We start from the raw sequence: 108,337 nt of genomic DNA, 5'->3' as shown, positions 1-108,337 counted from the left end.
ACATCATCTATAGCTCACAGACCCAAAAAAAGTCTGTGTCCATCTGTGAGTTTATATACCCTATGTATGTGCTTTTAAGCAAAAGGAATTGTATATGGCCTGGAAAAAATGTTGATGTAAACCAACATTCCTAATTGACAAAGAATAACACGCCCAGCGACCCGACCAGTCCTGCCAAAAGCACACTCTCTCTTTATACTACCATTCCCTCCGGGCCTACTGCAGGCACACTCTCTCTTAGTTGTAGCATCCTCTTCTGCCCTGCTACAGGCACACTCTCTCTTTATACTACCATTCCCTCTGGGCCTACTGCAGGCACACTCTCTCTTAGTTGTAGCATCCTCTTCTGCCCTGCTACAGGCACACTCTCTCTTTATACTACCATTCCCTCTGGGCCTGCTGCAGGCACACTCTCTCTTAGTACTAGCATCCTCTTCTGCCCTGCTACAGGCACATGCTCTCTTTGTACTACCATTCCCTCTGGGCCTGCTGCAGGCACACCCTTTCTTTGTACTACCATTCCCTCAATGCCTGCTGCAGGTATACTCTCTCTTTGTACTACCATCCCCTCCAGTTCTGCTGCAGGCACAGTCACTCTTTCTACCACCCCTAATTCCAGCCATGCTGAAGAGAGACACTCTCTATGCACCCCCAAGGTCCTTCAGGCAAATTCCCCACCACATTTCATTATTATTATTATTATCTCTTATTTGTATAGCGCCAACAATTTACGCAGTGCTTAATACAATACATATATTCAAGGGGTATGACAAGACAAGAGTTGGCAGACTAAAAAGACAGATACATTTGGTGAAGAGAGCCCTGCTCGCAAGCTTACAATATTTAGGGAATGGGGTGACAAACATAAGGCACAGAGAAAGGGTGAGAGGTAGTGTGGTGGTTCTATCAGTGACAAGGAAGTTCTAGCAGCTAAGATAGTATGCTTCTCTGAAGAAGTGAGTTTTGAGATTTTTCTTGAATGTTGGGAGGAAGGGTGAATGCTGAAGGTTCAGGGGAAGTAGATTCCAGAGATATGGGGCCGAGTGAAATCTTGTAGACGGGAAAAGGAAGAGGTGATAAGTGAGGAGGAGAGCCTTAGCCCATGGGAAGAACGTAAGGATAGAGCAGGAGAGCATTTGCTTATGAGGGCAGAAATGTATGGAGGAGTAGTGTTATGGAGGGCCTTATATGTTAGTACCAGGATTTTAAAATCAATTCTAAAGGTCATAGGTAATAGGTAATGCTTACATACTTCTTCATCATGCTCCTTGCTGATCCCTTCCATGCTAGCTCAGTGTCCTGGGTGCCCAGATGTGACATTTTTTCTGTGGCATGCAGTATGTGTAGCAGAACAAATTCATGTCTGCTCCACGTTAATCGGGATAGTACTGTGGTATTGTAACGTGATAATCTAACGTCACAATATGTAGTAATGTTAAGGATATACTATATTATACTAAATAGAGAAGATGTGTGCTAAAAATTACACTGCACTTTATTGTTTTTCTCCTTGTAAAGTTCTAATCCTTTATGGAGGAGCACTGAACCTGCTATACAAGCTGAGATAAGTTTGGAGTGTCTACTTTCTATGTTACACATATTTTTTTTTACTGTTGGTGAGTATTTGATCTTCAATTTTGTATACTTTGTTTCTAGTTGTGAGACACTAGGAAAGTTTGTGCTACTCATGTACATGGGCACAGTGTGTACACCTTTGTTTTACTATATGACTAGCCTGCAACTCACTGCAGGGGGAATAAACTGTATGTTTCCATTGTTTCTTTAAAAGAGATAATCAAATTAAGAATTTTCATTCTGTATACTTAAAGACTTATAGAGACGTATATGACCATAGGGTATCTCTAAATACTTTGAGTGGTAAAAAAACATCTGTGATAGCTGACCAGTGACAGAGCGAGTTGACAGTTTCAGGACTCTCCTTGCCAAAAGTTGGCAACTATATGAAGTGAAGTTTGAAATGACATCAAACATTACAATGCCATAATTATGTGTCATTTAAAGATATCGATATATAGAAAAGCCATGTTGCTGCTTTGTGTTTATAACACTGACTCCGTAGCCTCACAGATGTAGAAATACCCAGATCTCACCATATGCTTCCTCAGCTTGAGATCTCCTGGAAACTCCTCACCACCCATTGCCATTTTAATGATCAGCTAATATGAAATAAAGCAGAAAAAAGTCTAAATCAGCATTCGGTCCCTGTGATAAATGATGGTGAAAAAAAAATGGTAAGAGTAAAAAAAATAAATAAATACCAATACAAGTAGTCAATAAGGATTTTACGTTAAGGACCAGCACTACTCTTCTTTTTGAGGGATCCAAAAAAAAAAAATAAAAAAAAAATAATAAAAAAATCGGTCCAGAAACTTTCAGGCCAGTGGTTAATATATGACATACAGGCACCTACCTATTGTGTATGTGAGGCCAGAACCAGATCTGCCACAAAAGGCAGAAAATGTATGTAAGCAGCACTCAATAAACTCTAATATGTGTCCTAAGTTTAGAAATACCCAATGTTTTATGTTTTTTGTGCAAGTTATAGGGCAATAAGTACAAGTATAAGTAGCATTATGCTATTTCACATCTTCTAATCCTGCCCCATGTCCAATTTACCCCTGTCGAGCCATACTTCGAACCATATTGTCAGGACTCGGGTGATCAGGTCGGGTAGGAGCCCATGTGCAGGGGATACTTGGGGTTCGGTCTGTAACTCACGATGCATGATTATACAAACAAAGATGCCACAAGCAGAAATCCAGGTAATGCAATGTATTGTATGTATATAACAGGACAACCAAATAAGGGTTATACAGTCTGTAAGCAAGAAACCGGACGTATGGCAGGATAAATACCGGTAATAAGTCTTTTGATAGGGAGCCCACTTGGAAGGGCACAAGAGGCAGAGAGCCCACTTGGAAGGGCACAAGAGGCAGAGAGCCCACTTGGAAGGGCACAAGAGGCAGAGAGCCCTCTTGGAAGGGCACAAGAGGCAGAGAGCCCACTTGGAAGGGCACAAAAGCAGAGAGCCCACTTGGACAGGACAAGAAAGGCAGAGAGCCCACTTGGACAGGACACGAAAGGCAGAGAGCCCACTTGGACAGGACACGAAAGGCAGAGAGCCCACTTGGACAGGACACGAAAGGCAGAGAGCCCACTTGGACAGGACACGAAAGGCAGAGAGCCCACTTGGACAGGACACAAAGCAGGTAACCAGGAACGGTACAGGTGCAGAGCCACAGCCGAAAGGTCCACAGACTTCAATACAAAGGCCCTGACTGAAGGGCAGGGCAGGTTTATAAAGGCAGGGTAATCTAGGTAACAAGGCCAAGCTGGATGTATTGATTAGGGCTCAATTTGGGTAATAAGGGACATCTGATCATAGTAATTGAGTTCTGAGTGCTCCAGAGGGCAGAGGGTGGCCACTAGTGGTAGCAGATTTATATACCACAGGTATGAAAAAGCCATGGTTCAGGCAGCAAAAAGTGGACCCTGACAGTGCCCCCTCCCCAAGGAGCGGTCACTGAACACGAACAGTCTGAACAAAATCTGTATGCCTTTAATAAACTGAGCAGAAGGGTGTACTTAATGCGATTGCTTCTTCTTTTTTGGTAAAGCTTGTTGACAGATCTCCAGGTCTTCCTTTCTTATTATATTGCCATTAGAGGTAATAACACAATCGAAGGAAAGGTTATCTGTGGTGCAATCGTAGGTAAAGTTAGGACTGGATGCTGAGGAAGTAGATGAGATGGTATGATTCAGTGCTTTCTCTTTCCATGTACCAGGGGTCACGAAGCTGCCCTGTACCCAGGTTACCACTGAGGGCAGTTCAGTATGGGAAGCACTGATTACCCAGAGGTGGAATAGGGTCATGCATCTTTGTTACCAGTCCAGAGGTGATACTAGGGGCTATGGTAGTCTCTGGTGTATCACACTTTGCTGAGGTAGCATTGATAGGAGTTGCAATCATGGCTGAACAGAAAGCAATAGGAAGTTCATCCATATGGGAGCAACCCACACTGCCACAGACTGTAGGATCACAGAAGCTGCATTCCATCACAGAACAATCATCATCAGGCTTCAGCTGGACATCCAACGGAGTTTGAGAAGCATCAAGAATCACAGGGGTTGGTATATACTCCATGGGTTCACTGTCCTGGGGAATAAAGCTACTTCCCCTTTTAGGAGAGCTTTGTGCTTGTGACGTAGACTGTTCAATCTGTACAGAGGGTTTAGGAGGTTTCAGAGGACATTGGGTGATCCAGTGTCCCTTTTTGCAACAGTAAAAGCAAGACTCATCATCACGCCTTTGTTGCAATTCGGTTGTGGTAAAGGGTTCACGTTTCCTAGATTTCCTAGGAGATTCCTTTTTAATACTAGATTAGAGAGCCCACTTGGAAGGGCACTGAAGGCAGAGAGCCCACTTGGAAGGGCACAGAAGGCAGAGAGCCCACTTGGAAGGGCACGGAAGGCAGAGAGCCCTCTTGGACAGGACACAAAGCAGGGAGTCCACTTGATCAGGACACAAAGCAGGTAACCAGGAACAGTGCAGAGCCACAGCCGAAAGGTCCACAGACTTCAATTCAAAGGCCCTGACTAAAGGGCAGGGCAGGTTCATAAAGGCAGGGTAATCCAGGTAACATTGATTAGGGCTCAACTCAGGTAATAAGGTACACCTGATCCTAGTAATTGAGTTCTGAGTGCTCCAGAGGGCGGAGGGTGGCCACTAGTGGTAGCAGATTTATATACCACAGGTATGAAAAAGCCATTGTTCAGGCAGTGAAAAAGTGGACCCTGACACATATCAAAGTAGGCAACCCCATGTATTTCAATTGGGGGTATTTTAGCACTTGTAAATTCTACCACCAGCCTTTGTCATAGTCTGTGGTAGTTTTTTTTTTGTTTTTTTTCCCACAGAAATTTTACTTCGATTATGAAATTACAGCTCCTGGTATATGTCATTTTCAAACAATACCCCAATATGTGTTCAGGAACATCTCTCGAGTACAGTGATACCACCAATGCATGGGTTTGTCAGTTTATTTGGGGCTAAAAGGCCCAATTTGGGACATGCACAATCCAATATTTTTTACTTGGAATTCTGACATCTGTTTATTTTGCCCCTGTGCCCTATTTGGGACATCTTTGAAGCCGGTCAATTCAATTTTACCCCCATCAAACCATATAACTAGATACGCTCAGGTATTTCAAATGGTGGTATTTTAACATTTTCCATCCACTAATTCTACCACCAGCCTTTGCCAAGGTTTGTGGTAGTAGCGTTTTTGTGCTTCAGATATGAATTTAAAGCTTCTAGAATATGTCACTGTCAAACAACTCCCCAATATGGGTTCAGCAGTATTTCCTAAATATATACCACACATGCATAGATTTGTCAGGTTAATGGGAGGCCACATTTTGGCACATGAGCAATTAAATTTTTCCAATTTGAATCTTGATATTTGGACATCTTTGAAATGGGTTAATTCAATTTATTCAGGCAAACTATATATTTTAACTCTTTCCATGCCATTTTTGGGAAGATACAGTGCTAATTTTAGGACTTGCTCATAAAAATAAAAGTTTTTCTAAATATATTTTTTGGACTTTTTTCTATTTACATTTTGTTGGAACATGTAACCACATTTTTATTTTAACAATTTTTTATATAGTTTACTAATCACAATGTAATTAGTAAGCTGGGCTCCATTGACTTGCTTGGTTGAATGCACTACCTCAGAGTTCTCAGGAGGGTCTGGACAGATGGTGGGCTCCACAACTTGGGAGAGTTGATATCTCTCGCTATGTCGCTTGTGGTCGCTCTCTGGGTCGTTCACAATGCATCCTGGGGTGAGTTTTCAGTGTCGCTTCAGAGTGCCTTGATATTGTTGATCACCTCGTGAACTCTTTTAAACTAGGCATCCCCTGTCATACTGTAAATGGAGGCTCAGGGGAGGACTCACACAGGATCCCTGGAGCAGTTTTCGCCTTACAGCAACACTACTTGAACAAAGAAATTGACTTTTTGACGCTTTCTAAGCACATTTAATGCCAGGCATGTCATAAGTCGTTAAAGGGGTTAAAGTTTTTTGTGCGTGCAGAAAAATAAAACATTTGCCTCATATAGAAGTTAAATGGCTGCAACTTCTGCATCAGGTAAGTGCTTAAGTTTTCAAGAAGCCTATGAGTGGCAAGAAATGCTCCAACTGAAATCACTGCGAACACATCTCCTGGAGGGCATTTAGCTGGGGGTGGGGAAGGAGGCAAATACATTAGGAGGGATTCTGCAGACCCCTGGCCCATTCATTTGAAAAACAGACAATATAAAAATAAAATGTGCGTATGATGGCTGGAGTGCTCCTTTTAAGGATGCGGAACCATTTAGGAATTTAAAAGATCAACAGCGACACCTAGGGGTTGAGAAGTGAATCAAATTGTTAGAGCAGCTGTAACACAAAAGCAAACTAATGATGTAGAAAGTTTGTGTCTCATTTAAGAATTTGTTTCTGTTCAAAGAAGCAGAAATACAAAATGCACATGTTTAGCTCCGAGAATAATCCATATTTTTATATCTTCCAAATTTTTTTTAAAATCTGTAATTAATTTTCATCCTCTGTAATATTTAAAGTAGCTTTTATTATATATCCTACCTTAATACGTGACACTCTCTATGCACCCCCGAAGTCCTACTTCAGGCAAATTCCCCACCACATTTCATTATTATTATTACCGTATATTCCGGCGTATAAGACGACTTTTTAACCCGAGTAAATCTTCTCAAAAGTCGGGGGTCGTCTTATACGCCGGGTACTGAAACTTACCGAGCTGACGATTCCTCTCCCTCCCTCTAACTAGCCCAACATTAGGGAGCTTGAGGTCTGGCACTTCAGACCTCGGCTTCCGTGCTCCCTAATCACTACGTGCCGGCTATTGATGCCGAGTGCGGGGATGACGTCATGTCCCGGCGCTCGGCATCAATTACCGGTGCGTAGTGATGAGGGAGCAGTAAAGCAGAGGTCTGAAATGACAGACCTCGCGCTCCCACAACTGGATGGAAGAAAGAAGATGAGAAAGGTAAGAGATGGGGAGAAAGGGGTGTGAGTGCAGTGTATGTGTATATATGTTGGTGTGAGATGGTCAGTGTATGTGTATGGTCAGGTGTGTGTAAGAGCAGTGTAGGTATTTGTGTGTTTGTAAGCTGGTGTGTGTGTGTGTATATATATATATATATATATATATATGTATATGTGTGTGTGTGTGTGTGTAAAGGCAGGGGTGTGTGGTGAGGGCAGTGTATAAATGTGTATGTATGGACAAGCGTATGTTAGTATGTGTAGATATATATATATATATATATATGTGCGTAAGGGCAGTGTATTATTATTATTAAACCTTTATTTATATAGCGCCAACAGTTTACGCAGCGCTTAATACAATACATAAATTCAAGGGATATGACAAAACAAGAATTGACAGACTAAGACAAACCGATACAAATGGGGTGACAAACATAAGGCATAGAGAAAGGGTGAGAGGTATTGTGGTGGTTGTATCGATGACAAGGAAGTTCTAGCAGCTAAGATGGTATGCTTCTCTGAAGAAGTGGGTTTTTAGATGTTTCTTGAATGTTGGGAGGGAGGGAGAATGCTGAAGGTTCCTTGGGAGTAGATTCCAGAGATATGGGGCAGCTCAAGTGAAATCTTGTAGATGGGAAAATGAAGAGGTGATGAGTGAGTAGGAGAGCCTTAGCCCATGGGAGGAACATAGGGATCGAGTAGGAGAGTATTTGCTAATGAGGTCAGAAATGTACGGAGGAGCAGTATTATGGATGGCCTTATATGTCAGTACCAGGATCTTAAATTTAATTCTAAAGGTAATTGGGAGCCAGTGGAGGGTTTCACAGAGGGGGGAAGCAGAAGAGGAGCGACGTGCAAGGAAGATGAGCCTAGCAGCGGCATTTAGGATAGACTGTAGAGGACAGAGTCGAGACAGTGGAGTGTCAACCAGAAGAGTGTTGCAGTAGTCAAGACGGGAAATGATAAGGGAATGAACCAGGGTTTTTGTGGATTCTTGGGTGAGGAATGGGCGGATACGAGAGATGTTTTTTAGGTGCAAGCGGCAGGATCTGGCGAGGGACTGAATGTGAGGGATGAAGGAGAGGTTTGAGTCAAGGATGACCCCAAGGCATATGTATAGATGACCCCAGTGTATGTATGTATGTATATGTCTGTATAACAACCAGCCAATCACCAGTAAGGTACATCGCTTGCCTTGATTGGCTGGTTGTTGTATACTGGGTAGAGGGGTAGTCTTATACGGCGAGTATAGCCCAAACTCTATATTTTAACTGGAAAATTTTCGTCTTATACACCCAGTCGTCTTATACACCCAGTCGTCTTATACGCCGGAATATACGGTATTATCTTTTATTTATATAGCGCCAACAATTTACACAGCGCTTAATACAATACATATGTTCAACGGGTATGACAAGACGAGAATTGACAGACTAAGACAAACTGATACATTAGGTGGAGAGAGCCCTGATCGCAAGCTTACAATCTTGAGTGACTTGTGGATCTTGTAATGTCACATATTTTTTTGACATTTATATTTTTGTAGAAAATCGATACGTGGAATGTGCCAGCTTTTATTACATGATTATGCGCCTTTTCGTTTGCAAAACGATTTGTTGGAACAACAGTCAGATTATGTCAGAAAACTTTTTGTTTTTTGGATGCATTTTTGGTCCCCCTTACATTTTTATTATATACAGTTAGATTTTGGCTTTTTTTCCCAATGTGTAAATAAGTGTATGTATGGGCACAGTAACAATGCTATTGTCTATAATAACAAATGTTCACATAGACTACAATGTACGTTTCTATAGTATCATAGTTCTCTTTGTCAGATATTATAGCTTTCACATTTAAGACATAATCATCTATATTTATACATGTTAACAAATTCACCTAATTTAGAAAACAGAATAACCTGAAACGTTTCCATCAACACCGCATGTAATATCGAAAGTGCCCACTAGGGGGCAGCTAACCTCGTAACGTCATTTCAGATGCTACGGGTCCTTACAGGAGTCAAAAAGCTTTTGTTGTTATTATTAGGGTCATGGCAGCTGCGTAGATAAAAGAAAAGTTGGTACGCGCGTAAAAGTTTATAATGTTTATACAATGTTAAAATCTGTAATATTAGTTAGGTATGTCTTTTTTAACACAACGTGTTTATCCTGTGTGTAAATGCAAGAACACTCCTTCATTTGGCGTGTTATTGGTTAGTTATGTCCTGATGTTAAAGATGGCGCAAACCATGTAGTGGACTTTAAGGTAGGAAACGAATACCCTGACAGTGGTTGTGTGGTGACTGTCAGAGTATTGTGAGAACTGTCGACATGCCTTAGTATGTTTTGTTGTTATTTTAAAATAATTTTGAGGTAAAAAAATAAAATAAAGTCCTATATTTAAATGGGTCACAGTGATACTGAATGTCATCTATTAAAATGTTATGAGCTAATAAATCGTAGTATAGTAGGTTTTGATCTATCGCTGTCAGAGAAGATTAAGTTTGATTTTAGTGAACCAGTGATCACAGAGGAAGATGTAGAGTCACGTAAACTTTGAAGACCACAGAGGTCTCTTCTTCGGACGCTTACTGAAAAAACATCATTGCATGCTGGATTTACAATAGTAGACTGTATATGATTTTTTGTGAAACGTGATGACAAATTATATTCTGTATAACACTGGTGGGCATTATCCTGGATTTGGTTATTTCCTCTGTGTATAATTGTATCCATTCTGTGGCATATCTCCCCACAGTTTAAATGGATACAAAAAGGGGTGCACACTACAAGGCAGTGCTTTTACCTTGTTTTATGTGATCTATATATAGATATTTATGTAATTAGGGTATGTTAGGAAAAAAAATATATAGTGTATTTAGAATAATACATAGACACGCATATAAATATCTTAAAAATATCCTAGAAAAGAGAGACATTAAGGGAAAAAAAGGTTGCTTTGGGTCCCGAAGAAGGACTGTTCCTTTTAATCATTGATACTTGGCAGGTATCTCCTTATTTAATGGAAAAATACTTAGCTGATAACATTTACGTTAAAGCGGAGAGTTAGAACAATGGCATGTAATGACTTTTTATTATTATTATTATTATTTTATTTTTTTTTAACTATTGGATGGCCTGAGCTGGCTATCTTAACCTGTAACCGTGGACATAAAAAAACCCACAAGACTTTAGTACAATAACAGGTAGTTTGTGGATGAAGCATACAAGGTTAGTGGATGGAAGCTGATTTTAATTTTTTTTTTTATATTTTATTTTAAAACCAATGTTCCAGAAACCTTCTTTACAGAACATAATGGAAAGCGACGTGAGAGTTCATAAGAGAAAACATGGTTCCAGTTGTCCAAAACTTCCTATCCACAAGTGTAAAGAGAAGCTTGTACAGGCTGCCAGAGGACATACGTTTCTGATTGTGACGGGGGACACTGGCAGTGGGAAAACCACACAGCTGCCACAATATCTGTACAATGCAGGTAACCGCGTTAAACAGAAATATTCAGAGTATTAGTCATATGAAGGGATCGCAAAACCCCTGAGTGGTACCTTCATTACTGAGAACCGGTCTTTTAAATGGTTTAAACCATTCAGTGGATTACTTTTTTCAATTTGAATTATTTTGAATCAGAAATCAGAAATTAACATCACTAAAGCAGTAAAAATGATTGCTAATTGTATGTCCTATCAATCCTCATAATAGTAAAAAAAAATTAACAATAATGTTAAAACTGACAACTTACACACATTATAACATACTGGTACGGAAGGAGATGAATACCCTGCTCTTATCCTTTAATAAATACTGCTTGGTTCTTTAGCAAACTTGGTAGCAAGAGGAAGATCCCATTGTCAATGCATATAGCTGGAGATTGTGTACCTGCCTCAAGCTGGAAATTCCTATTGCTTTCAACAAAAACATAGATCAGCAGCACTAACAACGTTTGTTTCACTGACCCCTAAAGTAAGATGGACTCTGCCATTGCCGTATTAACCAATATCTAGAGTATTTGGTTACAGTCTGAAAAAACACCATCAAGTAAATTTTCTTGTTCTTCTATATCACATTTGTTTACTAATGTCCTTTTGATTCAGTGCTTCAAAATCATTTTGGACATTTCACATTGACAGCAAAATTACCAGGTTAGATAGTACATAGTTACATAGTACATGAGGTTGAAAAAAAGACCTAAGTCCATCAAGTTCAACCCTTCTACCTAACCTTCCTACTCTTGATCCAAAAGAAGGCAAAAAACCCTTATGAAGCTACTTTGAATTCTGCCATCAGGGGGAAAATTCCTTCTTGACCACAAAAGGCAATCGGATTTCTCCTTAGATCAAGAAGCTCTAAAATATTATTTCTATTTATAGCCATGTATGTCATGCCTTTCTAAAAAAAAATATCCAGACCCCTTTTGAAGGCATCTAATGTATTTGATAAGACCACCTCCCTTGGCAGTGAATTCCAGCTTTTCTATTTTTTTTTATTTTATGAGTGAAACCCATAAAAGTTCTGAGTGTACCAGACACATACGGTGTTGGGAGTACCAAATGATTTTATCTTGCATTTAAAGGGTTTGGAAAGCATGGACTTATTGGTGTTACGCAACCACGGAGAGTAGCTACGCTATCTGTGGCACAAAGAGTGGCAGAAGAGATGCATTGTGATGTGGGAAGCACAGTTGGGTATCAAGTACGATTTGATGACTGTTCCTCACAGGTAGGAAATAAGATTTAAAAATTTACCCAACATGGCTTACTATAGCATTCAAATAACAATAATAGATGGAGACATTCAATTTTTATTTTATTTCAGGATGCATGTGTTATACTTAGATTTTACAAAACATATTAAATTCACAATACCAGTATATTTTCAGTTCCAACCCTGAAAAATGCTTATGGCTTAACGGGTTTGGCGGTTGTAAACGGGAGCAGGAGGGTTATACTGGGTGGATGTTGTGTTAGGGCAATGGGATGTAAGGTTTTTTTATTTTTTATATATATATATATATTTTTTTAATGGTTAGAGGTCCTCTTAGGGACTTCTTGAAAATGTTATTAATGGCAGTGATGTCACAATGACATAACTTACCTCACTTTATTGTTTTTTTTTTTATTATTATTTATTGTATTATTTTAGTGATTTTTTTTTTAAATCACTAACCTTTTTTTTCTCCATTTCTTTTTTCAGCATGGGATGAGGGTGAGAAGGGTGTTCCCCCTGCACCGATTACACTGTGATCTCTATGCAAATTCCCACAGACTTGCAAAGAGATGACAGTGTCTGTGCCTCATCATAGGACAGGATATCTTTACAGACCCTGCAGGGTCGCAGGATATCTTTACAGACCCTGCAGCAGTGACGCAACCTGGAAGGGAATGCCCGATTGCGCGATCGGCATTTAAAAATGTAACAGTTTTCCCGCTTTCGTGCCGGAAGCTATTACATCCGATTGGGCAGCAGAAAGCAGGGCGATCTCCGTCCGGTGGCAGGGATGTGTCCCTGCCTCTGCAAGAAGAGCAGGACGTACTGCCACGTCTAAAGGGGATTCTTGGGATGCGTTTTTTGGACGTACCGGTACGTCCATAGGGGACTGAAGGGGTTAAACATGCATGGGAAAGACATAACATATAAACAAACATACCAAGCACGGCATGGTGTTAAATGAGCCTAGAAATGGATCAGCGTTCACTTTCTTCACTCAGATGGTGTTGCCGCAATGCCTGAATATCGAGGCATTCAGCAACACCAAGAAAGTATGTAGGGGCGCCGCGTGATCCCTCTTCTGAACGTTCACACTTGCTCTACATGCCCTGTCGCTGGAGGGCTTAGGAAACATCCCTTCCTTCACTCAGCCGGTGTTGACACAGGTTGGTGGTATAATTAGTGCATGGAAAGTGTTAAAATACCAAATTGAAAAATGCACACCTCCCAAATATGGCCTTTTAGTACCCAAACAACGCAACCAAAACTAATGCATGGGTATCCTTGTACTCAGGGCATGTTGTGAACACATTTGAATGTTGTTTGGCAGTGACCAGAATCCCCCCATTCATTTGCAAAACAGACCACATATGTACATATGTTGGCTGAAGTATCCCTTTAAGGGTAAATGCAATTGAAACTTTTGATTCACTTTAACTGAAATGTTTCTACGGCCACTTCAGGAAACTGGTATTATATTGTATATTGGTATTGATATAAGTACTATAGATTTACTTACAGCTTTGTTCAGTTATTATTCTACTGTAATGTTACAGCTATATTATTATTGTAGAAAAGGTATTTACTTAGCTTATGTGAATTAAGCTACATAAAGTATAGTCTGCTTGGATATAAATCTGTAAGGTATTTTGTGATGTTTGCTTTTTCTGTTGTTGTACTTAGGACACTGTGATTAAGTACATGACTGATGGCTGCTTGTTGAGACACACCTTGACTGACCCTGACCTTCTTCAATACAGTACGATTATTTTAGATGAAGCTCACGAGCGAAGTTTAAGTACAGTAAGTAATCAATAAAAATTGAGTGGGATCTTAAAATACTAGAAGTAGAATGTCAAACAAAGATAAAAGAGCAAACCTGCCAAACAGTGCACAAAATAAATGCAATGTCCATTACAATGAGTGACCATATTGAAGAATTTCTGCCTGGAAAACATAAGTCTTTTCCCTCCTATCTTTGAGACATTGTAGTCAGAAATTGTGGTCTGTTTAAAAATAAAAAAAATAAAACTATTCTTGAGTATTTGGAAGATTGTTCACCAAAAAAATGCTGTAATTATTATGTTATTGTATTTTGGATAAAATATGCTTTGGTTTAATAGGAAGCTTGTTTTGTGCATATACACTTAAAAGTAACAAATTAAAAAAAAAAGAAACAAATATGCATGTATATATATATATACACACACACATCTGTTTCCCATACACTGTGTTAAAAACAGTAAAAAAAAAGAATAATACACATGTATACATGTAATACACAGTGTGTCTGTGGCAATTTGTGCCCACAAAGCCAAAAGAGCATCTGTGAGATCAGGCACTGATGTTAATCGAGAAGGCCTAGCTTGCAATTGGTGTCCCAAATGTGTTCTATGGGGTTAAGGTCAGGGCTCTGTGCAGACTACTAGAGTTCATTCACACCAAACTCATCATACCATGTCTTTATTGACCTTGCTTTGTGAACAAGGGTGTAGTTGTGCCTTCCCCAAACGGATGCCACAACGTTGGAAGCGTACGATTGTCTAAAAAGTGTCTTTGTGTGCTGTAGCATTAACATTACACTTCACTGGAAGCCTGGTCCAGCACCAGACCATTATCCCTCCTCTACCAAAATTTACAGTAGGCACTATGTATTCTGGTAGGTAGCATTCTCCTGGAATCTGCCAAATCCAGATTCGTCCATCAGACTGTCATGTACTAATGCTTGATTAATCACTCGAGAACATGTTTTGGGTGCTCCAGAGTCCAGTGGCTGTGTGCTTTACACCAACCAGCTGACGCTTGGCATTGTGCATAGTGATCTGAGGCTTGCGTACTGCTGCTTGACCATGGAAACCCATTTCATGAAGCTCACAACGCACAGAGCTTGTTCTAATGTTACTTCCAGAGGTAGTTTGTCATCTGTAGCAAGTGATGCTACATGTCTCAGCACTTAGCAGTCCCTTATCTGTAAGTGTGTTTGGTCTGAAGCTTCCTGGCTGAGCAGTTGTTATTCTTAGACCCTTCCACTTCACAATAATAGCACTTAAGTTTGACCAGGGCCGATCTAGCAGGGAAGTAACTGAAACACATAACTCAATGTTTGGGCGGGGTGTCCACATACTTTTGGTCATGGATTATATATCCATCTGTAACAATAATTGCTATTATACATTTAAAAAAAAGTGTGTGTTTCCTTTAATCTAATCTCTTGGACGATACGTGCGTGTGTAGATATTTAATTGCCACTTGTTTTTTTGAATATCATGCAAGAATTGCTGTAAAAACAACTAGACAGGATGCCTTCTCATATATATTTCACTGGAGTTGTGTCACAATAATTGCTGATATTGCAAAGAATGATGTGTTTTCCTTGTTTTTTTTTCAGGATATCTTGTTTGGCTTGCTGAGAAAACAGTTTCAGCTGAAACGTTCTCCAAAGAGGAAGTACCCACTGAAAGTTATAGTTATGTCTGCGACGCTGGATGTTGAAAAACTGACAGAGTTCTTTGGCAATTGCCCAGTGGTCACAATCCCTGGAAAAGTATATCCAATTAAAGAGACATTCCACAATCTTGTTGGCCCCAGAGACAAAGAAAGCACTGCTTATGTCACAGAGGTATGGGCTGAAATGCAGTCAAAGTACTAGTCCGTGACAAATGCAGAACTATTGTTTATTTAATCCTGAATTTGTATTTATGGATTTGTTTTAAACACAAACAAATTTGGGCAAAAAATACACAAATTAGTGATCACAACCGGTTGTGCAAGTAATGTAACTAACATCCATGAACAGTACACCTGCTAGGAGGAGATTGTGCATATTTAGCTCTTTATAGCTTTAGATTATCAGTGGTAGCACTTATCACCTAAACCTCTGCAGGACAAAGTACATATCGGCAGCACCACAGCTATATGTTTCCCAAAGAGGTAACAAAGGAAGCCCCTGCGAAACTAAATATGCATTTAGTAAAGTAAAAAAAATGTGTCATCTCTGTCAAGTACTGTCTGGAGAGGAAAAATACTTGACCAGATTTTGCCTCAAATAAAATGTTTACAAATATTTCATGTATAATGCCCATCGCTCATGTAGTTCCATATGGTAATGTAGGTATTATCCTCTGGTATCCCTATTCATTTACTTGAGGGATTAATCAGAGTTGACCATCTAGTGTAATCTATTATATTTTGATGACCCTCCTAATGTTTTTTGTCTAGGGTCTTAAAGACCTAATTGTCCCCACTATAACAGTATGTATAGCCCCCATGAATGTTTTAAATTGTAAAAAACTGCATAACCAATAGAAAGAATTTTTCCAGGTGACAGGACCACTTTAAGGATTACTTGTTTAATTTTACTGCATAATTTCATTAAACACTAAAATATATATATTTATTTTTTGCTTGATTGGCTGTTTCGTAATATCCCAAGTACTTCCCTCGGTTTATGTTAATTTTTTTTCCCCCATCTTAATTTTAGACAGTGAAACTTGTACTGCAGACACATTTAAATGAGCCTTCTGGGGACATTCTTGTTTTCCTTACAGGTAACCATGTGCTATTTTTTTACATTCCTTAATGTACATGTGATCTGAAGTGACAAACATAACTCAAGATTATTTTAACGTGCAAAAAAAAGCTTTAGGTCACAAAATGGTTTTCTTGAACAAACCAATTTCTTCCCGCTTACATTAGTTCTTGTTTGTTTTAAAACATTTCAGTACAATTGTAAAGTTGTTTCTGATTTACTACAGGTCAGTCAGAGATAGAGAGAGCCTGTGATTTGCTCTTTCAAAAAGCTGAATCCATAGACTATCGCTATGACTTGTTTGACAGTTCCGTGGAGGGTCTGCTTATTTTGCCTTTGTACGGGTCCATGCCAACAGGTAATAAAAACGACTTGTTGTTTTCCTGTAGCTCAGTTGGTGTTAGTGTGTTAGACTAACGTTTCCACATGATGCCAATCTAACCATTATCAGATTTACATATTGGTGTCAGGACCTCCAGGGGTCTGCTGTTGCAGAAATCGGCTCCAAGGGCCTGGCATAAGACAAATTTGTACCACCTGAGATTAAGCTTCAACTTTATGTGGCCACATACCAGTCGCTAGTGACAGTGGCATGCATTTAGTGGCACTGGGAGACCAGGACTACATAATACAGGTGCAGTAGGCAGATCCAGATGGTGAAGCAGGCATGGGCAGACAAAGAAACATGAAAGGGCAAAGTAGTGACAAAGCCTACTATAAGTGTAGGGTAGCTGATTCGTCCTGATGGCCTTAAAATGTTTACTCAATGTCCTAACCCTAATCCTTAATAAAACCCCAAAATAAAGCAGATAACTGTTGCAATTTTTCATGTAGTTATAGGTAGATGAGGGCACTACATTGCAAATATTTTCGGCTCAATTAAATCAGTGGAGCTGCTTAACCAAAACATGTATTTTTACGCACTATGTTGTTTCAGATGAACAAAAGAGGATATTTTTTCCTCCTCCAGATGGCATCAGAAAGTGTGTTGTATCCACAAATATTGCTGCAACATCTTTGACGATTGAAGGAATAAGGTTTATTTTTATTTGGCATATCTGAATGTGCACGTTAAATGTCTGATTAAAAAACAATAGTACTTCCAAGAGTTATTTTTGGGCCTAGGTTTATTAACCTGCAGAAATAAGGAACTTTTTATAATACTTAATTGTGGTGCCAGTACCTCATGAGGAGATCTGACACCTGTAACTCTCATAGGATATCAGAAAAAAATGAATTATATTTTATACAAGGAAAGAAAATTAACTATATGGCTTATTTACATAATTATTTTTGCAGCAGGAGCATTTATATCCCATTTAAATCAGTGGAGGCACACAGAAGATGTGTTTAGCTAAATGTCTTTCCAGCAAGCCAAGCAGCTGGGGGTGGGGACAGAGGGAAAATGCATAGAAGGATTGTAATGAATCATATGATGGCTGGAGTGTCTCTTTAACAGGAACTGGTACATCAGCTTAACTAATTCAGTGAGAATGAGGTGTTAGGACCAAAAAATGACATTTACAGCCAGAGTTACAGATTTAGCAAGCATGAGTCCATAATAGCATGCAAACAGACACTGCTGTGAAACAGAAGCAACCAATTAAAGCCAAGAAAATGATTGAAATGACAAAATAAAAACAGCTTTATTTTAACTGTCAGCATTTCTTGTTTCAGATATGTGGTAGACAGTGGATTTGTAAAGCAATTTAATCACAACCCGAGGGCTGGACTAGATGTTTTAGAAGTTGTCCCCATATCAAAGTGAGTCTTTGGACATATTGATTAGATAGCATGCAAACTTCAATTTTTCTCCTAGCTTCTATATTTTTTTCATCTTTGCTGTAGGAGTGAAGCTGTGCAAAGGGCTGGGAGGGCTGGTAGAACCGCTCCAGGCAAGTGTCACCGGATTTATAGCCAGGAGTTCTGGGACAAATGTATGCCTGATCATATGATCCCTGAGATTAGGAGAACCAGTCTGACATCTGTGATTCTGACCCTGAAGTGCCTCGGGATACATGATGTTATCCGGTAATTCAGCTTGCCCATTAACTACATCTGCAGTACAGAGTTGCCATGGTTGGTGGACCTTGTTTATATCCGGAGGGTCATGTGTAACTATGCTTGATATGTACGTAATGTATGTTAAAAAGAACACTTTAGCACTACCTAAAAAAATATTCTTTGGAGTATAAAACATTTTTATATTGTGCTTAGGATTTTTTTTTCACCAACCTTTTCAATATCTGTATTGCAATATAAATGAAAAAAAAACAGTTGCATCTTGTAGTTACAAACATGTTCATATATGTGAGGGGTCCAAATGCTACTACTTAAGCCTAGAGTGCACAACACATATTAAACATTCCCACGTATGTTACCTTAATATTGTATTAAAGTTTATTATGTACAATGGTTAGATATACCATAAGAATAAACTGACATATATTAGATATAAGCATCTTTTGACCTTTTTTGTATTGCAATGCAAGGTAGACTCTGGTTCTGCTCCTCTAAAATTAGCATTGTACTTTCAAAATAACTTTTTTATTGTATTGTATTTTTATAATGCTTTTTGAGAATGCAGCTTGTACTAAGTTACAAGCTGCTTTCTCAGGGTAACTGGCACTGCCCCATGCAGTCATTTACAGCAACTACTTTTATTCTAGATCTTAGCTAGATCATCTTTACCATTTTGGAGCTGAAATAAATGTTTCCTGCCTCATCTGACTGGCAGTTGGACAGCTACAGAAAATTAAGTGGATTTCCTAAGTTACTTTTAGTTTTAGAGTTGAGTGTAGTGGCTGTACAGTGAACTACAACTCCTATAATCCCCCTGTGGAATTTGTCCCTTCACCTGAAAAAGTGGGAGTTTATCCCTCTTTTTGTTGATTAATGTGAATATTCTGTATTGACTAACTTTTGTTATAACTAGGTTCCCATACCTGGACCAGCCTGAAGAGAGATTCATATTAGAAGCACTCAAGAAGCTCTATCAGTGTAGTGCAATTGACAGGTAATAAATAACACCATTTTGAGTCCAAAACCACTGTATTTTATATAATATGAAAATTAGGTTGAAATTGAAACACTTTACAGCTGATCCTATGTTGTAGTTATTAAAAGTTACTAAAAGTATCATTTTTTTCAATATTTGAAACGCATAAAAAAATCAAACAGCAATTTGTTTTTGCCTCAGCTCCCAAAAAAATCTGAGCAAGCTTCCAAGTGGCTACCCCTGTTAAGCGTTTTGACTTAAATAAATGTAACAGCTGCTAACGGTTTGCAACAATCCCAGAAAATAACCAGGGACATCTTTCAAGTGATTGACATACCCGCAGCAAAATGAAGGCACTTCAAGCCAGCTAAAACAAAGTGAATGAATGAATACAAATTAAATTAATTGAGTTTTGGTTTTATGTTTACAGGGTAGTATAAATGTGCATAGTGTATGGTCACTGTGTGTTGTTTAGTATGTATGTGCATAGATTAGTGTGACTTTTTATGTTTATAGTATACATGTGTATAGCATTGTGTAGCATGCATAGTGTCATTGTGTATTGTTTTGGCATGCATGTGTAAAGGGTAGGGTGACTGTGTATAGGGTATTGTCAATGTGTATTGTTTAGTATGTAGTCCTGAAACAAACCAATAAAGTGTAATAGCACTGCAATGCTTTTTTGATCTCAATGCAAAATTTGTACAAAAGCAAAAGGAACCAGCCAAAAAATTTAGGAGCCAACTTTTTTTCTTCCCCCAATCATGTTTTTGTTTTCATATATTACTTCCTGGTATGCAGTTAAAGGATGTTTATTGGAGCAATACAACATAAAATATACCTTTTCTTCAGTGCTGCACCACTTTGTACGGTGCTGCACCACTTTGTACGGTACTGCACCACTTTGTACGGTACTGCACCACTTTGTACGGTACTGCACCACTTTGTACGGTACTGCACCACTTTGTACGGTACTGCACCACTTTGTACGGTACTGCACCACTTTGTACGGTACTGCACCACTTTGTACGGTACTGCACCACTTTGTACGGTACTGCAGTTAACCCCTTTCATTTTACACCCTAAAGATTGAAGCTTGTATGTTTAACCATTATTCCTACACTTATACACACTAACACCATACAGTAAGAAAAACATAAGCTTAATATCTTATGTTCAAAAACACTAACACCTTCCATTAACACACACACACACACACACACGCATGCTAACATTCTACACTATGGCATTAGCATGATTGTGTATGCAACATACACAACACCATGCATGCTAGTGCTGCACATGCACACGCTGTCCAACAACGTACACAAACCCTGGGTGCCAGGAAGTGGTTTCTAGTCGCCATGGGGAGGCTTGTCGAGCCCTGACCCTGTCTGGAAACCAGCAGCCACAGGGAAGTAAAATTAATTGGTTTTCTAAATGAAACATTACTCATTTAACACAAACAATAACACAAGTGCCACCTGCTTGCATCTTGGGTGTGATTGCTCCTATTTAGAAATAAAACTCATCCTTAAAAATGCTATCTTTGCTGCTACGCATGTTTAACATTAATACTGTCATAAAACTAGCTTTCCAACAGGTCCAGTAGGAACGATCTGCCGCTCTCTCTATTCTGTTATTGACATGCAAATAATTTCCTGACCTAAATAGTGAATGTTTGTGCCAGTTATGTATAAATATTTGCTCCTTATGTTTTACTGTTTCCTAAATACGTTTAAAAGCCATGTTTTTCCTGTCTGCAAATTAAATAGTGGTTCTATTAAATAGGTCTAAATGTATGTTTAGCTCAAGGTGTTGTTCCACCTACCCTTCTGAATTTAACACCTTTTGTGTCTACAGAATTCATTGTATATTTTAAGGGACATTCCAGACATCATATGCACTTTATTGAGTGCCTCCTTTAAATTAATGTTTTCTTTCCTTTGCAAATGCTTTAGAGGATTAACCAAAATTCCCTTCCCATATACATTTGCCCTCCCCAGCATATTTAACAGTTACAGTTACAAAGTACTTTAATGTGCATTTTTCATTGCTATCTAGACACTAGACTGCCCTTTAAATGCCTAAACATTTTCTGGAAACATTTTTTTTTAATTATGCCAATTTTGCCTCATTCATAATTTTTGCTGTGGTCACAAAACCAGGAATTTTGGCCCATTGGCCCATCTATTCTGTCTGTTTGAATGCTGTTTTACTTTTTATTTCGTTAGGATAGCTTTTTAAAAATTTATATTTATATGATTATACCTCCAAAGAAAATAATAATACCAATAAAATGACAGGATCTTTTGAGGTTTATGTGGTTAGCATAATAGAAATTGCAGTTTTGTGCTAAGTTTGATGTATAATAATATACATTACGTACTACTTCTTTTTTTCACACTCCTATTCTAATTTGTAATTTCCATGCAGTTGCCTCAAGGGATTCATCAGAGTCCCTTCTATACATTTGCAATGTTTCTCCATCCCATCGACTTGCAGGAGATGTATTTTGCCAAACACATCTCCTGCTTACCAGTGTGCATGTGCAGTATGCTCGCCATCAGTCACCTCGCCATTGGGTCTAACGAGTCATTTGCAGAATAATCATACCTTGATGCTTACAGTTTAGTTAACCAGCTGCTTGGCTTCAGTGCAATACCTTTCATCTCTAATCAGAGGATGTAATGTTACTTGTGATCTGGTTTTGCCTAATTACTGCCTGTTTTGCTCCCTTTCCCAGCAAACTGAGGTTAACCACATCCTCCTATATGGAAAAATATGGAGGGAACACAAGGTTATGAGAATTATTTTGAGGCGGCTTTCAATATACCCTATTTAGACTTTTAAGAAAACAGTGTTGGGCTAAATCGAAAGAGGATTATTGAGCCCACCTGTGGTAATTCCCATTAATTCCATAAATGACCATTATCATTTAGTAGCAGATATTTCAGTAAATGCACTACAGGCACCTGTGACTTCCACACGCCCAGCTTATCCATGACTACAGTCTCTTTTTATATTTTTTCGTTTAAATATATAAGTGATGGCCATCAAAGAAGAATAAATGTATATAGCATTTTTTTTACATAAAATTAGTCTATAATATGGCCATGGAAACAAAATAAATTGTGCCTTTATTTTGCATTTATACAAAACATGAAATCTACAAAGTGTAACTGTAAATTTATTTTACATTTTATTGATAAATTAGTTTGTGTAGTCTACCTAATTGTCCATGGTGTCACCATAAGCTTGTTGTTAAAGGGCACTTAGTGTGAGTTTTTCATCTATATTTATGTTTCATTAGTGTGCGTTTATATACAGTTTGTTTTTTTTGTAGTGACTTAACCCCTATGTAACTGAATTTCTATTTTATTTTAAGAAGTGGCAGTGTGACACAGTTGGGTCGTTTTATGATTGAATTCCCACTTGCGCCAAATCTAGCCTGTGCAGTGATAAAAGCAGCATCTCTGCGATGTGAGGATCTTCTGCTTCCATTGGCAGCCATGTTATCTGTGGAGCATGTATTCATACAATCAGGTAACATATTTTCAGTGTTTTACAAAAAGGTTTTTCAAAAGTATATCATTTTTGGGGGTTTATTGAAAGCATTCAGCCATAAACTTTTCTATCTATCCATCTATCTATCTATCTATCTATCTTATAGGATTATACCTACTGTTTGTTTTATTTGAACATTGAGTGTTTCTTTTTGTGACCTGAAAAAACCCCAGAGAGACCTCAATATTGTCCCTAGGAGATAAGGAATTCCTTCTGACTTGGATCAACGTTACCTAAGCTAAAGTTAAGTTGTCATAGCACATAGTGCCTGAAACTAAGCTGTCTGGAATGATGGCAGTCTGAAAGGTTAGTTTAAAAGATACGACAGGTACTAGAAAATGGAAAGCTGGCTTTACTCATCCTTTAATACATAATATTCTCAACAAATAAAATAGAACATTGATGTCATGTATAAAGGTTTATACATGGGGGATGAATTGATAAACTGGCTGTAGCCACGGGCGTAGGAACCGGGGGGGATGGATCCCCTCCAGGAAATCATGTGGGGGGCCGATAATAGAGAAATCCCCACCAGGGCTGTGTGGTGCACAGCTGCCCGCAGGGCCGGCCCAAAGCAAAATGCCGCCTGGGGCGAATTTTAAAATGCCGCCCCCCCCTTTATCTACCCTTCCTCTCCCTCCGTCCCTGCCGCCCCCCCCCTGTACTTACCTTTCAGCAGTCCTGCGGCGAGTCTCCCTGTTCGGTCTCGGTGCCGGCTTGTAATGCTGAGCGCCGGAAATCTTCCGGCACTCAGCATTACAAGCCGGCACCGAGACCGAACAGGGAGACTCGCCGCAGAGGAGAGAGAGAGGGGCGCCGAGCGGGTACTTACAGCGTGGTAAGCGAAAACCACTCGGCGCCCCTTTCTCTCTTTCGCTTTTTTTTTTTAAAAAGTGCCGCCTGGAGCGGTTGCCCCACTTGGCTCCATTATCGGGCCGGCCCTGGCTGCCCGATCAGCAGCTGCAGCGTGCAGGACTGGTTGGGGAGATCAGTGTGCTCTCTGTCACTGAGCGCCGGGCGATGGGATATGACGTTTATATCCCAGCCCCGGCGCTCAGCATAAACAGCTGTGCGCAGCCGCACTGCACTGAGAGTGAGCGGCAAACCAGAAGGAGAGGATGAAGAGAAAGCAGAAAGGAAGAAGAGAAAGGTAAGAGATGTGAAGAACGAGGGGGGGGGGTTGAAGTGGAAAACGAGGGGGGGGTCTGATGTGCAAAACGAGGGGGGGTCTGATGTGCAAAACGAGGGGGGGTCTGATGTGCAAAATGAGGGGGGGTCTGATGTGCAAAAGGAAGGGGGGGTCTGATGTGCAAAAGGAAGGGGGGGTCTGATGTGCAAAACGAGGGGGGTGTCTGATGTGCAAAACGAGGGGGGGTCTGATGGTAGATATGTGTGTGTGCATATACAAATGGTGAAGCATGTATATGCGCAATGTTTATGAATGTGTATGGGCACTTGGGCAGGCATATGTATGTGTGTATAGGGCAGGTGTGTATATGTGCGTGTATGGGTACGCGCATATAAGGGCAGTGTATGTGCATACGTGTGTATGAGCAGTGTATATGTGTACGTCTGTATAGGCAGTGTATATGTGTACGTCTGTATGGGCTGTGTATATGTGTACGTCTGTATGGGCAGTGTATATGTGTACGTCTGTATGGGCAGTGTATATGTGTACGTCTGTATGGGCAGTGTATATGTGTGTATATAAGGAGTGTATTTGTCTTATAGTGTATACGTCTGTGTAAGTATGTGCAAGGGCAGTGTATATTTATGGGGAGGCATGTGTGTGTGAGTAGTTTATGTATGTTTGGGCAGGCGTGTATAAGGGTAGTGCATATGTGTGAGTACTGGCAAGTGTGTATGTGCAGGCAATTGCAGCGTATATATGTGTTTTTGTGGGCAGGCAAGCGTAAGAGCAGTGCATATGTGTGTGTATGACCAGGCATGTCGTACTTAAAGGAAAGAGAATGATTCCCTGTAACACATGTTGAACTCAGGGGCACCTATGGTTAAATCCAGGCCTATTTCTGGTTAAAATGTGTGTGTCACTGTATGTAGCATTTGGACACGAGAATATTGCGGGGTGCTACTTAGTCTAGGGCATCACTAATAGAAAGCGCCACGTGTTAAATCTAGGGGTAGGCAGAGTAAGTGAAGGATGTGTTTGAATGTGTGTCTGGGTGTGATAGCGTATGTTTGTGGGTATGTTATTGTGCACATCTGTTTTTATGGGTATGTTAGTATGTTTCCAGGTGTGTTATAGTGGGCATGTGTCTAGGTATATTAGGGTGGGATTGTTTTGGGGTGTATTATTGCGTGTGTGTGTGTTTTTGTTAGTGTGTGCATGTGTATGTATGTTATTCAAGTGTTTAAGTGTGTGGATATGTTCCTGTGTGCATGACGTGTTAGGAGTCTTAGATGGTTCCTTCAATACATCATAGTAGTCTCTGTGGCCGTGTCCAGTGCGGTCCATCTGTGGTTGTAAGATTTTTCTGTTTCTGTGGGAATTTTCTCTCATTCATCTAGTACAGGGGCGTCCAACATGTGGCCCGCGGGCCAAATGCGGCCCGCGGGACCTCGAGGTGCGGCCCGCGTGAGATCGGCAGCCAGGATCACAAGAGCCCTGCTGCTTACTTGTGGGAGGGTCTATTCTCTGCTCCAGTCTTGCCTCCTCTGTGGGGAGAACGAGGGAGGCCGCGCCCCCTGCTGAAGTCTGTGAGCGGCATCAAGAGCTGTAGAGCAGGTAAGGGGGTGGGGTGGGTTGTGTGAATGAGTATGCCTGATTGAGGGAATGAATCTGTGAATGAATGAATTTATGTGTGTGTGATAGCATGGATGTGTAAGTGCTGGAACCTAGGCATGATGGGACTGTGATTGCTGTTAACACTCCCACTCCTATCATGCCAAGTCAGCCAGTATATGCTGAAACCTGGCTAGCTGCTCCCTTGTGTATTGATGCTGCCAGCAGTATGGGGTCAGCACTTACAGCCACCCTGTTCCAGCATGTACTGGCTGATTTGGGATGATAGGAGTGTGATTGCTAACAGCAATCTGCTAACAGCAATCACAGTCCCATCATGCCTAGGTTCCAGCAATTACTGGTTGGCTGGGTATAAAAAGAGTGTGTTTGCTGTTAGCAATCACACTCCTATCATGCCAAGTCAGCCAGTACATGCTGAAACCTGGCTAGCTGCCCCCCTTGTGTATTGATGCTGCCAGCAGTATGGGGTCCGCACTTACAGCCACCCTGTTCCAGCATGTACTGGCTGACTTGGGATGATAGGAGTGTGATTGCAAACAGCTAACAGCAATTTGCTAACAGCAATCACAGTCCCATCATGCCTAGGTTCCAGCATTTACTGGTTGGCTGGGTATAAAAAGAGTGTGTTTGCTGTTAGCAATCACACTCCTATCATGCCAAGTCAGCCAGTACATGCTGAAACCTGGCTAGCTGTCCCCCTTGTGTATTGATGCTGCCAGCAGTATGGGGTCTGCACTTACAGCCACTCTGTTCCAGCATGTACTGGCTGACTTGGGATGATAGGAGTGTGATTGCTAACAGCAATCTGCTAACAGCAATCACAGTCCCATCATGCCTAGGTTCAAGCATTTACTGGTTGCCTGGGTATAAAAAGAGTGTGTTTGCTGTTAGCAATCAGACTCCTATCATGCCAAGTCATATTGTTGATTTTTTTTTGTCCAATTGTGTTACTTTTAAGAAAAGCATGGTTACACACTAAAATTGGACAAAAAATACAATGCCCAGCCAACCAGTACATGCTGGAATCTGGGTATGCCTGAGATTGCTGTTAACAATCATAATATATAATTTTTTGTACAATTTTGGTGTGTAACTTACTTTTATTAAAAGTGTGTGGGGGGTCATTTTCAGTTTCGGCTAAGTGAACCCTGAATTTTCGGTTTTGGTCCAGTATTTTCATTTTAGTGCATTGCTAAAATAAATAGAACTATTTTATTTTTACTTATCTAGAATCCTGCATTTGTAGTCACAAAACTTTCTAGGCCCAGAACTCAGTGAGAGGAAAAGTAAAGGTTTTGTGTCATTTACTTTATTTTAATCTGCATATTTTATTAAAGGCCATATTTTCTCACAGTGAAAAATGAGTGCGGCCCGCGCACGTATACAATTCTGATGAAGTGGCCCACTGCAGAAAAAACTTGGACGCCCCTGATCTAGTAGAACGTTTTATGAGCTGAAGGTGATATACCAAGACATTTTGGACAACACTATGCTTCTACCTTTGTGGGAACAGTTTTGGGGACGGTCCTTTTCTATTCCATCATGACTGTGCCCCAGTGTACAAAACAAGGTCCATAAAGGCATGGTTGCAAAAATTCCCCACAGAAACTCTTCAAAATCTTGTGGAAATCGTTCCCAGAAGAGTGGAAGCCGTTATAGCTGCAAAGGGGGACCAACTACATATTAATGTCTATGTATTTATAATGCAATGTCATAAAAGTCCCTGTTGGTGAAATGGTCAGGTATACCCTACCAGTAAAAATGCTATCCAACCCAGATTTTTAGGGGTTCCTACGCCCATGGCTGTAGCTAACACACATTTCCTGCAAATAATTTCCAGATGAACAAACTATTTTCACTACAAAATGCTGGGGTAACTTATAAATGCATATGCCGTTGTTATAAGTTTTTTTGGCTAAAATCGAGGTTATTTGTAAGTAAGAACACCATATTAATGAAACCTAATTCAGGCCTGGTAATACGATCCCAGTTCAACCTCAAGTATCAAACTGCATATTGTGCTACAGCCTATCTGATGAACTTAAAAAGCTTCAAGGAGAGAAATATCAATAAATTATCAATAAATTATTGAATGGCAGTAATAAGATCTACCAGTGTCTGCAAATAAGGCTTATTTTAGCTTTATTATTCATGCTGTTTTGTATATTTGATTTATTAGACGAATCATACTTGTATAATTACTTAGTGCAGGGTACTTTTATAGTTAAGAGACATAGGGTGTTATGTATAAAATGTGATATTGGTTCAGTGTTTGAAAGTGGCCATACCACTATTGCAACCAATGTCCTTGAGTGTAATAGAGAGCAAAGCTGATTTTTAGAGAGATTTTTTCAACCACTTACAGTAGGAACATTTCAAATGGCTTTGAATACTAAATAGTAGACTTGTGCAATTGTTTTTGGGAGAACATGAAAACGAATACAAATGTTGTGTTTTCGCTGTTCAAACCGACTACCGAATAAACTCATATGGCGGCTGGTAAACATACACAAAGACGAAGAATCTTCCTGTTCATCTTTGTAAATATCTCCTAGCTAATCTCCCTGGTCCCTTCATCCATAGAAGTCACTGCCTCTAGCCTATCTTAAGTCTTTGTAGCATTGCAGGGGTTACCAGGAACGGGAATCCATAGGAGTTAAAGGTCCATAAGAGCGACTCTATTGGTCACTGGCAGGGAGCTCTCTGGATTCAACCGGGAGCCCAAGTCTACTAAATAGTCTTCAAGCAGTGCTATTCGTGTTCTTACTAAAAGTGACACTGGTTTATGTACATGATTATACTCATCATGGCATTGTTAGTGAAAAATAGCGCCACGCACGACAAGCAAAAACGGTCAGTTAACGACCAGCACGTCATGGCATTAAACAAGCTTAGAAAGTGATTTACAATTGCTTTTTTTCCTCTTAAACGTTGTTGCTATAATGCCTCAATGTTGAGGCATTCAGCAACACAGGGATTACCATCAGGGGCCATTTCTGGTCCCTCCCCGGGACATCAACGCCCATTTTAAAAGCGTGTAGGAGTCGCTGAAACGCCTCGATAGTGAGGCATTCAGCTACACCGAACACCCACCCCAGCACGCACTGTGACGGCTCTTCGGATTTTGTCACTCACAAGATGGCGTTTCCCAAAAGTGGCATTTTACCTCAAAAACAACCCAACAATCCAATGCATGGGGGGTATCACTGTACTCAGAAGATGTTGCTGAACACATATTGGGGTGCTGTGTGACAGTGGCATGTACTAGGAGCTGTAACTTCATACCTGAAGTACAATTCATGTGATAAAAAAACACAAAATAAATTTATACCACAGTTTGACAAAGGGTTGTAGTAGAATTAGTGCATGGAAAGGGTTAAAATACCAGCATTTGAAATACCTTGGGGTGTCTACTTTCCAAAATATATGGTTTGATGGGGTAATTTGCATTGGCCAGCTTGAAAGATGTCCCAAATAGCACACGGGGCAGAATGACCAGATTTAGAAAAAAAATGGTTTTGAAATAGCAAAAAGCTACTTGTACTTATTGCCCAATAACTTGCAGAAAAAGCAAAAACAAAAAACATAAAAACATTGGATATTTCTAGATTCAGAGTAGAATAACTTTAGCAGGTATTTTGTATTAGTTTTTTTAAGATAAATGTAATAATCTCTAAAGATGTTCTTTTTTTTTTTTTTATAAGAAATTAAATGATATGATCACAAAATACTATCTGAAGAAAGCTATTCTTGTCCAGAAAAAAACCCTATATATAACTTGTGTGGGTACGCTAAATAGGAGAGGAGAAAATTACAGCTAAACATAAGCACTGCAAAAGTGTTAAAACAGTCTTGGTCGTGAAGGGTACAAAAATAGCCTGGTCCTTAAGGGGTTAAATAAAACATACTTATTTGGGAAATTTATATACGTGCAAAAAATATTACTAAACTGCAGGAAAATGTAAAATGATAGTGGTGGAATAGTCTTAGTATTTTAAAAAATAAATACATATTCCTTAAGGTAATATTCTTCACCTATACAAATTACCCTAGACAAAACAGTTTGTTTCCTCTTCCCATTTTATGGGCTATGTACTGTATGTAAATATGTTGTCATAATACCCCTACTTATCCTTACGAAACAGCCCATACTAAGCAGCTTTGGACTTTAGGATAAACATACCCTTCTCATACAGGGTTAAGTCTGGAATTGCGTATGTCTCAAAGATGTGATTCCATGGTAGTTCACAAATTTACCTTCTAAACAGGGGTCAAACAATCAAAATTCAAAGAAATGATCAGTAAACTAAGCCACATGATTAATGATCACTTGACACTGTGATGTGTTAGCAGCTCTGAGCACAGGATTATTATACTAAGTCTTTAGAGTTGTATGATATTGGGAAAAGAAGATAACCTTTGTCTGTATGCTGTTTTTCCGGTTAATCACATTAATGTATGATTAACTCATTGGGTTAACTAGCTTTTTTTGTGGTTAAACTAGTTACACATATTTATTAAAGTGTCTAGCAATAGTTGAAAATAATGCTGATCTTTAAACTCACATTTTTCTATATAACATTGACTACTTAGGGAAACTGGTATTTACTGAACTACAGATGAACTTTTTGCTTTCAAACAGCAAATATATCTATATCTATATATATATATATATATATATATATATATATATATATTTTAAAATGTGAATACAGATATTTTACTCTGTTTACAAAAAAAGTAATTACATTTTTACATTTTCATTCATACCAAAGTTTTAGTGTCCCCTGCAAAGCTATTTAGCAGTACTGTCAAGTCACACTCTACCATCATTAAATAGGTTGTGGGGTTGTGTCACAGCATTTTCGGCCCATAGAACATTCCTTAATTCACCTTTTTTTGTACATGCAAATTGCCTGATTCAAACACTGTGAATGGTAAGCTGCTGACACTACCAATAAACATGACATTTGCATCAACAGCTAGGTCATGTCAGGACTGTCCTGGCAAATTTATCACTTGCATTTAAGCATTTTTGGAAGTGGTCTGTCTACAAGCAACAAGTTACTGGACTGTTGCATAAACTAACTGTGGCTAATTTATTAATAGCTAAATAATAAAAAAAAAAACAACATAGGAATCTTATCAGGCATTTATAAAACGTGAAAAAAGCCTCATCATAAATATGCACCTGTATATTAAAATATTCCTGACATATTTTTGAGTTTGTGAAAGTTTCAAAGAAGAAGAATTGCCAGTATGTGGTACCAAACCTGCAAATATCAAATGACAGGTGTGCAAAGGTTTATTTGCTTAACATACTAAAGTGCAATAAATATTAAGTGGCCAATGGCTGGAGTGAGTTGAGAAGCATTCTTGGAACTTTAAAGCCACTGGCCACTAAATGAGGTAGTGTGGCCACTAGCTTTATGCATGGTATTTTGCAGCATGTGACCGCGCATATCTATACTGGATAGTGAGGCATTCAGCGACACCGAACCCCCCCACACAGGACGCATCAGCCATGTTTTCCAGGACAAGTATAATTTTTCCATATTGCTGACCAGCCTAGATAAAGTGCTGTCCTGCAGCATGGGGGTGTATAACTGACTATCTAGCTCCCTCCTATGATTCTATACATCCCACATACTGCAGAGAATGTCATGGAAAACACGGCCGATGTGGTCACCCTAATGTAATATAGAGTGGTCGCAATCACCACTGAGAGATTTTGCCTCTCACAAGATGACAGCGCCCTTTAAAAAAAAAAGTTCTCAAGAGGGTCTCTTCAGACAAGTAAATGGAGCCTAACTTACTAATCACTTAAAAAAAAAAAACTTAAAAAATAAAAATAACTTAAAAAAGAGAGATTTTGAATGCCTATGGGGTGTCTAGATTTGAAACGTGTATAATTTGATGGCGTTAATCGAATTGGTTGGGTTCAATGATGTAGGACATGGGAAATAGGACCAGATGTCAGAAAAAAAAGTACACCTCGCAAAGGTAGCCTTTGACCTCACAAGAACTCGACAAACGCATTCATCACTGTACTCAGGAGATGTTGCTCAACGCATATTGGGGTATTGTTTGACAGTGACATATACCAAGAGCGGTAGACTCTAAATACCTAACTTATAATGTTTGTGGAAAATAAAACACACAAATAAATACTACTGCAAACTTTGATGAAGGCTGTTGGTAAAATATCTGCATGGAACTAGTTAAAATATTAGCCTTGGAAATACCCTGGGGTGTCTAGTTATCAAAAATATGATTTGATGGGGTAAATTGAACGGACCGGCTTCAAAGAGCTCCTAAATAGGACATGGGGCAGAATTTTCAACATGTCAAAATTCCAATTTGAAAAATTTACACTTCCCAAACATGGTCTTTTAGTCCCCAAACAAAACAATGCATGCGTGGTATCACTCAGGAGATGTTGCTGAACACATATTGGGATGTTGTTTGACAGTGACATATACCAAGAGCTGCAAATTCATACCTGAATTAAAATGTGTATGGAAAAGAATGCAAAAAATGTACTACCACAAACTGACTACGGCTGGTAGTAATATTCCATTATATACCGGTATTATGCTTATAATTGTTCCTGTCTTATTTTTTGAGCACTAATCCTCTTGGTATTCTTCATATATAAAGCTGATAGTATGAGTATGGCCAGTAATTTATTTCAGATTTATACCAGTTCCAGCTATTTCAATATTTGGGTTAGATGTTTGAATACATATATATATACTTTTTGCTTGGAATTTGTTTTTTTTCACATAGTGTGTGTGATTTCATATTGTAACCTCCTTGCTTTTACAATGGTATTATTTTAGAGTTGTGTTACGTAATTGCAAATGCTTGTTAAGTGTCTCAGTTTCTTGAAATTTATAAAACAATGTAAATATAATTTAATGACAACTAGTTACCTAAAATGCCATTTATCACTACAGCAGACCATAAGAGTGTTACAAGAGGACATTAATTAGGATTCTTGACATAGTTACAATGTGCTAGCGATATAAGGTGAAAGGTTCTGATCCCTAGTAGCAAGCAATCCCATTGGAAGCAATGAAAAAGCAATTGTTTGTACTATTCTTTTCTTTTTTTTGTATGATTTCCAGGAGCACCGCAAAAACAAAAGGAAGATGAACAGAGACATGAAGAACTGTCTGAAATATCTGGTGGTGGCAATGATTTTGCTACCCTGCTCTACATTTTTGAACAGTGCAAATCCAGGTATTCATTTAGTATCCTTTCTCCCTTAGACACTATTTCTTTATCACATATATGGTTTCATCTAAGAAGTTTGGCACTACATTACACTGAATTAATTAATTATTTAGATGGCAACAGCCATACACATGTTGAATGCAAATATAATTTTCTGTTGATTGAGCTATAATTGTGAACATTAGCTGGAATCTATTACACTGGATATAAATCTATTATTGAATCCTGCACTGAAAACCATCCATCATGTTCTGTCTTTAAATTATTTTTATTTCCAAACTCCGGCATCACATTTGCCTCTGGTTATCTTTGTCTAACTGTATGCTGATTTTCCTGAATTTCCAGTGACCTCCATGGTAGACCTGCTGTGAGACTGACTTCCTTTGCTCTGCATCCATTGTTGTCACGTGCTGCACTTGCCCGTCCTGCACTTATTATAATCTCACAGCTCTTCTTATGACTAAGAGCCAGGGGCATTGCTAGATCTCCAAAAGAACCAGGGCTAGAGCCCATGGCAGATTTAATAGCAGTGGAGTGTCGCTGAGCACACTGCGCATATACAACACGCACACATATTAGCTAAACATTTACAAATTAATACAATTGGTAAAGTGTATTATTATTTTTATTACTATTCTAGCTTCCAAGTCTATCTGCTTTATACATCCAATTTTAACTCTATAATATGTACATAAGGACACTAGATTGCACCCACAGGATTTGCCTCAGCACCCAGATTGCACCCACAGGATTTGCCTCAGCACCCAGATTGCACCCACAGTCTCCTCTTAGTCTGGCTCATACGCCTCCTTTTATTCATTCTATACCCTTAAGGCAAAAAACAGTAATGGATAGACTGTCAAAATACACACATATAGTCTACTCTTACAAAAACGTGCCCATAAGCACATACATACATGGACATTCACACTTGTCCTTACACATAAACATCCTGGCTTACATTTTTCCTTGTATGCACACATTTGCTTGCTCTAACATACAAACACTTTCAAAACACAAACACACACTTTCTCTCGCTTTTGTCATAATTTCCACCCTATGTCATGATGTCTCCTCTCTCTCTCATTATATCTCCCCTTTCTTGTTACCCTCTTTATCTCTCCCCTTCTCTTTGACCATCCCCTTTCTCATTATCTCTTCCAGTTTTCTTTATCTCCCCCTTCTATTTATCTCTTCCATTTTTGTTTTCTTTCTTCTTTTGTTTTATCTCTCCCCTTCTCTTTGGTACACTTTTTAATTATCTCTCCTCCCTTTCTCTTTATCTATTCCTTTTCTTTTTATCTCTTCCTTTTCTTTTTATCTCTTTTTGTTCTCTTTATTTTCCTACCTTTCTCTCCATCTTTTATCCTTTCTTCTCCTGTCTCTTTATTGCTCCTCCCCTTTCTCTTTTTTCATATTTCCCCCTTTTCTGTGTTTCCCCTACTCTCTCTTTATCCTTCCTCCACTTTCTCTCTCCCTTTATTATTATTATTATCCTTTATTTATATAGCGCCAACAGTTTACGCAGCGCTTAATACAATACATAAATTCAAGGGATATGACAAGACAAGAATCGACAGACTAAGACAAACCGATACATTTGGTGGAGAGAGCCCTGCTCGCAAGCTTACAATCTAGAGGGAAATGGGGTGACAAACATAAGGCATAGAGAAAGGGTGAGAGGTATTGTGGTGGTTGTATCGATGACAAGGAAGTTCTAGCAGCTAAGATAGTATGCTTCTCTGAAGAAGTGGGTTTTTAGATGTTTCTTGAATGTCGGGAGGGAGGGTGAATGCTGAAGGTACCTTGGGAGTAGATTCCAGAGATATGGGGCAGCTCGAGTGAAATCTTGTAGACGGGAAAAGGAAGAGGTGATGAGTGAGGAGGAGAGCCTTAGCCCATGGGAGGAACGAGGATCGAGTAGGAGAGCATTTGCTAATGAGGTCAGAAATGTACGGAGGAGCAGTATTATGGATGGCCTTATATGTCAGTACCAGGATCTTAAATTTAATTCTAAAGGCAATTGGGAGCCAGTGGAGGGCTTCACAGAGGGGGGAAGCAGAAGAGGAGCGACGTGCAAGGAAGATGAGCCTAGCAGCGGCATTTAAGATAGACTGTAGAGGAGAGTCGAGACAGTGGAGTGCCAACCAGAAGAGTGTTGCAGTAGTCAAGACGGGAAATGATAAGCGAATGAACCAGGGTTTTTGTGGATTCTTGGGTGAGGAATGGGCGGATACGAGAGATGTTTTTTAGGTGCAAGCGGCAGGATCTGGCTAGGGACTGAATGTGAGGGATGAAGGAGAGGTTTGAGTCAAGGATGACCCCAAGGCATCGGCCCTGGTTAGTAGGAGAGAGAGTCATGTTGTTAATGGTGATAGAGAATTCAGGTAGTGGAGTGGAGATGGAGGGAGGGAAGATAATGAGTTCAGTTTTAGAAAGATTAAGTTTCAGGTAGTGTTGTGACATCCATGAAGAAATAGCAGACAAGCAATTGGTAATACGGGACATGAGAGATGGAGAGAGATCAGGAGAAGACAGGTAGATTTGGGTATCATCTGCATATAGGTGATACTGGAGGCCAAATGAGTTGATTAGTTTGCCAAGAGAGGAAGTATAAAGAGAGAACAGCAGAGGGCCAAGGACTGAACCTTGGGGGACACCAACCGAAAGTGGAAGGGGTGATGATGTCTTGCCAGAGAAGTTGACAGAGAAGGAATGGTTGGACAGATATGAGGAGATCCAGGAGAGAGCTGTATCTCGAATGCCTATAGAAGCAAGGGAGTCTAGAAGAAGGTGGTGATCAACCGTATCGAAAGTAGCAGAGAGATCCAGTAGTATTAGAATAGAGTAGTGACCTTTTGCTTTGGCAGAGAGCAAGTCATTGGAGACTTTTGTTAGAGCTGTTTCAGTAGAGTGAAGGGGTTTGAAACCAGACTGTAGAGGGTCAAGGAGGGAATTAGAGGAGAGGAAGTTAGTAAGGCGATTGTACACAATCCGTTCAAGCAGCTTAGAGGTAAAAGGAAGCAGAGAGATAGGGCGGTAGTTAGTCAAACAGACGGGATCTGAGGAAGGATTCTTTAGAATTGGTGTGATTAGTGCATGCTTGAAGGCAGATGGTACAGTTCCAGATGATAGAGAAAGATTAAATAGGTGGGTAAGTGATGGACCAAGGGATGGACATAGAGACTTTGTGAGGTGTGAAGGGATGGGGTCGAGGGGACAGGTTGTTGGGTGAGAGGAAGAAAAAAAGAGTGGCTATCTCTTCTTCGGTTGTAAGGGAAAAGGCAGTTAGTATAGTAGGAGTGGAGAGAGTGGTGGTGAGTGGTGTAGGAGGGAGTTGTAAGGAAGAGAGGTCTTTTCTAATAGTCTCGATCTTCTCTTTGAAGTGGGTAGCAAGATCTTGGGCAGTGAGAGAGGTTTGTGGTGTGGGTGTGGAGGGACAGAGAAGGGAGTTGAAAATAGAAAAAAGGCGTCGTGGGTTGGAAGAAAGAGAGAGGCGAGAGAGAGGGCAGAGTTGTAGGTGTGGAGCATGAATTTATAGTGAGTAAAGTCTTTGCTGGATTTGGATTTTCTGAAGTAACGCTCAGCCGTGCGGCAGCACTTCTGAAGAAACCGTGTGGTTTTGGTATCCCTTTTCCCGCTACCTCTCTTTTATCTCTTACCCCTTTTCTTTGATCTTCCTTTTTCATTATATCTCTTTATTTATCTGATCCATTTCTCTGTACCTCTCCTATTTCACTTTATCTATCCCTATTCTCCCTATCTCCTCCCCTTCTCATTATCTCTCCCCTTTCATTAGCCAGCCTTTTTTTATTATCTCTCCCTCTTTCTCTCTCCTCTTATTCAATAATATATTTGTTACACACACTCTCACAGTTGCACAGACGTTTGCACTCACCTCAACACACATACTAACATGCACTTACACATACACATCCATGCTCACACACATACATACATGCATGTAGGCTCACAAACACATAAGCTTTCCCCCCCCCCCCAGCTCAGCTGCAAATTGTTTTTGCTGCTAGAGCAACCTCATGTTTAACCGTAGGGTCAGGTAACCTTGGGTTATGTGACCCCGCTCTGTTCCTGCCTCCCTGTGCCAGTCCAAAATTGTTAACAAAGAGCTGGTCTGACCTGGACCAATTTGGACAAAGTCCTATAACTACCAAGTGATGTAATCCCGTCCTGCTTTTCCGGAAACATTGTGTATGATGTCATGAGCAGTCATAAAATGGTGTAATGTAAGTTGTAGAAATTTTAGGTTTTTCCTGTAGAGTTTCTGTGGAAAGATGGTAGCTCCCACATACAGGCAAATGAAAATTAGCATTTTTTGTAACATTTTTTTTTTGGATCTGTATTTATATATTGAGCATCTCTGGTAGACAGCTCTGTCAATGTTCCAACTGTAACTAACTGTTTAGGGAAATCATTAATGAGACCGAGTGAGATATTTGCAAAGATTTCCTTTTAGAAGAATAGTGGTGTTTAATTAATATGTATATATTTTCAAAGTAGGTATTTGTAGGTAGTGTCAAAACTCTGAATATCAATTTTATATTTTCAGATAATATTGAAGTTGTAATTGAGCTATTTGCACAGTAATGGTGCCATCAGGCTAAAAAAAATGTTGTTCTTGTGGAACCGATTTCTTTAACCATATGGGCCAAATGGTTTATTCTAAACTTTCTTTTGTTTCTATAAAAAAATTTCCATGTCCCTATTTTTCTCTATATAAATTTAGTTATTTAATCTCTATACTACCCTTTACTCAATATTGTTAGATCAATGAATTAAAACATTCCTAATGAAGTAAACCTAAGGTTCTACATCTCATGAACCGTGCAAAGCTTTGCATATGTAGTTATGTATTTCATTTTATTTTATTTTGGTAGCCCAAATCCTGCTTCTTGGTGTCACAAAAATGCAGTGCATTGGAGAGCTTTAAAATCCGCATTTAGTGTGGAAAAGCAGCTTAGACAGATAACATGCAAGCTGAAAGAGGTATGTTTTTACTGCTTATCCATTTGATAGTTCCATTAACCCTCCCTGCACCGAAAGTCATGTGCAATTACATGAGTCTTCTATTATGAATGGAGCATTTCTTTGTTATAGTTAAAAAAATTAATGCAAAATAAGAATAAATAAAATAATTAAATCACTGTGAACAATGGTTCCAGGTGCAGGGAACCATCATTAAGCAAGCAAACTTTCTTTTTGTTTTTAAATAGATGTCTCACGTTCTCAATGAACGCAATGCTCCATTCATCCCTCGTCTGTTGTCAGAGACAGATCTGGAACCTCATACAAAATTCTTAAAAAAATTATTATAACATTTTGTAAAATTATAGAAAGAGTATGAAAATTATATAATCAGAGTTTAAAAAACAAGTGTACCAATAAGTTGCCAGTTGATGTAAAGTTAGATCAGCTGGATGGCAGACCATGAAAAAACTGATCTATAATAATATACGTTAAATATTTTATGCAATAAAACACTAATAATTAAGCATACCCTACACCCACCTTTTTATTTTTTAGAAAATGTCTGATGCCAGCCTTTTCCTTTCCTCGAGCACCCAACTCCCATGCCTGATAAAAACAAAAGGCTGTCACAAAAGTGGGTGCCTGAGAAAAACAAAAGGCTGGCATACTTGTGAAAATGTGTTGTTTGTGATGTAAATTTGTATTTGTATAGTGTTGTATAATTTAACCCTTTATTTTTTGTGTACCTTCCTTGCCTATTCTGTGTGCAGTGAAATGAGCATGTCATATGGAGTAAATATAGCTCTGCAGTTGCATGTAATCTGTCAAACGGTCCTAAGAAACAAAAGTTTTAGCAGAATTACAAAGAAAGAAATAATTGAACTGAACAGCATGAATTGTTTTCTTGTATTGTACTCCTTCACATATTTGTATTTCTGTCTATTTTGTGTAGACAAAAGACTTTCCAATAGAAAGGTTTGATGGTCCCAGAAATGAATTGCTCACTAGGTGCCTTTGTGCTGGTTATTTCTCCAATGTAGCAAGAAGGTAAAACTAATTTTGTTAACTGTGTTTCGTTCTGTACATAGACAGATTACGATTTCAGGTACCCCTAAATACAAATATTGCCAGTATCTCCCCAATAAATAACAAATGGTGGCCATGGTTATGGAGTTAATGCAGGACAGGTGCAAATAACCACCTTTTTTTCTACATAGATGTTGGTCCACATATGTTTATCTGAGGAGCCCCTGCTCAAACAACGTATCAATTCGACCTTTTGAATGAAAGGATTTTCAAGGATGAATAAATGTTTTTTGCCTCCATAGTTACACACCTGAGCAACAGCCATTTACTCCCAATTAATCACCTATAATACAAGTTACCGGTTTATGGTTGAAAACACTGCCATTGAGCACAAACCAGATCAGTAAACTATTGTCTCACTTAGCCGATGTTTTGTGTGAATAAAAAGTAACAGACAGTATTTGTGTGCCATGCTTTTTTTAAATCGTATATTTTTTTTAGCTTCTGATGATGTAATTGCATTATAAAACAGTGTATGCACAATGAAAACGAAGCAGTGATTCTTCTTTAGGTCTATTGGAAGAGCATTCTGCACAATGGATGGTCACGGCAGTATGGTGCACATCCATCCATCATCTTCTGTAAGTAACTATTTTAAGCATTTACAGATTAGTTTTCTTTAGTCAGTTACAGTAATATTGGGGGCATGATTGCAGTGTGCAATTGACACAATGCATACATTGGAATTAAAAGAGTAGAGTGTCTAGGCTTTGGCAAATTTATGGCCATGCCAATAAACGAATCCATTATGCTGTACGTATCCTACGATTTCCGTGACGTTTACAGAAGGTTTTACAACAGTGGTTGGCGGTTTTATGTGAGGGTTGTTTCTAAAATAAATAAAATAGATTGTTCTTGTGATAAGACCACCTCCCAAACTTTGCTACAAAGTTTAAAAAAAGTAGTCTTACTGTAGTAGTATTAAAGTGTACTTATCGCTTCATTCCATTGGTTGTTATAGTGACATGGAGCACCAGAATGATATGCTTTGCTTAAGCAAAGACATTTCATAATCGTTTTGGATAACACTAATAAGCCCCAATAATACAGTATATGTTGCTGTTAAATTAGCAAAAGTTCATTATTGGTTCAGTTAGCAGTTGCAGTGTTTGCAAAACATACATTCATTCCATCATTGCCGCACATAGGCTTGCGGTGATTGCCTCATAGTATTCTCTGAATCTCATAAATGTCCAGTGTGTGATGTGACTACAAAGTGGGACAGAATAACTACTTTAATGCAAATTTAGTGAGTCAGTATGCTTTTTCTCAGATAAAATGAGAAAAAAAATAATCTAACCCACATTTTGTATTTAAGCTCTTTGGGAAGGAGGCTCAACTGGAATGGATTCTCTTTCACAATGTTCTCGTCACATCTAAAGTATTTGTCAGGACTGTATGTCCTATCCGCTATGAATGGGTTAAGGATTTGCTTCCAAAATTACATGATATCAATGCGTATGAATTAAGCAGCGTGGCCAGGGAGGAGGTGACTGCTGAGGAAGTAAGCAAATGGGAATCCAAGAGAGATGTAAAACCGCAAAATGGTGAGATTTTTCTAATCTTCGGTCTTAATGTAGTGATCTTTTGGATTTACATTTATAAACTACGCCAGAACCAAAAAAACTTTTCACACTTCAAAAACAAAAAACAGTGCTGAAAATGTACAACAAATAGGGAGTTAGTCCAAAATGAAATCCTGTAAAAAATATTTAAAAATACTTTGAATTCTCATTTTTTTACCATTGTTTGTTCTGTATTGGGGTTGGAATATACAGTATATTGCTTTAATACAAAACAATACCCAACCACACAAGGCTGCAAGGAGAGTTAACAAGATTTAATCAGGCAGTAAGGCAAACATGGCTGCTTCATTCATTCTTGAAAATAAATCTGGGTGATTTTCTCTTTAACCCTTTTGAGTCCAGGGGGTCGATACACATTTTCCCCCAGATCCCAAATCAATTTTTGGAGTTTCTCTATAGTAATGTTTAGCTGCCAGTAGGGGAGACGCTTGTGGTGTCATGAACAAGACTAAAATAACAGATCTGCTTAGGTGCATTTGCTTAACACATTACCGAGTTTTGCATGGTTTGTTATGTTACTTACTGAGTAATATATTAAAATGTGTTCTGCAGGTGGATTACAAGCTCCTACGAATAAGATGCAGAAGAGAAATGATGATAATTCTATAATGGAAGCCAGAGCCCGTTACCTACAGAGAAAGCAACAGCAAAAGTCTGAAAATGTAGATAACCAGGAAATGGAGCAAAGTTAGCATCTATTTAAGAAAGTAAAATCACCTGATATTAAGTTGCCTGCCATATAAAGGAAACCGGATGGGTGCTAATACTTCAGCAAAGTAATATTTTTATCTCTGTAAAACAATAAGAGATTTTAATGACAAGACCAGATAGTACGTAGATACATAAAATGATATTTGTTAAAAGCAATATATGAACCTTGTATATGGTAACTTTCTGTAGATGTTGTTATATATTGGAGGGGCCATATAAATGTCAGAAACTATCATTTTGCTTTATTTTTGGACTGTAATAGCTAGATTTGACCATTCTCACACCACATTTTTATTATAAGTATAAGATTAAAACTATGTTTTCAAAAATATTGTGCTATTTTCTTTTCTTAACCCCTTCAATCCCAGGGGTTTTTGGTACCTCAAAGCCCAGAACAATTTTGCCATTTTCGGGGTATGTAGGTTTAGCGATTATTCTCCTTTCCTGTGAATAGTGTACCCATGTAAACTATATATTGTTTTTTCAAGGAGAGATAGAGCTTTCGTTTGATACCATAGTTGGATGATTAGCTGAAAATGTAGAATGAGAAATTTAGTAAAAACTAGCGAAGATTAGAAAAATAAACTAATTGTTTTTTACATTTTCCCTCCGAATCCTCACAAAATTAGGTAAAGTGATGGAAAATCCCCTCCAAGTTTATCAATTCAGGTGTCCTGATTTCAGAAATACCTAATTTATATAGATTTTCCAGACTTTCCCAGCACCAGGGAGCATACTATTAGGTGTACAATTTTGTATAATTTTTATGCCTATGGCTTAACAGGGTTTGGGGGTTGTGAACGGGGGCAGGAGGGTTATACTGGCTAGATGTTATGCTAGGGCAATGGGAAGTAAGGTTTATCTTTTTTTATATATTTTCATTTTTTTTATTTAATTTTTTTTTACATTTTTTGTATTTTTTATATATTTTTTTTTACACAGTAATGGTTAGAGGTCCTCCTAGGGACCTCCTCAACATGCCAGTGATGTCACAATGACATCACAGCTCACATTATAATTTTTTTTAGTATTATTTATATTATTATTTTAATTATTTAATATTATTTTTAAATGACTAACCGTTTTTTTTTTCAGCTTTTCTGTTACACTCCCCTCCCTGCGATCCCCCTGCACTGGTCACACTGTGATCTCTATGCAGGTCCTCACAGACCTGCATAGAGATCGCAGCGTCTCTGTGCCTCATCGGAGGGCAGGATATCCCCGCAGGGTCCGATGACCTTCCGGGTTACGTCAGCAGTGACGCAACCCGGAAGGGAATGCCCGATCGCGCGTTTGCAACTGCGTGATCGGGCACTTTCAAATGTAACAGCTTACCGGCTTTCATGCCGGAAGCTGTTACAGGAGATTGGGCAGCAGAAAGCCGGCGATGCCGGCTTCTGCTGCCAGGGGGGAGTCCAGGCTGTCAAACGAAGGGCTGGACGTACCGGGACGTCCATAGGGGTTTCTTAGTGGGCGTTTTTTGGACGTCCCGGTACGTCTATAGGGGATTGAAGGGGTTAAAGCACAACATAATGTTTTCAGGCAGCATATTAGCCATTTGTATATGTTCTAGCTCATTTATTTTAGCCCAATAGACTAGAGAAACTCTCTCGCTATCATACTGCCTGTGGTAAACAACACAGTAGCTCACCCAGCCAGGCACCGACTAATGAAGGTGCCTGGCTGGATGAATCTTTAGCATTGCCATAAAGAATTAGCTCGGTATGGTGTTGAAACGAAAGTCCCCCACATTATCACCTGACTGATATTTGAGTTTATTAGAACAAAAGCACAAAAACAGGTTTATTCCATGGGTGTACCATTTTAAGCAGAAACACCTAAGATGACAAAAATAAGATGCATTAAAAATATTGTGTTGTAGTCAAAATATCCAAATCCGTCCATGTAGTCTGTTGAGGGAATTACTTATATCCCTGACCAAACTGCTTTGTGAGGGAGCAAACAAGAGAGCTGCACCATGGGGGCATCATTATACTAGACACCAAGACAGGAGGTGCAGGGCCCCTAGGCTCTGTTTCCCCTTGGTTTTGGTATGGCTGTAGTGATATCACTGCTGCCTGGTAATTTCTATATTATTGTTCCATTGTTTTATTTAGTAAAACAAGTTTGCATGTGAGTTAAACGATATAATGTACTATGATAGATGTGAGAATATGGACAAGTATATAGGAGACAAGACAAGGAATTCTGTATGCACCCAGAGAAATGGAAAACATTTTGAAAAATACTGTAGCTCAGCTTAAGAGAACATAGTGGTGTGCTGGAGTAAGCACTAGTTTAACTAATGGACAGTAGTAGCATAAAAATAAATTTTAATATTCGGTATTGATGTAAAAAGAATATTAAGTAATAACCATGTAAAAATTTAGAATGTGTACAGTTTTGTTAAACTATACAACACTTTGTGTTTTTCACCAATACAGATTTCTGCAGAGATAAGTGCTTGTGAAATTGGATGTGAAAAGACTGTCTTGTTTAACCCCTTGATGACAATTGCCGGTCCGGGCACGTCACGGAAATTCAAGTCGATAACGACAAATGACGTGCCAGGACCGGCACGTCTTTAAACGGGTGCAGAAAGCGATCTATTTTCGCTTTCTGCACCGAAACGGCGTTGCTGTAATGCCTCGACCTCCCCCGGGGCGTCAACATCCGCCATACATTGTATGGCGGCGGACGCCCGTTGTAAAAGCGTTTAGGAGGCGATCAACGATCGCCTCCTAAACTTAAATGGTGTCGCTGGAATGCCTCGATCAGGAGGCATCCAGCAACACCAAACACTTACCTGGGGATGGACTGTGACCGCTCCGGAGAGCGGTCACAGCCGCAGCTGCCGGTGATCTTCGCCATCAGCAAGATGGCGGCGGCCCGGGAAAAAAACCCAATAAAGTCTAAAAAGTTCGCTAGACGGTCTCCAGACCCTCTAGAGAACTCTGGCTCCACTTGCAGGTTGAATATAGGTACTGCATTCAACCATGCAAGTCAATGGAGCTCAGCTTTCTAATCACAGTGTGATTAGAAAAAATAAATTAAAAATAAAATTAATAATAATTAGAAATAGTAAAAAACCAGTAAAATGTAAAAATAATTTCCCACTGATGTCACTATCAGGGGAACCTTCAAGTTGAAAAAAAATTTAAAAAAAATTAAAAAAAGGCAAAAAAAATTTATATATATATATAAAAAATATATTTTTGTGAGCAAGTCCTAAAATTAGCATATTAGCTTAAAACAATTCTCGCATGGAAAGAGTTAAAATACTGGCATATTAAATGCCCATGGGGTGTCTACTTTTAAAAAATGTATGATTTGATGGGGTAAATTGAATTGGCCGGGTTCAACAAGGTCCCAATTAACACGGGGGGAAGGATGGCCACACATCTAATTTCCAATTAGAAAAATGCACACGTACCAAATGTGGCCTTTTAGTTCCCCCCAAAAATGACAAACATGTGGGGTATCACTGTACTCAGGAGATGTTGCGGAACACATATTGGGGTGTCGTGTGACAGCGGCATATACCAGGAGCTGTAAATTCATACATAAAGTAGGTGTGTGTGGGAAAAATACACACACAAAAATACTACTGCAAACTTTGAAAAAATGCTGGTGGTAAAATGTGTGCATGCAAAGAGTTAAAATACCAGCATTTAAAATACCCTGGGGTGTCTAGTTTTCAAAAATATATAGCTTTATTGGGCACACTGAAATGGCCCGGCTCAAAGATGTACCAAATAGGGCATGGGCAGTGGATCCCCAAATGCCAAAGTTCAACATTGAAAAATGTGCATGCCCCAAATTAGTTATAATGGAATCAAAACATTTGATACTGCAAAAACTTTTAACTGAAAAGCTACTTTTCCTCTTACTGATTTCTGGGCCAAGAAAGTTTTGTCCTCCTGAAGTAACTCAAATTTAGGAGGGCGTTTTATCTCTGGATAAGTAAAAATTAAACAGTTCAATTTATTCCTACAGTAACTAAAGTGCCAGGAAACAGATTACCAAACACACACACCAGGACAGGCTCTGCCATACTTACACCCAAACACACACACCAGGACAGGGTCTGCCACGCCAACACACCAAGCACACTGACACACACACACACACACCAGGACAGGCTCTGCCACACTGACACCCAAACACACACACCAGGACAGGGTCTGCCATACCGACACCCAGACACACACCAGGACAAGCTCTGCCATACTGACACCAAAACACACACACACACCAGGACAGGCTCTGCCACACCAACACCCAGACACACACCAGGACGGGCTCTGCCACACCGACACCCAGACACACACCAGGACAGGCTCTGCCACACCGACACCCAGACACACACCAGGACGGGCTCTGCCACACCGACACACACACACCAGGACAGGCTCTGCCACACCGACACACACACACACCAGGACAGGCTCTGCCATACTGACACCCACACACACCAGGACAGGCTCTGCCATGCTGACACCCAAACATACACACCAGGACAGGCTCTGCCACCCAGACACACACCAGTACAGGCTCTGCCACACCGACACCCAGACACACACACCAGGACGGGCTCTGCCACACCGACACCCAAACACACACACACCAGGACAGGCTCTCCCACAGCGACACCCAAACACGCACACACACACACACCAGGACAGGTTCTGCCACAGTTACACCCAAACACACACACCAGGACAGGCTCTGCCACAGCAACACCCACACACCAGGAAAGGCTCTGCCACAGCAACACCCACACACCAGGAAAGGCTCTGCCATACCGACACCCAAACCCACACACACCAGGACAAGCTCTGCAAAACCGACACCCAGAAACACACAGAACAGGACAGGTAAAGCCACAACGGTTATCATTAACCCCCCCTTTTATATTTTTGCCCCTTGTGTATTAATGTCCAGCCAGCCCCCCCCTTTAGTATTAATGTGTTCCCCCCACAACCCTTGTGTAGTGATGCCCCCACCCCTTTTGTAGTGGTAAATGTGATGCCCAACCACCCTCTTGTCTATTGATGCCCCCACTGCCATGTGTATTACCCCTAGGCACCTAAGATCTTAGAGGACCATATACTGCTTTATCTACAAATAAACCACCATCTTTGTGAGCACCGTCATGAAAGGTTTTTTAACTACACCAAGTCCCTTAGTACATAGTACCATGCTTGATCCCTGGTCAATGTAGTCACCAAAAACATACTTGTCACAGAACTTTTATTTGTATTCAGGAGAGCCTGGACATCACACCATCTAAGCATTCAGATGACATGCCTTCATCTCCATCCCTTTCACTCTCGTCCTGTTTTGTCTCCTCCCCCTTTTTATTTCCTACAGTGGAACCATAACTCCATCAGTCTACCTGCAGTTATTGACTCCAGAGACAGTGGCTGCTACATGGATCTTTGCTTAGCTGACCACCTTCATGTCACTACCTGACCTAAGCCTAGTCCTATTCACATCCAAACAACTGTCCCTTGATCTCAGGTCCAGTTGTCGGAAAAACCATACCACGCCTGGTCCCAACTGACTCTGTGCATCATGAACTTCTTAGCTTTGACCTGGTTCGTTCCCCTCTGTTCCCTTTAATCTTAGGTATCACCTAATTACAGAATCAAAACCCTGTTGTCCATTGGTCCACGGGGTCTATCACCTGCTGTTCTTAATATTGCAATAGAGCTTGTCTCCATTATCGCATTGCTGTGGTTTCTCATAAATCTTCAGGGACTTCTAAGGAGATGCTACTGGACCTGCCTCCCCAGTACCAAGAATTTCAAGATGTTTTCTGTAAGAAGGTTACAGATCAACTAACCCCATATAGAAGTCATGATTGCCCTATCAATCTCCTTTGAAGAGCCACTATTCCTTTTGGAAGAATTTAATACCTTCTGATTCTGAACTAAGACATTTAAAAGACTATATTGAGGAGAATCCACAGAACGCCCCACCCAAGGCCTGTATTTTGGAAGCCTGAGACCTTGCAAAGACAATAGGGAACTCAATAAGATCACTATCAAGAACAGATACCCTTTACACCTCATCACTAAAATACTCAGAATGTGTCAGTTCAGCATCAATTCTCTCCAAACTAGATCTATGAGGTGCCTATAATCTTGTATGTGTCCAACAAGATGATGAATGAAAAACCGCTTCAAGAACAAGATGGTTATTTGTAATACATGGCTATGCCTTTCTGTCTCAGTAATGCTACTGCCCCCTTTCAACATTTCCTGAATTATATTTTTAGCGCTCTCTTGGTAATAATTTATCTAAATCCTGATGTTTTTCTCTCTCTCCTCTCTCTCTCTCTCTCCCTCCCTCTCTTTCTCCCTCTCCCTCTCTCTTGCAAATAAACTGCAATTAGAGATTGGCCAGTTCCAACTCCCAATACAGCAATCACCAGATTTACGAGCTTCTACTGGAAATGTAATACAAATTTATCCAGTGTTATTGAAGTTCCCACTCGATTAACTAAAAAGGATGAGCACTTTTCTGGACTTTTGAGGCTCAAGAAGCTTTTAGCCATTTGATAGATTTTCTTCAGCACCTATATTTGTTCTTCCAGATCCTTCTTGTCCATACTTTCTAGAAGTAGATGCTTCAGGAAAGGCTACTGGGGCAGTGGCAGAGACACAGTACAATAATGTCTCTTCATCCTGTAAAAATTTCTCCCTCTGAAACTATGATGTGACAGATAAAGAACTCTTGGATGCTAAGTCCACCCTGGAGGAATGGTGTCATTTGCTGCAAGGTTATTCTCATCTGATTTTGTGTGATTAATATAGACAGTACTTGAAATATCTCCGTTTTGCCTGCCGTCTTCTACCAAACAGGCTAGATGGGCCTTGTTTTTCTAACTACATATCACATGCAGTGCTTTGAAAACATATTTGATCCATTTGCATATTTGTTACACCTAAATGTTTTAGATCATTAAACTAATTTTAATATTAGACAGAGATAAGCCAAGTAAAAACAAAATATATTTTCTAAATTATAATTTCATGTGTAGAAGGAATTGGCCCCTTACTAAATTAACAAATTAACCAAATTTAATTGATAATTGTGTTCAATTTCACTAGCCACACCGAGGCATGATTACTGCCAGCTCTGTTGAATCCAAACACCAATTAAACAGAACCCATCTGGCAAAGTGAACCAGGCAAAAAGATTTTTGGGCTAATATTTTGTGGACTGACGAGTTAAATGTGGACAGTTTTGGAAACATGGGTCCCTTTACATCTGGTATAAAGCGTGATAGTCTGGGACTGCTCTGCTGCTTCAAGACCTGGGCCATGTGCTATAATTGATGGAACCACGAATTCTGTACTTTACCACAAAATATTAAAAGAAAATGTCCAGGCATCAATTCGAGATCTTAAGCTTAAGCTCAAGCTCAATTGGGTTATGCAGCAGGACAAGGATCTGAAGAACACAAGCAATCTCTACCTCTAAACGGCTCAAAAGAAACAAAAGGAAGGTTTTTGGAGTGGCCGATCAAAGTCTTGATTTGAGTCTTATTAAGATGCTTTGAGCTTAAAAAGGCAATTCATGCTTGAAAACCCTCCAATGTGGCTGAATGAAAACAATTATTCTAAGAGGAGTGGGCCAGAGTCCATCCACAGCACTGTAAAATACTAATTGCCTGTTACTGCAAACATTTGACTGCAGTTGTTGCCATGAAGGGTGGCACAACCGGTAATGATTAAGAGGAATAACTTTTTTCACATGGGTAGTTTAGGTTTTGAAAACCCTTTGGGTCTTCCCATCCAACATCAATGCCTGCCCTCACAAATGCTCTATCGGATGAATGGGCAAAACTTCCCACAAACACTCCAAAATCTTGTAGAAAGCCTTCCCATGAGAGTGGAAGCTGAAAGTTAGTACCAACTACATATTAATGTCTATGTATTTAGAATGCAATGTCCTAAAAGTCCCTGCTGATGTAATAGTCAGGTGTCCCAATACTTTTGTCCACATAGAATACATTGGTACCTTCATAATTTCTGAGCTATTAGAATTTTGGATTGCCTTCCACACAATTATTTGTTTGGTTCCACAACCTTCCTGAATGGCCTTTGATAGCACAGACCAGAAACTGGTTGGTTGATGCAGCATTGTGAAGATACGCAATTACCCAGTTGATCTCCACTTCAACATTAATCAGACAATAAATGTTGTGGGTATGAGAATTAAACTAACTATTTTTAAAACCAAGATCAGAAATTTAAGCTTGGATAATGTTACTTCATTCCAATGCTAAATTGATCTACAATGAACAGAATGTGGCTAATTTATTTTTAAGTGAAGGTGAAAATGGAGAAAATTTAAGAAGAGGCAAACTGTGCATATGGAGCAGCCGGTGAAAACATCTGCCACATATTTAGATGAATAGGTAAATATTACCAACTCCATTTAGTAACCGCTATGATGGATTAATAGTTGCAGTGTAGTTAACATATATCTGTGAGATTAAATGTGAACTACTTGCATACCCACCCAATCATCAGTTACTTTTTACGAGGGCTTTAAAGGGGCACATCTACTCCTCTGGTCTCAAAGTACAGAGAAAATATGCCAACCTGCAATTGTACTGTACTGTAATGGAATGCTGGTTACCTTGGTTAATGTCAAAACAAATACACCTACAAAGCTATTACTATGGTTACAGCAACATAATTAACAGCCGCTGCCTTTTGAAATATAGTTTAATTAATAATGCCCAATATAAGAAATACATCTCTACAAAGCCTAAGTTCATTATTTAATTAAAATCTGATTTTTAGTTTTCTAGGACAACATTTTATATAAGCATTTGATCAACCTAGTACACATGCAACATAAGTGTAATGATTTACTGACAAGTGTGTACTGTCTACAACTAACTATATAAAAACGCACCACCATCGCATACGTACTATGTAGCTACAGCTGAAACACCCAGCGAGTGCTACCCAGGGTGACATTCAAAAGACACCCACTGAGCGTATTATCAGCAAAATATATGAACCAGCGCCATGTGACCAGGAAGCCAAGGCCAAGGTAAATGGCCGGAAATGACATCACGTCACGGAGTCGCATGATGTGGCAAAATAAAAAAAAAACTGCAGGGATTAAAAATGAATCCCGAATGTTCTGCCTATAAAGCATCATTGCAAGCTTCCGCTTTAAGTCCTAGTCGGTCTTTACGTCCCATACACAGTTCACGACACTATCACAGTGCTCAGGTTTAGGCATTGAAGGGTTCAGACGTGCAGCTCCATTTTGAGTGTATCCCTCCGCCGGGCGTTGGGAGGTCGGCGGCTAGTTTGTGAGGGAGGGAGTGTGGGTGCGGTATCCTTGCGCGCGGAGGAGGCGGGGCGGTGGCTGTGGCAGAAGCTGTCGCTCCGGATTGCAGAAGCTGCTCACCCGTTTCCGCCATTGCGGCTTCTGACTGAGAGGCACCCAGCTTACGGACGGGGAAGTTGTTTATAAGAGACGCAGAAAGACAAAAAAATCAAACCCAAAACATTGCCCCTATCTTTATTGGTTTCCTTCCTCCCCTTTACCTTATAATCCCAAGTGTGAGTAAGGCGGCCGGCGAAAGACAGGAGGTGACAGCGGGAGGCAAAGAAGAAGGAGACCGGAATCAACATGGCTCAGATCCTACCCATCCGCTTCCAGGAGCACCTGCAGGTAAAGGCCGCCTCACCCACCCACCCTGGGATGAGAGATGCTGCCTCCACCTCGGCCCCGGGGTTTCCCGGAAGGCGTCGCATACCTCCCCAACTATAGCCGCTGTTTAGTCCAACCGAAACCTGTCCCCGCTTCACGGCCTGCAGGTCATACAGCCTACTTGCACCTGGCGCCGCTGTCGCAAGGACCCGAGGCCTATGGGATTCACTGCTTTCGGGAATGGGCTTACCCCGCGTCCTGCTCATTCATAAACGCTACTCCCCACCCCCAATCACCTTGATACTTTTCATATCCATCATCATCACAATCCTCTCGGTCGAGTCCCTAGTAGTGTCATGTCACCCAGTCATTGATATAGAACGACCTTACACCTCCTTCCCATGTTTCACTTGAATGAATCGGCTGGTGTGCTGCTGCTGAATGTGTGTGTGTATATATATATATATATATATATATATATATATATATATATGTGTGTGTGTGATAGATATATAGCTATATATTTTCTCAGGGTTTGGTTGGTTACTGAATGAATTTTGTCCAATATACTGTTTTGAATAAAATAATTAATCCCATCCTCCTAATATTGTGTGTGTGTGTGTGTGTGTATATATATATATATATATATATATATATATATGTACTACACCCACACTGTTGATTTGCTGTCAGCACCAGTTTTATTAATGAGTTGTACCTGTAATGTACATTTGTACTTTAGGGTGGTGGTATGGTTTGTCATACATAACCTTTCAGTTTCCTTGTCACTCCTTTCTGGTGCTGGCTCCAGGCCTTTCAGCTTGTTCTTCGCCTAGGCCATAAACCGAAGGCGGAAGAGATGATTGCGTGTTCTTATGTAGGTGTTTGAAGTACTTAGTGAGATTTCGAACAGGTGAACGAGAGAGTTTCATGCATTCACGAAAAGGAGTGCCAGTGTGTCAGGGATTGTGTAATGCGAGTGCGCCGATGAATAAGCTCCGACGAAATAAAGTGCAAAGATATATAGCTTCAATTCTCTGAGCTCCTTTTTTTATTTCAGGAAGTCTTTTATCATTTTCCCTGCTTGTGACTCTGCCTTTGCGCTTGTCTGTGTTTAAAATTTCATTGTAAATGGTGACTATATGCTTGTTTTTTTCTCATGGATCTACTACTATATGACCGCGATCTCAGGCTATAGTAGTTACATTACGTTAAATTTACATTTATAGAGCACCAGCAGATATACACAATTCACAATGACAAGCACAAACTTGGAGATTCTTGTGATCTTTCTATTGGAACAAAACGGAATAAATTACACTAAACAGTTAATGTTGGTGTCCTTATGCTAACTGAGTTTCAGCCCAGTGCCTTTTAGTATTGATATGATTCCTTGCCATCTGTGCTTGTAATGTTTCTGTGTATACGTCTAAGGTTGTGAAAACACATTTAAAGCTGATCTGTCATGGTTCCGTTTTATATTATAAGAACAATAATATATTTTTATAGAGCGTCACCATAGTCAGCAGCGCCGTACGTTGGGTATATAAAATCCCCACTGCGCGTGCATTCAAATATTTGATGTCCTGACAAAAAGAAAGTAATGAAATGGCAAATGAACAACATGCATAAACTATACCATGTTTCGGACGGGACATGGTGGCTTGTGGGTCACAACAGTTTTCTTCAGTCTTCATTGTTTATAGTGGTTTCCAGTGCCTTGCATTGCTTGGCGCCCAGTGATGTCACTGTGGGCAGGTGAAGCTGCCACAGCTTATGGGCATTTTTTTCGCGATTTGCTTGCTGGGACAAGATAATTATTTATATAGAAGTATGGCAGATCTGCTTTAATTGTGTGGAGAATTTTAACCATTGTGTTCCAAACTGTGCCTAACATGAAAATCCTTAACATTTTGTCAAAGTAGGTCTAAAAGGCATAACGGATATAGCCAGTTTTCACAGTACCTCCATATGAGAACAGGTGACCCGGTCCTCCTGAAACAATGTCTTATAAGGACTGGCACAGATACATGGTCTATGATCATTAGGTTCCATTCAGTCTTCAAACAGTTCTTAACCCCAAACCCCCCACATTCTATTTGGCTAATTAACACAGATGGCATTGTCAGGATGGCCAAGTTACTCATTGATCCTTCTGTCTTTGTCCGGAGTGATCCAGAAAACCTGTGTTCCTGAGCAGTGACTTTGGAACCTGCACACCATCTATCCTGTTAAAGTGTGTTTGATTTAAAGTAGGTCTGTCACGTATTCCAAGTCTAAGTTTTGCAACTGAGTAAATTAAAACTACATATTGGTTTATAAACCTTGTATGAAGACCATAGGCTGCAGCCATCTTACGGTCTTTGCTGTTTGCGTGATTCATCCAAGGAGAAATCCTATTGCCTTTTGGAGTCAAAAAGGATTTTTCCCCCTGATGGCAGAATTCAAAGTAGCTTAATTAGGGTTTTTTCCCCCTTCTTTTGGATCAAGAGTAGGAAGGTTAAGTAGAAGGGTTGAACTTGACGCACTTAGGTCTTTTTTTCAACCTTATGTACTATGTAACTATGTGATTATTCCTTCCCATTAAGTGAATGGTGTCTGTTAGCTTGCCAATGTTTGCTTCAGCAACATTGTAAACTTGGGTGATGAGACGGGAGATAACAGGGCAGGCGATTGGATAAGACTAGTTTTGTTACTTTATAAACATACATCAATAGCACAAGCTGACGCCGGATAAAATCAATGGGATGTCCAGATGAAAAAGTAACGCGTTTTTTTTGCCGTCCATAGAACAAAAATAAAAGCATCGAGCAGCAGACATTCAGCACACGAACCTTGGCCTTAGATGCTTGCCGTCTTTCACACAGAAAACACGCTTTAAAAAAAATTCTCTACTGCTGACCGCCTGTCTCTCGATGCTTTTGTTTTTGGCCTATAGACTGTAATAAAATGTTAGTTTTTACCTGGACTTCCGCTTGTGTTTCATCTGGTCTCGGGTCTTTCGTTTGGCCCTGGAACACAAGTCCCATTGGCGTTTCAGGCCCCCCCCCCCCCCCGCTGATAAAGGAGGAATAACTTCATTTATTTGGGGACTTGAGCTGGCGTATTGGATTCTCATCATACCTGAAGAAAAATAGCTCTTTAAAATTTAAATTTTGTACTAAGCAATAATCAACTTGCAGGAAATTTTAATACACGTGTCTATTAATGCGAAACGCTGCAAGGATATTTCCTTCCATAGTTCCTTTTTATTCTACAATTCTTCAGTGATAGATATTTATTTTGGGTAAAGCAGAACTTCTCCGTTGCCGCAGGTGCACTCGTTGGACCACGTCTTCTGTGTAGAAGGGCGCATGCGCTTATACCCACCTCCAGCCGCACTTATGTGAGCGCGCTCGGGCGCGGGGGGGCAAATGAGACCCCCTGCGTGCCTAGGCAGAAAGCGCACCTATGGATTTTGGTGAGTGTTCCCCAGCTGCAGTTTAATGACACTTTACTCAGGTCTTAGTGTCCTCGTAAGCTTTTGGAAGTAAATGCAGGCCAGCTTAGTGCACTGAATGCTATGATCATTTTATTTATATAGCGCTTCTTACAATACGTCTGTTCAAGGGGTATGACAAGACTATATAGCATTGACAGACGGACAAACCGATGCATTAGGTAAAGAGGGGCCTGCTCGCAAGCTAACAATTTAGGGTAACCAATAACGGATTTAATAAGATGCTTCATTCTCACAGTAATGACTTTTTTTTTTTTTTCCCCCTTCACATGGTTTTACACTCAGAGGTGCTTATTAATGTGAGCTTCTGTTTTTCTATTTTCCTTAATCTGTGGTAACTTTACTGAAGAAACGGTTGGATTATGTTCAAATACTCCGATTACTATTAAGACTGGCGGCGACTGTACGTCGCAGCCTGTCCATCATGTTTGGCCTTGTTTAATATTGCTTAAAATTTCGCCGGCTCTGGGAAAGATTAGGCGCTAAGCCGTTTGACAGTGGTATTTGAGTGCAAACATTTTTTTCTTCTCTTTTCGTAACCGAATGCTTCGTGTCACTTGATTTTAGTCCGCGGTGTGTAATAGCACACCAACCAGCAATGAAAGAATAAGAGTAGCATTGTAAACCGGTGGATAAACTCGGGTAGTTAAATGTAACAATAATGCAACCGTAGCAGAGTGTAACAATTGTTTTCTTTCCCTTCAATGTGGTCCAAAAAGTTGGGATGCGAGAACAAAACCTTACGTCCAAAAAAAAAAAAAAGGGGGGGGGGTTCCGGATACTTTTTTCTCGTTATGAGAAAATATGAGTTAGGGTATTGTGCGTCCCCCGTAATGTCATATACAGAATTTGCGGCTCATATCAATTTATTAAGGCAGTAAAGAAGTATACAGACCCCTCTACAGACCCCTCAGTCTGGCAGGTCTTACACCTCAACGGAGTCGCTTTGGCATTTCACAGGACGCTTGCGTGTGTCAAGCGTATCCTATGGTTTGCATTGGGCCTGTAGACTGTCCCTTTCAGAAGAGCGAACACCCACCAGCGATGAACACGTATTGATGTACTTCTTGGAAAGCGTTGTTTTCTACCTGCAAAACCCCCCACAGAGCTACATCCACTAAAATCACTGACCTTAAAGAGCCCCCATTTGAAATTCTTTCTTTCTGCAGAGGGGTCTTATTAGATCCCCTAGAAACCCCAGGGGAGCCAGTGCTGAAGCCGACTGGCATTAAGTGTCCTCATGCGCGTTGCTGGGCAGGGGATGAGTTAAATGTAAGCAAACAAAACAAAAAGGTAAAATATATAAAGTGAAACGGTTTCCTCACATCCATTAAAATACATATGATAGCCGGAGTGCATCTTTAACAGCATTCCCGTGTAGTCACTGAAATGGTTTCTTAAGTACATGTACCAGTAGGGAGGCCATCCAAGCTCTATGGTTACAGTATTTCTTTAGTGTTATTATGTTGCATGGGGCAAATTATGTGTAAGCTACAAGTAAACTGAATGAAAATAAAGTTCACCTTTACCTGTCATTCTGAAGCAGTGGTATGTTTTTTGTAAATAGAATTTAGCCATAAGTCTATTTTAGCATTTGCATGAAAGAGCCAGCCTGACATAGAAACGGATACTTTATCTGTGCCTAGTACTGATGGTGTGGATGATTTATTAATGAGGTATTCCGATGACATAATTGATTGCCGGTCCAGGCGAAATGTATCTAAATTGGCTTTAAAACTAAATGCAGCGAACGCCAATGTTGGATATTGTCAGATCGGAAAGAGCATTCGTATTGCGCTCGCCTTATTTCAATGGAGATGTGGCTCTCTTTATGTTGTGTCTTCAAGAGACATTAAACCACAGTAGTCCCAAACCCTGGAATGTAACACATTAAAGGGTTTCACAAATGAGTGGATGTTGTGGAACCCCTGACGGAAACATACATGATTTGATCAGTATATCATCATGATGATGAAATTACCAGCAATCTTTTTTTTTTTGGTCTTGTAAACCATACAAAAAGAACTGCCACAGCGTTTTGGATCCTTAGTTCAAGAAATCGTTCAATGTATTTTCCTTGCAGATATTTGTTTTTAATGTAAGGGGCTGTTTTACATTATGGAAGCTGGGAAAAGTGGCAAAATGTGCCAGAACAATGTGTATTTGTTTCCTGTTCTGTAACTCTCTCCTGACCCTTACAAAAGAGAATGTGAGCAAATCCATTGTCATCAAATGGCGATCAGAGCTTAACAATAGAGGAGTGATAACTGAATAGGATATAATTATGCCGAGCCAGAGAACAGGAAGTTAAGATGGCTGCTCCCATGGTATGCACAAGGTCATTTTCTAATATTGAATATTTAATCTCTGCATCCCTGTATACTACATCCAGTTGTGTACTAAAATGTGATATCCAGAGAACGTCACAGACCTTGAAAACGTTTAAGAAATTTGAAGTGCAAATACAAATCCTTGGTAATCGGTTTCACATTATTTGGAATGGAACTCCTGTAAGTATGTTAGGTATGTCCCTTTTAAGAAAACCGACTAATAAGGTGAACGTAGACATCACGTCTTACGACCACATATGATACATTATATGTGTAAATGAACAGATTAAATACTAGTACATGTAGCCATCGGGCTTGACAGTACTTGACTAATACACAAATAATCGTTAGTATTTGTAAGGAAAACAGCTGAATCTTTATATATGAAAGCACTTTACAGATCCCAGGAGCCAGGTTTATTCTAGATTTTAGGTCTGGTTCATAACTTTTCCCACTGAATACATTGAATATTGAACTCTGGGTGTACCTCTTTCTGACACAAATACCAAGCAGGCTCATAGAGTCTTCACATATTTGTCCAGCCATAGTATATGGGAAATAGATCATTTGTGTCTCAGCAGCCATGTATTGTTTCTCCCTCATGCACATACCACGCTTGCTTGCAGTAATCCAATAGTGTGACCTTTTCGATGAAATACAGACCTAACCAAACGATTACAGCTGTAAATGTTGAATATGTGGACTATACATTAAGTTTGCCACATAGGCCTGGTTGATGGAAAGAATTATCAAATTTGTTTCATTATCTTTGATTCAGGGCTTAACAAACCCCGGGTGCCAGGTTGCCATGGTGACTAGAAACCACTTCCTGCTGCCCAGGGATTTGCAGGGCTGCCATCATGAATCTAGGGGAAGCAGGTGCCATGAGGCGCCCAGTGGGGTCACATAAGGTACACCATGTAACCCTTTTGGATGCCTTGCGTCACTCGCTTCACCGTGCACCAGCAAGAAATCCATAGTGTGCCAGATTCACGATGGCAGGAGCGTGGCAGGTGAGAGGGTGAGTAGTGTATGTGAGTGTGTCTACTGTAGTGTCAGTCAGTGTGTGTATATGTATAGTGCTGCAGTCAGTCTGTGAGTGTGTTTGTGTACTGTAGTGTCAGTCAGTGTGTATGTGTGTATATGTATAGTGCTGCAGTCAGTCTGTGAGTGTGTTTGTGTACTGTAGTGTCAGTCAGTGTGTATGTGTGTATATGTATAGTGCTGCAGTCAGTCTTTGTGTGTGTGTGAATCCTTGTGTATGCGTGATACAAGTACAGTATAATGCTAGAGTCACTGTGTGTATAAATGAATAGTGCCAGAGTTTCTATATGCATAGTATTAGCCTGTGTGTGTATAAAAGTGCGAAGCTAGTGTATATGGTGTTTTACAGTATTGCATTACCATGTGTGTATATTAGTGTATGGGTTTAGCGTGTCTGTACATGGGTGTAGAATGTTAGTGTGTGTGCGTGTTACTGTAATGTTAGTGAGCATGAGATGTTAGCTTGTGTCTGTTGCTGTATGGTGTTAGAGTATGTAAATGTATGTTAGTGTAGGGAAAGGCTAGAAAGAGACCAGGAAAATAAAAACATGATTGGGGGGGGGGACTGGCTCCTGCTTTAATTTATCTGCGGTTTTCTTTGACACTTTGAGATGTTTCTTTGTTGACCTTGACATAGGATGAGATTAATGTGGACTATGTCGCCATGACTGCGTTGCTCATTATCGACCCGTCCTTCTGTTGGCACGCTTATTCCCGTTTAACATTTTTGGGGGGAGTTTTGGAATTTGATGTATCTGGCCTGTTCTTCAACTGCTGTTCAACACATGGTTAAAAATTAAAAAGACTAATTAAAAATCAAATTTTCCCCTCTCTGACATCATAAACATGTTTGAAACTATATTTAAATGTTTATTGGTTGTCATCCTTAAAATAATTTTGTCTACTCTTGGTTTCTGTAAGAAGGAGGCTACTGGTTCTATGAACAGCGTTTTACTGGAAAAACGAGCTATGTGTGTTGCTCGAGTACTATTAGCCTCCTCCCCCGCCTGTTTACTTAGCCACGTTCGAAAATTGGTGTGTGCGTATACTGTATATGTAACAGAGGTTTTGTATATGCTACGCTTGCTCCATGTACCGTTAAACGGTTACGTTGCAGCACTCTTCAATAGCTAAATCATAATGACCGTTCGTGTTTAATAGAATGTTTAAGTCAACGTACTTTTGTTATGTGGCACCATTGCGTTGAAGGGACTCTCCAGCCATGCCCCACTCCACTCTACAAATGCCTTGGGGGTGGGGGGGGTTTGCTTATATCAATGCAGGAGAGCATTTTCTCCCTTTCTTTTGGCCTCCGACATCATACAATGCATATGACGGTACCTCCACAAGAGTTTCGTATGCGTTGTTAGAAGGCTCCCTGCGACTTTCGTAAACAAATATGGCGTTTATTCACTAAAGTGCGAGTTTGCTCGAGAGCTTCATTGTGCAACATGAAAGCCAGCCCCAGGTTCCTCTCTTAAAAAGGGCTGGCCAGTTTGCCTATTGTATAGTTTAATTGGGGAGGGACCTTCTCTAATTGCTTGCAAAGCTCCTTTGATTGTTCCACCTGAGCAGGTTCATGTCCTCCCATGAAATTACAGTTCTGTAACCTTTAAGGAAATCCTGTGATCACGTCCAGTCTCCACCTAGTTTGCTAAGTTAGCAAACCAAGAAGAACTGCAGCCACATAAATGCTTACAAAGAAAAACGTGAAAGTGCGGCACAGTTCCTGTTTGAAATCTTGGGATGAGTAGAAAAACTGTTGTACCTGTTCTATATTCCAACCTCCTGGCTTCCAGCAAAACTACATTCTATGGCACATTTCTACCTACACAGCCCCCGCTGTAAGGACATAGTTGCTGCCAGGGGCGGACTGGGCAGGGGGGCAATTGCCCCCCCAGGCCGCCCTAAATCCGGGCCGGTGGGCCGGACGGACGAGCATTCAATGCGGCTGCGGCCGCAAAGTTAAAAACTAAGCGGCCGCGAGCAGGATTGAATGCGGCCGTCATGCGTACCTGGCGTGGGGGGGAGGGGGGCGGTCCGCCCCGGCTGCCGCTCATCTGAGGGGTGCCACCATGCCGGCACGCCTCCAGAAACGATGCGCGCGGCACAACATTGAAGCCACGCCCACCGTCTTCCGCGCTCAGTGCACCGGAAGGACAGGAAGAAGAAGAAGAGGAGGAGGAGGAAAAGTGAGAGTGAAAGAAGAAAAGGTAGGAAAGAGTGGATTAGTAAGTGTGTGAGAGTGATGGGTGTTATGCTGAATGTAAGTGTGTGAGAGTGATGGGTGTTATGCTGAATGTAAGTGTGTGAGAGTGATGGGTGTTATGCTGAATGTAAGTGTGTGAGAGTGATGGGTGTTATGCTGAATGTAAGTGTGTGAGAGTGATGGGTGTTATGCTGAATGTAAGTGTGTGAGAGTGATGGGTGTTATGCTGAATGTTTGTGAATGAGGGTTTCAGATAGCATGGATGTGTAAGTGTTGGGGGATAGCTTGGCATAGGGAGTCCGTAATCACATTCCTTTCATGCCCAGATTCCAGCATGTAGTGGCTGCCTAGGCATGATAGGAGTGTGATTGCTGTTATAAATTATTTTTTGGTCCAACTTCGGTGTGTTAACACTTTTATTGGACAGAATAATTCAATGACAGTATTAATATATATATATATATATATATAATTGCAAACAGCAATCACACTCCTATCATGCCAAGTCAGCTAGCACATGCTAGAACCTGGGCATGATAGGATTGTGATTGTTATATATATATGTGTGTTTGTGTGTATATATATGTTAATATTGTTGTTGATTTTTTTGTCTAATTTTGGTGTTACTTTTAGTAAAGTATTTTAAAGGGTTTTTTTGTTTTTTTTTTTCAGTTTTGGCCAAGTGAATGCTGAATTTTTAGTTTCAGTCCAGAATTTTCATTTCGGTCCATCCCTACTATATACTATGCCAGTCACTAAAGTGGTAAGCCTACACCACATCAATGTTTGGCTTAGTATATAGTGATAGGGGTTGTCAGTGTCTGGCTCAATGTATAGGCACACATTGACGGTGGTACCGCATAATCCCTAAGCATATAATGATAACAAATATGCTGTACCCCTGTCAATGTTTGCCTAACCATAGAAACTATGCAGTTTTAAAGTGTGTGTGTGGGGGGGGGGTGCCACATACAGGGTCTGCCACAGGTGCTAAATACTCTAGGTACCCCCCTGCATCATGCGGCTGTCAGACCCAATGGCCATTCCTCAGCTCCTCTTCCCACGTCTTAAAAGTGGTGGGATGAAGAGCTGAGGCATGCGGTGCGTGCACGCCGGCCACTTTAATTTCATTAGGCGCTGGTGGAGTGACTGCCGCACGACGGCCGCTTTCAATGTCGCTCGCAGCCGCTTTGATGGTGCAACGGGCCAGTTGACTAGACTTGCCCCCCAGGCCTTAGGCTGCCAGCCCTCCCCTGGTCAGCACGTCCGTTCGTCTTTGGCGTGTCTTTTGAGTGTGCCGTGTTTGTTGGGGAAATAGCCTGACAACTGCAGCGCATTACATGCATTGATGAGTGAAGAAAGTAGTGCTTCGCTTTAAGTACATTTTCCTTTTACATACATGCTCAGCACCCCATTGTGTACATTAATGTGGCGCGTATGCCTGTACTTATTTTTCTGGTTAGTGGTTTAGGAAGGAGGAAGTATAGAAATGTGGATACGTGACACACATCAGACCCAAACAATAATCAGAAAGTAAAAACAGAGATGGTGTGCTAACCCACACCTATACAAAATGTTAACCTCAAAGAAATATGAATCTTTTTTTTCTTTTTCTTGGAGATTTGGAGCTACTTTCCATACACTAGAGGTGCAGTTTACTTTTTGTTTTAAAAAACAGAAAGCATTGCTTACTTCCTTGATTGATCATGAATTCAACATGTTCCAATCCAGATGTTCTACCAGCAATGATGACTACTGTAGGGAAATAAGTGCAAGCCAGAAATTTGGTTTGATATGATTCTAACACCTATGCCAAGGATCTGTTTGTACCTGATTTTCCAAAAGCGTTTCACTAATTGCCAAACAAAAAGCACCATGTTATTGGTAGTTTTTACCGTAGGTCATGCTAAAAGCTATAAAGGATGACGATTTTCTCTATAGCTTTTTTGAGCTCATAAATAGAAATACAAAAAAATGCATTTTGCATTGGAACAATAGCTGCTCTTTTGTTCGGTTTAATAGTTTCCATTATGGACTATTCGTCTTAAATGGAACACTGTCATCTGGCCACATTTCTCCTTAGTAATGCACGAACCTACTAAGCAATGTGCTTTCTTGTTAAGGCTGACATTGATTGTTTCCAGACTAGATCCTAGGCATGGTTACACAAAGTTTTGTGTTTTCAAAAGAAAAATAAAATGCAGGGAAATCCGTCGAACAATGGTTCATATCCTGTTGTTGAGTATTTTTGTTAAAGATTGCAGCCTGCTCAGCAGTTCTTCGTCCTTCCTCACAAAGACCATATTTCAACCTGCTTACTTCTTTCAGGAAAATTGTTGTAGATTGAGTCAGTAAGTTGTCACGTGCCTGGAAGTTCTTTAAGTTGAACATCGGTTTATATTTGGCATTGTGTTTTAAGGATAGTTGTGGAGCTTGCATATATTCACTCAAATCTAAAATGTCTATTACACCTGTGAAACAAAGACCATTATCGGCTTTGATATTCACCAACTTGAGGTTTTGGGGGGGGTTTTCTCTTTACCCTTGTTAACATCATAACACACTTTCATTGAAACGTAAGAGAAGTTGTAAACCTCAGCCGTGGTATTTTGAGCTTGGCAGCAAATATTATAAACAGCTGCCAAGATGAAACTGCATACTTACCGGAGATGGTAAATGATCAGTTAATGTTTTTGAGTAGACACCAAAGCATTTGAGGCTGGTTTTCAGAAATGAACAATTAAAAAGTCTTGAGTAATTTAAAGTTCTATACCATGGAAAATTTCTCCTGTCCTACGAAATGCCATCAAGACCATAATGACCTTGCTTTGGCACTTGTGTTAGCCCCTTAATGGCCACAGGGCTTACTAGTATGTCCTTAGGTGCCCCACATAACATTGTGTTGCAATAGTAGATCCTAAGGATTTTTTTGCACCATCAGGGGTATTTCCATGTTAGTACAAGGGAGATCATGTTGTCGTGTCAGACAGCCTTGTTGAGGCCTTGTCACTAGCTGGCTCTGTGTTAAGGGATGAACTGTAATGGCTCCAATAATCTTGGCACTTGTGATCACTGGTTACAATTAGGTTTTGGTGAGCGCCTGAACTTTGTCTGGCAGTGTCAGTGCTGACAATGCCAAAAACACTGAACAAATGAAGTTTCCAGAGAATCTATCCATGCTCTGCTATGGCCTAAGGTATTGTGAGTAGAGGTAGAACTAGGTAGACAGGTCACTGGCAGTCCCTGCTGGCTTCCTCGTAGTCAAGTAGGGTGTCTCAAAGAACTGTGCCACCAGCCATGATGTAAAAGGACACGCGCACTGTATTGGGACTGGTCATGGTATATAAAGCCACATTGCCAGTGTAAAAGCAGTTGACATGAAACTATAATGGATAAATACAATTGGAGTGGATTACACAAACTGCATTAGACAGTGACATCAAACAACAAAGTTGAATACACAACAATGGTAAAGGAAATAAAAAGTAATGAAATGCAGAGTATACATTTAGATGTTAAAACACATATAAATGGACACAAAAGGGTGGCAATATCAAATACCACACTTTAACCTCTGCAAGTGAATATAAAGTCGTAGGCCCAATAATTTTCTTACCACAGGGGTTCCCTATCGGTCACTTTGTTTTATCAGGGCGAGGGACTCTTGTACAATTATTGGGGCTATTGTACAAAATAACCAACACTGGAATAACATATAGTGATGACACACTCCTTCAAGAGAAAAAATAAAAATATACAAGTGATGACCTCATAAGCAGTGCCGACGCTTGACGTTGTGTGCAGCTGCTCGGCCTTGGAAGCCCGTTTGATGAAGCTCCCACAGCCAATGTTGCTTCCAGAAGACCGTTTGGAACCCGCTACGCGTTTCAGCACTCAGTAGCCCTACTCTGAGTGTATGTGATCTTTTACTTCGTGACTGAGCTGCTGCTAGATGCTTCCAGTTCACAATAATAGCACTTACGGATCTAGCAGAGCAGAAACTTCATTGTGGCAAAGCTGGTGTCCTATGACAATACCACTTTATTATCTACGAGCCATTCTACTGCCAATGCTTGTCTATGGAGATGGAGCGTCTATATGCTAGATTTCATACACCTGTTGGTAATGGGTGTGGCTGAAACACCTAAACTCAGTAATTGGGAGGGATGTCCACGTAATTTTTGGTCATATAGTGTACCACTAGTAAACATAAATATAACCATTGATGTGTGTTAAGTTGATGCTGCCTCTATCATATGTACAGTAATATAGTGCCAACGGCCTTTGGATCCCTGTAAGACATTGGTGCAATGTGCTAAGAAATTTAAGGTGATTTTAGACTCCAAATGTTTATATTAACTTTATGCCCTGATTTATGATGGTAACGAAACTAGTGAGATATTAGTCTTGCTGTTCATGTCATAAGAGCTACCTGCCATGCACTTAACAGATGGCACTATCTCAAGCGTCATGTTTATTTAAGGTAAATCTGACTTGAGAGATTTGTTCGGTTAGAGTAATGTGTAAGCTGGACTTGCACAAAATGGAAACCGAATCGTCGGGAACAGCCATTTACTCTCCCGTTGTCTCTTTAAAAAATAAATAAATAAATAAATACTAAATTATGAGGTATTTTGAGCTGGAGTGCTGCTAAACAATCCCAACTGAGACATAAGCTTCCGAAATTTCTAAAATTTCAAGTTTGGAAAAGGGAATGGGCCTATTTCATGTTGTGCCTCCCAAAAAAACGTAAGATAAGGAACCCTTTGCATATTTTTATTTCAAGACATTTGCATTAATCACCTCATTGACGCAGAGATTTATGTCCGTGCTAGTGATATTTGACTCACTTCCAGTTCTGGAGTTCTCTTTTGTCCCCTTACTAAAACAGCCTTAGCCTATAAACAACCACCGCCAGCCACATAGGGGATTACGTGGGGGTTCCGGTTAAATTAATAGTAGTAATAAAGCTGGTCACATGGTACATAGTATACAAAAAACAAAATACTGTCTGCGCTTCTCACCCTAATAAAGTTGGCAACAAATATATAAACATAATATAAATGAGAGGTTTTGGTTATATGAATTGGCCAAAGCATAATTAAGCTCACCCGCCACGTCAAGGCACACTCTCAATAGGGTGAGATCCTACTCTCACCTCCTACATAGTGGGCACACAAAGCAGTTTATACTGCTACCAAAACCAGATTAATGTATTGGGGGAGGTGCAATTAAACCTCCTCCCATTTAACCCCTGTCCAGCGCACCGACATTTTTTCTTTTCCCTTTTTGCACATGGTACATAGTATCAGGATGCATGTAAGGTGGTTACTGTTGATGGCAGGTAGTTCAGGGTAGTCCTTAAGCCTTAGCTTGTGGTAGTCACAACCACAATTGTGTCCCACCTCCAGTTGTCCACCGCCTCTGGAGTCAACACATTATTTCTACTGAAAAATGGCGTAAGAATCATATGCTTATTTGATTTTAGCTACAGTTTAGTTTACTTCTGAACAAATCTGTCTAAGAGCCTGATTATAACAGCTACGTTATTTTAGTTTCAAAAGTAGGGTTGTATCTGTAGAGTATATGAATATATGATGGCAAAAGAAGTGTTGGCTAACTGCTCTGGGGTTTATAGTCTGGAAAGCTTGCAATGCATTGTACGTCAGTTAGCCGGCAAAGGTACCGTCTTTACCAGACATACTTTCTCTTTCTGTGGCTAACACGGTGTAACTCTATAGTAATAACGTGAAGTACACTTCTTTATCAGTCTCCGGCATTTGCTGTAGTGGGTGACACACTCGAAACTGAGGTTACGTGGAGGCATTGCAGGCTAGGCAGGGCTGGGAGTGGTGAAAGGTAACAATGTACGTTCTTCAAGGAGTGGTTTGACGAGCAATTACTACCTTCTCAGTACTTAGTGCTGCACATTAACTTTTCCCCCTTATCCACATTGTGAATAGGATTTTTTTTGTAACGAGATTTGGACAATGCACCAAATATAGCATATTGTTATTTTGCATTATAGCACTGTGGGTTAATCCATTTCAGTTACATTCATCCATACGCTGAAAGAATGTACGTGGGGTGGAAAGAACGTTACACCGACACACCCTTTCTCCTATCATACAACGGCAGAAACACTAACAGCTTTCATACATGATGAATGCAATTAACCAGTTGGTAACACACAGATGCAAAGATAACACGTGTATAAAGTGAAAAACCCTTATGAGAAATGAGTGAGGATGGCAGCTGGCGCTCTACTTTCATGAGGGTCTGGCAATGCAATGTTGCGTGACCCTGATCAATCTCACCTCTTCCTGGAAATTAGGAAGATAGAGGCAAGTTTGGTGTCGGGACATACCTTTTTATCCCTACTCCTGGAGCATGCATCAGACTATCTCGGGGGTTGCCCCAGGATCCCCCAATGGTTGCAGCAGCAGTAGTTACGGCTACTGACCTCTCATGCGTGCTGCACCTCAATGTCTGGTGGGCCACATGTTGAACGCCCCTGTTCTAGAGTTCTCCCACACTCCCATCTAAGAGCAACCATTTCATGGAGCTCATTGGCTGTACCGTAATTTAAAATGAGGTTGGATGCATGTTATGCTATTGTAAGCGTTTTCTTTTCTTTTTTGAACCATTCACAGCTCCAGAATTTGGGAATTAACCCAGCCAACATCGGCTTCAGCACCCTCACCATGGAGTCTGACAAATTCATCTGCATCAGGGAGAAAGTAGGAGAACAGGCCCAGGTGGTAATCATTGATATGAATGACCCCAGCAACCCTATTCGAAGACCCATTTCCGCAGATAATGCTATCATGAATCCAGCCAGCAAGGTCATTGCTCTTAAAGGTAAGGAATTCTTTAACCGTTTTTAGTCGATTTTAATTTGTAACTTCTGCTATTGAAGACCATTGAGTTTTTGATAAAGTAACTCAAATGCCGGTTTTCTTTGGCCTGTGTTTTAACTCTTGATAGTACAGATGGGGTATGTATGACTTCATAACAACATTTACCATTTATGTCACATTCAGGTAATGTTCTAACTATTGTTGTATATTACTGTTGTATATTATGCACTTCTACTTTTTTTTTTTCTGATAATTTGTGTTCATGGACCAATAAAATCCCGGCATTTCCTTTAGCCATACCTATACACTATTACTGTTTGTCGCTATTATGTTACTAACACTCCAAGTTGACAAATCCTCTATTGTCTAATGAATTGAACGATAGGACTCAGGATTTGAAATTCTATCGGACAGAGCAGTAATAAAATGCAGTAAGTCTTTTTGTTGAGTAAAGTGAATCATCTGGATGCTCGTGATTTAGTTTTTTATATTCGATATGCTAAGTAATATGGGCTCTAGAGAGTACACTAAATTGTTCTTATTGTTATCCTTATCGGGATATAGGTTTTTTTTATATATATATATATATATATATATATATATATATATATATATATATATATATACACGGCCATTAATGAATAGGGATTCTTTATTATTCTGTAGTTATTTCACGAAAGGCGCATCCAGCAGCCAGAGACGGCTCCCTCTTGGTCTTGCAGTCCTTGCTTACTGCCTGTGTCTGAGCGCTGGGAAATGCCGCTGATCCCAACGCTCAGACAGTCTGCGTACTGGACCCGAGCGAGGCAGTGGCCCGTGAGAGAACTTTTCACCCGTAGCGGTGCGATTCGAAAAAAACGAATCTTTGCAGGACCCTGCTTTTTGTGTTTACACTAATAAGTCTGAAAACATTGATTTTTATTTTTTTTATTTTTCAGTTTTATCTTCAAATGTAGATCTGACATTGAAATGTGTTGTATTTAATGTTTCATTCCTCTTTTGTTTATCACATTTTTAATGCTTCTTGTGTGTATGCAGATGGTGAGTTATTTCAGCTTAGATTATACGAGTCATTGTTCTGTTTTATAAAAAGCTCTAAGTGTTTATATACCGGCACTTTATATATATTTTTACGGAAAAAGCTGTGTAATAATGCAATATAGGGGATGCCTTTAAACAGAAGTACTTCTCTGTGTTCTTTTCTGCTCCCCAAGTTAGTTTCCTGTGTAAGCACACCATTCTACCGCAGTTATTAGATGGGATATCTTGACCCACGTGCATCGCCAGGACACGCTTTAGTGTGCCAGAAAAATCACTGGCTGCCTGATTTACTGGCATATATTTCTAAGCACTTGGACTTCTTATAAACAGGATTGTGGCTTGTATGATTTCTGATTCCTAATATTTCCTTTTTAGTGTGCTTCACATATTTCCCTTACGTGCTTTGTGTATTGCCTTGAGATATGACCATAGGTATGCGCATTATTTATACACCATTCATTAGAACCAAGGCAAAGGAATATACCACATGTAGCTATCTAATATTAGCACTGGCATTAGATCCTGTTCCTTTTAGTTAGCGTCCAGCCGGAAGTATAGAATTTGATAACGTAATGTAATACACTTTGCAGGCATTAGGGTTCTTTTTTTGCAGACGAAATAGTAAAAAGATAACTTTGGTAGCATCCACCTTCTTCCACTTAATGTGATCATGATTATGATATGGATGGTAATACTAGATCTAATAGGAGCAACATTTAATTTTTACTATTTTTTTTATCTTAGGTGTGTGTGTAAGAGCCATTTTAACTAAGTTTTTGGGATATAGTTGTATAATTTTTTTATTTAGCACCAACAATATACACTTGACTTACAATATATATGTTCAAGGGGTATGATAAAGTTAGATTTGCAAAGAGAGCCCTGCTTGTAAGCATACCCTATATATATATATATATATATATATATATATATATAATATATGTGTGTGTATGTATGTGTATATATATATATATATGTGTGTGTGTATATTTGTTATACCTTTATCACTACAAAAATCCTTAGTGTTAAAGTTCCTTTTATGGGTTTTCTTTCTGACATCTTGATACTCTAACCAGGCTGTGTCTGTTAAGGTTTTGTGAGTCTTTTAGAATGAATACAAATGAATAGCTGAAGCAAGCATAAGGTTTACTCATCATACAGCCTTAGCAAACCTCTTTCAAATTATGTTTATGCTGCTTGCACTACAGTTTGTGTGTGTGTGTGTATATATATATCTATAATATACGTACACATGGGCCAAAAACAAACCAAACGTTTTTTGGACAGTGAATTCCGTTTCCAGCCCATTCGTTTCAGAGGAAAATTGGGGGCTTCTTATATTTAGGATACACAATTTTTTTTTTCTGACACCAGCGTTCATTCTCACTCTCTCACACCCTCTGAATGTCTCCCTACCTCCTTTTGACGACCACTGTCTTGCCGCTTCCCTTCTTCTCTAGGATTTTCTACTCTTCTTCTTCCTTTGCATCTTCACAGACATGACGTCCCGGTGATCTTCTGCAAAAATGGCAGCGCTACCGGTGGCACCCTGCAAACGGAAAGAGGATGTCGCCGGAAGCTTTGACATTTTTGCGGAAGTTCAACGGAGGTTATCTTTGGACAAAATGGCGGAGCTTCCGGACACACCCTCTGCCCCAATCCTCCAATCAGGGGAAAGGATTACACCGGAAGCCCTGCCATTTTTGCGGAAGTTCACCGGGAGATCATTTACGATCAAAGAAAGAAAGAGAGCGAGGAGCTATGAGACATGGAAGCGGAAGAGGTTGGTGGAGAAGGTAGGGAGACGTTTTCAGTGTGTGAGAATGTAAATGAGAGCGTGGCAGTGAATGAGCCCATGAAATTCAAATGAAAATCTTGAGCTTTTTACTTCGTTTTCGTTCGTTATGTGGGGAGTTTTGGCTAGTTTTTGGACATTTGTATGAATTGACGAAATATGCAAGTTTCACAAAACTTGCCGTTCATACGAACCAGAAGGGACATATTTTTTTTTTTATTTTTTTTTGCACATATGCTTAACAGATTCTAGCAATTAGAAACTAAAAGTATAGTCCTTAATAACACTTACTATTGATTTCTTAGTAGCTGGGGACTATTTAAATACAAGTTAACTTCTGTTCTGTCCCTACCAGGGGGAGTCACAAATAACCAGGAGGACATAGGTTAGTGTTGTTGTCCCCTTAATCAATCTTTCTATTGGGGCTGAACTCTTCCAGCGTGGTATCCTTTTGGCTGGGGAAGGTTAAGAAGCCGTAGAGATGTCATTTTTACAAATTATTTGCAACTCTGCCTGTGCAAGCATCCTTCTTATAAATACACTATGATGAAAACAAGGCAACATTTCGGAGCTAAAAACAAATCTTAATTTAAATGACTGCAATGTTTTTACTTTCTTTGAAGCGGTCAGTGTGGAGAATGCCCCATCACCCTGTAAGTACCAGATGTGTAGGTAGTAGGTACGCTAGATATGCCATATTTACCTCATTAGCAAATATTTAATTTGATAGATAATATAGAATGAAAGTAAAAACCTACTAACACATGATTTCCCTCATGTCCGTTCTGCTCAGAGTAGACTAGGTAGTGCACTGAGACTGAATAAGATAAAATATTTAAACACGAGCAAGGAATTCTATCTGAATGTAGCCAGATAGCAAATGCTATAAAATGAGTTGCACGCTTAGGTTGTGAATCTTCAACATAGTAGTTATGAAGATGTGTAAAATATATATATAGGGGTGTAGGTTTCGAATATTATATCTGCTCAATCCTCAGTTTCATGGGTGGGATAAAAAAAATTACATTTATAAATTGAGTGTAAAATACGTTTAGTGCGCGCGTCAACAAAATATGAAATCGGTGTTTTGTGTGGTTTTATTTTTGTAGTTTTATAATACGAAGTACAAAGTATTTCAGGATCTGTTTGGTGGACTCCATTTGAACAACAACAAAAAAACTATTTTGTCCCATAAAGATTTAAATTGCACATACATACAATGTTTATAGCACATGGATAGGGACTTCTTCGACACCTACCTTCATTCTGAAGTGTGCATATGGCTTACTTGACCTCCGCAGCTTAAATTAGCAGAGCAATTTAATTTGGGGGGGTCACAAGGAAAAAAAAAAGTCTGTGATTCCCCTTCTTTGCCTTCATATTGGTGAGCATTTTCCCCTACATTTTCTGTATTAAAATACCCCCCCCCCCCTTTTTTGTAAGCATTCATAAAAGGTTGCATTTTAATGCACGTTGAAAGTGTTGACATTTTGGTGTAGTTCCATAAATGCCATATCAGTGTTTTTTTTAAAGCCCTGTTCGTTTTAAGGGGTTTTGTTGCCCGTGATGTGCTGATTTTTATTTGTGAATTGTATTTATTACAGCTGGGAAAACCCTTCAGATATTTAACATTGAAATGAAAAGTAAAATGAAGGCTCACACCATGACAGATGATGTCACCTTTTGGAAATGGATCTCTTTGAACACTGTTGCCCTGGTTACCGACAATGCAGTCTATCATTGGAGCATGGAGGGCGAATCTCAGCCAGTTAAGGTGTTCGACCGTCATTCCAGCCTCGCTGGGTGCCAGATTATTAATTACCGAACAGATGCGAAGCAAAAGTGGCTGCTCCTGACAGGAATATCTGCCCAGGTACTTATACATATGAAGGTTGCTTGTTTATACATCAAGAATACACATATATATATATATACCTAAAAAGGCTAAAATTAAGCTCTAATTCTACATGAAGACTTTTCTTTTACGTTAGATCTAGATTTGTATGTGTATAAGCAAGCTTGCTTTGCCACTTTGCAAACGATAAAATACTATGCCTCATTCATTGACTCGTGTTACCAAAACTTGCTCCTAGTAGAACACTTATTACATTTCTTACTCCAGTACTACTTCTTCACTTTGTTGGAGTGCTACCTTGAAAATACCCCCAAACAATATTCAAGTATTAATGTATCCACGTGTGATTTTAATGCTAGCTTTTGTTGTTCTAATAAGTGGTTTCTTATATGTACCCTCTGTGTTTCATTATTCAGCAAAATCGTGTTGTTGGAGCCATGCAGCTTTACTCTGTGGACAGAAAAGTTTCACAGCCTATTGAGGGACATGCAGCCAGCTTTGCTCAGTTCAAAATGGAAGGCAATGCTGAAGAGTCAACATTGTTTTGCTTTGCTGTAAGGGGTCAAGCCGGTGGCAAGGTGAGACTTTTGTATTATGGCAGCCTGTCATGCCTCCAGGATCACAGGTCAGTCCAGACTAGGACAGGATTCTCATTGTCCCCACTTCACCTAAACGTAGGTGGAAATAGTTTCGAATATGTGCCTCTTTTGGGCAGTCACCTTGATTTGAAGACTTCAAGAAGTCAAGTAGAATTCAGGTTTCATTTAAAAATGTCTTAGTGTTTGTATGTTTGCCTTTTCCAGCTTTGTGCCCTTTATTATTTTAATATAAAATAGATTGTCCTACAGATCATTTAAGAAAATGGCTCAGGTGCTTCTTGGATATATTAACGTAACCAGAGATGTTCACTGTGACATGGTCACAGTGAACATTGTTTTATTCTCAAAGTGGTGGCACTCGTTTATGTTCTAGCTTCAGTACAAACGAGTAGCATAGTATGTGTGAGCGTTTCTATCAGTGCTGCACGTTTTAGTGGTTGTTATTGTATTAACCAGGATTTTCTGGTCAGATCCCTATATACATTCTTTCACCTCAGGGTAGCTGATGTGTTTCATATAATCTAACATGTGTTATGCCTTTTTAAACGTATTTGTTATGTTCCATAGTTGCACATCATTGAAGTTGGGACACCACCTACGGGAAACCAACCATTCCCAAAGAAAGCTGTAGATGTCTTCTTTCCTCCAGAAGCCCAAAATGATTTTCCAGTTGCCATGCAGGTATGACCAGAATAAAATATTTATTTTCTGAAAGGACGTGTGTGTGTCTATGTATGTGTGTGTATGTGTGTGTGTATATATATGTATGTATGTATAACTGTTATGAGATATATAACATCCAGTATTGTAAAATGGTTTTTGTGCCATATATTGTATTGTATGATGTTTCTTAAAATAAAACTCTCTTACAGATAAGCAGTAAGCATGATGTGGTTTTTCTGATAACAAAGTATGGGTACATTCATCTTTACGATCTGGAAACTGGCACCTGTATCTACATGAACAGGATCAGCGGAGAAACCATATTTGTTACTGCCCCCCATGAGGCCACTGCCGGAATTATTGGTGTAAACAGAAAGGGTCAGGTAAGCGCAATCTACCAACTGGCATCTACTCTGGTACCTAGTCCAGGCTTTTATATACAGGCTTGTTTGGTTGTACCTTTGCATGACATTTCTGGTTCTATATTTTCTAAAATCTGCCTTTTTCTTTTGCATACCTTGTACATGATGAATTGTAGTCATTCGATTATGTATGAATGAATTTCTGTACTGTTACTTTCAGGTTCTTTCAGTATGTGTCGAAGAGGAGAACATCATACCATACATCACCAATGTCCTACAGAACCCTGACTTGGCTTTGCGAATGGCTGTTCGAAACAACCTCGCTGGAGCGGAAGAACTTTTTGCTCGCAAATTCAATACTCTCTTTGCACAGGGAAATTATTCAGAGGCTGCAAAAGTGGCTGCAAATGCACCAAAGGTATGGATTTTTTTATTATACCATCTTATTTGTATAAAGCAACATCCCATGTTTAGAGCATAAAGGCAATTCTTTACTATATTCATTTTGGTGGAAGAAACGCTGCCAGTCGTTCCATATTATTAAGGTGTAAAACAAACATTTGGTTTTTGTAGTTTTGCCATCAAAATAAATGCGTGAGAAAAAACCTAAACAAGTGGTGCTTTGTTAAATTAGATACATTTATATGGATTCTTAGTTTTCATCTATGGTTTGCGTGTTTTAAGGTGTTGGTAAAAAGGACGATATTTATAAATTAATGCTTTTTTGTTTTTCTTCTTAAGGGAATCCTACGTACGCCTGACACTATACGGCGTTTCCAAAGTGTTCCTGCTCAGCCTGGTCAAACATCTCCTCTGCTCCAATATTTTGGCATTCTCTTGGATCAAGGTCAGCTTAATAAGTATGAATCATTGGAGCTCTGCAGGCCTGTACTTCAGCAAGGGCGCAAGCAGCTTCTGGAGAAATGGCTTAAAGAGGATAAGGTTAGTCGTTAAACAAGTCTCAATTAGGGAACTAATTCAGCTGCTGCATATCATTACTAACTGTCGCAGATAAAGTGACTTAACTTTAGTTCTTGTAGGACATGGATGTAAACTAGCATAATGTAGCCATCAAGCCAGAGCCACCATCAGAAATCTTGGGGCCCAATACATGCTTAACGCCTGGGCCGCCATGCCATCACACTGTCCCCTCATTGGAACAATCCGCCTTAAGATCCTCCCATAAGTACACCTTATGAGAACAGAGGCAAACCTGGGGTGAGTGGCACCTGGGTGCAGTATTTCTTCAAGGCCCCCCTACAACACACACACTTGCTAACACGGAAACTCAATTTAACACACACACACACACTCTGGTACTGTACACTTACATACATTCTTTCTTCTGCTCCCTCTCCCATATGCCACTAGCCCCAGGCTCACCCCTGACGCTCCAGCAACATATGCTGACACACATGCTAACACCAAATATAAACACACATACTCATGCATACACCATACAGTTAGACACACAGGCTAACGTCATATACTCACAAACATAACAGTGGCGCGCACACATGCTAACACCATGCGCTCATGTACATTAATGCTAACCCCTGCGAGACAATGTTGGGACCCCCAAGCTCCTTGTACACACACAGTAACATAATTAGACACACTAACACACACACATACTTACACGCTAGCGTACCTACACACAGTATCATACTAATATACACACAGTAACATACTTGCACATCCTTACTTTCACACACACAGACTAACATACTGCACAATATTTACAGACACACACTTACCCTTGGCTCAGGAGGGGAAGGCTGCTGCTAGTGCTTCTGACCCCCCAAGCATTGGGTGCTTCCATGTGGCCAAGTTTGGGGGGGCCTCCCCGCTCTCTCATGTGAGAGCAGGGCAGCTGGAGCCCCCCACTTGGTTGGGCCTGGTACAGATGGCGTCCTGCCATCCAACACATCAACCCAGATTCACTGAAAGCATTCTGGAGACTCGGTAGCATGCTTTGTAGAAATGTGCACTCATTTATGCAGATGTCACAAACATCCAACTTTTCAAACAAGTTCACTTTTAATTCAGTCGATTCCGCATTTTGAAATCAGACGTTTTTTTGTGCTAACATAGAGGTTGGTTGACAAACTGCCCAATACAGATTTTTGGATATGTTTGTCTTTGTTTTAGAAATGTTGTTGCAGAGTGAAAATGCACAGGGCTTACCCATATCTTAGTATTTTAATGATGTATTAATCATTGGTATTTAACTAATTATATGCTAACAAATGTGTTGTGTACAAATAGCTGGAGTGTTCAGAAGAACTGGGAGATCTTGTGAAATCTGTGGACCCTACCTTAGCCCTGAGTGTCTATTTGAGGGCTAATGTTCCAAACAAGGTTATTCAGTGCTTTGCAGAGACTGGACAGGTTCAGAAGATTGTTCTGTATGCTAAAAAGGTAAATTTGCCCACGTCACTTTAAATTCCGTGATATGCTAAGGGGAACAGTTTTTGTGCTTGTGAGCCTTTATTTTCCTTATTTCTATTAGAAATCAAAAAATGTGGTTGAAAAATGCATTTGTTTGTAAGTAAAACACCAACATATTCTGTCTCTAGGAAACACTTCTCTGAATGGACCACAATAGCTAATTACTTAATTGACTGTTTAATTATCAATGTTCTCCTGAAATGTACAAATAATATTATACTAGATTTATTATGCTAGAAAGTGCATAGTCTCCAAAGTTAAATTTGTTACGTAATTTGCTTTGTTTTATCTGCAGGTTGGTTATACTCCAGACTGGATTTTCCTTCTGAGAAATGTCATGAGAATTAACCCTGACCAAGGACAGCAGTTTGCTCAAATGTTGGTCCAGGATGAAGAGCCGCTTGCTGATATCACCCAAGTAAGCCATAGTACTAAATGACCGTAGAGGAATTGTACAGATTTAAAAAAATAAATAAAAAATAAAAATTCCTAAATATTCTTTATTTTCTCTTCAGATTGTGGATGTGTTTATGGAATACAATCTTATCCAGCAGTGTACTGCTTTCTTGCTGGATGCTTTGAAAAACAATCGTCCAACAGAGGGCCCACTGCAGACTCGTCTGCTTGAGATGAACCTAATGCATGCGCCTCAGGTAGGATTCTCTATGGACTGTACAACTCTCCTACCATGCAATGTTAAATGATTTCATCAGTCTCTAATCATTCAATCAAGGAAATATATTAACATGTCTACACCTCACATTATTGGTGGTTGGTTTTTTTTTTTTTTTTTATATTATTTAGTTGATGTTCTCTGGATATTTGCATGTTTTACACTTGATCAAATGTTTGTTTTTTTTTTGTTTTTTTTTGTGTAGGTTGCAGATGCTATTTTGGGCAACCAAATGTTTACTCATTATGACCGCGCTCACATCGCCCAGCTCTGCGAGAAAGCAGGCCTCCTTCAGAGAGCTCTGGAGCACTTCACTGATTTATATGATATCAAGCGGGCAGTAGTCCACACTCATCTTCTCAATCCAGAGGTGAGACTAAATCACGGGTTATTCTGGGGTTAGTGTGGGTTGGCGCAGCAGGATGGTGTTATTAAAATGTGGATTGGTCAGCTTTAAAGGCAAAATGTGATTTGAGTTGTAGTAGGAGATTTAAGTAGATTATCTGCCGAGTTCAATAAATTTCTTTTTTTTCTCTTCGGACCATTTACACAAGTCGGGGTTTTTTTTGTTTGCTTTTTTTCCCTATAAATCATCCCAACAGGGAATAACCTGTGATTGGTAGAAGTTCAATTTTGCACAGCAGTTTACCTGGCATTGCCATTTTCAATGCAAACCTAGCCACTTCTCAGTTGTTTAGTATGTTCGGAAGCTGTTTTTTTTTTCTATGTATATATGTATATATCTTTTTTTCATCTCCTCACATGTGTACATTGGAGGCCTGTGTGATGATCAGTACTACATTTAAGTATATCACCTACGCAGACGTGCGTCTGTATGAATCATTTGTTCTTTCAAGTAATATTATAGAAAATGTAATTGTGGTTGGGTTGAAATGCCTAGCACATACTTACATGCTTAATCTTAAAGTATCTTAATGGTGTGTCACCAGTGTTCCTTCATAGTTAATGTTTCATAGTATAGAAAAACTTAAAGGCTAGATAATTCCTTCTGACTGCTTATTTCCGCCCGTAACTAAAGACATTTAAAAAAAAAAATTTCTGTTTCATATATTTATTTGGGAGCTGACACCATAGTCATGAACTCATGATTAACCCAATGTGTGTCTTGTATTGCAGTGGCTTGTGAATTATTTTGGCTCGCTATCCGTTGAGGACTCTCTTGAATGCTTACGAGCAATGCTTTCTGCAAACATCAGGCAGAACCTTCAGATATGTGTACAGGTTGCTTCCAAGTACCACGAGCAGCTCTCCACTCAGTCCCTCATTGAACTTTTTGAATCTTTCAAAAGCTTTGAAGGTAAGTTAACCACTTGACTAGAGATGGAAAGGAAACTAAATATGTTTTTCTTTTAAATATTGCTCAGAGAAATAACGGGTTTTGGTGAAAATCAGTATTCTACTTGATATTTTTTTACCACCAGATTTCATTAGCAGCTCTGTTTAGATCATCTGTACTTTTTAGGTGTAAAAAAACATAACCTGCATAACCAAAAATAGATTTTAATTTTATTTTTTGTTAACTTTATTTTATAAAAGTGAAAAATGATGTTGGTACCCCACTTGTAATTTAGCCAACCTTTCTCTGACACATAAGTATGCTTTTCTTTTTTTCTTGCCTGGCAACTGTGTAAATGCGAGTATTTGATTAGTGGTAGCGTAGGTAAAATTGCATTTAGTAGACGTGTAAATGGGCCAAAAGGGATTCAGGTGAAGTTTTTGGCCCATTTGTTTTTGCGCATTTGCTGCCACTCTCTCCCACGCTCTCTATCCGTTTCCCTACCTTCTCTGACAATCACTTCCACATCTTCTTCATCTTTTCCCTTGTCTTCTCTCTCTCCTCTACTTTATGATCAATCTTCAATCCTTAATCTTCTTTCTTCGTCCTTATCTCTGCCGACATAGCCCGGGCGGCAAATCTGCTAAAATGGTGACACTGTTGTGACGCCCTCTCAGATCTTCTAGTAGGAAGAGGACGTCACCAAATGCGCAGGCTGAGGCTAATTATGGTTTCGCTTGCGGTGACGTCATCTCTCTGATCCTCCAATTGACGCGTGAGGACGTCGATGCAAGCACTGTCATTTTACCCTCATATGAACTGAGGCAATATGGCGGCTCTTGTGGTGTCGTCATCTCCCCGATCCTCCAAACGGGGGAGAGGACATCACCAAAGACATCGTCATTTGCCCTCTGAACTGAGGGCAAATACGTTGACGCTTTCGGCGTCCTCTTCCCCGGTTGGAGCATCAGGGAGGGACATCACCATATCGCCATCTTTTCGGGGCTCTGTACGAATTGCAGAAATTACCAACATTCGGTAAATTTGTAATTCGTACAAATCCGAATGCACGATTCTAACATTTAGTAGTAACAGAGGCCATTTATGTATTTGTGCATGGAAGGAGTTCTGCTTGCGTAGTTCACTTTACTATTACCTTTGGTGGTAATAAATGAAATCCTTTCATCTGAGAAACGATGTGATTATATTTTCAGGGCTATTCTACTTTCTTGGATCAATCGTCAACTTTAGCCAGGATCCTGATGTCCATTTCAAATACATCCAGGCCGCTTGCAAAACTGGGCAAATCAAGGAGGTGGAGAGAATTTGCAGAGAAAGCAACTGTTACGACCCAGAGAGGGTGAAGAATTTCCTGAAGGTAATGACATGTATCTGGTCTGACATGCATGGAGAGAACAGATTTCTAGCTCCTGTTCTCATTGGTAACACAGTTCAAGGTTTCGGGATTTCCTTTTAAACTTAGCGTTGTGCCTCTGGGTTAAGGAGATTTGAGTGACTGATTAACCTGCTTGTGCTGACATGCGGAGATCTTGGAAACCTGAACTATTCTGGATCCATGGGCATTAGGGATAAAGCCACCGATCTAGAACATAGTTAATATTTGGTCCTTTTCTGTCTTGTTGTACTTTGCTTTTATTTTAGAGTTGCGCTGTATACATTTCCAAAGCTGCTAAGTTGTTCCCACAATTAACAGAATCAGGTCAGCCGAGATATAAACAATTGTATAAGTGCCTCCAGATTTTTATTTTTTTATTTTATCTGAAAGGAAGTCATAGGATTGCAATTATTTAGCGATTTGGAGCCAGATCGGCAAATCCGGAAGTCAGCTTGATGTTTTTTTGGAAGCCATAAAGAGGCACACCAAAGAGATAAATAAAAAGAGGTCAATATAAAATGACATATGACAATGGTTATATGAGCCAGGCATTTATAATGTATACGTTTTCACCAGCTAGGAAAATTTAAGATTTAGCCGCTATAAACTATGAACTGCCTACAGTGACCAAACTCGTATTAGGCCCCCAAATATATATAATCACTTGCCACTTTTTTATATTTATTTGCCTTGATTAACACAGATACAATGGCCATAATAAAGTTACACTAGCTATAAAAGGATGTTGCAGATGAGCTGACCACTTATTTCATTTCTGAGATATATATATATATATATATATATTATATAGACAGACAGAGGTGGTCAATTTACTGCTTACATTGCCTAGTGATGGGCCAGATGTTTTACATACCTCCCTTACATACACTACATTACAATAAAAGTCTAGAGGCAAAATAATCACATTCTTTACAAGCAAGTAACACATACACAAGTGTGTTCTATATACATATAAACAATTTCCTGATGGCAGTTGTTGTTTTTCGAAAGAATTCCCCATAAAGTGCAGTATTTAGTTATCCATTGTTTTTTCTTAGTGTGCTAAATGTTGACAAAATATTAACTTTCGTGCAGTGTCCCGTAAGTGATTTCGGGCAGAAGACTTTTGGCATTTGAATAAGGTGCCGCCATTGTGCCCTCCCTTGGGCAGCTTGGCCTGTTTTGCAAACGAACCAGGTGCATGATGTTTGTATATTTTTTTTTCTATTTTTGTGTCTAATTTGTTAGTTATAGAAGCTGCTTTTGGGTTTGCCTGTTGCGTTGATGCTCACCAAATTTTCTCCATGCTTTTTACAGGAAGCTAAGCTAACAGACCAACTGCCTTTGATAATTGTTTGTGACCGTTTTGACTTTGTCCATGATCTTGTGCTGTATCTGTACAGAAACAACTTACAGAAGTACATTGAGATTTATGTACAAAAGGTGGGTGTCACTTAATACCTTGAATCAATTACTAATGCACTTACTTTAGCTGGAAAGATTATAACCTCAAAAAGCACAGTCCGCGTGAAGAAAATGTGGTCCCTGATGTGTATTAATAGTGTAAGTTAGTAATTGGTTTTCCATATGTTCTAAATTATATTTGTCTATAATAATACAATACACCTTATAGGGGTTAATAATTCATTGATCTCAAATTAACTGGGGTATTATTTACCAAATGGATGACCATTTTCTTTAATAAGAGCTATAAAATAGCAGTGTTCAATATGCTCAGCGGTCATTTTTCCAACTTATTTTTGTAATAGGTGAATCCGAGTCGTTTGCCAGTTGTTATTGGAGGCTTACTCGATGTGGACTGCTCTGAAGATGTTATCAAAAACCTTATCCTTGTTGTTAGAGGTCAATTCTCCACTGATGAGCTTGTTGCTGAAGTCGAGAAAAGAAACAGGTATTTATGTTATAAATAGGTTTTATTCAGTGTTTTTTTGGTTTTTTTTTTATACATTCTTAGCCTTACTTTACAATGCAGTTAGTGTGGTTGAACTGGGAGCCAAACTAGTGGACTGCTTACATATCTTTTAATGGTTTAGTACCCCTTAGCCTGGGTGTCTTGGTTCATACATGTTTGCATTAACGCATGCATGTAAGCAATCTGGAAGGCATTTCAATGTAGAAAAGAATTACTTTCAGTACAAGGAGGCAGGTTGGTTATCTGGTAGAAGTCTCGTGAGTTTTAATTTTCCATGACTATATATGTTCCTGATTGTCGTCTGGTCTCATGGTGCCCAGATGATCAATGGCTTACAGTTAAAATACAAATTTTCATCTTAATGTGGGTGCTCATTTTGTACCCATTCATCCCTACCAGGTTGAAACTGCTGCTGCCATGGCTGGAATCTCGAATCCATGAGGGATGTGAGGAGCCTGCCACTCATAACGCATTAGCTAAAATCTACATCGACAGCAACAATAATCCCGAGCGATTTCTTCGCGAGAACCCATACTATGACAGCAGGGTGGTTGGAAAATATTGTGAGAAGAGAGACCCACATCTGGCATGTGTGGCTTATGAACGTGGCCAATGTGATCTGGAACTAATAAATGTATGTATTTAATATAATAGCCTTTGTCATGTATTAATCAATGCCCCATTATCTCTTATCTTGTTTTCCCAGATAAACAGTACCATTGTGTTGGTTTGTTGCATCTTATAATTAGGTGTTCATAAATGCAATGAGAACAAATGATTATTATTTGTAATTATCAATTATTACTCTATTATAGCTTATACATTTAATATCAATACCTTTTTGGGAGATTAATAGTGTTTGTTTTCATTATCCTTTTTTAATAGGTTTGCAATGAAAATTCTCTCTTCAAAAGCTTGTCACGATACCTCGTACGTCGCAAGGATCCTGAATTGTGGGCTAGTGTCTTGTTGGAAAGCAATCCATACAGGAGGCCTCTGATAGATCAGGTAATGCTTGAGGTGTCTTTTTATGTATTCTAAAATGTCGCAATGTGAAAAAATAAACCAAAAAACTAAGCAATTGTGCAGGGAATTGCAAGCACATGGTAACTTTTGATTGTTTGAATACTTGTCCATGGCTGCCAATCTGGTCTTATTCCCACAAATGTGTAGTTGGTCATTAGCACAAAAGCGTAAAATAACTTATTAATTGAATCGGTGTGGCTTGAAATATTAAGATTTTAATTAGTGTGAATTAACCGCTTCTTTACTTGGTGTTGTGCTCAAAACTTGAGGTTTTTTTCAGCATTTTTAACCGTTTCCTCAACCATAATTCTCCTTTTGAATTTTTCGTTTTTAATGTCCCTGGAGCTTTTGGAGCAGTGAGTTACGGATAAGGCCAGGTCTAATGATATACTCTTTTTGTGCAGGTTGTACAAACGGCATTGTCTGAAACCCAGGACCCAGAAGAAGTGTCTGTAACAGTAAAAGCATTTATGACGGCAGACCTTCCCAATGAGCTCATTGAGCTTCTAGAGAAGATTGTTTTGGACAATTCTGTCTTCAGTGAGCACAGGTAAAAAAACAATGGGGACATATGGAAACTTTAATAAGCATTGCACCATTGCTTTTGCCATTACTGAGCCTGCAGTATCATAGCCCAACAATATTAAGATACAGTTGCCTAGTCTCCTTTTCTATGTATACACTTTATTGTATAATAATAACTTTGCCCTCAACAGAAATCTGCAGAATCTCCTTATCTTGACTGCAATTAAAGCTGACCGCACCAGAGTCATGGAGTACATCAACCGCCTGGATAACTATGATGCCCCGGATATTGCAAACATCGCCATCAGTAACGAGCTCTACGAGGAGGCATTTGCCATATTTAGGAAATTTGATGTCAACACCTCAGCTGTCCAGGTAATTGACACATAAGAGTGCTTAGTTAAAACAATATATAATTGGCTTTATCGTGATAAATTAAAAAATATATATATATATTTATAATTTCAAGGTTTTGATTGAGCATATCGGGAATTTGGATCGTGCCTATGAGTTCGCTGAGCGCTGCAATGAACCAGCTGTTTGGAGTCAACTCGCTAAAGCCCAGTTGCAGAAGGGCATGGTGAAGGAAGCCATTGATTCTTACATTAAAGCAGATGATCCATCTTCTTACATGGAAGTTGTACAGGCCGCCAATGCCAGTGGTAAGGCTCGGTCACTGTAGGTGATAGCTTTCTTTTATCAGCCTTGGATGAGTACGCTGTCGGTTACAAATCTTGTGTTTGCATTATTGAATATGCTGCATGTAGTCTTGGCTCATTTTCTGTTTCGGTTGGGTTTTTTTTCTTCAGGGAACTGGGAAGAGTTGGTTAAGTACCTGCAGATGGCAAGAAAGAAGGCACGAGAATCATATGTAGAAACAGAGCTTATCTTCGCTCTTGCCAAAACCAACCGTCTCACAGAACTTGAGGAGTTCATAAACGGACCAAACAATGCTCACATTCAACAAGTAGGTAGTGGGCCATGGTATATATGGTGTTTAACATTGATGTATTTTTTTTATTATTATTGCATTCTACTCCAACAATGTGTACAACAGAGACATCATCAATGTAGATTTAGAGCACACTATAGTGCAGTTCAGCATTATTGTATTCCTAAGATTTATCATTGTTACTGCTATTATAGACAACAACATAAATCAACCAAATTAAAAGAAAAAATGGATAAATGCATGAGCATAGTTAAGCAACCAAGTTCCAGGGTTGTGCTACTTATCCACTAGCTTGTCTAAATATTTAAACCATGTAAATGTACGTTCCTCAATTGGACAGCTTAAAAAGCTCTGAACCACGATCTGTCAAGCTGTGACCACTGCACTACCTTCCACGTCCACCTTTAACCCCTTGATGACAATTGCCGGTCCGGGCACGTCACGGAAATTCATGTCGATAACGACAAATGACGTGCCAGGACCGGCACGTCATTAAACGGGTGCAGAAAGCGATCTATTTTCGCTTTCTGCACCGAAACGGCGTTGCTGTAATGCCTCGACCTCGAGGCATTCAGCAACGCCATTATCGGCACAAAGGGGCCATCTCTGGCCCCTCCCCGGGGGCCCCTCCCCGGGGCGTCAACATCCCCGGGGCGTCAACCTCCCCGGGGCGTCAAAACGCCCGTTTTAAAAGCGTTTAAATGGTGTCGCTGGAATGCCTCGATCAGGAGGCATCCAGCGACACCAAACACTTACCTTTGGATGGACTGTGACCGCTCCGGAGAGCGGTCACAGCCGCAGCTGCCGGTGATCTTCGCCATCTGCAAGATGGCGGCGGTCCGGGAAAATTCAATAAAGAAACAATAAAGTCTAAAGAGTTCGCTAGACGGTCTCCAGACCCTCTAGAGAACTCTGGCTCCACTTGCAGGTTGAATATAGGTACTGCATTCAACCATGCAAGTCAATGGAGCTCAGCTTTCTAATCACAGTGTGATTAGAAAAAATAAATTAAAAATAAAATAAAATTAATAATAATTAGTAAAAAAACAGTAAAATGTAAAAATAATTTCCCACTGATGTCACTATCAGGGGAACCTTCAAGTTGAAAAAAAATGTTAAAAAAATGGCAAAAAAAAAAAAATATATATAAAAAATATATTTTTGTGAGCAAGTCCTAAAATTAGCATATTAGCTTAAAACAATTCTCGCATGGAAAGAGTTAAAATACTGGCGTATTAAATGCCCATGGGGTGTCTACTTTTAAAAAATGTATGATTTGATGGGGTAAATTGAATTGGCCGGGTTCAACAAGGTCCCAATTAACACGGGGGGAAGGATGGCCACACATCTAATTTCCAATTAGAAAAATGCACACGTACCAAATGTGGCCTTTTAGTTCCCCCCAAAAATGACAAACCCATGCATGTGGGGTATCACTGTACTCAGGAGATGTTGCTGAACACATATTGGGGTGTCGTGTGACAGCGGCATATACCAGGAGCTGTAAATTCATACATAAAGTAGGTGTGTGTGGGAAAAATACACACACAAAAATACTACTGCAAACTTTAAAAAAATGCTGGTGGTAAAATGTGTGCATGCAAAGAGTTAAAATACCAGCATTTAAAATACCCTGGGGTGTCTAGTTTTCAAAAATATATGGTTTTGTTGGGCACACTGAAATGGCCCGGCTCAAAGATGTACCAAATAGGGCACGGGCAGTGGATCCCCAAATGCCAAAGTTCAACATTGAAAAATGTGCATGCCCCAAATGTGGCTCTTTTGCCCCCGAACAGCCAGGCAAAATCATTCATGTGGGGTATCACTGCGCTCAGGAGATGTTGCTGAACACATATTGGGGTGTTTTGTGATAGTGACATATACGAGAACTTTTTAATTCATACCTGAAGTAAAATGTGTGTGACAAAACAAATGGAAAAAAATGACTATCACAAAGTTTGACAAAGACTGGTGGTAGATATGGTGCATGGAAAGAGTTAAAATACTAGCATTTGAAATACCCTGGGGTGTCTAGTTTTCAAAAATATATAGCTTTATTGGGCACACTGAAATGGCCCGGCTCAAAGATGTACCAAATAGGGCATGGGCAGTGGATCCCCAAATGCCAAAGTGCAACATTGAAAAATGTGCATGCCCCAAATGTGGCCCTTTTGCCCCCAAACAGCCAGGCAAAATCATTCATATGAGGTATCGCTGTACTCAGGAGATGTTGCTAAACACATATTGGGGTGTTTTTTGATAGTGACATATACCAGAACCTGTTTATTTATACCTAAAGTAAAATGTGTGTGAAAAAACAAATGCAAAAAAATTACTACCATAAAGTTTGACAAAGGCTGATGGTAGAATAAGTGCTTGGAAAGGGTTAAAATACCAGCATTTGGAATACCCTGGGCTGTCTAGTTTTCAAAAATATATGACTTGATGGGGTAAATTGCATTGGCCGGCTTCAAAGATACCCGAAATGGCACATGGGGGGAAGAATTACCAGATTTGGAAAAAATGGCTTTGAAATAGCAAAACGGTACCTGTACTTATTGCTCCATAACGTGCAGAAAAAAGCAAAAAAACATAAAAACATTGGGTATTTCTAAACTCAGGACAAATAGTAGAATCTATTTAGCAGGTTTTTTTATTACCTTTTATAGATGAGTAAAAGATTTTTCAACTAAAAGTTAGAAACAGTCATTTTTTTCTAAATTTTTCACCATATTTTATACTTTTTTTAATAGTAAATAATACGATACAATCAAAACAATGTCATCTAAAGAAAGCCCTTCTTGTCCTGAAAAAAACAATATCTAATGTGTGTGGGTTCAGTAAACGGGAAAGAAGAAAATTACAGCTAAACACGAGCAGCGCAGAAATGTTAAAACGGCCATTGTCACGAAGGGTACAAAAAGTAAAATCAGCCTTTGTCACGAAGGGGTTAAAAACCATTTACATAAATCTGAGGACAGACGTTATGCGTACGTGCCATTGAAGACCCACCTGGTATCCTCGCCCTTGGTGTGCACAGGGATTTATTTTAGTGATGGAAACTCTGGAAATGTTATTCAAAGTGGCACGATCAAAAGAGTTAAATTGTATTGTAGAGCATTCATTCCATGTGTTAATCACTGTTAGGGATGTTTATGAGATGCAAAACCAATTTATTGTCGAATATACAAAATTCTGACGCTATTAATTATTGTAGGACCACACCCGCCATATTGGCCTCAACTGATACCCTACATTTTTTTTATCTTCAAAATACATCAAAATAGATCTTGATTGGTTATCATATGTGAATTACTGGCTTGTGGACACATACAATAATGCAACAGGTGAAACACATTACATTGCATAAACATCTCAGATTTATCATAATATTATAAACTGCAGTCTCTGACTGCCATATGTAATAATAATAATATACTACTTCCCAAAGCAGGGATAAGATTCTTCTATGAAGGTTATTAGATCAACTAATTAAAATAGCAAAACAATTATGTAAAAAAAAATTGGGAGCTCAAAACTTGTCTAAACATAAACTTTTAAAGACAATGGTTATTGCCATAATCTCCGCCTACTGAAATCCTCCCATCACAATTATGGATTTGAATTAGGAACTTTATAGCATATTGCCACAAACTTATTTTTTCATTATTTACTGCTCAGAGACACTCTGGCCTAAGAAATCATTTAAAAAAAAATATAGTAAAGTGGCAACCTGTAAAATTCACATTTGTTGAGAAGTAGTTTCTATTCCCTAAAATTTCTCATACTACTGAAACTAACCATATACTAGATCAGAAATACACGTTTTCCAGCCTAAACTATCTGACGCCGCGCGTTCTGAGCGTTTTAAAGATATTCTTCAGCATGAAATAATTGTCCTATTTGGTGCCTTTAGCAATCATCAAAAGAGGAGAGGGTCGGTTAAGGATTTTTTTATTTTTTTTTTAATGATGCAGGTTGGGGACCGCTGCTACGATGAAAAAATGTATGATGCTGCTAAGCTCCTCTATAACAACGTCTCCAACTTTGGTCGTTTGGCATCCACGCTGGTTCACCTGGGAGAGTACCAAGCTGCTGTGGATGGGGCTCGCAAGGCAAACAGCACTCGTACCTGGAAAGAGGTGAGGCGCTGGTTCCCTCAGCATTTTTACTTTTCTACTCCCTAAGATCTTAAAGATTTCTTGAACGTATGTTTTTATATCTTTAGGTTTGCTTTGCTTGTGTTGATGGCAAAGAATTCCGTCTGGCTCAGATGTGCGGCCTTCACATTGTTGTACATGCAGATGAACTGGAGGAACTAATAAATTATTACCAGGTAAGCAGAAGTACAACGATCAAATTATTATTACTACTACATTATTATTAATAGGTCTTGCTTTACTCATTGTACTACATTGACACTTTTCACTGCTTCTTACATTGTTATAGTTCTTTAATGTGATTACATCTGATTCACCCATTACAATTTAAATTAAACTTTAATTTCCTTTCTTTATACCTTTCCACGTTATTTTTTTTTCTCTACCCCATTTACTCTATTTCTAAGGTTGAAATTTTTTTTCCCTCCCCAGGATCGTGGGTACTTTGAAGAACTTATCACCATGCTGGAAGCAGCCCTGGGCCTGGAGCGTGCACATATGGGCATGTTCACAGAGCTAGCAATTCTGTATTCCAAATTCAAGCCACAAAAAATGAGGGAGCACTTGGAACTGTTCTGGTCGAGAGTCAATATTCCTAAGGTAATATGTGATACTGTGTAGATGTATCGGTAGCCATGAGTGACCGCCAACAGGTTGAATTTATAACACTTGTCAGTAGATACTATTAAAATGTATGGCTAAATTATCTGAAAATGCTTGTGTGTTATTCTGTAGGTGCTGAGAGCGGCTGAACAAGCTCATCTATGGGCAGAGTTGGTGTTCCTTTACGATAAATACGAAGAATACGATAATGCCATTATCACGATGATGAGCCACCCCACAGATGCATGGAAAGAAGGGCAATTTAAAGACATCATAACAAAGGTAAATGATATGGTTTATAACGTTGTCTGAAACGGGTTCTTCTATTGTGTATATATCACATTTGACAACTACCTAGTTCTAGATGTGAACAGGTGACCTCATGCATAGCAAGCAGTTATTTTTCTCTTATCACACATCATACCTTGTCTAAATCTGCATCTCTAGTTTTGTTACACATAGAAGTTTACATCTATTATTCGTTAAGGGACTCTACAATACACTGCACTCTACACTAAATCATAGAATTGAACAAAAACTGCATCTTGGCTTGCTTCCAATGCGTCTGTGCGATTGAAAATAATCTTGGCAAGCAACTTCACATATTCACCGTTTTCAATGTTTTTTCCCCGTTATAGGTGGCCAATGTTGAGCTGTATTACAGAGCAATCCAATTTTATTTGGAGTTCAAGCCACTGTTGTTGAACGATCTCCTAATGGTATTGTCTCCAAGGCTAGACCATACCCGTGCAGTCAACTACTTCAGCAAGGTAACTAATAGTACTGCGTATTTCCAATCCTCCAACACAAGCAGCCTTTTCTAAAGCACTCTTACTAAATAGATTTTACAGTCTGAATAATGTGTTTCATGCCTGCAAGACAATGACTAACATACTACTTTTTCTTCCGGTGTAGGTGAAGCAGCTACCACTGGTCAAACCCTATCTGCGTTCTGTTCAGAATCATAACAATAAGTCTGTCAACGAGGCTCTAAACAACCTATTCATTACTGAAGAAGATTACCAGGTACCTCTTGCGCAAGAGTTATAAGACATGTTGTGGAATTATTATTATTATTATTTATTTTTTTACTAGTAAAGGGGTTCTGTTGAAAACGGTTGACTTGTTCTGTTTTTACAGGCGCTTCGCACATCAATAGATGCGTACGACAACTTTGATAATATTTCTCTGGCTCAACGCTTGGAGAAACACGAGCTGATTGAGTTTCGGCGAATTGCTGCTTACCTCTTCAAAGGCAATAACCGCTGGAAACAGAGTGTGGAGCTCTGCAAGAAGGACAGACTTTACAAGGTACTTGACATTTATTTAGGTTATAATTTAGCCAAGGTCATATTGGGGGGGGGGTGGACCTTTAAGAGGAAAGATTAACTGTGTAAGTTGTGTTTAATGTTCTGTTTTGTGCATAACTTCAGTTCTTTGTGCCATACACCACCCTAGACAAAACGGAAACCAAAAACTTTCATCTCAAGTTGGCAAACCATAAATTACACAAAATTATCAAAAAAACAAAACAGCTGCCGGCTACAGGACTTCAGTTTTGAGAAGCATGATTGGCACGGGTGTAACTTGATGTATAAAACTTTGATATATTTACTGGTATAATATTACTCTTAGTTCTAATCTAGAAATTGAAGAGCGACAAAAGGTGGTGCCTGTGCATGTAGCTTTGAGTTGAAACCATCTGCGTGTCTTTTAAGCACCGTCTGAACTTCATTAAACCGTTCCTCAAAGCCCCCTTTTTTCCATAGAAACAGTGTTGCTGTATTGTCATATATATTAAAAAATATGTATAACATTTGAACCTTTACCTGTCAATGGTTGATGACTGGTGCTACATTTATGCATGTATAGTGACGCAGAATGTTTCTGTCTCAGGATGCTATGCAGTATGCCTCCGAATCCAAAGATACAGAGCTGGCCGAGGAACTTCTACAATGGTTTTTGTTGGAAGATAAAAAAGAATGCTTTGCCGCTTGTCTCTTCACATGCTATGACCTGCTGAGGCCAGATGTGGTGATGGAAACTGCTTGGAGGCACAACATTATGGATTTTGCCATGCCCTACTTCATCCAGGTCATGAGGGAGTACTTAAGCAAGGTAAGAAAATAAAAAAAGAACTGGTCATTTCTTTCAACTGGTACTTCTGTTTGAGACATCACATATCGGATCTCTGCGTCAGTACTTGAGATAATGTATGTGCCATCTCCAGTTCCAATTAATGGCAGCGACCTTAAAACGTTGTTTTGTGTTTATCTCACTGAAAGGGCAGAAACTTAAGTCTTGAAACAAACGCCATGTCTGTCCCTGCTCACGGCCTGCATCAAGTTGTTTACCCTGGAAGTGTTCATTGTAAATCTGGCACAGTCATCTTTTTTTAACCCTTGTTTTCTGTACCAGAAATGTCTGATTTAAGCCATACACATTCTGTACGTTTTAAGAAATAGTTAATTCCCTAACCAATTGCTTATATGACATTGCGGGGGGGGGGGGGGACCTAATTCAGAAATTAGATAAGCACTCTTGATATTAAACAGTACATTTTTGGTGAAATGTTTGCTTTGCTATACCTGTAATCTAATTTTGGCTTTCTAGATAATTTCCACATCATTTATGCATTAGCAGTAAACCTCGATACCCACCGCCTTTTCTAAATATTAAATGGTCAGCAATTTGCGTAACTTTGTTAATCTTTTTACGCCACCAAACAGTAGTGTGTCATTTGCAAACAGTACACACCCTACATGATTCATTCAACGCTATTATAAATCTGTTCTATTTCCATAAACAACATTAAAGTCACCCACAGTGGAATAGTGTGATGACGGTGGATCTGTTCTTTTTTGCCTTTATCCATGTTTGGGGTTTTTTGTTTTGTTTTTTTGCACTAGTGCTGTCGCCTATCTTGGTATCCAGTGCATTAATATTTCTGTACAATACAAAACATACAGTTTAGATGTAGGGTTAACTCATTAATTGTGTGCAGGTTTTTACTGTACTATTAGAACAACGTCTTTTCTGCTCATATTCTGCATTTAGTTCCACTGGCTGTTGAAAATGTTAAACTGTCATAGCAAATCTACATTTCTTTGGGAGTAAAATTGTTTTCTTCCTGCCCCTTCATGTAATAACTTCATATAATGATTTCGATGTAGGCTATATGCATTAAGTCCTTCATAACTTTTTATTCTAAAGATACACAACAGTGTTCTGTAGTCTAAAGCTAAATATGGTGACTGTATTCCCATTACTATACACACTAGTGTTGGATAGTTATGCCTTTTCGGACTAAGTCTGTCGCAGTCTATAAATGTCATCTCCCATCGGTCCTGTAGGATAACCCTCATTAAACACCAGCAGTCATCACACACATTCTCTGTCCCTACACAGTCATTGGATTACTTTTGTTTAATATTCCACACATTTTTTTTAAGGTATTGTTATTGTACCCGGGTACCTTCACAGTGCAATTTGTGCAACACTGTCAGGTTGTGCGTGACCAGGGCTTGTTGAAGATTGAAACCAGGCTTGTGCATCTTGTTCTCCCCCCCCCCCCATCATCATGTATATTTTGATTTTATATCTTTCCTAACTGCTTTTTTTTTCCTTTTGCTTATTCTTTCTTTTTATGCTCAATGTAAAATTTGATTTTCTAAGCTGCACCCTCTGAATTCCTTTTCAGGTTGATGCAATAAAGGAAAAGGTGAAAGTTGATTCTTGTTTTCCATCTTTAAACCTGGAAGACTAAGTCTAAAGAATCTGCATGAGTTTTCCACTCTTCCTTTTTTTTTACACTTTCACTTACTGCTGCTTTCCTCTTTTCCAAACTCACTAAGAGCCTCTGCGGGCATTCTAAACAGCACTAAAATAGTTACAATTAGGACATTGTATAGTAGTTGTGTTGCTAATGTGAACTAATAAAGTTACTAAACGTTGGTTCACAGTCCGTAATGTCAGTTTGGAGGCTACAATCAAAAGGATGGACAGAATATAGAAAGTTTAAAATACTACATGAGTTTATTTCCTTAAGAAGCCACCTTCACAGTTCAGGGCATCTGTTACCGAGGACACCTGTGGTGAAGGTTCCACTGTTTTCACCTAGCCTACCCCTTAGAAAAAGTAATCTTATCTGCACTATTAGCACAATAGAAATCCCCATGGGCTCAACCTAGACCCATTCATTGCACAATCTGGAACCTCAATCACTGATGTCTAGAAATACATGTGTGTATGAAGAAAGGAACGCCACAAGCCAGTTAGCCAGGGCTACTGGAAGTTTTAGTACTTTTTGTGCTATGATTTCCCAGGCTATATTCTGTTCCTGGTTCCAAAGATCCAGTTTGCTGTTTCATTCTCTCGGTCAGAAACATGTTAAGCATGATCGTTTTTGAGCCGCACTGACACATCTCTTGAACGTGTCCATCCTTCAGATTCGATCTCTTGTTTGAATGCGTTACGGAACTGTGATCCACACTCCATTCTGTTTTACTAATCAACTGACAGACAAAATTATAGAACGGAAGTGGACATTCTGGTGCCCACCTCCTGTGGTGTCAATGCTGTTTGCTTTCTTTTTAGGTTATCAATAAGAGTGAATCTTTCCGTCCATGTTTAAATTCAGCAGTGAAAGATCCTTTAAGTGTGACACCTACAATGTTTCTTCATATTGTTTTTATATGGGAATTGGAACAGTTGACAAACACTAAATAAATAGTGATAGGTTTTATTTTTAATAACACAAAATAAACTAAAGCAGGTAATGAAGGTATAGTAGTGAGTTATGGTGTGTCTAAAGCAGCCGTTGCAAGTGCATCATCACAGCCTGAAAGTACTTTCCTCTTGGCTAAGTTAGGAGTCTGTATGGCTAAATCCTACATTCAGATTTTACACCTCGCTTCAGTTCTGCTCTGTTTTATTTTATTTTTTTATTCCTAAATTCAGGTTATTACACAAAACACATCAAATGCATGTTTTATAGAAAATAGCAGTGGAAAAGCCTATTCATTTTTTACACTCATACTAACTATGTCGTCTGGAGATCAGCGCTGTGGGTTTTGTTTTCTGTGAAGGAAAAGTGTCGCTTAGTAATTACTACTGAATAAAAAGAAATTGAGCTGTCTTACATTGCAACTTTAATCTACTTAACTGAAATCTGTAAAGCCATAGAAAGCAGTTGAAGTACAATTAAAAGGTTTTTGTGGTAGACACTTAAAGACTTAAGACTCTTAATGGGTTTTTTTTTAACCCTTTCCCTGCTGGTGTTCTTGTGCTGCGTCTTCCCTTGAAGACCGCAGTTTTATTTAAATATTTTAATTCCATGCCCATGATTCGCTTCAAAGCGGTCACGTGCACGGAATTGAGGGGGAGTGGCTGCTACGGAGCATTTCCAGCGTCCATTATCGATGACGTACCGGGTACGTCCCCGGTCTGTGGGTGACACCCAACCAGGAAGTACCAGGTACGTCACCGGTATGGAAGGGGTTAATCAACTTGTGTAAAAAAAAAAAAAAACTATTAAAAAAAAAAATATTCATGTATTCAGTTTGTTTGATCCATTTTATTGATGAAGATGAACTTTTGGTACAGCAGCAAACGTCTTGTATATTTTTAAAATGTTACATGCAAGTTACTATTTTCTACATTTTTTTATTTTTTTTTTATGTCGTGCCCTCTGCTATGCATGCCAAAATATAAGCTCGCATGCGTTTGTGGTTCTTGCTTGGCCTGTTTTTTTTTTCTTCAATTTAAATGGACTCGTGTGAAGAATATGTTAACCAACATAAAAAAAATTTATGAAAAATTGCTTTGCCCACATTTGGAGCAGGAACCTTCATGAACATTGTTTAGGTGGGGTCTTCCAGGCCTTCACATTGGGAAACACAGTTGTAATATAGAGAGTGTAGTCTGCCTATACCTCTTCATCGCAAAACCTACAAGAGAAAGATGGCAACCGAGGCTTTAGCAAGATAGTAAATGTGTCTCTGAGGTGTTTTTCTGTAGCCGCTGGTATAGGTTGCGTTCAAGCAATACAGCCGAGCGGGTCTATGGCAGGATTTGGGGCCCAAGGCATCTCTTCAGAAGATGAGGCTATGAAATGAGGTCAGGGAATCATTTATAAAAACTAAATTGCATGTGTATGCTTTTAATAAATTAAAAATAGTTTTGGTTTTTTTAATCACTCTCTAGTTTTTGTGGCTGAAATTAGTTGTATTTTATAGTATATGTAATTGACTTGGAAGCCATCTGCGAGGCTGTTTTCTATATTCCTTTCTTAAATTAGCTGTTGGAAGGATCTAAAGGATTGGTTTACAATGTTGGTGCTTGGGCTGTTTGTGTAATATGTATAGCATTATTTTTTTCTTTTGGTTTCTAATATATGTTCTTCTGTCTGTTGGAATTTTTTTGGCATTTTTGGAGTGTTTTTCCCTGAAGTATAAAGCCTGCCTTTGTGTGTTATATGAAATTCTGTACCACTTTATAGATTTTTTTTTTATTATTAAGAATACAGTTGCCACAAAATAAAACTGATCGTATGAATCAAGTGTTTTCTATTTTAATGGATAGAAATATTTAATATTTGGCACACGTTTAGCATTGTATACAAATGAAGTGTTTAGCACAAAGTAGAAAATTTCATTTGCACAACTCACCAGTAGCACTGCTTTAAATTACAAATATTAGCTCAGAGTTTTTAGCAAACGTTTCTCAAATGTACCGTATTTGCTCTGAAAAATACCCCTCGTCTTATAGTGCCTCTGAGTCCCTGGTGTGCAGCCGGGGCAGCGGAAGGAGGTGTGGCTAGTAGCGGGGGTTGTCTGCGTCCATCGCGCAGACCTTCCCCGGCTGTCAGAGATCAGAGGTCCCGCACCAGTGCGGGGAATTCTCGCTGACAGTCGGGGAAGGTCTGCGCGATGGACGCAGACAACCCCCGCTGCTAGCCACACCTCCTTCCGGCTGCAGCGTTAGTTCTCTACTCGAATCGCGTAGAGCTCTACACGCTGCCCCGGCTACATGACAGGGGAGTCAGAAGCACTGGTAAGGGGTGCAGGGGAGTGTTAAATGGGGGGCATAAGGCATTTCTGGAGGCAGAGTGTTCTATGAAATGCCTTTTAACCCCCTTAATGCCACTCTGCCTCCAGAAATGCCTTTTTAACTCTCTATATGCCACTCTGCCTCCAGAAATGCCTTTTAACCCTCTATATGCCACTCTGCCTCCTGAAATGCCTTAAACCTCCCTATATGCCACTCTGCCCCATAATATGCCTTTTAACCCCCTTAATTCCAGAGTGGCATATAGGGGTATAAGGAATTTCTGGAGGCAGAGTGGTACATAGGGGTGAAAAGGCATATCATGGGGCACAGTGGCATATAGGGTTAAAAGGCATATCATGGGGCACAGTGGCATTTAGAGGGTTAAAAGGCATATCATGGGGCACAGTGGCATTTAGAGGGTTAAAAGGCATATCATGGGGCACAGTGGCATATAGGCAGTAGCGACTCTAGAAACAATATATAGGGGGGGGCACACAAGATACCACAGTCAAACTGGGGGGGCATTAATAATTTCCACCATTAAATCATACCACTGAACACACACACACCCACACACACACACCCCCACACACACCCAAAAGTAATGTGCTATGGAATGATACTTTTGTTATTGGACAATACAATACTTGATCATTCAACATGGGAAGCCTGAAGCCACAATTTAGTACGACTAATCCTTGAAATCCTTTAAACACAATACCTTAACTTTTCCACTAAATGATTTCAGGGCCTAATATTAGACCCTGCTGCCGATAGCAGGTATAGTTCAACACATTGGCACACAAACCCAGCTTTGCATGTATAGATAAATTGAAATTCACTTGTGATCTCAGCACTGAAGGTATATATCAAATAAACAGAATCAAACATACAAATCCTGTATTTGCAGGTATACAATAATAATATATGAAATGTAGCATTGCAGGTATAGATCAAATCAATACATGGAAACAGCATTGCAGGTATTAATCTACTGAACAAGACATACAAACCCTGTATTTGCAGGTATACATAAATAATGTATGGAAACATAGCATAGGAGATATGGATCTACAGAAGAACACACAAACCAAGCTTTGCAGGTACAGATCAATTGGAATTCCCATAAAAACACGGCATTAAAGGTATATTTAAAACCCCCTAAATTACAGGGATAGATCACAGGTTGCACACCCCAACCACGCTGCCCACATAGAACCTGGCCAGCACCCAGATAACACACATAAGATTTGCCATCTTTGTCCCATATACACCCTGCCTGTGCCATCCTGTTCCCCAAGGCTCAAACATCCTGCTAGTGCCATCTTTGCCCTTCCACAATTATACATCTATGATACACACAATCACATTTACTCATGCTCTCCCTCATTCAGACAAATCATCCACATATTAACTCATGCTCTCCCTCATTCAGACAATTCATCCATTTTAAGAAACTACACCCCTTGGAGCTTCAAATGAGGGGCTACATGTATTTCTAGGACAAAAGTTGAGTGCACAAATAATGATGGAATATGTCGCTTTGGCTTGAAAATGTTTTTTCTAACCATAACGTCATGTTCATTTGTGTCTTGCGCACTCCAGGTTTGTACTAGAAACACATGCAGCCCCTCATTTGATGCGCCAAGGGATGTCGTTTTTGCAAATGTGTACTTTGTGCCATAATTTAACTTCCTACGTGAGCAGTAATGCCACGTCAAGGCTTCAACCCTAATTACTGATCATTCACACGCCTTTCATATCTCCATTCACTCACAGAAGCACACGCCATTCTTTCCATACATTTACTCACAGTAGCACACACCATTCTTTCCCCTTACAATCCCAAAGAAATGATGGTAAAGGGAGAAAAAAAAAATCACTTTTACAGCAAGGCGCTCCAGGGATGATATGGTTACTCAGGTACCGCACAGGCTAAATTCCAGTTCATCAGGATTTCAAAAATTGCCTCCCTCTACCGTTGGCTAAATTTAACCCAATGATCAAAGGGATCATAGACTTAAAAATTAGTATCGGCCATTTTTAAAAAGGGAATGTGACTTTTTATAGCTATATGATCGCTGTGGTAACATTGGCTACCACAGTGATCATTTAGCTAGAATACTTAAACTTTTTTTTTAAAGTTAAACTACTTTATGTTTAAATAATTTAATTTGATCTTTTTTTATCTGCCTTAAGAGACCCCCAAATAATTTTTTTTACATTTTTTTTTTTAACTTTTTTTATATTTTACAATCTATATACCGTTGGAAAGGTGAGGCGATTACCTTTCCAATGGTATATGTTGGGGATATGTAGCTGCTTAGATGCCTGAGATACAGGCATCTAAGCAGCATGCCCCCATACCTCTTTAACTGACAATTGTCAGTTGTTAATAAAGTTGCGCGGTGATGTCATCGCGCAGATCGGGTGGCCCCGGTGATGCCCTTCAGTGTGAGGGGCAGATCGCCGGGGTAGGTGGTGATGGAGGTCCACAGACCTCCATCAAGGTAAGATAGTGCTAGTGACGGCATGGTGCCGTCGTTAGCACCTGACTGGGACTGCTAGCGACGGCACCATGCGTCGTTAGCAGTCAAGGACTGTCTTGGGTGGTTACAAATTCGGCGGGGGGGGGGCAAGGAATAACCTAGGGGGGGCAATTGCCCCCCTGTAGCGACGGCATTGCATATAGGGGGTATAAGGCATTTCTGGGGCAGATGTGCATAACTGGGGGGCAGGTTGGAAAATAGAAGGAAATAAAACCAAAATATTTTTCTCAATCATATCTTTTATTAAAAAAAATAGTTTACATGAATTAACATTTACTGGTAAAACTTTTTTCCTATAGGGTCGTCTTATATTCAGGTCCCCCCCCCCCCCCCCCTTAATATTCAGATTTGGGGGGGTCGTCTTATAATCAGGGTCGTCTTATAATCAAACAAATACGGTATATTAAACAGTCAAAGGTTTAAAGGACAGTCAATTTCTATACCACAAGGCTTACATTTTCTGAATGTTTAAAAAAAAAAACTTAACATTGAGAAAAATCTGTTCATAAACCTTAAGGCTTTTCCATGTTTTTCATCAATATATAGTGTTTTATATCGGTTGGCTGCTGTTAATTTTGAACTGTTTCCTGTTCTTTCTCTCACACCTCCCCCACCCATCCCAGGTTGATAAATTAGATGCGTCAGAATCCCTAAGGAAAGAAGAGGAGCAAGCTACAGAGACACAGCCCATCGTTTATGGTAATATCGCCTTCTTATCCATATACCAGAGTTCTTAAGTTAAATTCCCTTACACTAGGTTAACTCTTCTGTACATAACTCTCCAGTAGAATTAGAGGTTAATGGATAACTTAATGTGGAGCTCTCATGGGTGCTCCAATTCTTACTATATGCTTGTATACATGTTAGTCTATGCACAGCGCATATATAGCAGAGGCATTATTAAATGCTCATCATAAATTGGCCAGACAAGCCAGAACACTTGCTTTTCCCACGGTCTTGTAGTGCTACCACCGCTGTAAGGGATTCTGCATAGGCATATGCAAATAACGTTAACAATGATCACTACCACCCCTATATCAACTTTATACATGGATCCCTTTAGGGCAGATATCTAGTACTGTGCAACAGTTTAAGGTAAGTGGGCAATAATGTAAAGTAAGAATGCTTTCAAAAATAGAAATATTTATATCTAATAAAATGCAAAGTGAGTAAACAAAAGAAAAATCCAATATTGTTTGACCACCTTTTGCCTTAAAAACAGTATCAGTTCTTCTAGGTATACTTGCACAAAGTCAGAGATTTTGTAAGCACATAGTTAACCCCTTCAAGACCGGGACGTACCTGGTACTTCCGGGTCAAAGGTCACCGGCAGACCGGGACGTACCAGGTACGTCATCGATGAACGCTGGGATCGCGAGGGGCGGCTGCTACTGACCGCTGGGTGTCCCCAGCGATCCGTAGCAGCCAGTCCCCCTCAATTCCGTGCACGTGATCGCTTTGCAGCGAATCACGAGCACGGAATTTAAATATTTTTAAAAAAAAAACTGCGGTCTTCAAGTGAAGACCCAGTTTTCCAACGCCGGTGCGGAAGGGGTTAATCGTATGATTAAACAATTATACCAAACACGTGCTTATGATCATCAATTTAATATGTAGGTTGAAACACAATCATTAACTGAAACAGAAACAGCTGTGTAGAAGGAATAAAACTGAGTAAGGAACACCCGAACTCACTAATAAGTTGAGAATGCTGAAGACAGTTTAATGTCAAAACTCATACACAATGGCAAGACTAAGCACAGCAACAAGACACAAGGTAGTTATACTATATTCGCCAGGTCTCTCCCAGGCAGAAATTTTAAGACAGACAGGGGTTCTAGATGTTCTGTCCAAGCTCTTTTGAAGAAGCACAAAGAAACAGGCAATGTTGAAGACCATACACAGTGGTCGGTGAAGGTGAGACACATCATGCTTCCCTCCTGCAATCAGAGGATGTCCAGCAGTGCCACCAGCTCAGCATTGGCAGAAAACGGTGAGACCCTGGTACATCCATCTACTGTCTGGAGAAGTCTGGTCAGAGGTTTTCTTCATGGAAGACTTGTGTCCAAAAAAGCCATACCTCCGATGTGGAAACAAGGTAAAGTGACTGAACTCTTCACAAAAACACAGGACCTGCGTGTAGGAAAATGACAGCAGGTGCTCTGGACTGATGAGTCAAAATTGGTGAGCCATATGATTGACCCCAAATTTATTCAGCAGCATGACCAAGACCCCTGGGATTACATGAAAAGAGAGAGAAAAGCAATTGGGCTGCCTAAATCCACAGAAGAATTGTGGTTTGTTCTCCAAGATGTTTGGAACAACAGAGTTCCTTTTAAAAAGGAAAAGAAAACTGCAAATGCACTAAGAGGAATTGATGCTGTTTGAATGCAAAGGGTGGTCACACCAAATATTGATTTGATTTAGCTTTTTATTCTGTTCACTCACTTGGCATACAGCATTTTATCTCACCTGCATTTAGCTTTTTAACATTGCTTATTTTTCCTGATGTAAAGGATAAGACCTTTATCAGTACTTACATTCAGGATAATTTAATGTTATCCATGTTTAAATGTCCTCATTGTATTAGCCTCTATCACTTCTAATGGGAAGCTGTTCCATTTATGAACTACCTTTCCAGTATAATAATCTTCATTATTTTACATCTTATCCTCTGATCATCCAGTCTTAGACTATAGGCTATTGTTTATTCTCTGAAACATAATATACGTTAGTTATTCTAATGTTACTTTATGGTTTGTATATCCCATAGTTCTTTAATAAGCCTTACTGGATATGTGAAAAAATGAACTGAATTCTCCCCATACTTTTTCACCTGCTGTAGCTTAACCTGTTTCACCATTCACTTTAGGCCAACCACAGCTGATGTTGACTGCAGGACCCAGCGTTGCAGTACCTCCTCAAGCTCCGTATGGCTATGGCTATGCTGCCCCTGCCTACGGGCAGCCCCAACCTGGTTTTGGATATACCATGTAATACAAAAGAGCTACAACCTCTGAACCTGGGCTATTTTTCTTATTGAAACTCCACCGTCCCTCTTCTGCCTCTCAATCCATAACAGGGGAAAGCTGCAGAGTTCTGCTGCACGTTCTCAAACCCTTTGTTTCATGAAGGACAATTTTTTTTTTCTATGGCATATTTGGATCACACTTCCATTAATTCTTTTGTTTTCACATTCCATATTCTCTAGAATGAAACTGTTTATTTCGATGAGAATTGTTTTTTGAATGCTTTGTTTTAAGTGGGCTTTTGTTTCTTTTAATATTTTATTTTTGTGGACTGCTCTTTAAGAACCTGTCCAATATCAGGGGCATCGCAGAGCAATGTTTTGCTGTCCCCCTGCTGTTGAAGAGGTTCGTGCTAACCACTTCATCCCTTTTCCAGCATCTGCAATGCATTACAAAGAGGTATGGTGTAGACGTTCTGGCAGCGAAGGGGTTAACAATGTTAGCAGTATCGTGGAAAATCTTTGATTTGCACTCTGTAGTGTTAGAAAAAGAAAACAACTTAATATTGACTCAAATTGATGTATGTGAGCAGCTTATGTACTGTCTTATCTAAATACATATAAATCAAATTGTATATTCAGAAGAAAAAAAAAGTTTCTATTACCACATGCAAGACTGCCGATGGCAAAAGAACACTAATCTGCGTTATCTACACCACTTTATTGCGCAAAACTATGAAATTCCGCAACGTACAAGTCAACTTTGCGTAAGAGAAGTACTCCAGTTGTGCAAGGGAATGTCCGTTTACGCATATATGGTATGCTAGTGTGTAGCTCACTCCGTAATGAACAGATGGCCCTATGTTGTGCTGTACCCTGTGCTTTTTTTTGTGGGACCATTTCATTCAGGAACAAAGAAGGCACCATGATTCCAGTCTGTGTACTACCCACTTCAATCCCCACTGAGGTTTGTGTATGTTGGATATTGTAGTGTTCTTAGGTCACTGTTTTGGGTGTACAGAGGAGAGAATTTAAGCAACAACAAAAGAATAAAACGCTGTTCAGTTTTGTTTGTGCAACTTGAAATGACAAATTTAAAAGAAAATAAATGAAATAAAATTACTGGACTGTGGACATATTATACATTTGGTGTATTCTGGTTTTAATTACACAAACGTTCTTAATAGATACTTAATACAAACCTCAAACCTGTATCATTAAAGACTAAACCAGTCAAGGGATCATCTTGTCTGTGCTTTACAACGATTTGTTGCATTGTGCTATCTTACTTAATTTTCCATTGGATTGTCTGTCCCATTGATGTCCAGTAACAAAATACATTTTTAGGAGCCGCACTGGAAAGCCAGCCTGGGCTTTTATCACTGCTAAAATCGTAACTTTCCAAAAACAAGAATGCTATGTTTACATGTTACCTTGATTTAACCCGCATTTTAACCCTTTGACGACAATTGACGTGCCAGGCATGTCAAGGAAATGCATCTCCGTGCCGATAATTGATGTGCATGGGGGTTAAACAGGCTAGAAAGCCATCAATAATTGCTTCCCCTTCCAAGTGGTGTTATCGTAATGCCTCCATATGGAGACATTCAGCCACATCAAAAACTGCTGCAAGGGTTCCGTGTGATCCCTCCCTGGAGCGTTGCTGAAACTCCTCAATAGAGGCATTTAATGGCACCGTAAACCCACCCCAGGACACACTGTTTCATATTTAAATTTAAAGATTTTTTTTCCACGTATTCCAACTATTTGTGTATCTTATTTAGGTTTTTTTCAAATATACTTTAAAATGCAGGGTTTGTCCCTATTCTCGACAAAACATACTGGGCCAGAACCCAACATGTGCAGTGCTCCCAAAATTATTATTGGGTAGCTTCTTCGAAAGGGCTGAGGGTCCACGCACACTATCCCCTGATTGAAGGAACAGGGGAGAGGATATCTTTGTGGTGCCAGAATACTGCAAACGGATCCGCAAAGAAAGCGTGCTTCTTCAGAGTGCTTTCTCTGTGAATCTGTCTGCATTATTCTGGCCTCTCAGAGTGGTTTTGCAAAAGGGCAGAGCCATGGGGCTAGCCTCTCCCCGTTTCAATAGGGGGATACGGTGTGCCTGGAGGATTTGCCCTTTCGCAGAAGTGCTCTGGGATGCCTGGTTCACGGAGAAGCAGGCAAAAGAATGGGGAAGCAGATGAAGAGAGAAGGACAAAAAACAGAAAAACAAAAAGAGATAAGAAGAAGCAGAGCTGCGGGAAAGGAGACAACATGGAAGAGGTACAGGAGAAAAGTGAGAGAGCATGAGATGGTGTGAGAGTGACAGATCTGAAGTCCGAGTATAAGACATCTTCTTTTTTTTTTTTTCTTTTTCTAGAACCTAGTTAGACCTAGTAACACGACTTTAGCCAATATACAGGTATGTTCCAATCTATGCCATGCGATGTCCACAAAACCAAAAAAATGGTGTAAACAACTGTGGCATCATCCGTGCAAAAAGATCCTAAGCAATGTAGTGCAGTCAAGAAACTTATCTACTGCAGCTGAGTTTGACAATGATTTATGGCCAATGGCTGCATAACAAGTGTCCAGGGGCGTCAGAAATATTTACAGAATATTTACAGAAATATATGCTTTTGTGGGGGTATTTTGAACTGGAGGGTTGCTAAACAGTTTTAAATGAGACTTAGGGCCAGCAAAAGAAAGTGTGAAAAGTTTACAGTAGCTTCCATAAAACCAACAAAACCTATACATGTGTGGGGATTCTGTATGGATTTGACAGATGAAGATTTCAGGAACTAAATTATGGGAAATGAAGATGCCATTTTCTTCGCTAACCAAAACAAAAGACACTTATTCATTCATTTGACATTTAACTTTCTGCCACCCTTCTATCTCCAACCAACATTGTCACTATAAACTAATTTATTAACATTTCTGAGTGACATCTAATCACCTTTAAATAGGTTCATACACACTTGTTTTGAATCAAATACTCTGGGATAAGTAATCCTTAGACAATTGTTCCTCCTGACTTACAAAAACAATACACTAAAATACCAATAAATAAAAAATGTATGCTTTTTGCTATAATCACCCAATCCACTAGTTCACGGAGCGTGGAGTGTTAATAATGTAAAGAAAGGAAGATATGACTTCTGGTCCGCTGAGGTCTGATATCTAAAATATTTCAAAATAATACCATAATTGGCATGGAACTATGTTTTTTATTATGCTTTTATGTGTATTCAGTTGGGATCTCTCAAAATAAGGTAACATAAATAATCATTCCAAATAAACCTAAAACATTTTAAACAAACAACTTAATCCCCCCCCCCCAAAGGTAACCTACTTAGTCTGTCTTCTGGCTATCTGACCTCAGCTTTGTTACACCACTAGCTGAATTCCAGCTACCTGACCTGGTCTCTGATATGGTTTACCCTGAAATCCAGCTTCCTGAACATGGCTTATCTTGACTGTTCTGCATGTGCACCCCTAGAGTCTGTACCTGGCCTCAGGATCATTGGAAGCTCCCATGGCCTCTCGAACCTAAAAGACTCAAGCCAAGGGGAGACCGGTCGGAGGGCGAAGAACTTTTCTGAGATTGGTGGGCTTTCTCTCACAGGGACACAGTGTGCTACCACGCAACAACAACAATAATCTTAAATAATCTATCAGTAGGAGGAGGAAGCAAAGACCTAGCACAATGAAACATTTAGCTGTCTCTAAACATACCACTAAATATCCATTATCTGGGTAATACATATACTGTCATACTTTATTCGAGTCAATTTTTACATTCAAGGCTAAAACTGCTGTTGATTGATTTTCAAAATCACTTTGCTCGTTTAGTTGTTCTATTTGATTACAACACTGCAGCTTATATTAAGTTCTCTTTCCTTTTGGTCCAGAACTAGATGAGGTGAACAATATTTTCTACTGACAGGGTTTTCTTCTTTTGCATCCTTTTGTTGACTAAGCTTTGTTCAACAATACAATGTTATTTTGTTTAACCCCTTAATGACAATTGCCGGTTCTGGCACGGCACGGAAAAACAAGTCGATTACGACAAATGACGTGCCAGAACCGGCACGTCTTTAAACGGGTGCAGAAAGCGATTTACGTTCGCTTTCTGCACCCAAACGGCCTCGAGGCATTCAGCAACGCCACGATCGGCACCAGGGGCCATGTCTGGCCCCTCCCCGGGGCATCAACAACGCCCGTTTTAAAAGGTGGACGCCCGTTTTAAAAGCGTTTAGGAGGCAATCAACGATCACCTCCTAAACTTAAATGGTGTCGCTGGAATGCCTCGATCGGAGGCATCCAGCGACACCAAACACTTATCTCTGGATGGACTGTGACCGCTCCGGTGATCTTCACCATCAGCAAGATGGCGGCGGTCCGGGAAAAAAAAAAATAAAGATTAAAAAAGTTCGCTAGACGGTCTCCAGACCCTCTAGAGAACTCTGGCTCCACTTGCAGGTTGAATACAGGTACTGCAATCAACCATGCAAGTCAATGGAGCCCAACTTTTAATCACAGTGTGATTAGTAAAAATAAATTAAAAAATAAAATAAATAATTAGAAAAAAATAGTAAAAAAACCCAGTAAAATGTAAAAATAATTTCCCACTGATGTCACTATCAGGGGAACCTTCAAGTTGAAAAAAAATTGTAAATTTTTTTTTTCAAAAGGCAAAAAAATATATATATATATATAAAAAATATATTTTTGTGAGCAAGTCCTAAAATTAGCACATTAGCTTAAAACAATTCTCGCATAGAAAGAGTTAAAATACTGGCATATTAAATGCCCATGGGGTGTCTACTTTGAAAAAATGTATGATTTGATGGGGTAAATTGAATTGGCCGGGTTCAACAATGTCCCAATTAACACGGGGGGAAGGATGGCCACACATCTAATTTCCAATTAGAAAAATGCACACGTACCAAATGTGGCCTTTTAGTTCCCCCCAAAAATGACAAACCCATGCATGTGGGGTATCACTGTACTCAGGAGATGTTGCCGAACACATATTGTGTGTGACAAAATGTAAAAGATTCTAATACATTTTCTAACCTCAATTAAGAAATGGACCATATATAATTATTGGTATAGGCAGTAGTCAAAGATATGTAATCATTGTTCATAAATAAATGATTATTAAGATATATTAATATGTTTCAATAATAAGCTTCAAGGTTTCCTTGACCTTAAATATAGAATGAAGGATTTGCTGAACAGGCATTCTATAGATAGGATAGTAACTTGCTAATGCATGGTATAGTTGTAACTGTAAAAGGGAATTACAATATGCGTACAGTGACCACCTGAAATAGGGTTTCGATGTGTAAAGATCTTAGTGAGCATGTTTACCCAATTAGGTGAAGACCAATAGACTGACAAGACTGACATCATTATTCAAACCGTGTATATAAGTTAAGCCTTGGAGAAGCATGGGAGGAGAGGTAGAGGGGAGATGTACTTGCCATCCACGGACTCTTCACGTCCCAACACTCCCTCCCTCCATCCTCAGGAATGCATAGGACAGATGTCATGAACTAAATTCCTCTAGAAGGTTATGTAAGACTTGTTTCGTATTATTTTTATCTTCTTTTTATATTCTTCTATTTTTGTTCGTATTAAATGTTTTACCTTTGTTTGCATCTAAGTGACTCTGCCTATTTTTGACGCATACATTTATGTGTTGATCCAATTATTTGAAGTTTGTATTGGCCTTATATTTTATTACACAAAACAAATGCAAACAAAATGACTACCACAAAGTTTGATAAAGACTGGTGGTAGATATGGTGCATGGAAAGAGTTAAAATACTAGCATTTGAAATACCCTGGGGTGTCTAGTTTTCAAAAATATATAGCTTTATTGGGCATACTGAAATGGCCCGGCTCAAAGATGTACCAAATAGGGCATGGGCAGTTGATCGCCAAATGCCAAAGTTCAACATTGAAAATACACATGCCCCAAATGTGGCCCTTTTGCCCCCAAACAGCCAGGCAAAATCATTCATGTGAGGTATTGCTGTACTCACGAGATGTTGCTAAACACATATTGGGGTGTTTTATGATAGTGACATATACCAGAACCTGTTTATTCATACCTTAAGTAAAATGTGTGTGAAAAAACAAATGCAAAAAAAATTACTACCATAAAGTTTGACAAAGGCTAATGGTAGAATTAGTGCTTGGAAAGGGTTAAAATACTAGCATTTGGAATACCCTGGGCTGTCTAGTTTTCAAAAATATATGACTTGATGGGGTAAATTGCATTGGTCGGCTTCAAAGATACCCGAAATGGCACATGGGGGGAAGAATTACCAGGTTTGGAAAAAATGGCTTTGAAATAGCAAAACGCTACCTGTACTTATTGCCCCATAATAATAATAAGATTTTTCAACTAAAAGTTAAAAGTCATTTTTTTCTAAATTTTTCACCATATTTTATACTTTTTTTAATAGTAAATAATATGATACAATCAAAACAATGTCATCTAAAGAAAGCCCTTCTTGTCCTGAAAAAAACAATATATAATGTGTGTGGGTTCAGTAAACGGGAAAGACGAAAATTACAGCTAAACACGAGCAGCGCAGAAATGTTAAAATGGCCATTGTCACGAAGGGTACAAAAAGTAAAATCAGCCTTTGTCACGAAGGGGTTAAACCATACATTTTATGCTGTAGAATTTGGAATGAGAGCGTTTGTGCAGGATCAGGCTGAGAAGGATCTCTCTCAGCATAGCTTGGAGGTGGTTCCACAGGAAAACAGCTCGGCAGTTGCGTAGTGGGTACATCTTCCATCTGCCCCATCTGTTGGATTCAAGGTGATACCTTTTATTATAAATGCTGCAGTAGGAAGGTGGGCTCTCACTCATTGACATATCACGGTCTTGCAAAGTATGGCGGTAGGGGTGGCGGGAATATGAAAACTTTGCCATCCACAGTTACACAAAATGGCAGATCTCTGGAGACTTCAGGTTCCTCTTCAGAGACATGATGGTTGTTGCTCATCCACACAACGAGGCAGAACAACAAGCCAATTAATGTACTTACAAGTCTGGTTACTTGCAAAGAGTGAATTTCACAGACAGTATCAACTACTGCGCAAGCTGCCGGTTTTTGCCAAAGAGGAATCAGCTATCTGGATCCGACCAGTCTCTTGAAAATTCTCGCCTCCTTCTCTCCCGTCTGGCAGTAAACTCTGCCGTCATTAGAGATGCCAGCCCGATCACATCAAGTACTGGGCCCAGTACTTCGTAGGTCTCACAGCTGGAATAGTTGGACTGGAACCCATAGCCAGAAAGTACAGATCCACCGCATAAGAGCACCCTGCCAAATACAAACAAAGAATATTATTTTGCTGGTCAGGCAATCTGTACTTGTGTACATGGGCGTAGGAACCCCTAAAAAGCTGGGGGGGACAGCATTTTCCCCCATCAGATCCCCACTATCTACCCCCTCCCTTCTCCCACTATCTACCCTCTCCCCACCCCCCTT

General features: G+C 39.7%; 2 protein-coding genes across 2 annotated transcripts; both read left to right on the top strand.

The window, feature by feature from the left end:
* Positions 1-10,412: 10,412 nt before the first annotated feature.
* On the top strand, positions 10,413-41,268 carry LOC149274312 (putative ATP-dependent RNA helicase DHX40). Its single transcript, XM_089505644.1, has 17 exons — positions 10,413-10,590; positions 11,686-11,831; positions 13,503-13,622; positions 15,208-15,438; positions 16,300-16,366; positions 16,574-16,705; positions 17,285-17,384; positions 18,025-18,111; positions 18,196-18,378; positions 19,283-19,363; positions 22,734-22,891; positions 32,807-32,921; positions 37,814-37,922; positions 38,857-38,951; positions 39,502-39,571; positions 40,309-40,537; positions 41,129-41,268. Exons 1-17 carry the CDS (start codon positions 10,413-10,415, stop codon positions 41,266-41,268), a joined length of 2,241 nt encoding a protein of 746 aa, XP_089361770.1.
* Positions 41,269-50,956: 9,688 nt separating this feature from the next.
* LOC149274311 (clathrin heavy chain 1-like) lies at positions 50,957-100,846 on the top strand. Its single transcript, XM_089505639.1, has 33 exons — positions 50,957-50,998; positions 66,713-66,920; positions 71,360-71,628; positions 72,027-72,188; positions 72,777-72,890; positions 73,082-73,255; positions 73,455-73,652; positions 73,976-74,176; positions 75,503-75,655; positions 75,981-76,103; positions 76,201-76,338; positions 76,564-76,728; positions 77,496-77,676; positions 78,870-79,033; positions 80,369-80,494; positions 80,821-80,963; positions 81,384-81,618; positions 81,870-81,992; positions 82,415-82,560; positions 82,727-82,910; positions 83,005-83,197; positions 83,345-83,502; positions 87,465-87,629; positions 87,716-87,823; positions 88,080-88,247; positions 88,383-88,532; positions 88,889-89,020; positions 89,166-89,276; positions 89,391-89,561; positions 90,147-90,368; positions 91,951-91,971; positions 98,473-98,548; positions 100,722-100,846. Exons 1-33 carry the CDS (start codon positions 50,957-50,959, stop codon positions 100,844-100,846), a joined length of 5,049 nt encoding a protein of 1,682 aa, XP_089361765.1.
* The last annotated feature ends 7,491 nt before the right edge of the window (positions 100,847-108,337 follow it).

This window comes from Sceloporus occidentalis, unplaced genomic scaffold (genome assembly GCF_023333645.1).
Source record: "Sceloporus occidentalis isolate IW3139 unplaced genomic scaffold, rSceOcc1.0.p SCAF_336, whole genome shotgun sequence".
NCBI lineage: Eukaryota > Metazoa > Chordata > Lepidosauria > Squamata > Phrynosomatidae > Sceloporus > Sceloporus occidentalis.
This window is presented reverse-complemented; position numbering and strand designations above follow the sequence as displayed.

What these genes read in the sequence shown, in the direction of transcription:
- LOC149274312 (XM_089505644.1), top strand. Translation starts at nt 10,413, where the DNA reads ATGGAAAGCGACGTGAGAGTTCATAAGAGAAAACATGGTTCCAGTTGT. An exon ending in GAAGTTGTCCCCATATCAAA is followed by an intron (nt 18,112 to 18,195) that starts GTGAGTCTTTGG and finishes TCTTTGCTGTAG; the next exon opens with GAGTGAAGCTGTGCAAAGGG. An exon ending in GCATGTATTCATACAATCAG is followed by an intron (nt 22,892 to 32,806) that starts GTAACATATTTT and finishes TATGATTTCCAG; the next exon opens with GAGCACCGCAAAAACAAAAG.
- LOC149274311 (XM_089505639.1), top strand. Translation starts at nt 50,957, where the DNA reads ATGGCTCAGATCCTACCCATCCGCTTCCAGGAGCACCTGCAG. An exon ending in GAAGTCGAGAAAAGAAACAG is followed by an intron (nt 80,964 to 81,383) that starts GTATTTATGTTA and finishes CATCCCTACCAG; the next exon opens with GTTGAAACTGCTGCTGCCAT. An exon ending in TTGATGCAATAAAGGAAAAG is followed by an intron (nt 91,972 to 98,472) that starts GTGAAAGTTGAT and finishes CACCCATCCCAG; the next exon opens with GTTGATAAATTAGATGCGTC.